The 144,179-nt window shown below is 40.3% G+C and overlaps 3 protein-coding genes across 10 annotated transcripts; all 3 read left to right on the forward strand.

Annotated features, from left to right (window-relative positions):
* The first annotated feature begins 8,354 nt into the window (after positions 1 to 8,354).
* MRPL42 (mitochondrial ribosomal protein L42) lies at positions 8,355 to 22,364 on the forward strand. Of its 5 annotated transcripts, none has more exons than XM_081331064.1 (6): positions 8,355 to 8,408; positions 10,438 to 10,554; positions 11,877 to 11,955; positions 19,246 to 19,330; positions 20,186 to 20,346; positions 21,648 to 22,362. In XM_081331064.1, the coding sequence occupies exons 2-6, from the start codon at positions 10,488 to 10,490 to the stop codon at positions 21,691 to 21,693; spliced, it is 438 nt and encodes a 145-aa protein (XP_081187190.1). In that variant the 5' UTR covers positions 8,355 to 8,408; positions 10,438 to 10,487; the 3' UTR covers positions 21,694 to 22,362. The 5 variants fall into 5 exon arrangements, with proteins under 5 accessions (XP_081187190.1, XP_081187193.1, XP_081187194.1 ...); XM_081331067.1 differs by having other exon boundaries at positions 8,364 to 8,408; positions 11,892 to 11,955; positions 21,648 to 22,363; XM_081331068.1 differs by having other exon boundaries at positions 8,390 to 8,408; positions 10,465 to 10,554; positions 11,892 to 11,955; positions 21,648 to 22,364.
* Positions 22,365 to 39,145: 16,781 nt separating this feature from the next.
* On the forward strand, positions 39,146 to 45,891 carry SOCS2 (suppressor of cytokine signaling 2). Its single transcript, XM_081330594.1, has 2 exons — positions 39,146 to 39,666; positions 41,394 to 45,891. The coding sequence occupies exons 1-2, from the start codon at positions 39,534 to 39,536 to the stop codon at positions 41,849 to 41,851; spliced, it is 591 nt and encodes a 196-aa protein (XP_081186720.1). The 5' UTR covers positions 39,146 to 39,533; the 3' UTR covers positions 41,852 to 45,891.
* A 3,058-nt stretch (positions 45,892 to 48,949) lies between these two features.
* On the forward strand, positions 48,950 to 107,631 carry CRADD (CARD and death domain containing adaptor protein). 4 transcript variants are annotated; one of them, XM_081330737.1, is made up of 6 exons: positions 48,950 to 49,128; positions 49,922 to 50,220; positions 85,324 to 87,878; positions 88,806 to 88,905; positions 105,851 to 105,932; positions 106,370 to 107,631. In XM_081330737.1, exons 2-3 carry the CDS (start codon positions 49,923 to 49,925, stop codon positions 85,623 to 85,625), a joined length of 600 nt encoding a protein of 199 aa, XP_081186863.1. In that variant the 5' UTR covers positions 48,950 to 49,128; position 49,922; the 3' UTR covers positions 85,626 to 87,878; positions 88,806 to 88,905; positions 105,851 to 105,932; positions 106,370 to 107,631. The 4 variants fall into 4 exon arrangements, with proteins under 4 accessions (XP_081186863.1, XP_081186862.1, XP_081186864.1 ...); XM_081330736.1 differs by lacking the exon at positions 105,851 to 105,932; XM_081330738.1 differs by lacking the exons at positions 105,851 to 105,932; positions 106,370 to 107,631 and having other exon boundaries at positions 85,324 to 85,505; positions 87,557 to 87,878; positions 88,806 to 93,034.
* Positions 107,632 to 144,179: the final 36,548 nt, after the last annotated feature.

The following is a 144,179-nucleotide window of genomic DNA, read 5'->3' on the forward strand; positions in this document are numbered from 1 at the left end:
AGCCAGGCTGGCTCAGGAATTCTGGGAGTTGAAGTCCACGAGTCATAAAAGAGCCAAGGTTGCCTACCCCTGCACTAGACCTACCTTGTTGTTGTTGTTAGTTGCGAAGTCGTGTCCGACCCATCGCGACCCTATGGACAATGTTCCTCCAGGCTTTCCTGTCCTCATGACCTACCTACAAGATAATATTGCATTGTTCTCCCACAGTACACAGGTAGATCAATATTCTAGTATTATCAGAGTTGGGCAAAAGGAAGGCATGATCTTTTTGTCCTCATGCCCTCCATTCAGCAAGCACAGGCTTAAAATCAAATATTGTCAGGCCCTTTTAAGTATCTCTTCCACATCATCTTTTCACCATGAGGCAATGCTTCCCTAATGAATGTTAATGGCAAGTTAACAAGGTTGGTGATTTTAATTTGCAGATTAGTGCTCTGGAGACAGCTTGCCCTATTGCCTGAAATTAATAAGACAGTAATTAGTTACAGGCTGAAGACTTTTGGTACTAATAGAAGAGAATATTTGTAGCTTAGGGTTGAACTGTGGAGTGTCTCAGTTTTTGTTGTTTTCTTGCAGACATTTCATTACCCAACTAGGTAACATCAGTACTAGAAGAGAGTGAGACTTCCCTCTATTTACACACAAGACTTTTGTCTATTAATTGGCTCTAGCATATTCTTGCAATTAAAAACGGATGCTGGAAAAGGTAACTTCATACATGTGTAGGTCTAAAATAAATACTTCATTTTCACTATAACTTTCCAGTTTTTCTCAATTTTGTTGTGGATGCCAAGAAAGTTAAAACTGTGTTCCACCCACCCATTTGTCCAATTTTCCATATCCTTTCTCTCTTCAGATATCTGATAACCTTATTTACACTTCAGTGGTCTTGTAGATAAGTTGAAGGCCATCAGTTTAACCGTGCATAAAGACAGATCATATTAAATATCTGTTTGGCTATCAGTGCTGTATCTCACTTGCTGTAAAAGTCAGTACATAACTATTGCCATTCCACTGCATCCTAAACTTGCATCTTGAGGCAGCCGTCTCATAATGCCTATTGGCAATTTAATATTGTTCTCATATTGCACTTGTACTGAAAGCAAATTCTTTCATGCCTTCATATTTTAATGGCAACTCTATTTTGGGTGTCTCTTCTGAATCTAAGACTGGAATAATAATTATCTGATCATGAGGCTGCCTTAGAAATGGAGTCCTTCACAAATAACTTCCTAGTTTCCGACTCCCCCAGTGGCTGTAAAATGTTGGTATTATTATGAAGGCATTATCCAGGAAGGTTGCTTTGTGATACTAATATTTAATACAATTCTATATTAAAATTATAGTCGAATTCAAATAAATTTATTTTGAGGAAATGTGAGACATCTGTGTTTCTCTTTTGCTATAATCCTTTTTTAAAATTACAAATCACTCCTTCCTACTCCAGTGTGTTGCTCTCCTGAAAATGTCTCTTACACTGCAGTGAAGTTTTAAAACATTCTAGAAGATGACAGCAGCAAAACAGTTCCACATGGCCATATTAACATATCCATTGTCAGCAGCAGCTGAAATTGAAGCAGATGTTATGTTTTCTCAACACAAACTATTTTATGTAGAGAAGAAAAACTTAATGTCAGTTGTCACATGGACTGAGAATTCTGGCATCTAATTCAGGTTTAGGATGGGGAAGGCTGAGCTATAGTCATATACATTCTGAAGGACATGCAAACAATGCCTTGCCTCACCAGGAAGAAGCATCTGGCTGATTTTATATGGGCTCGGAAACTAATTGGGGTCAGGCCTGTTTAGTATTTAGATCATCAGGAAAAACCAGACTAGGAGAAACAACTCTCAGAAGAAGAAAGCAGTAAATCATTTCTGTACTGTTGCCAAGAAAATGACACAGCCATGTCCATAAAGCCACCAGGAGTGCAACGTTATCCAAAAGCAATATTTAAAGAAAGTAATGTGCTATTCAGCAACCACATTATGAAACTATCACCTAAGTAATATCCAAGGCGAAAAATCACCAATCTCTCTAGCAGTACTGGGAAAAGTAGAGCCTCCATTCTACAGTACCATATTTCTATTGCATTGATCGCAGTGCTGCAACTCTCTGCCTGAATGACTCAGCTCTGCTTTGTGTTAAGTAGACAGAAAGGATTGCCAGCAACAATAAATAGAAGAAGTCAAAATATGAAGGATGGTGGATGTGGGGTTGGGATCTTTGCCCCATCCTGTTTACTACCTTTATCTTACAGATTTTGATCCCTCTATGGACATCACTACAAACAGTTCTTAACTTCTTAGCTCATTAGTATTGATTATTTCATGACCATTGCTTGATTTAATTTTTCACAAGGTGTTGGAAATAGAAATAATGCAAAATGTTTTGAAGAATACAGGTAGTCCTTGACTTAACAACCAATTGTTTAGTGATCATTGAAAGTTACAACAACACTGAAAAAAGTGACTTATGACAATTTTTACTGCTGCAGCATTTCCATGGTCATGTGATGCAAATTCTGGCATGTATTTATGACAGTTGTACTATCAGGGTCATGTGATTACCATTTGTAACCTTCCCATCTGGCTTCCGACAAGCAAAGTCAATGGGGGAAGCCAGATTCACATAAATAACTGCATGATTCACTTGACAACTGTGGCAAAAATGTTATAAAATGGGGCAAAACTCACTTAATAACTGCCTTACTCAGCAATGGAAATTTTGGGCTCAATTGTGGTCGTAAGTTGAGGACTACTTTTATTTTGAAGAAAATTGAAGGCAACAAGCAACTTCACAGTGATACGACAGATACAAAATGCAGTTATAATTATAAATTTAAGATAAAATAGACAATATTTTAAAAAGCAATGATTTATTGTCCTCCTGCAGCCTTCACAGCTGTACATGTATTGACAATTCTCAACAACTCTACACAACTAGACTAGAATTGTGGTTCCACATACAGTATCTGTAGTGTTAGGATGCAGAAGGTTGTTCCATTCACTAACATTATCCAAAAACTACTATACTGTAAAAAGCACAAGCCATGATCTTGTTCTATCTTTATTGTATTCTCACCAAGAGAGAAGATTTCCTCATCTGCAAAGTATTTAAAACATCTTAAAACATGGGTGTCAAACTTGCCACGTCATGTGACATATCGCGACATATCGTGACTCTTTTTGCATTGCCAGCAATGGGATGGGTGAAGCTTCGGTATGATGAAACCGGCCCATGGGCTGGCAGTTTGACTCTCCTGTCTTAAAAGTTTTATAAACCTAGCATAGAATTCTACACTTGATCATTCAAAAGTAATTTTTACTTAATTCATGACAAATTTCATGGTAAGTGAATATGGGTTCGTAATAAAATATTAGTGAAGTATAAGCTTTTAAGAAGTACAGCCCATTTCCACTGATTTAATTTTATTATCAAATTCAGATACCCAGAAAGCATAACTTGCGTACTAATGCTACCCCATGTGTTGTTGTTGTTAGTTGCGAAGTCGTGTCCGACCCATCGGGACCCCATGGACAACGTTCCTCCAGGCCTTCCTGTCCTCTACCATCTTCTGGAGTCCATTTAAGCTCATGCCTACTACTTCAGTGACTCCATCCAGCCACTTCATTCTCTGTCGTCCCCTTCTTCTATTGCCCTCAATCTTTCCCAGCATTAGGCTCTTCTCCAGTGAGTCTTTCCTTCTCATTAGGTGACCAACGTATTTGAGTTTCAACTTCAGGATCTAGCCTTTTAAAGAGCAGTCAGGGTTGATCTCCTCTAGGACTGAACAGTTTGATCGCCTTGCAGTCCAAGGGTCTCGCAGGAGTCTTCTCCAGCACCAAAGTTCAAAATCCTCAATTCTTTGGCGCTCAGCCTTTCTTATGGTCCAACTTTCACAGCCATACATTGCAACTGGGAAAACCATGGCCTTGACTATACGCACTTTTGTTGGCAGGGTGATATATCTGCTTTTTATTATGCTGTCTAGGTTTGCCATAGCTTTCCTCCCCAGGAGCAAGCGTCTTTTAATTTCTTGGCTGCAGTCCCCATCTGCGGTGATCTTGGAGCCCAAAGAAAATAAAATCAGTCACTATCTCCATTTCTTCCCCATCTATTTGCCAGGAATTGAGAGGACTGGATGCCATGATCTTGGTTTCCTTAATGTTGAGTTTCAAGCCCACTTTTGCACTTTCCTTCTTCACCCGCATCAAGAGGCTCTTTAATTCCTCTTCACTTTCTGCCATTAGAGTGGTATCATCTGCATATCTTAGGTTGTTGATATTTCTCCTGGCAATCTTAATTCCAACTTTTGATTCATCTAGCCCTGCCTTTCTCATGATGTGCTCTGCATATAAGTTAAACAGGCAGGGTGACAGTATACAGCCTTGCCGGACTCCTTTCCCAATTTTGAACCAATCAGTGGTTCTGTGTCCAGTTCTCACTGTTGCTTCTTGACCCACATATAGGTTTCTCAAGAGACAAATAAGATGCTCTGGTACTCCCATCTCTTTAAGAACTTGCCACAATTTGTTGTGATCCACACAATCAAAGGCTTTAGCATAGTCAATGAAGCAGAAGTAGATGTTTTTCTGGAACTCCCTAGCTTTCTCCATGATCCAGCATATGTTGGCAATTTGATCTCTAGTTCTTCTGCCTCTTCGAAATCCTGCCTGTACTTCTGGTAGTTCTCGATCCACATACTGCTGGAGTCTAGCTTGTAGGATTTTAAGCATAACTTTACTAGCATGTGAAATGAGTGCAATGGTGCGATAGTTTGAACATTCTTTGGCACTGCCTTTCTTTGGAATTGGAATGTAAACTGATCTTTCCCAATCCTGTGGTCACTGTTGAGTTTTCCAAATTTGCTGGCAAATTGAGTGTAGCACTTTTACTGCATCTTTTAAAATTTTAAATAGCTCAGCTGGAATACTGTCACCTCCATTAGCTTTGTTGTTTCACTTCACATTCTAGGATATTTGGCTTGGGGTCAGTGACCACCCCATCGTGGTTATCTGGGATGTTAAGCTCGTTCTTGTATAGTTCTTCTGTGTAGTTTGCCACCTCTTCTTAATCTCTTCTGCCTCTGTTAGGTCCCTGCCATTTTGGTCCTTTATCATGCCCATCTTTGCATGAAATGTTCCCTTCATATCTCCAATTTTCTTGAAGAGATCTCTGGTCCTCCCTATTGTTTTCTTCTATTTCTTTGCACTGCTCATTTAAGAAGGCATTCTTATCTCTTCTAGCTATTCTCTGGAATTCTGCATTCAATTGGGTGTATCTTTCTTTTTCTCCCTTGCCTTTCGCTTACCTTCTTTCCTCAGCTATTTGTAAAGCTTCCTCAGACAGCTTTCTTGCATTTCTTTTTCTTTGGGATGGTTTTAGTTGCTACCTCTTGTACAATGTTGCAAACCTCCGTCCATAATTCTTCAGGCACTCTGTCTATAAGATCTAATTCCTTAAATCTATTTGTCACCTCTACTGTGTATTCATCAGAGATATGATTTAGTTCATATCTGAATGGCTTAGTGCTTTTCCCTACTTTCTTCAATTTAAGCCTAAATTCTGCAACAAGAAGCTCATGATCTGAGCCACAGTCAGCTCCTGGTCTTCTTTTTACTGACTGTATAGAGCCTCTCCATCTTTGGCTGCAGAGCACATAGTCAATCTGATTTCTGTGTTGGCTGTCTGGTGATGTCCACATGTAGAGCCATCTCTTGGGTTGTTGGAAAAGAGTGTTTGCTGTGACCATCGTATTCTCTTGACAAAATTCTATCAGTTTGTGCCCTGCTTCATTTTGTACTCCAAGGCCAAACTTGCCTGTTATTCCGGTTATCTTTTGGCTTCCTACTTTAGCATTCCAATCCCCCATAATGATAAGGACATCATTTTTTGGTGTTAATTCTATAAGGTGCTGTAGGGCTTCATAGAACCGGTCAATGTCATCCTCTTCAGCACCAGTGGTTGGAGCATAGACTTGGACTACTGTAATATTGAATGGTTTGCCTTGGATTCACACTGAGATCGTTCTGTCATTTTGGGGATTGTACCCCAGTATTGCTTTCCCTACTCCATTTCTTCTGAGGGATTCTTGCCCACAGTAGTATACCTGATGGTCATCCGAATTAAATTCACCCATTCCTGTCCATTTTAGTTCGCTGATTCCTAAGATGTCGATGTTCAGTCTTGTCATCTCTTGTTTAACCACATCCAGCTTGCCTTGATTCATGGGTCTTACATTCCAGGTTCCTATTGAGAATAGATCTTTACAGCATCAGACTTTCCTTTCACCACCAGATGAATCCATAGCTGAGCCCTCTGCTCTTCTCCAGCAGCATATTGGACACCTTCCAGCCCGAGGGGCTCATCTTCCAGCATCATATCTTTTTGTCTTTTGGTACTGTCCATGGGGTGTTCATGGCAAAGATACTGGAGTGGGTTATCATTTCCTTCTCCAGTGGATCATATTTTGTTAGAACTCTCTGCTATGACCTGTCCATCTTGGGTGGCCCTGCATGACATAGCTCATAGCTTCATTGAATTACGCAAGCCCCTTCGCCACTGCAAGGCAGTAATCCATAAAGGGGACCCTATGTGTAGAATAGACCTAATGATTTTTGTAAATCAGTTAAAGAACAGATGCCCTGTCAATAATTAAACACAGTAGAGTTGTATTTCTTTTCTAGGAAAAGGTTCTGTTTATTTTCTAATGCATGAACATAAAACTCAGTGTCCTTGCATGTCACCAATATCAATTAGTCTGCATCAACATTCATGGGCCACTCTCACAGAGAGGTAGCCAGTGAAGTGAGGCTGAAAGGGGTCTATTTCTTGGTATGGTACTATTTTTCCATCCCTACGGACTTCCTGTTATCCTCTTTTTATTGTTTTAGCCTACCATGGATGATTTCTGATTTGTTCTAAATTCTAAAACAGGTTGTCTCCATATCTTTCCTAACTGTTTGGTCTATGTTTACATATTATAGTAGTATTGCTCTTTTATTCTGGGCTTCTGTTAGGAAGATACAACAATGACACTGCAAGGAAATATGCTGGGCAAGACACTTTTTGGAAGCTTGTCCACAATACTGGATGTGCCACTTTCCAACTTATTTCTCCTCTCCTCCCACCTAGCACTGCTTCTCTCTTTTCCTTTACCTGATCGTTTCTGGATGTTCTCCTTCCATTCTTATATCTGACAGGACTGGAATATTAAGCCTGTATTTTGGCAAATAAATCTGAAAACTGCCAACCATTTCAGCCATTGAGTATTTTTAATGGCTCTGAATTTAGAGGACTTTTGCATTGTGGGTCCTAGGATATTCATCTATGGTCCAACAGGTCACAAAACAGACTTAAATTAAATGAAATCTGTCATTGATTTTCAGACTCTGTCCAAGTTTTCCCAAACTAATTTGGAGATGCTAAGGATGGACCTTGCAGATGCCTAGAATTTCTATTTTACAATTGCACAATTGTAAAAGTTAAGAAATTGACTTACACTCTACCTTCCAGGATAGGAAAGCTTCAAGCTTATCAAATATATTTTTATGTTAGACCCTCCAGCCAAAACCAGTTATAGAACACTATCTACTTGGAATTGAAGAACAGGCAGGTAGGTCTCAACACAAGCATGTGTTATTGCGTTGTACTATCATTGACTTGAGCTCACACTTTTTTCCACATAAAATTAGTTTTTAGGACCCAGTTATTGTTCCCCCCCCCCCGGCAGGGAATTTTGTGTGGAAAATATTCCTTGCTGATTTCACATATAGAATTAACCACTTGTTAAATGGTTCAGTAAATTATAGTTGATCTAGTTTACACACAATATAATTACCTCAAATTAGCCATTACAATTTTAGTCTAGCGTATTCTAACAATCGAACTTATTTGTATATGCCTGTGTGTTATGTATACCAAAAAGCTGAATTCAGTAAACTACTGTTAACTTTATCATGAATTAGTATCTTATACGACTATAACCATGGTTTTCTATTATTACTGTCAAATAACTGGAAATGAGAAACTTCATTGGTGTACTAGAACTACCCAGAAACTTACTGGCACAGTTTACTTTTTGAAGTTGTCCAGAGTTTCAGGTAGGAATCATTCCCGGTCCTATCCGATGACACCCGTGATTGAATTGTTCTATTTTCACACAACATACCCTGCAAAACACAGACTATGATTCTGAAAGAAGAAAGGAAGGAAAGTTTGCTTTGATAAACTATGAAAAGGAAACTAATCGCAAAGATTCCTGTGCTAACAAGCTATCATTACCAATTGGACAGCCTTCTCTTCCGAACTACATTTCCCAATGTGCTTTGGTGGCTCTTGAGAGGTTCCCGGAAGTTGTTCCGAGAATCCGTCTATGTCAGAGAGATCCGATGTCCTCTATTTGGTAAGCTTTTCTGCGTTATTTCTTTTCCCCGGATCAGGCTCTTGGCTGTCTGGCCATGTCCTCTTGTCCTTTCGCAAAAGTTGCGCCCCGATATAGAAATTTTAGCTTATGCCGTTTAAATAGTGTAGTACTGGTTATCTGGTATTCTCCACGTGTTGACTGCAACTTCTACTCTTCTCATCCGAATCTCCCGTTGTTTGGGACTCCTAGTCCAACACTGTTTACCACTCAGAGTCGCTGGAAATCGAGCGGCATATACATTAAATAAATTATTAGTTAGCCTCACATTTGGTGGCTAGTTTATTTTTTTTTACCCTGAATGATTGGTAAATACCAGAATCAGGTAAAATCAGTAAAATGAGACCAATAAGTCCTAGCAGACAGTTCTTATTTCTGCTTTCCCTGCTGTTTAAGCCAATTTATTACAAAAGCTTCAAGACTAATTGCATCGGAATTTACGATATAGCTTATTATCGTAGACTTCATTGAATTTAAGTATCAATGGAGAATTTAAATATCATTTTAAGTAAAATACTATTACAAGGCTATAATTCATTTTATACCTGTTTGTGAATTTAATGGTTTAATTCTAGACCAGTTCATAGTGTTTTATTTCACAGCTCAAGACACAACTATGTTAGAGACTGCCTTTTCTAGTATGAATTTACCCAAGTTCCAAAACAGTGATAAACCTGCTTTCCAGACAGCACTCACTTATAAGATTTAATTGATCCAGTCATGGTGACCACCTGTTAGCAACATTGGGAATGACTAGCACGCATGTGCGGGGGAACCTTTACCTTAAAATTTTGATAAAGAACAGATCTGTTATTAATACTTTCTGCCTATTATTTTCTTTTTTTTAAACTTTCCTTTCATAGTTTGGTGTAGTAATTAAGATACCGGCCTTGAAAAGGGAGAGGGTGTCCCATTTTAGCCAGGAGCGCCGATTTGGTGAGTTTGGGCCAGTCATTCTTTCTCAGCCCAAGTGCAATCATGTAGGGTCATTATTGTGGGGAAAATAGGAGGAGGAAGGAGTACTGTATTAGTACCGCTTTGAATTATTTATAAAAAATAAAGGTAGGATAAAAATAGTTTTAATATTTTTAATAATTATTATATAATGGTTTCAGATAATGACTGTTTTATATTACTGTTTTAGTGGATTCTTGTATGCACACAGAGTCACTTTTCATGAGATGAGCAGCTATATAAATTTGATTACTAAATAAAAGTTAAATTTATATGGTAGGCACAAATACTGCTATATGAAATGAGGGATAATAACTTTTGGCTAAATAGAACTGTTTAAAAACTAAATTTTTGTTGTTGTTAGTTGCGAAGTCGTGTCCGACTCATCGCGACCCCATGGACAATGTTCCTCCAGGACTTCCTGTCCTCTACCATCTTCTGGAGTCCATTTAAGCTCACACCTACTGCTTCAGTGACTCCATCCAGCCACCTCATTCTTTGTTGTCCCCTTCTTCTCTTGCCCTCAACCTTTCCCAGCATTAGGCTCTTCTCCAGTGAGTCCTTCCTTCTCATAAGGTGGCCAAAGTATTTGAGTTTCAAAAGACTAAACAGAACTGTTTAAAATTAAGGGAAAAGAACAGGTCTTGCACGGTTTATATAACTTTTGGTTTCTCCTTATTTCTGCAATATCCTAATTCTACCTTGGAAATATGCAGCTTTCAAGCAATGCTTTTTAACCATAGCAATTTCCAGGTATGTGGGCTTCAGATTCAGAATTCCACAATCAATATGGCCATTGATAGTAATTCTGGAAACTGGAGACCACATACCTGGAAATTTTGAAGGTTGGTTCAGAGGACTATGACTAATGAAGTCATAATCACTAAAGACTATGAGTATGAAGAAGTTCCCATCTATGGAATTAAAATAATAAATTAGCAGGCAGTGATCAGACTTTGTATTGTTAACTGCTCCATGGTAATGTATGGAACTGCTATTGAAACGCTGGAGAAATTGACTTGTTATTGACTTAACATATTTAACATATTTCAAACAGGAATGAAACCTGAATTTATTTCTTCAGTTTCTACTATTTAACCTGCTACCATGGCCACAGCCTCAAGGAAGTCTATTTTATATTTGGCAACTTTCATCAGGAAGCCTTTGCTAACTGGTAAGCATTGTGCGTCCTCTGTGTTACTAGCTAATTGGATACCAGAATACTGCATCTTTATGGGCAGGAGAATAGTGACCTTACATTTACAAATCAACAGCCCATTTCAATCTTTCTGAAAAATGAACATTAGGTAAGATATTGGCCATCTGATAATCCTCCATGTGGTGGCCTTCCTTTGCTCAAGAGACAAGGACATTGCCTCTATAAAGCTGTGTTACTTGACTAGGGTAGGAAAAGAAAGAATTGACTTTAATGTAAATTTGATTAAGCCCTTTTCTGTATAGTAGTAGTATTCAGTTTGTGCAAGAAGAAACAGTTCTACTATTTTTCTGATCTTTGCTTAGTTGTCAGTGTCTTTACGGGTAGTCCTTGACTTATGACCATTGATTTAACAACTGTTTGAAGTTATGACAGTACTAAAAGGGACTTACAACCAGTCCATCACAATCTCCCTGTGGTCACATGATCAACATTTGGGCATTTGGCAACTGGCACATATTTATGAGGCTTTCAGTGTCCCATGGTTACACAATTACGGGATTTCCACAAGTAAAATCAATAGGAGAAAGCCAGATTTGCTTAATGACTGTGTGATTCTCTAAATGACCACAGGTAAAAAGGTAAAATTAACTATGATTCATTTATCAAACACTTTGCTTAGTGACAAAATTTCCAGTCCTAATTGTGATTGTAAGTTGAGGACTACCTATATTCATGGATAAGGAAATATAATGGCATTTTGGGTGATAAGTATAAACTCCCAGGACTACATCAGTAAAGAAGAACAAATAATGCAGCTTCAGTGGGAGCTGTAGGTAGCAGATGAGCAGAAAAAGAGCCTTGTTGGTCTTTCTTTTTTTCCAAATATAGAGCTCAGTATTAATGAGTGCTATTGAATGACACACACTTAGATTCCCAACGTGTGTCATTTCTGTAGTCTTGCCTTAAATGTCCATGAACATTTATATCCCTTCCCCACCTCACCCCTTTTTCTGTATGTTCTAAATCAACCCTCCTTGGCTTGATGTCTCTAGTTCCCATTATTCCAAGGTACCAAAGCTGAGGATTATGAGAATTCCAATCCAAAATATTGGAGAACACCAAGTTGGATAAAACTGCCCTATAGAAGTCCTTTTTCCTTCGAAGCTGTAATTTGATTTACAATTTTTGTATAGTGAAACAATTGGATTTATGCCAGAATTAAAACCCCTAAATTTATCACCAACTCCTAGATTAGCACTACAATGTATAATCTTTGTGGTATTTTCATTCCCGTAGTGTTAAAAGAGACTGACAATCTAGTGTGTAATACTGTTTAGCTCCTGTATCTGCAGATGCAGCCGTATTTCATGCCTGCCCCAAATCTACATATTCACCACTTCCTGATGATTATAACTGGTAAGTATTAACTATTCTGAAGGGACGCGGTGGCTCAGTGGGTTAGGACGCTGAGCTTGTCGATCAGAAGATTGGCAGTTTGGCAGGTCGAACCCCGAGTGCCGCGTAGCAGAGTGAGCACCTGTTACTCGTCCCAGCTTCTGCCAACCTAGCAGTTCGAAAGCACGTAAAAATGCAAGTAGAAAAATAGGGACCACTCCAGTGGGAAGGTAACAGCGTTCCGTGCGCCTTTGGCGTCTAGTCATGCCGGCCACATGACCACGGAGACGTCCTCGGACAAGCGCTGGCTCTTCGGCTTTGAAACGGAGATGAGCACTGGCCCCTAGAGTTGGAAACGACTAGCACGCATGTGCGGGGGAACCTTTACCTTTACCTTTATTAACTATTCTACATGTCATCACTATTAATTTACAAAAACTGTTACATGCTAACATTTGTAATGAATGGGCTGGTAATTGAGTATCATAAATGTGCCATCACAATATCCCCAGTACACTGCAACTCCCTTGTCTTATGTGTGGGTTAAAGACAAATGCAAAAACTGCTGTGTGCCTTTGTTTTAAATTAGCCAGCCTGATACATTGATTAAGTTTAATTAATAATATATATTACTTTAATTTCTAAACAGATAAGAATAGCAGCTTTTTCATAAAGGTTATTTGAATTGTGAAATAACTATTCACTAGGACTGCAAATCCTGCAGAAGTTATTCATAATATGTGGAAGAGCATACAAAGCACCTGTGTTTTTTGGTTCTCTAAACTGCTTCCAGCTGTTTCTATATGTATATAGTTCTTTAATTATGAAAGAGAGGTGCTATATGCAATGTTTCTAGAAGTTGGTTTACAAAGAAATTGTCTAGCCTTTCTGCAAATTTATATATTAGGGGCAGAATGTAAGCAGATCTGATAGAGCCAGTATGATCCATTTTTCAAGCTAACATACTATTATCATATCCCCTGAACCAAAATATATATTATTCTGAGGCAACTCAGGATGTTGGGAAAAATTGGCTAGAAAACTGACACAAGTGCCAAAAAATCTTGAATAATCCTTCAGATGTTTTATACAATGTTTGATCTCCATTTTTCGTTGTATTACTGTAGAAGTACTTTCACTAATTACTTTTCAACAAAAATATTGAATCTTCTTGTGTTATTTCCATTATATTGCGGGGTACACAATTTTTCATTTCACTCACCACTTCAGTCTGCAGCATCAGCAAGGCATTTGCCTATGGCTGTCATGTCTTCATGCAGGCATTTCATCCATCCAACATAAATATTTTTTTTTTATTGAAAAGTTTTAAAATACAGTTTTCCTTTAAAAAACCCCCCTTCCCCCTCCCTGCTCCCCCCCTACCTCCCCCCAACCTCCCTCCCCCCCTCCCTCCACCCCCCTCCCCCCCCGACTTCCCAGAGCTAAATACAAGGTATATATATATAAAAAGGCAATCATAAACAACCATATACTAACAACTATAAATTCTAAAATCCATCACTCTCTAGCTTATATAGGATAAGACACACCTTAACAATATTAAATATATATAAAAAACTAGAATAAAAAAAGAAAAAAAACGAAAGAAGACTTATTCGAATGCTACATAAAACTTCTTAACCCTATACTTGTTCTGGATAAACTCAATCCATTTTCTCCATTCCATAATATAACGTTCTTGCGAATGATCTTTCAAATAGGCCGAAATCTTCGCCATCTCTGCCAGGTCGGAAACCTTTAAAGTCCACTCTTCTATGGTCGGCAGTTCCTCTTTCTTCCAATATTGGCCTATCAAAAGTCTTGCCGCCGTAATTAAGTTCAACATCAGCTTGGTGTCCACAACTGTAGCGTCTGCAATTATTCCCAACAAAAAAAGTTGCGGACAAAACTTTATCCTCTGTTTAAAAATCTTCTGCATATTCCACCAGACTTTTATCCAAAAAGCCTTAACCTTCTTGCATGTCCACCATATGTGAAAATATGTTGCATCTTCATCACCACACCTCCAACATTTAGGCTGATAATTCGGATACATACTTGCAAGCTTTTTAGGATCTAGATGCCATCTATAAAACATTTTGTAAAAGTTCTCTCTTAGATTTTGAGCTTGAGTAAATTTTACGTTCCTCACCCAAATCTTTTCCCACGTGTCCATTGTAATAACTTCCTGGATATTTTGGGCCCATTTTATCATACAATCCTTAACAAGCTCTGTTTCCGAGTCAATCTCTATCAATGCAAGATATATCCGTTTAATATGTGCTGATCCCTGATTTCTAATCTGCTTTATCAAATTTTCATCAGTCATTGTAAATCCATTTTTCTGGTCTTCTTTCCACCTGGCCCGTAATTGGATATATTGAAACCAAGTTTGAACAACCTTCTCTTCTCGCAAGAGGCTATATGATTTCAAACACCAAACATTCCTTTCCAGGCTTAAAATTTCCTTGTACGTAGTCACATCATGTTTGAAACCAGCATGTATATTTTCTATTGCGTGTTTTGGAATTGCCCACAATGGTATCTTGCTGCTTAGCTTATGTCTATACTTCTTCCAAACTCTCAGCAATGCCTGTCTTAAAATATGCATCCTAAACACAGTATCTACCTTCTTATCATACAACAAATATGCATGCCAGCCAAACAACAAATCATGGCCCTCAAGATTTAATAACCTCAATTGCGTCAAATTAATCCAATCGCTTATTCCTACTAATGCAGCAGCTTCATAATATAATTTAAAATTAGGCAATTTAAGGCCACCTCTCTGACGAGTATCCTGCATAATCTTAAGTTTAACTCGTGGCTTTTTCCCTGCCCACACAAATTTATTGATACCACGCTGCCATTCCTCCAAGTTAGAATCTTTCTTAAGAATCGGTATCATTTGAAACAAAAATAAAAATTTGGGCAGGACATTCATTTTCACTGCTGCAATCCGTCCCAACAAAGACAATTGCAATTTTTGCCAACTCTCCAATTCTTTTTGAATTTTCCCCCATAGTTTTTCATAATTATTTTTATATAGCTTTGTATTAGAGGGCGACAAAATCACCCCCAGATATTTAACCCTTTTAACAATCTCAAATCCAGTTAATCCTTCTAAGAGAGCCTTCTGTGAAACTGTCATATTTCTAGCCAAAATTTTAGTTTTCTGTGTATTTACTTTAAATCCAGAAACCTTCCCATATTGTGTTATTATCTCCATCAGGTCCACAACAGAGTTCTCTGGCTGGGTCACTGTAACAACCAGATCATCTGCAAATGCTCTCAATCTGTAGTCCTGATCTCCAACTTGTATCCCCTTAATTTTTTCCGAGTTCCGAATCTTAACCAATAGTATCTCTAATGTTAACACAAATAACAAGGGCGATAACGGACACCCTTGCCTTGTGCCCTTCTCAATATTACATGCTGCTGTCAGGCTATTGTTAACTATGATTCGGGCAGTTTGTTTTTGATATAATGCCCTAATCGGCTGTAAAAAATTTTCCCCAAAATCCAATTTATCTAAAACTTTCAACAAAAATTGCCAATTCAATTGATCAAAGGCCTTTTCAGCATCTAAAAAGATTAGCGCTGCAGAGATCTGGTTGTGCCTTTCCAAAAACTCTAACACATCAACTATATGTCTCACATTATTTTTCATTTGCCTACCACTAATAAACCCCGTTTGATCCCCATGAATCACCTGTTGCAGAACCCTCATCAGTCTATTAGCCAAAACCTTCGCAAATATCTTATAATCTGTATTTAAAAGCGATATCGGTCTGTAATTTTTAACTTGAGTAGCATCCTGGTCTTCCTTCGGAATCAAAGAGATAAAAGCTGTTCTCCAAGACGGTGGCACCTTTCCCCCCCTCTGAATTGTCTGAAACAGTTCCTTTAACGGCTTTATCATCTCAAATTGTAAATTTTTATAATAGGCCGCAGTCAAGCCATCCGTGCCTGGCGCTTTATCCACCTTCAGTTCCTTAATTGCTGTAAGAATTTCTTCTTCTGTAATCAGTTGATTAATCCCCTCTTTTTGTACTTGCGTAAGAACCGGGATGCTAGCATTCTCCAAGTATATATCAATATCTTTTACATTAATTTCCTCTTTAGTATATAATTTCGAATAAAAATCCACAAAAGCATCCTTAATAAGATTCTGTTGAAACACAACCCTTCCTTTATACTCAATCTTATCTATATTAGAGGCCCTTTGTTTTTTCCTCAGTCTATAAGCTAACCATCTGCCTGGTTTATTAGCGTTGCAAAAAGTATTGTGCCTAGCAAACCGCAGATTGGTTGCCACTTGATCTGCCATTAATTTATCAAATTGTCCTCTTAGCAGTCTAATAGCCTCCTTGATCTTCACATCCTCTGGATTCAAAATCAAAGCCTTTTCTTTTTCCTTTATTTCATTCTCCAGTTCTTTCCTTCTAGTTTCCACTGCACGTCTATGTCTATTATTCATATATATCAACACCCCTCTCATATAGGCCTTGCTAGCATCCCAAACCATGTCCATAGAGGTACCCTTATTCATATTAATCTCAAAAAAATCCTTCATCCGTTGTTTACATTCTTCCACATTTCTCTGATTTCTAAACAAATTCTCATTTACGCGCCACGAGCGCCTGTCTCTTTTCTCCTTATCAATCTCCAACCAAACTGGACTGTGGTCAGAAATAGTTCTTGCACAAATCTTCACCTTTTTAGTTCTCAAAAAAAAATCATTAGTCAACAAAATAAAATCAATCCTCGAAAAAGATTGGTGTCTGTCAGAATAAAAAGTATAATCCTTCTCCTGCAAGTGTCTCTCACGCCAAATATCTCGCAATTCCAGGTCATCCTTCATTTAAAAAAAAGATTTAGGCAGTCTAGCATGACTTGGAATGCGCTTAAAAGCTCCAGCCTTGTCCAACTGTACATCCAAAACACCATTCCAGTCTCCCATAAAAATAAAAGATTTATAATCCAACTGGGTAAGCTTTGTGTGGAGTAAGCTAAAAAAATCAGCTTGTTGTTGGTTAGGTGCATATAATCCAACTAGAAGCGTCTTTTTACCTTCTAACAGCAGCTCAATCATAACATATCTTCCATGCTTATCTGCTTCAATTAAGTCTGCTGTTAAGGCACTTTTAACATAAACAACCACTCCATTTTTCTTATTCTCTGCAGAGGCAACAAATTGCGTACCCAGTCTCGAGTTCAATAAATGCTTTTGATCCAAAACTCTAATATGCGTTTCTTGCAAACATATAACATCTATCTTAAATTGTTTTAAATATTGAAAAACTTTCTTCCTCTTCTGCGGTGAATTTAGTCCATTAACATTCCAGGTTAGGAATTTAGTTGCCATGCATATCCTCCAAAAGCTCTTGGACCACAGCTTTGATAGGACTAATTTCTTTAGGCCGTGCTCCTCCCACAGCTTGACTATATGTACGTTGTGAAGAATCTGAAGACTTTTGCTGATCTTGTTCTTTTATTTTCTTTGCTCGTTTTAAAGCAGCACGCGTTACTCTTTGCTCTCTAGGATCATCCAAAGAAGTTGTAGCTTGATCTCCTCCAGCACCACTTTCCTCTGTTTCATCCTCTTGATGTTCTCCTTCTCCAGCTCCCTTTCCAGCTTCCAGAAGTGTTAATGGGGTTGCTTTTAAGACATTATTGTAGAAATCACGCGCTTGCTTCACAGTAATCAGCCGATACCTTTTACCTTCATGCATCACCATCAGCCCATCTGGAATCTCCCATCTGAACCTTATATCTCTTTGCTTAAGCTTATGCACGAGAAATGTATAGTCCTTCCTTCCCCTTAAAATCCTTGGAGGAATTTCTTTTAAAACCAAGACTTCTTGTTCAGCAATCACCACTTTAGCATCATAGGCAGCTTGTATAACTTGATCTCTAATCTCTCTTTTTGCAAAATAAACCACCACATCTCTAGGCAACTTTCTCTGTCTGGCAATCCATGAATTCACCCGAAACACTTTATCCATAGCTGCTCTTATTTCAGATGCTGGCTGGTTTAATACCACTTCAAGAGCCTCAGAAATCAGCTGCTTTAAATCTTCTTTAATATTCTCTTTTAAACCTCTGATTCTGACAGCAAACTGCATCTGGTAATATTGGGCTAGGCTTAACTCCCTTTCCACTTTGTCTCTTGCATTTTCATTCTCCCGTGCTTTTACTTCTAATATAGCATTCCTTTGAGCCAGATCATCCATTTTTTCATCTAATTCTTCCACACATTCCGCCACTTTATGCACTGAAGACAAAATGTCTACCTTCATCACGCTGAACTTCTGTTCCATCCTCTCTTCCATTCTCTCCTCCAATTTCTCCAATTTCTCCTCCATCTGTGCAAATTTATCACCCATTGATTGATTGATTGATTCCAAAAGTTTATCCAGAGCATCTCGTAAGTCCTTCGATGTCAGCGCTTCAGGAGGGTGCAACGCCTGTAGTGATGATTGTTGCACCGGCGAGGATCCACCGCTCCGAAGAGTTTTAGGGGGAGGTTTCGCCGCCATCTTTTAGTCCTCAATTATGACGCACTTTCACTTAAAGTTTAAAAAGTCCAACAAGCTAGAGAGTATAGTAAAATAATCCTCTTCACCTTTGCCTCTTGTACCGCTCTGCCTGCTCCTTTAAATCATAGTCCTTTCTTCAGGCAGGGATGGTTCGCAGACGCCTGGCTCTGCTCCAAGAAGTTCGGAGCAGAGACGCCGGCCAGCTGGGAGCAACCCAGGCTTCGGGGGAGTTCAATCCTTCAGCCGCCCAAGCTCCAAGCTCAGGCGGCCCCGGAGAACTCTACCCCTACCTGGGGCCTCACCCCCTCCTCTTCTCCCGAGGAGGGGGCTTCAATTTCGCCCGAACAGCTGATCGGCGCTGTTTCGGGCGAAAAAACAAACAGCTGAGCCGCGGGCAGCCCGGGAAGGCTGTCTTCGGCGCCGCGCCGCCACCGGAAGTCCATCCATCCAACATAAATATTGAATATGAGTGTTTAAAAATTTGTTATCTTGTCTTTAGAGTACAAATAGCATTTATGTATGTACATGTTTAGCTCCTATGCAGTTTATGTATTGCATGCTTGCTTGATTTTTAAAATTAAAATATGTTATTGAATGTATTTTGGCAACTTCTAGTCTTGTGTATTTTAGTTAAATATTTTACAGCTTATGGGTATCATTCAAAATAATTACTGTTTAATATATTTTCCTTAAATTTTAATTAAACTATTATCTCCAATGCCATCTTTTTTAAAATGTTAGGAATATTGACATCTGCTTTATTTTTTAGCAAAGTTGAACTTGCTATGACGTCAGATGGAAAGACAATTGTTTGCTATCACCCTTCAGTGGACATTCCATATGAGCACACAAAAGTAAGTTACTGAAAATTGCATCTTCCTGAAATTTGTTACTAGTAATCTTCCTCATATATATGTTGCTGGGTGTTATCCCTTAATAAGAACGTGATTTACAAGATAAGATCATAAAAGGTAAATACAGGAGGTAGCAGATTTACATTAATGGATGTCCTCAGATGCTTTGAGCTACCTTCAAATAAAGGATATAAATACATTCAGGTCACACAGTGGGAAAATGATGCTCTGGAATTGGTAATATTGGTACTATTTAAAAGGAGGATAGTATTGGCTTTAATCTTAAATATTGTGTAAGATCATTTTAAAAGGTGGAAATGCTTTCATTGATTATGGATTACCCTGAGTACAGTTGTAAATGATAAGTTGTAGTTTGTTCCCTCTCTAAAGTTTGGAGTCGGTGATTCTAACATTGATTGGAATAACATTTGAAGAATAATATTTTTATTTCATACACAATTATCTTATGGATTGAGTGCCACAAAATATGTAATTATTGACTTCCATAGATTAAAGGGACTAGGCAAAGAGAATAAGCAAGTCTTCCAGATTTAAAAGCAGCATATTATGGCTGCCCATTGTTGGAAACAGGATGCTAGGCTAGCTATATACACTAAGAAAAATCTTATAAAAAGCCCTTCTAGTAAGGTCTTACTAGAAAAGCTTTCTACAAAACTTTTCTTGGTGAATATTAGTGCTAATAATTTTGCTGTCTTGTATTCCTAGCTTCTGTTAACTGTACTACAGTCAAATAGTGCCAGCTCACCTGGATGTGTAGTGTTAGTAAATGGAATCTCTTTGGAGAAATAGACTTTTAGTTTTATCTCGTAATTTGTATGACATATACTTTGACAGCCCATTCCACAACTAGACCCAGTGACGTATAAAGAAGAAACACATGAACAAGTCCTGAAATCTAAATTAGAAGAAACAGAAGTCTACAAGAATGAGCCCACAATTGAGACACTTAGTAAAATGTTTTACACAACCAAACATCGCTGGTATCCTGTGGGACAGTAAGTATTTATGAAGGTATCAATTGTAAAATCAAAATGGAATGGGATTACAATACTTCAGGTTCTTTCCTGGTGCATAACTCAGTTGAAAATGCATCACAGGTTTGGTCTGCATTTTACTGACTGATTAGGATTCAAGGATTCAACCCTTAGGTTTATACATGCTTTGAAAATGATAGAGAAGAAGTGTTTGGAATTTGCATACAGTAAGCAGAGCAATTCTCTGCTATTCATTAAGACAGGCAGATTTTTCCCCCCCATCTTTCTGTGTGAGCCTGAAAAACGGACAGCACTCATGCACTTACAGTTCCTCACATTTGTGTCCCTGATTACCCTATGGGTACATTAAGGAGGCTGAATGAGTTTCCATTGCTGAGGGTGAATCTGAACTTAGATTTCTGTGGTCTTAGTCCAGCACCTTAACTACTGCACCAAAATTGAAAATAACTACACATGCATCTTGGATGAAAAGTATGCTACATTGGGTCAAGAAATATTCTTACCAAATGTCTAAATACTGGAAGAATTTGGGAACATCTTTTGCTGAGCGGATATCAGCAATACTTCTAACATTTAGATTCAAGAGTTAATAAACTGTTTTTAGAAATTAAACCATGCCGTTCAAATATTTTTTTTTAAAAAAGGTGCAAAATTATTTGCCACTACTAAAGCAGTGTACCTTTCTTTGGATCCAGAAAATCCAGCTACTGATCAGCATTTTCTAAAATGTAGGAGGACTATGTTGTGCAAATATTTTGCTTTTTATTTCCAGGTCTTGGAACTCTCTTAGGAATGTGATAAGTGAAAAGTGTGCATGCAGTTGTGCTTTTCTTCCTAAGAATTACTTTTAACTTCCTTTATAAAGATAAAGCCTTGGTGGAGCAGTGGGCTAATGCCTCCTTAAGTAACACCAGCTGCCTGCAATTAGTGCAGGTTCGCATCCCACCAGGCTCAAGGTTGACTCAGCCTTCCATCCTTCCGAGGTAGGTAAAATGAGGACCCAGATTGTTGGGGGCAATTAAGCTGACTTTGTAATAATGCCGCTTGGGGTGTGTGTGAAAGCCCTAATAAGCAGGCATATACATAGAATGAAGGCTACTGCTACTGCTAAGCTTGTAAGCCGCCCTGGGTCTTCGGAGAAGGGCGGGATATAAATGGAATTAAAATAAAAAAAATAAAAAATAATGTTTTCTAATATAAATATTAATAACATTCCTATTCTCTTAAAAACAAGTATTTAAACTATTTGGTGTCTGAGATACAAGCTTAATATATCTTCTGGGGTTCTTTTTTTCATTTAGGTATCACACTCGACGCAAGAAAACCAATACTTCCAAAGACCGATGAAATTACATTTGTCTTTATCATCATGGAAAACCACTTTCTGTAGATGGAGGATTCATTTCTAACTAAAACCTCCCTTCTCTAGATAATTTATAGAATCTTGGGATTCTGATTCGTAAAATCTAAGGATATGCAAAATAAAAGTTATATTCCCAAATATTGCTAGTTTAGTTGAATTGGTATATGAACCACCAGAGGGCACCACTGTACAAGAATTCAGATTTACTACACTTGGGAAGGGGGGAATATGGGCATATATATGAGTGCATGTTAACAATATGCAGCCAAAACTAGGAATAAAAACTAAATAATAGATTTTATGAAAAGTATCTTGAAGACCTTCATTTCTTGTTACCCAATAGAAAATTTTTTGTGTCTCTATGAAAATAATGACCACATTTTCTATTTCAGAAATTTTAGTAAGATTGTCAGAATCAAAATGACAGAAAAAAATGTATAGTATCAGTGTAGCCTGCTTTAGGGCACCAAATTAGTGTAAATTACACCAAATTAGTGTAAAAATTAATACAAATTAAAAGAATAGAAAGTAAAAGCCCTTTTTTCTCCCTTCTTAAGAGATTCTTCAAAACTTTAACAAGCCTCTTTTGTAAATTCAGTACAGGAAAATTAACTTTATTGGCTTATTGTTTCTATTTTGATTTGTTGTTTCTATATCTTTTTTAATTATTAAAACAGCTTTTTACTTTTATATATCTAATGTAACATCTCTTTACATGTTGTTCTTGTAGCCCAGGGTCATTTTTAAATCCACTTTCAACTCTGTCGGGCAGAACTTGTTCCTCCTCCATAACCTCATTTAGGTACAGCCACTCCATAGAGGCAGATGTTTCTGTTGACACTATCAACATCGGAATTCATTATTTACAAAAAATACCTTCAATATGTCCAGGGTTAGAATATTTTCTTCCATTCTGTAATTCTACAGTCAAGTTCATGTCTTCTTTTCATATATAATCGTGTTCCCTCGTGCCCAATTTTTAAAATTTTATTTATTTTTTTTAGAAAATCAGGCATTTTTCCACAGGAAAAATTCTTTATAATTAATTCCAAAATTTTATTTCAAATTTATCTGGACCCTTAGTCCATTAGTAACTTTCTAATATCAAACTGTAATCACTCTTTCCTGCTTATTCCAAAAGTTTTTTTAAGTTCTCAAATTAGTAGCTAAAACTTACTTTTGCTAAGGATTGAAGGTAAACTCACCGCATACTGTCAAAATAGCTAATACAAAGATTTATAATAGATGAAAAGCAGTTAACAAGCAATTTATGAAAGTCTAATTTAAAAGTATGCAAACTTAGTATCTTTTCAAAGATGCCAAACACAGTTTGAGTAAATTAACTATTCCTTCATCTCCCAGAGTTGGGTGATCTCAGATCCTTTCCTTGTCTTGGCCACAGTTGTTAAGTGAATCACTGCAGTTGGTAAGTTAGTAACCCAGTTGTTAAGTGAATCTGGCTTCCCCATTGACTTTTTTTTAAATTAAATTTATATACTGCCCTTTCCCGAAGGACTCAGGGTGGTTTACAGGGTATTTAAAATCAAACAGTAAAAATACAAAAGTTAAAAAACAATTTAAAAAAATAAATTATCCCTTAAATAAAACCCCAGTTAAAACTTTGCTGGGACATTGCAACCATTATAAATATGAACCAGTTGCCAAGCATCCAAATTTTGATCACGTGACCATGGGGATGCTGCAACAGTCGTAAGTGTGAAAAATGGTCATATGTCACTTTTTTTCAGAGAATTGTAACTTTGAATGGTCACTAAACGAACTGTTGTAATCAAGGCCTACTTGTGCAGGAAATTGCAAGAGAGATGTTTCTCCTTCAAACAACTCTTGAACTCCAGTGGCCTTGCAAGCATTTCTTATGCCCAGAGGGAGGAAGTGCCAAAAATCTGGTGGCGGGAGAAAACACAAAACTATTTCTGAGAAAGAAATGGCCTGACTTTCAAACACACTTTTCAGGATCTCGGAGCATGTGGAATACTTACCCAGACATCTGCTCCATTAAATTTGGGGCAGACATCTATTTGACTGTCATATGAAAGAAGGGTGGGCACAACTGTGGATTCCAAACCCACTTTCAACTACCTCTCCTTTGTTCCAGTGCACATATGATACTATACCAGGGCTGAAGAAGCTTCTTAGATGAAAAGTGAAATGTCTTCAAGGAAAAAAAAAACCAAGAAAATCTAGTTGCCTTCTGAAAAGCACCTTTGGAACAACTGTGACCTGTATGACTAAGAATCTCCATAGATATTTTACTGTACCAGGAGACTCCAAAGGGTACAAGGAGCATTCTGATTAAAATGCCCCAGTTAGCAGTAATTTTACCTATACCATGATTTCAAAGTTGACTTTTCCTGAGCAGCTTTAATATTTCTAAACTAAAAATTGGCTTGCGGTCATCAGTTTTTATTTTCTAATCAAGCCCATGAAGCTAATTTGGGGCTCATATATTCTTGAAAGTGAAGGTGATGGTAGAGATCGGGGCTAAGCTTTGCAGTATGTCAGATTGGCTTTTTAAAAAAATAAAAAAATATAGTAAGTTGATACGGAGCTTTGTGGCCTTGAGGGTCATGTAAATTCCAGAATTAACTTGTAAATCATGGTTCACAAATCACATAATGGTGGTTAAAAGGTTGTAAACCCTTTCGAATTTTCAAAATTTCTGTATAAATACTACCTAATATAATATGATCTGTTCTTTACATGAGTCCCAGTTACAGTAAACAAATGCAACAAAAGCATTGTAATAGTTCATTTATGAGAACAGGTCACAATTAATATTCAAAAAGGCTCACAAACTTTTTAAACACCGCTGTACCATGCTAAGCCAAAACACAATTACCTACATGATCATACAGAATCATATGAAAAGAGGATCTGATTATAAGCGTGACTGAGCAAGAAGAAGGTGAGAAAAGAGTAAAGTGCCTCTCAGTCCAACATCTGGCAGCTATTTTTCATTAAGCAAAAATATAGGGAGACGGTTATGTAACTTCTTACTTGACTGTCTCTTGACTAACTTGGTAGCATGAAGTCTCAAAATAGCTTATATACCAAGCAACTGTCAAAACACAAACGTTATTACATAATCATTATAAGATGATCCTTGCATAATAACACCTGTGCCAACAGGGTAAAGAAAGCAAAGCCAGAAAAACAAAATGCTAAAGTCATGGATGCGGAACTTCCATCACCAACAAGAAATATACTTTGTCAACCGCTTTCAGTCCGAAAGCTATTTGTACTCTTACACTAACAGAGAAAGACACTTTTGAATAATCTGATTTTGCAAGCTAGAGGGGAAAAAAACCCATGGAAAAACCCCTAGCTCTTTACTACGAGTTTTCCTGGAAAACAAAGAGAAATCTAAACCCATGCAGCTGGAGTTACTAAAAGCATAATTCAATGGCAGAGAGTGTAATTGATTTCAACAGAGATTCCAAGAGATTCCTACTGAGAGATGAGAAAGAATCCCCTCCAGAATGCTGAAGAACTGCTGCTATTCAATTTTTGACTTTTTTCATTGAGCTAATCCATAATGTATTACCTGAACATAGTCATTGCTTCAGTATACATACAATCGTTACCACAGCATGTGTGAACTTATCGCAGTCAATCCTGCAGACTATAACAGCTTCGCTCCTCTTGTCCCTATTTGAATTGATGTACAGTAAGTGATAAACCCTGCAGCAGATTTGTCAAAAGAACTTTTAATCTCCTATGTACTTATCTGGGAGCCAACTGAACCAATTTGCCCATCCTTCCTTTTTAAGAAATCAAATATAAAATTGGATTCTGTCTTTTAGTAGGGGAAATAATATAGTCAGCAAAGGAAATTCTGTCATTTGTTCTAAATGTATTTAATTTTTAAGAATGCACTAAAATATTAGCTTTTCTTACATTAAATTATTATAAAGATAAATGAAACAAACAGTAAGTAGCCTTTCTTCGTATACCAGAGTGCATACAAATATGTAAAAGGCTTAGCAAATCTTCTCAGTTTCATTTTCTGAAGCATATTTACAATTGTTTGCCATAATTTCCAAGAAGCTTAAACCTGAATTTCCTGTTTCTCAATCCAGAGGAAAAAAAGACTGTTTAAGAGGAAGACGAGATGTAAATAAAATGAAATCACTTCTATGCTGTAATTAGCTAGGAAGAATTGGACATACAGTAGTAATGCAGTTCTTGATACAATTATGCATTATTTGTGTGTCTGAATGGATTGTCTATCCATGGATTAAATAAAAAATCAATCAAAAGAAGCTCAGACCACCATATCCACAAGTACTATTGGCAGGTGGCAGGTGCTTTAATTCATCTGAACATACTATAGAGATTGTGCTACATACTCCCTGAAAAAGTAAGCTTACACAGGATTTGTTGGTTGTTCCTAGCCATGGAATGCCTGTTGTTACTGAAGGCTGGGGTATCATAAGCCAGGGCTTTTCAACCAGTGGTACCACCTGTGGTACATTGGCACCTGGCAGGTGGTACACGACCATCCAAGAAAAGTGGTAGCGGGGGAGGGGAATGAGCTGAATCGGTGGCAGCACCGCACAAGCCTGAGCAAGAGATGGCTGGAGCTGCAGGGCTGTCAGGGCTCAGCGGAAGTGCCAGGATCAGCGTTTGGGGCTGTCAGGGCTCAGCGGAAGCGCCAGGATCAGCACCAGGCTCCAGCTGGAGCTCAGCACTGATCCCAGCGCTTCTGCTGAGCCCAGAAGCAGCACCGATCAGCTGGAACGTTGCAGCATCTCCAGGGTCTTGTGATTTACATTCACATGCTTGGCAATTGATTCATATTTATGACGGTCACAGTGTCCCAGGGTCATGTGAAGTGACCAAAACCTGCTGCAACCATCCAGCAGACAGGGGAAATAAAAACCAAACACCCCCCCACCCCACCCCTGCTGCCAATCCTCAACAGAAATGCTCACAATGAAAACCTCCGACAGGAGGAAGAGCGCCGCTGGGTGGGCGGGCAGGTGTCTTGCTCGGCTGTGGCTTGGGGGGCACTTTTTTCAGTCCCGTTGTAACTTCAGTCACTAAGCGAACTGTTGTAAGTCAAGGACTACCTGTACTTCATCACTTTTTTCCTTTTTTTTTTTTTGCTCATCAAGTTTTTGACACCTTGCTAGGCGACTGGTGGTACTAGGATGTTGCCATATCCTAAAAGTGGTACAATGGGTGAAAAGGTTGAAAAACCCTGTCATAAGCTATTGTATTTAGATAGGAAACAAATAACATCAATAATCCACAATTTACATATTAGATTACTGAAATGTGTCTAGTGAAGGCCTGCTTTTCAAGATGATTTGTGAACAAAAATTAGTTGAAGACCTATGTATGCATTTTACAATTGCACAAGTTCTTCATTATGGCTGAATTGGTAGCAGCCCATAAGCTAATCTTGACTGAGTCCTACTCCCCTGCAAAAAAATGTAAGCCGAATCAGATCTACTTAGTATTAGAACTGGAGACTCTTAGGCAAAAACAAACATATTTATAATAATAATAAGTTGGAAGGGACCTTGGAGGTCATCTAGTCCAACCCCCTGCTCAGGCAGGAAACCTTATACCATTTCAGGCAAATGGCTTCTTAAAAACCTCCAGTGTTGGAGCATTCACCACCTCTGGAGGCAGGTTGTTCCACTGGTTAGTTGTTCTAACTGTCAGGAAGTTTCTCCTTAGTTCTAGGTTGCTTCTCTCCTTGACTAGTTTCCATCCGTTGCTTCTTGTCCTGCTTTCAGGTGCTTTGGAGAATAGCTTGACTCCCTCTTCTTTGTGGTAGCCCCTGAGATATTGGAACACTGCTATCATGTCACCCCTCACCCTTCTCTTCATTAAGCAAAACAAAAAAGCATCCTGGGGGGAAAAAAACCCATAGCAAACATTTTCCATGTTACAGCCAAAAAGATTATGTCACGACGTCCTCTGCCAGGTAACAAAAGCACTCCAAAAGGAACGGGTGACCAGGTTTATTTCTTCTCCAAAGCAAACCGCGGTAAAGTCAGCGTTGAGGCATCTAGCCTCAACGCTCTTTTATCAGGTTACCACGCCCTGACCCCACCCCTTCAAAGCAAACCGGCATCCGCCCGCCTCCCCATAAATGCCCCACCCATCACCTTGCATAGCCACCACCCACCGTGTGCACCGCTGCAGCCCGCCAAGCCCCCTCCCCAGTAAGCCTCCCTCATGCGCCCCAGTCCGTGCCGGCATTGCGGCTGCGAGCTCCCCCCCCAGTCCTTCTAGGCGCCCAGGGAGTGAGGGTGGCAACACGGGCATAGCCACACACCCCCTCCACGTTTTGCTGGGGCGGCCCTGTCTGCCCGTTCAGTCCCGCGGTGCCTCCAGTCCGTTCCTGCCCGGACACCGCCTGCAGCCCAGAGTCCTGCCGCCGAGGTGAGACAGATGCGCCGATCAGCTGGGCGCCGGCCAGCTGTGCGGCGGGGCTGCGACGCGTCCTGCAGGATTCGGGCGAGGCCACGCCCATTGACCGAACGCCCGGGGCCCGACGGAGCTGACGGTCCGGAGGGGGTGCGCCGATCAACCGGGCGCCGTCCAGCTGGTCGGCGGAGCCTTGGCGCGCCTCACGGCGTTCGGGCGACGCCACGCCCATCTCGGTTGGTTCCGGGGCTTGACGGGGAGACTGTCGGCGATCCGGAGGGAGCGCGCCGGTCAGCTGGGCGCCGGCCAGCTGATCGGCGGAGCTGCGGCGCGCTCCACGGTGTTTGGGCGAAGCCACGCCCATCACAGCCGGTTTCGGGGCTTGCCGGTGGCAGTGTCGAGGCCCGAGCGGGCGGCGGACCGGCGGGGCTTGACAGATTACATATGAGATGTGCAGCTAGAGGGAATTTATTTTATTTTCTCATTGCAAAGTATGGCTCTTCCCCCATGTCTTTCGCAATCAGTATCATTGATTACTCTGATAAGTTCAAAACTGCAAAATCCTAATGCAAAATAAAGGAGATTGGAGAAAAAAGATCAGCAAAATCCAACACTTTCCAAGGGTTGTTGTTGTTGTTTTGAAGTTTTCATTTGCTAAATATTTCAGCTTAGTTTATTTATATTCCCTTCTGGTTGGGAAAGTCCCTGAAAACACCACCACCACCACAAAAACTACGCCTCTTAGGTCTACCTATGAAAATTTTTAGCGGCTACTACTACTGTAATCTATTTCTAAAGTCAGTGAATTCACAAAGCGAGCAGGGGTCTTTTTTTCTTTCTAACTTACCCGAGTTCACCATATTTTAAATTAGCACAAAAACTAATTCCAAACTGCATGGGTGCCATTATGTAAAACTTGGATCTCAAGAACTATGTTGGCTCAAATGGGGAGGGAGTGGCATGCAATACACATCCTGAATTCTCAGAATTGCTCAATTTCTGCCTGAGTTCTTAGAATTGCTACTTTAAAAAATAAAAAAGAACTTTCCATCTAGTTGTCAGATATGTATAAAACCCTTATGGAAATACATACTAAACCAAATATAAAAGTAAGTAGGAACTCATTAATTTCTCCAAATATCACAATTTAGACTTTAAGTTGGGAGGCGTCAATTCATGTTTGCAGGTTGTTCATATTTTGAATTGTATCCAGATGTAAATAAATTAGTATGTCATTTAAGATCCACACACTTTGCACAACCATTAGCCAAAGTTTCTTTCATCTTCATAACAAAATATGTAAATTAAATTTCTAGTATCCCTCCAGGAATGCTCATAGTTTATAGGTAGTCTTTCTTTTGCCTGAAGTAACTTTAATTGAACTGGCAAGTGCCAATCACCTGAGAAAATCTTAAATCTGGCAATTAGTAGTCATATTGGTGGGTATGATTAGCAAAATAATGTCATCCCACACTTCCATTTTAGAAGGTATTGAACCAATGTCAACAAATACTGCATACAAAGTTCCTGCAATCACACTTCTTCCATTTCAGCACAGTTATAATGCTAACACAGATGTTCAGTTTGTAGATAGTCCTAGTTTAAACTTCATGCACTGTTGTTTAGCAGGATTTCAGATAAGATAATTGGAATGTATTCATTAAATTATAAGATGGACTTATGACCAAAGTAGGAAATATAAAATGCATATTTGCTTTCAACATTCATATTTTTAAAAAGGTAAATAACAGCATGTTAGAATAACAACTGAATAAGAGCACAAGAGTTTAATATTTTCCTCCCCTGCTTCAGTCCTGGTAAAAATTATTCATCTGGAGCTTTGTTTAAAAAAGTGAAGAGTGGATTCCCTTGACTATGTTTCCTTCCACTCCTGCCAATGTCACCAGCTGTCAGGAAAACATCCACCAACCATTCTCTTTAATATGAGATGGGATAGAACTAGACTGCAGCTAGAATTGGGGGAGGGGCTAAGTTGGGCGGACTAGACTGTCAATACTGGTCACCTGCTACGAAGGGTGATCCATATGTCCAAGCTGGGGACTGGCACAAGGAAAGTACTTGGCTCTACCTTCTGCCCAAAGCAAAGCAGCCCTAGAAAGCAGCAACCAAGGACTGGAGAAGGGGGAGTTACTCATACCAGCCTAAAGTTACCAATGCATCTATTACAAAGCTGCCATGGCTGGTTGCCTCCTTAAAGAGGAAAATCCTTCTTTAGCACTAAAAGGAGACTTTAAAAGCCCCAAGTACAGGTTTTGTGGTGCTATAGGACTATTCTTATTTTTTTAAAAAAAAAACTTCTACTTCTTCCCTCAGAAAATTTTTGGACTTTTTTATTTGTATACATTTAAAAATATTTAGCTTTCTCAAACATAGAGAGTAATAAAAAGAAAGAACTCCCCAAAATTGCTTCATCAACCCATTAAAAAAATCAGGAAGAAATATACAAAAGACCAAAATTGTGCAGGTAATAGTTTTCCTACAACATTCTATGGACTTTGATGAAGCAGGATAGAAAGGGTATTGACATTTTTGAACTTTGATGTTGGAGAAGATTCCTGAATATATCATGGATATTCAAGAAAGCAAACAAATTCATTCATTCATCACATTTTTATGTTTTATATACAAAAAAAACCTAGTTATCTGGAACAATTTATAATTGCGTTCCCACAGAGAGGGCCTCCTCAGGGTGCCTCCAGTCAGAGAATGTCGGCTGGTGGCCCCCAGGGGGAGGGCCTTCTCTGTGGGTGCTCCGGCTTTGTGGAATCAGCTGCCGGTTGAGCTCCGGATGGCACCGGATCTCCGCTCCTTCCGGCGCGGATTAAAGACCCATTTATTTGAACAAGCTGGCCTGGCCTGATGGGGAATTACTTAGGGTTTTAATATTTATATATATTTTTTATTGTTTTTATTGTGGGCAATAATTTAATTCTTTTTTAACTTTTGTACTTTTGTAGTTTTAAGATATGCCCTGTTCACCGCCCTGAGTCCTTCGGGAGAAGGGCGGTATAAAAATTTAATTAAATAAATAAATAAATAAATAAATAATGCTGGGAAAGGTGGAAGGAAAGAGAAGAGGACAACCAACAAGGTGGATTGATTCAGTTGCAGCGGGAATGGATTCACTATTGGAAGCCCTGAAGGGACAGATCATCCTGAGGAAGATCTATGTGGTCACTAAGAATTGACACTGACTTGATGGCATATAATCAATCAAAGTATATAGAGTATAAATTAAATCTAATTCTATGATTCTATGATAATGTTTACAATACATGTATTATTAAATGCCTCAATGCTGCATCCAAAGTTCAGCTACTTAACAATGGAAGGTCTGAACTGAACCAGGTTTCTGTTAAGAGACATGTATATAAAATTGCTGACTACATGTTTAGTATAATGCTCATTAAAGCTTGTAGACACCACCTAGTTTAGGAAAATTCAGATAAATAGAAAAATTGCTATTCTTTCAGAACTGAAGGCAAAGAATTTGATGCCAGTGATATTAACTCATACCAATGAAACAGAAAGACTTTATTGTGTTGAAGAGTCTAAGTTTATAATAATACAGGAAGACAGAACATCAAATTCAGAAAGTTTGAGAGACATTAACATTGTAACTCTGGACAAAATTGAATCAGATTTACAGACCTGACACAATCTCAATATATCAAAGTATCAAGAACTGGATTTTCCAGTAGTTATTATGTTGGATTAACTGTTTTTCTCTACCTTTACCTTAAAACGAAGGAGAAAACGTAACACAAATTCTATTGCCATTATGTCCTTTAAAAATTGCTTAACCCTATAATTGGCCTAATGTAATTTTGTTGCAAAATGATCCAGCCAACATTACACTGCATTATAATTCTATAATTAAATACAAAGAATAGCAGCTCTCTTGAGTAAAGTATGGCTTGCCATCTTAAAATAATCCTTTGGGAATCTTTCTGTAACACCACAATAAGATTTGCTTTGTAATTGACTTAATATGGCCAGGGTTTAGGCTGGTACCTGGGGCATTCTTGACATATTATCTGGGACTCTTTTGGCTGGCATTTCCTGATGTCTTCTGCCACTTGTAGATTGGATCTTTGTCCATCCTGGCTACTGTACATGGCCAGAGGAGAGCTAATTACCTAGATCCAAGTAGTCAGTACCTCACAGTACTGCAAAATGGGTCCTGCCAGCACCTAAAAAAAGAGGGTGAGATATGCCTCTTCCTTAGGAGGCCCATTTTAGACGAGAGAGTTATTAAATAACTACTGCCCTGTTTCCAAAATTCCCTTTTTTAGGAATGGTAGAGGTAGGGCACCAAGAAAGAAGCACCCGAGAGGAAATGGATTTTATGAAGATTTTCAGTAATGTTTCAGGCCCAGATAATGAATCTGAGAGACAGTTGACACTCTAGAATGATTACCTTTGTCGGGATCTGGACTTCTCACTTCTTCAGTTTAAGTTTGACTTAAGACATGAAAGATGATGATCAGGGCTTTGACGTTTTTGGTATATCTCATCCTGTTATTATCACTACCCATTTTGACTACCATAATGTGCTGTACTTCAAGTGTATTTAAGGATCACTCAAAAGCTGCAAATAATCCAGCATGCACTAGCCTGTGTGCTAATTCCTCGCATTGGGATTGAGAGCACATGACAGCTATGCACTGGCTTCCAGTAACTGTCCAGGTACAATTTAAAGTGCTGCTTTTAATCTATAAAGTCCTCTATGGCTTGGCACCAGATTACTTTCAGAATCATATTCTCTAACTAGAATTGGCCCAATAAATAGAATGTGGGTGGTGCTAGTGCAGAAATAACGTGTGTTCCCTACTTTTACAGGAGGGAGGCCAGGAAATGAGTGCTACTTCACAGTGACATTTTTAGCCCTTTGAGGTCTTCCAGCTGACTAGTTCCCACCATTGCTCCTTCAGCAGTTTAAAACAGAACTGTTTTGTAGAGCATTTCTTACTGACGCCGCCGTTTACTTTATAATTTTTTCACTGTGTTTTATGTTAATTAGGGCATTTTGATTTTATATGTTTATAAAATCTGTGCATTTGGTTGTGAATTGCCCATCAAGCTACAAATCAAGAGACCATGAACTCCAGTCCCACCTAAAGCTTGATTTATAGTTGCCTGCATCTGATTTATAGTTGCCTGCATCTGTGTGTAGGTGCTGCCACATACCTATGGTGTGAAGGGGTTCGTGGATAAGTGCAGGTTGCAGATGGCTGCAGATGGACTGATGCATACATTTCCCAAAACCAACTGCGAATTGTGCATGTGGATTGATCCAACTTTGTTTTGTGCTGATTGAGCGACTCCTAACTAGAACAAATATTCACAAATGTATAAATGCTCTAGGAAGAAAGCAATGGCAAACCACTTCTGAAAACCTTGCAAAAAAAACTGAAAATAGTTGTCCAGGCAGTCTCTGAAAATTGGATACAATTGAATGGTAGAAAAAAAATACCTTTCAAGCATTTGAAGTCCTTAATTGGATTGCAATTGGATATAAATGTAATAAATAATAAACATCTGCAACAGCTAGCTGAAAATATTTCTTTAAACAAAATCAAAGAAAGGATTCTGAGAAATAAATATGTAAATGAAAACATCTGATCCTAATGAAAACATAATCTGATCCTAAATATTTACTAAGATGTTCACATGTACAAATACTCAATAAGGACAATTTAATCCTACCAAACATTACTGAAAAAATTTCAGGATAAAGCAGAAGGATAATTAAAAGCAAAACAATCTCACACTAAAGAATTTAAATACAGTCACTTCTAACAGGCATATAGAAATTCAAATTCAGAACAAATTCTCAGAATAGTTCAAAGAATTACTGGGAAATATTTTAAAAGTACAGTTTATTTAGAAAATGTACAGCTTGCCCTCTTAGTACATGTACATGCTCTCTTTTTACATCAAAGGACAAGAATAAAATAAAAACATAATTGAAAACATTAGTAAAATAATTGGAGACAAAAAGATAAATATAGCAGCCAATAAAACTAAATGTTTATAACAAAAAGCTTATCTAAATAAACACGTATTTGATGTTCATTTAAAAGAGCCAGACCCGGATCTGGTAAGCCTCAACTGGCAACTGTCTCCAAGAACCATGTCTTCGTGACAACCACACAAGTGTTGATGTGTGCCAGATCATAAAAACTAGTGTGTTTACACAAAGTATTTAAGTATCTGCAGTGCAACTCACAAAGATCCTTAAATGTTCAATACTAATTATATACTACAATCAGCCCTATTGAAGATTGTGATTTTTTTTATTAAACAAGGCAGAGAATTACTGTATAAAAATAAGAACCTTGGATTACAAAATGTTATATAGAGCAGTTTCCATACGATTAGTGGTACATGCTTCTTATAGGTCTAAATCCAAAAATCACACTAATGCTAATTAAAGCCACTGACATCAGTTGGTTAGTCTAAGACAAAAAGATTAATGTATAATAATGAGCTAAAATAGCAATAGCATTTAGACTTATATACCCCTTCACAGTGCTTTACAGCCCTCTCTAAGCAGTTTACAGAGTCAGCATATTGCCTCCAACAATGTAGATCCTCATTTTGCTAACCTCAGAAGGATGGAAGACTGAGTCAATCTTGAGCTGGTGAGAATCGAATTGCAGAACTGCAGGCAGCCAGCAGGCAGCATAAGTAGCTTGCAGTACTGCATTCTAACCACTGCGCCACCACATACATTTATGTGCAAATGTATAGATATGCCCTAGTCCTGGTATTGCCAATATGAAATCAGTGTACTTATGTACTGTATCCATCAGGCTCTCTGCCCATCAATTTTTTTAAAATGATTTTAAAAAAGAATTGTCATGCTCTGGCTTCACCTTTATTTTTAATCAGGCCTCTGGTTCTAAATGGTAACAGAAGGATTCTTAGAAAATGATGGATCAGTGAAATGAAATCCAACTACTAACAAAAAAAACCCCAAAACCTCCAGGTGCTGTGTTTCCAACCATTTTAGCTTAGACTATTACACAAACTAACTCATACAGTCAATTTATCTTTCATAAAGGTAAAGGTAAAGGTAAAGGTTCCCCCGCACATGCGTGCTAGTCGTTTCCGACTCTACAGGCCGGTGCTCATCTCCGTTTCAAAGCCGAAGAGCCAGCGCTTGTCCGAGGACGTCTCCGTGGTCATGTGGCCAGCATGACTAGACGCCAAAGGGACATGGAATGCTGTTACCTTCCCACCAGAGTGGTCCCTATTTTTCTACTTGCATTTTTACGTGCTTTCGAACTGCTAGATGGGCAGAAGCTGGGACGAGTAACAGGCGCTCACTCTGCTACGCGGCACTCGGGATTCGACCCGCCAAACTGCCGACCTTCCGATCGACAAGCTCAGCGTCCTAACCCACTGAGCCACCGCGTCCCTTTATCTTTCATACAAACCCATAATTGAATCAACCAGGGATGTCACTCAATTTCATTGAGGGCCACTCACCATTGCGGTTACCCTGGGGGGGGGGTGGCCAGGGTGGGCGCGGCCTACTGGGTGGGCGTGGCTGGAGTGTGTGTGGCCTACTAGCAATAGGATGGGAGACACCCCCCCCAGGGGGCAAGGGGATGGTGAAAGGGCAGCAGGGAAAGACTAAGGCATGACTTCCCTCAGACCCTCCCTCCCTTTCCTTCCTTCCTTCCTAAGAGTGGTGGGAAAATATTTGAGATGAGGGAGGGAGAAAAACAGGCAAGAAAGGCAGCTGGGGAAGTGTCATCCTTTGTGAGGAATGAAGAAATGCACCATCGCCTGGAAATGGCCAGCACATGGCCCTTGCCTACTTCACATATCCAGCTTGGTGGGCTCTGGGGGAGGGGATGCCATGAGCAGCATGAGTTTATGTTACCTGCGCAATGCTGCTCAGGCCCCAGCCTGCCTGGTTTTGACAGGCAGCGGGGCGCTCTCCTCACAGTGCCAAAAGGCTGAGCCAGGTGGCATGAATCTGAAGAGAAGCACAACGCTCCCCAGCCTCTAACCTGCCTGAAGTAGGCAGGGCCATGTGCTGGCCACTTCCAGGCGATGGTGCATTTCTTCATTCCTCACAAAGGGTGCTACCTCCCCAGCGCGTGCCCAGGGGGCAGGGCTGACGTGGCAGGGGCTGGTCCCTCGCTGTTTCCAGACGGCCTTGTGGAGCTAAAACTGAATGCGTTTCAGCGTAGATGGCCACCACGAAATTGTACATTGGCTCCCTGCCAGGGCCAAGGCAGCGGGGGTCATTCCCTTACTGTTTCTAGGATGGCTTCGCGGGCCATATGAAACCACTTCACGGGCAGGATCCGGCCCCCAGGACTTGTGTTTGACATGTCTGGAATAAACCATTATCCTGTTAACCATGGTTAAGAGTATTCTGTAAATACAGCCACTACTTTTACTATGTTTAGAATAGAGGATCATTATTGTTTCCTATAACTCTCTTAAATCATTTTCAGAACAAAATAGTTTTGGTCAGAAATATTACGCAATATAATATTAATCTTGGTCACCACCACCCAAACCTGTTATGGCAGGGCTTTTCAACCAGTGGTACAGGTACCACCTGTGGTACATTGGCACCTGGCAGGTGGTACGCAACCATCCTAGAAAAGTGGTAGCGGGGCAGGGGAATGAGCTGAACCGGTGGCAGCACCGCACAAGCCTGAGCGAGAGATGGCTGAAGCTGCAGGGCTGTCAGGGCTCAGTGGAAGCAACAGGATCAGCGCTTCTTCGGGGCTGTCAGGGCTCAGTGGAAGCACCAGGATCAGCGCCAGGCTCCAGCTGGAGCTCGGCGCTGATCCTGGTGCTTCTGCTGAGCCCTGAAGAAGCGCCAATCACCTGGAATGTTGCAGCATCTCCAGGGTCTTGTGATTTATATTCACATGCTTGGCAATTGATTCATATTTATGACAGTCACAGTGTCCCAGGGTCATGTGAAGTGACCAAAACCTGCTGCAACCACCCAGCAGATGGGGGGGGGAATAAAAACCAAACACCCACCCCACCCCACCCCCGCTGCCAATCCTCAACAGAAATGCTCACAACAATGAAAACCTCAGACAGGAGGAAGAGTGCTGCCGGGCGGGCAGGCAGGTGTCTTGCTCGGCTGTTGCTTGGGGGGCACTTTTTTCAGCGCCATTGTAACTTTGAACAGTCACTAAGCGAACTGTTGTAAGTCGAGAACTACCTGTACTTCATCACTTTTTTCCTTTTCTTTTTTTTTTGTTCATCAAGTTTTTGACACCTTGCTAGGCGACTGGTGGTACTCGGAAGTTGCCATATCCTAAAAATGGTACAATGGGTGAAGGGCGGTATATAAATAATTTTTTTTAAAAAAAAAGGTTGAAAAGCCCTGATTTATGGGGCATTTAAAATGTTGCCCATTTCAATCCCTTATCCTAATAACTATAAGCATTAACCCCATTCCTTCTTCTCTGGTCAAGAATAGCCAGGATCTCGGTCCGACCAACCTTCACGGGTATTTCAGGCCTAATATTTTGCTTAGAAGCGCGATCACATACTAATTTTAGGTGGTCCGGAAGCGGCTGAGGATGTAGGCTGTAAACCGCTCCCAGGCACTTACGGTAGGGCAGCATCGCAAGTCAAGAGCTTCGTCCACCCTTGGCGGAGAGGTCCCTTTGCCCCTCTTCTGCCCACCCCAGAAGCGGCACACGCCCTTCTCGCGTTCTCTATCCCGGAGGAATAAGCGTCGCAGATGCCGAGCGAGCCTTCCTTGGCAGCCCGTAAACAGCAGGAGCCGTCCTTGCACTCAGCAGCGTCGCTCCGTAAAAAAAGCTCGGCGGAGGCGGTTTTTTCCTGTTTTCCGGCGGCGAAGACGCCTTTTGTTTATGCTCCTGACCCGGCTCCCACCGGGGAAGAAGAAAAAGATTGGGTGGGTGGGGGGAGAGAGAGAGAGAGAGAGAGAGAGAGAGAGAGAGAGAGAGAGAGAGAGAGAGAGAGCGAGAGCCAGCGAGGAAGGAAGGAGCGGCTGCTTGCAACACGGCAGCTCCATTTCAAGCAGAGGCGCCGGGAGCCGGCGGTCACGTGACGCGATTCCTGGAAAGTTCTTGGAAAGCGGCCTTTGCATTTTTAACCGTTCCGCGAGTTAAAAAAAAAAGCAAAGCAAAGCAAAATAACCGCGGGGAGAGAAAAGGGCCAAGCACCGGGCCAGGCACCCCCGACGCTGCGTCCAGATGGCTTGCAATGTGTCCTGGGAGGGGGGGGACAAAGGGGGCCAAGCACCGGGCCAGGCACCCCCGACGCTGCGTCCAGATCGCTTGCCATGTGTCCCGGGGGGGGAGAGAGGGGGGGGACAAAGGGGAGGGGGGGCTCCGCGTACTGTAAGCACGAGAAACCTGTCTCTTCCCCGCCCCCCACCCCCGCACCGAGCAGTAGGTCGCTCAGCCTCCCTTTGAAATGGAAAAGCAGCAAAGACGGGGGCAACGCTCGCCTCGCCATTATGAATCCCAGTCATTGACATGCAACCGCGCCACCCCACTTTCCGAGTTGTTTCGGTATCGGCGAGCGCCAGGGAGCAAATCTCTCGCCTGCCGGCCGCGGCTCTTCGCTCCTGTTTGCTTGGCGTCCACGCGTCGCGTGAATATTTCCTGCCGCGAGTTGGTAGGATAAGCTCTCTCGTAGGAGAGGATAACCTGAGCTGGCCGGCCCGGCGGCGGCTCGCCCGGCCTTTTTCTCGCTCTAAAAGCAGCTGATGCCGCGGTGGTCTTTTTCTTCTCCCACCCCCCGCCACCCCCACCCCCTCCTTTGAAACAAAAGCAGTGCAGGTTGCCGAAGGGAGCCTCCCCAACGGCCTCTCCGTTTAAAAAGCGCCGCGCTAAAGAGACCAGCATCCCGCCCTTCTGGGTTTTGCCGCCTTTGCTGGCGAGGCCGAAGGTAAGAAAGAGTTTGGCCGGGGTACACACGACTCTTCGCCTCCGGGCTGCCCCCCCCCCCGATTATTTCCTAGACAGCAGCCGCTCTCTTGTGTGCAAAGAAAGGGAGGAGAAGGCGTGGACCTTGGAGGCAAGCCGGGAAGCCATCCTCGAAATTCCCGGCCAGGTGGCGGCAGGGCGCTTTCCCCTCGTGTGCAATGGGGAAGTCAGGACGATAGGAAGGAGGCAGAGAAAAACGGACGCCCTTCAACCCACCCCACCCCCCAGCAACAAACGGGACGCCTTTCCGAGGGATGCTCCGTAAGTGAACGTCCGGAACGGCGGATTTCGACGGAGCCTCTCGCCGGGCCCTGGTTCTCCTCTCCTGCAGAGCCGCGGGTCCCTGCGGGCGGCGGTCAGATGGGCTGGGGCAGCCGCCAGGAGCTCTGGTAAGGGTCCGGCGCTCCGTGCTTTCTTCCTCACGCCGTGGTCTCTGCCCCCAAATGACCCTGCGCTCGGCCGAATCCTCGGATGGCGCCGACAGGGCTGGGGCCGAGTGGGAAGCTGGAAGAGCCGCGGCGGAACCTGCTGAAGGGGAGCGCCTGGACTCCGCCATGCGGGAGTTGAGATGCGCGGGTAAGCCAAGCGTGGGGAAGGGGAACGTGGGAGTGGGCGCCGGTGGCTAGGTTGACCCGTGGGAGAAAAAAAAATAGCTTGTCCCCTCCCTGCGTGCAATGTTCGTAGGAACTGCAGTGATTCTGTCGGGTAGCATCATCAGCGCTGATGGGGTTGTGGGGGTGAGAAAGAAGACCCCTCGACATTAAGCCCTTGAGAAGTGGAGCCCCCAAAAGCCGGCGCTCCGCAGAATCTGAAACGGGAGGACAAGGCTGCAGACACGACTCGAAAGGATCGGGCTTCGAGGGTGGAAAGACGGGGTGGCTGAGCCCAAATTATTCCTTAAAACTAATGCGTTTACCTCCCTGGAAACCTCTGCAGGGTTAGCTATTTTTCTACAGGTTATTCCGTGATGCTAGTTTTAAGTCTGTCGCTCGTTGCTTGCCTTTGGAAACTGCGTTGGGTTTTCAACTTTCCTTTAATGATCATTCCAGTTAAAGTAACAACTCTCAGGAAGCAGGCAGAATAATCCTGTCTGATGGAATACAATAATAGTTTAAGGTTCTGGGAATAAGAAGGAAGAAACAAGTCCTGTCGTTTCTCAGAGCTGTATGCTGGAGCACTGTGCTGCAATTTCAATCCATCTTGAATTTCCACATTTCAGATTAGCCAACACAATTCGGTGTTCATTATCAGATGCATTGTATAATCCTGAACTTGTTCTTCCACTAGTAGTAGCACCTCAGAATTTAGAGACTAGTAAAACGCAGGGCAGAATTAGGAGTAAATCTCAAGTTACATAAGACTTCTAGGAAAGCATCTCCGTATTAATAAAAACAGGTCAATTTGTTTAGAATAGTGATCAGAAATTCTAATAAGAATTCTTTGAAAAATCTTTTAGCTTTATTCACCCTGGGCTTTTTATTTTACTTTTACTTTTTATATTACACTTTTAAAAAGATGTCCCTTTTTCACTACAGTTTACCTATTTGGTTCTGTGTTTAGTTCTGAGACTAAATTGGTTACACTGCAAAGGCTATTACTTTTACCTATCACTACTGTATTATAGATAGCAAAAAATTATTCCAATTCTGCCAGGTGATCCTAGGAGTTGTATTTTAATGCATGTAGAGACAACCATCTCGGACAGGCTACTTCAGTTATTAAATGAAAGGTATATTCTCTCTTATTCTTTGGGATTAAGAGAAGGTGTTGATTTTAGGATCTAAATTTTGCCTTGTTCTAATCTCATGTTTCACATATCTGCACTGTATTTGATGGCTGAAGTGTTATAGGTTTTTTTGTTGTTGTTTATTTAGCAGCGCTTTTAACAAAACAAGGCTATTGAAAAATGGGCAGCCTTAAATCCTGCTGACAGCCATACAGCATTTTTGCAATACAACTAAGTATATTGGTTCAGAAATCAACCCTATGTAGTATAATGGTATTTATTCTTAAATAAATACATATCGTATTCTATTTGCAAGGTATCTTTTCTGGCCTTGTGGGGCTCATAATCAAAACAGAAAGTAAAAGTGAGAAACTGCATTAGTTATTCAAGGACACCCAGGAAGTAGTATTAGAATGTTAAGTGATTTGAATCATTTGAATGCATTTATTATGTTGACTTTTATCAAAATTCTCCAGTGCAGATAATTATGGGCACTGGACTATCCTTAGCATCCAATGGTATTCTGTCTAAAAATATGCTGAAGATTCTTAACTATTTTTGCTTTCTCTTCTATTAGGATGGTATTGGGGAAGCATGAGTGTTGCAGAAGCAAAGGAAAGATTACAAGAAACATCTGAAGGGACTTTCTTGGTCAGAGACAGCTCTCACTCAGAGTATTTACTTACTATTTCAGTCAAAACCTCTGTAGGTCCTACCAACTTACGAATAGAATTTCAGGATGGGAAATTCCGTCTGGATTCTGTTATCTGCATTCGATCAAGACTCCAGCAATTTGACAGTGTGGTTCAGCTAATTGAATATTATGTCCTTATGTGCAAGGATAGAAGAATGGTCTCTGAAATACCTTCCAATGGAACAGTCCATCTTTATTTGAACAAACCTCTCTATCATTCAACACTGTCTCTGCAGCATCAATGTAGAGTAGCAATAAACAGATATACAAGTAAAATCCAGGAACTTCCGTTACCAACAAGATTGAAGGAATTCTTAAAGGAATATCGATATCGGGTATAAGCATCTACTCAGCCTCATTTTAAGAAAACAGGTCCTGAATACAATTTATAAGAAATCAGAATCTTCAGCTGCATGAACGTATCGTGTAGGTCACTGTGAAAATGGTATGTTATTGTGTATGTTTGTGGGTTTTAGTAGAGGACTTGGATTTAGTGTTCACTATTAAAACTTTGGTGCTCAGTAAGCTTCCTGATGCTATTAGAATTACAAACTGGGGGAAAATATGTTTCAGTGGGAACAAGTGCCTACAAGAGCATGGTTCATTGCTCTTTGATACCTATGCACTCACTTTGTTCTTAATATAAATGAGGCAGTACTGTATGGTTCTCTTACAGAGAGCCATCTTGTGAAATATTACTAAAATCCCTGTTCAAATGATGTGTCTGGGCTAAGGGGAGGATAGGCATCTGGATTTCAGCAGCAAATGGCTAACAACTCTGCATTTAGGTCACTGTAAATTTTTTATGAAGTTACAAAGGGAACATACATTTTGGGCAATAAATTTCCAGCTAGCATAAAAGACTGGCGTAGAAAAGGCTGGTGAGATTCACTGTCTGAAATTAGATCAGTCCTGATTGTTTTTTGCACATTATTAATTATAATTTACATATTAATAAATAGCAAGCTTTTATTTCCTAATATAGCACTCGAGTGTTTTCTTATTAAAAACTTATCTAACAGTTCTTCCTGCTTATGAATGCATGAAACTTGTTTTTTGTGCCTTCAAGTCCACGTTGACTTCACAATTGCCTAGACAAATCTTGCAGTTTTCTTGGCAAGATTTTTGGGAAATGGTTTGCCACTGCCTGCTTCCTAGGGCTGAGAGAGAGAGAGGGAGAGAGACTGAGCAATGGTCACCAATTGGCTTCTTGCCTAAAATGGAACTGGAATTTACGGTCTTCTGATTTCTAGCCTGATGCCTTAACCATTAAATCATACTGGTGCTCTTATGAAAGCTACAGAGCAAATTTATCCATTTTTACTCAGAATATAAGCTTAGCATTATAACAAAGTTCTATTTGAACAGTCAAAATGGGAGTAGATTTCTAGGTAAGATATAAGGCAGTCAATCACACGTGAGCTCTGAACACACTGGGGAGCTGCAACAGTCTCCCTTACACACTTAGATCCCAAGACTACACAAGCCCCACCCCAAGCCTTCAGTATAGTCTCCACAAAGCCTTCCTAAATAGTAACTTTAATTGGAGAGAAAGGGGAGTATGGTGTACATGGGGAGTAACCATGTCAGCTGTATGTGTTTACAGTTTTCGTTTGGTCCTGATCCTGCAGAGCTAACACATCTCTGAAAGGCCAGAAGCAGCCCAGGCCTTGGAGAGGGTGTGTATGTGTGTGTGGGAAACGGGTGGAATCAATCATTCCTGATTTTAAAATAATCAAAAAATTGATTAAAAATAAATCTTATTTCAAAGTAGGGGTGAAAAAGCAAAGGTCACATTATCACTGTTAAAGGGACTCAGTGAATATATTAGGGCAGAGGTCCCCAACCCCCAATCTGTGGACTGACACGGTCTGCAGCATGCCAGCCAGTCCCTGCAAACAAGTGAAGCAGGCAGCATGCAAAACCACACCCCCTCCAGTCTGCAGAAAAAACTTTCTCCATGGAACCGGTCCCTGGTGCCCAAAAGGTCGGGAGCCACTGAATTAGGGTAAGGTACCACTATTAGTGTTACCACAGACTTTTTATTCTAGATCCCTAACTTCAGTAACAGGCCTCCCTTGAATGAGGCTTTATAAATATCTAGACTGCAGTCTTGCAGTTCTTTCAATTAAAAACAATAGGAAATAATGACTAACTACTACAATGTAGAATTTTTTAGTGTTCTTATTTTCTTGAAATGCAAGTAATTTTGCCTTTTAAAAAAAAGATTATTCAAGCCAATAACTGTCCAATTTCAGACTGTATTCAGTAAATCAAATTGTAGTGCGCTTAGTCATAATGTGTTTCTGTGTTCAAATGGACTTTTCAAAATTGTACAAGCAATATTTGTCTACATCATTTCCAGAAGAGCAAAAATTATGGCACCAAGTGTATTCATACTGACATTTTAGCAGTTTAGTTTGATTATTTAGTGATAGGTAATAAAGTAGCTCTAAAAATCTAAAATTCCTCTCCTACACATTGTTTCAACACTTTTAATACTATCCAAGCTAATAGCCTCAACTACATCTTATGCCATAATTCCATATAATAATTATGCATTGTGCAAAAAAGGATTTTATTTATTCTGTGCTGGACTTGAATTTTAATAATATGAGTAAAGAAGAAAAGTATCTATTTTCTTTAATTCTTATATACCACTACACAAGTTCTCAACAGTTGGTGGATGCGGTCATAGAAACTTTTTGAAACTTAATTTTAAAGTTAAGTCTTTATTCTGTTTATTCAAATAAGAAAAAAAACATCTGGGGATGCAAAGAGCCAGGTGCACATTAGGAGCTATATTTAGGTAGGGCTACAATGCTATTCATGTCTAGAAACAGACCATGCTCACATGATTATTTGCAAAACTATCTTGTGTAGATACTTTTGTTGCTGTGGGAGCAACAAAAATGGAGGCACCTAACATTGATGAAATGTTTCTTTTACATCTATTTTCTCATTGCTGTTTTTATATATTCAAAATAAATATGCTAAAATTATTTCACCTGTTGCTGCACATTATATTTTCCTTGTGGGTGGCTGTGATAGGAAAATTAAGATGTCAGTACAATGAATGTGGGACCAATTTCCCCTCCCCCTTCTCTCACAAAGACATAAAGAATCCAAATAAAATAAATTAGTCCAGAGAGGGAGAGAGAGAAGTTGAAGTTGAAATAAGCCTCTATAGCATGCGTCATCTCTGGACCACCCATCGAACGCTGATTTGGCTCAGTGAGCTGCAGTGGAATTCTGGGAAACAGCAGATGGGTTGTTGGGATAGTGCAAGTGTCCTTCGGATTGCCCATTGATATAGCAATTTATTATCTCCTTATTGCAAAGTCTCCTGTTCCCAATCTTTTGAACTGCAATGTTGAATTAAAAGTGGAAGTCTATACCTCCACATATTCTTCCTTGATTTCTATAATGCTGGGATAAAATATTTTGTAGTCTTATTTTGGTAACAGTGAGTCAAAGGTACTGTGATAGCTCCAGCACATGAGGCTAACTGCCAAGCCATGTTAATCATTGGTGTACCATAATGTGTAGCCCTGCTCAATATGTAGATTCAACTGCTATGGCTGATTAGTGTTTTAAAATATCCTGGCTTAGTATTTGTATGAACTATCTAAGGTTATTTCTGTACTAGGTTGGTGTCATTATGCTGAAAACTTAAGCCTCATCTTTATTTTACTACCACTGAGAGAGTGTTGGATAAAATTAGATGTGTTTCTAAAGAGACACAGGCTTTGCTTTTGTCAGCTTTGGGCTGGAATTGTGAATGGAAATCAGTTGCAATCTAAACTTAGCTCTAAACAGAGTATACTAGTGTGCATATTTTTTGCAAATTATGCACCAACATAATTTAGTTTATGTTATAATCCAAAGCAGGGGTGTCAAACTGCCGGCAAACGGGCCATACGCGTCACAAGGAAACGGTGCCTACCCCATTGCCAGCAATAGGGAAAAAGCTCCGATATGTCGCACGTCACATGACATCGCGAGTTTGACATGTCTGACCTAAAGAATGAAGGAACTCAGAAAACATGCTTAATATTATAATTCTTTTATTAAATCAAAAGCATTATCTTCTAACTCTAATGTTTCTTTAGAGGCTTTGAAACATTAAAGATGATCACCATTCAATATTTGGCATTCCCAATAGTTAAACTATCTCTTGACAGTAGATTAGTTATGGTAGAATTTTTCCTCCAATTTGAGGGAACAACTCTAAATATGTACTGATGAAGCAAATATAATTCATTGCCATAAAATATATTCTCATACAATGTATATAAAATCAATCTATAAATGCTTTCATGTATTATACTAAAATACGTTTTGCTTAATTATGGTTATTATGATTAAAAACATACAATTTACCTCGTAACACAGTGTGACATTGAATTCAATCTATTTTATTTCAATTCTAAGATATTGAGTAAATATCCATTATTATTTATTATGTAACTACATTAAAAGAGTCCTGAAAATTATTATATTTCAGTGCAGGAAGCAATACATCTTATTGTTCAATCAACTTATACATATTTCACATTATGCATAAATACTGACGAATAATTATTTCAGTTGTTGTACCTCTTGTGAAAATGCTTTTAACCTGTTCTGTTAGATAAAGTACCATATTAAAATACTTTAAAAAACTAGAAAAAAATACCTTCTGGAACTCCTGGATCCACTGGGTTCTAGATCCATTGGGTCCAATGGAAAATTCTAGAGACTGTCACCTATGGAAAGGTCCAGGACATTCATGACTTAAAGTGCACCAATGAAATGATTTTACCAAGCCAAAGGAAAAATGTCACTATCTTCCATCTTCAGAAAATGTCTCCTCTTCTCTGAAGTGACAAGTAGTCGCTATCTAGGTGCATGGGGTCACAATTACTTGCAATAAACCTACAGTGGTCATGGAGGCCGTTTACTAATAAAAATTATTGCAGTTCCATCTTCCAGGGCATGGAGATTGAAGTACTGGATACCTTAACAGTATCCAGGAGCTTCTATAAGGCTATTGCTATTGCTATACCATCAGCAACCTTAGCTTGTCTCTGTAGAACAATTCTTCAGACATTCATACACAATTACCTCTGGAGCAGTTTTCATCACTGCTAAAGTCTCATGCATGACCATGGCAATCCATTCTCATTGGCCTTGCCATCTCTGCTGCCACACTTGAACTGGTTATATATTCACTTGGGCTACACTCCTGTTACTGCTCAGCCATGTCTCAGGTGTGCATGCTCATCTACTACCAAACCAGAGGTAGATGCAATCTTATTGCTCACAGAGATGGCTTTATTAGTAGAAGCCAGAAAGCCTAACAAATTGGCCACCTATACCTAGGCTTGGATCAAACAGCTTACAAATAGGGTCTGTAGTATAGGTATACAAACTTTTGGGTTGTCTTGGTCACACTGAGAGAAGACCACATATAAAATCAGGGCTTTTTTTCTCATTGAACGCTCAGAACGGAGTTCCGGCACCTTTTTTGGATGGAACCTTGTAGGGTAGGTAAGGCGGGTTGTATGACATGTGTGAGTTCCGGCACCTTTTTCTTTTACAAAAAAAGCACTGTATAAAATATATAATGTAGTTAATGTATATAAATAACAAACTTCCTTTTTATGATCATGGGGCTGCATGCAGTCCACGGGCTGCAGATTGGACACATCTGGTCTACATCAATAATGCAAACCCACTATCTCTTGCAATATATTCCCTTGCCCATCCTGGTGCTAAATTGAGTCCTCATTATATTTTGACCAGAGGCCAACAGTGGTTCCAACCATCACATACTTCACCAGCCTTTGCCACCATATGCAAGGCATTACTGTGGACCATGCCTGGTCAGATTCATTCAACTACTTACGGAACACATTTCAATAAGCCAATTATTGCCACAAATTACATAACAGTCCCTCCACTGACAAATCCAAACTATACTCCTTCCTTTCCTGGGACCTTCCAGATAATAGTATGCTAGATTCCCCTGATCCCCCACAGATCTCTCATTCAATCTTCTCCTGGTCTCGTCAAGAAAATGTACTCAGTCTGGTTAGATCTTCAGCTTGTCTCATCTTCCCTAGCAGACTCAAAACTTCTGGCCCACTTAAATTGGGCATCACTGAGCAGTGTCATCAAGTTGGCAAATGCTTCCTCCTGTGCCTTCTTCAAAATGATTCCACTCATCCTGTCAGAACACCTTGAAAGATCCTATTCAAAACCCTACTCCCTTGTAAAACTCTAATAAAAAAAACAAAAAACCTACTCCCTCATGGATAAGTAGACTTTATAGCACTGACCTTTGGAACATCTTATCCTGAGAGCTGATCCTGACCAGATGGTATTTTGCAATGATATGAAAACTGATGCTGCCAAACTTTTAAAGCTTAATTCTGCAAGTTACTTCTTGAGTATCATTTACAGTATATGTTGAAGGTATGTTATTTTATTCTGTTGGGGGAGGAGGGAAATTGTGATGTTTTATTGTTACATTTTTGCATATTGGTGGTATGGAGAATGCAAAGATACTGTTAATATATAAATCATAAAATCATTATATGCTTTGTTAATGGTTTATTTCTTAAGAGAGTTCTCCTTAACAATGAAGTTAATTTCTGGTTTTAAGAACCTGGCCAAATCATGATCCATTCTATTCTTGTAACCTTTCTAACTAGAAAACTGAATTTGATATCTTGAATAATACTTCTAAAGCTTCAGTTTGGAGTCACAAGTACACTTCTCACAAATGACTGCAGCCCATTATATCAACTGTTAGAAGAAAACATAATTTAGTGATAACCAGTGTAATGTGTATGGTATGGCCACACCTTAGTAGTGACCAGTGACTTGATTCTTCTTGAATTGCCATAACTCGATAACCACGACAACAAAGCATGCAAAATTACTTTACTGCCATCTAGTTGTCATCCTAATTGTTGCACCACAATATTTCAGCCCTACATTCTTCTGGATTTATTCATATATTAATATTGATTTAGCAATATAATATTTCACCAATAAATATCAGAAAAATAAATCTCATTTCAGATGCATGGTAATTGTAGAGAACTTCGGGAGGGTAGCAGCAGAAACCCTTTTTCCAATCTGAAGAAAGATAAAAACAATTTCCAGCTTCTCCCGAGGATCACGCAATTACAATTCGTAGCATAGTCCACGGAATTCTGGGAATTGTAGTTTCGACATATTTAGATTCCAGGCTTGTAGCACGTTTTTGGTCGTAACATGGTTTTGAAATAAGCTTCTGTTCCTTTTCAACTTTTACGAGCAGCCCAGGCATCTAATCACAGAAACAACCTTTCCAATTTCAGATTGCTCCACTCTTTCCTCTAAGTCTAAGAAGCTTACATTCTGTTTTATAGGCGAAGGGCAAAATGGCGGCAAAAGGATGCAAGAACTTCCGACTCGAATCGTCGCGCAAGTTTGGTTTAAGCGCCCGCCTTTCATCGAGGTCTCTCGCTTGTAAGAAATGCGGGAAAGGAGCACTTCCTGTTTAGCGATTTTCTCTCCAAGAAAAATGGTGCAGGGGGAGCCCCATTACGCCTGGAGTTAATAAATAACATTTCCGCCTCGTTTTGTAAGTATTTTAAAGGAACAGCTTTTTTGTTTTTTTTATTGTGCTGATTATATAATTCCCAAAGGGGAGTTTTCAGAGCAGTCCGATTATTTTCTTAGGCTTTATATAAACCTTCTGCGACTTCATTTCTTTGCAGTTTTTCTTTCTGGGACAATGTTCTGCAGTTTTTACTTTAAAAATGTTATTACTTTAAAGAATTACATTTTGCAAGTAATGGCTTTCAGTTGTAAAGAGACTATTGCTGCATGCAAAATTTTTTAGAGAACGAATAGCGTTGTCTGAAAGCTACTTATATGATCGTCCAAAATAAAATGATATGAGCGTAACTGGTTCTTAAATTGGGTGCTGGATATAGGGTCTAAAAATATAATTAAGAGAAAATGAAACCTGGAATTCTTCTCACTTTGTTAATGGAAGGGTTTGTGGGCAAAATCCCAATATGTTATCCTGGAGTTCATGAAAAAAAGATAAATCATGATTTATTTATTCAATTTGCATGGCCTGCCATCTCATCTGTGTGTCTCAAAAAAAGTTAAAAACAATCCAATAAAAACAAATTAAAAATCAATATAAATACATACATACTTAAAAAGAAAAAATGCTATAAGAAATGTAAATATGTTGAACTTCTTGCCTGATTACCCAGACCATTTAAATAGTCAGATCTGGCTCTCTCTATCTCTCTCTCTCTCTCTCTCTCTTACACACACACACACACTTTACAAATGCATATTGATAAGATTCCAAAGTGACGACTTCAAAGTTGGCCACTTACGTATTTTTTTTTCCTTAGGATGGATGCCAGAGACAAGCAGGTTCTGCGCTCCTTGCGCCTGGAGCTGTGTGCAGAGCTGTTGGTTGAGGGCCTTATCATTCAATATCTCTATCAAGAAGAAATTCTAACAGACAATCATGTGCAAGAAATAAGGGCCCAAGTTACTAATCAACGGAAAACTTTGGTGCTTCTTGACATCCTTCCAACAAGAGGGCCTAAGGCATTTGAAGCGTTTCTAGAATCCTTACAAGAATTTCCATGGGTGAAAGAAAAACTTGAATCAAAGCGCAATGAAGTTATGCTATTGCCTCCTGCAGGTAAGATTTGTTTAAGTAATTAGTAGTTTGAGAATGTAGTTCTTACTATTAATTAAAAAAATTACATTAGAATTAACGTCAGGTTATTTTTTTAAAAAAATGCACAAGTAGTAACAGTGCTGATTTAATATCTGGTATCTTACCTTCCCCCCCCCAAACATGTTCAAGGTCTGCAACAAAAATTGTTCCTGATAAAATGTTCTTGAGATCCAACATTGCCATGTTAGCTGTGCCTATCAATAACTACTTAAAGAAACCATCTCAGTTGTACACTCATGTGGTAGTTGCATGGTCCTAGGGAATATTATGTGTGTTGAGTTAGAGAGATGATAAAGAAATGGTAAGGTTGCCACTTTAATTCAAACATGCACTTTCTTTGGACCATACAATTAGCAAAAAAGCATAACTTATTTAAGGATCTAGTGATAGGTACAGTAATCATAGCCACACCATTTATGAAGCCTCTTTCCTGCTTTGGATGCAGTTTGAACAATTCTAATATGTACTGGTTTGGTCCACAGTAATTATGCATCTTTCAATGATGAATTTGAAAGGAGTTTTATGGTCCTTTATTTACGGTAATTTCTGCCTTGCAAATACTTTAATCTTGAGTGTACATATTTTGAGTGATAAATTCCATAAGCCATGAATCTAGTTTACGTACATGTCTTTCAGCAGAACAGGTCACCCACTTGGAATTTTATTAAGTGGACTGCTATATGGATATTGTCTGTAGAGTTGTGGTGGTCTAAAATGAGTTGGTGAGACTTTGTCTTTGCTGACATTTGTACAAGTCCTTGATGGTGAACGCCTCAAGTAGTGCCAGGTTCACTCAGATCTTCTGAGTGAAAAGTTAGCAAGAGTTATTAGGAGATTCTGGATCAGTAGAGACAGGAATCGGAGGCCTTGAATTAATAATAGCTGTGACTTTAGTCAAAAGGGTACTCAAAACATCATAACTGAGCTCTGTTTGACACCATAGAGACCAGGATACAGTGGGCAACACCACTCAGACACTTTGAGGTCCCCTCTTCCTTTTCATATGTACAACATTGGTTTGATACTCCCTTACAAATTTTTGGCAGTTTAGTCAGTATCATATATACTATTAGTATATCATTTTATAGAAGTTCTCTCTTAAATAATGTTAATTTAACACCAGTTTCTCACATTTTCTCCCATATATTCATGTTGTCAACCAAAGTTTACAGCTTGTAAAATTTTAATACAGTGCTGACTAGATATACTAATTGCATTTTGTTCACTCTTGTGTGGTTTTGCATTATAGTTGGCCATCGATCGTGATAGTTTTTGTAAATGGTTAGGAGATAACAGCATTCTTTGATTTCTTTCTTTGGTGAGCCAGATTCTGCATATCCATTCTCAAATATATTTTCCATGAACTACCTTGTACAGGGATTACATTTAGAAATTCCTTCCTTCTTATTGATTCTCTTGTTCTATGGATGCTGTAGTAGAGCAGCATCCCCCAACCTTTTTTGTACTAGGGACCAGTTTCCAGGAAAACATTTTTGTTTCCACAGACCAGTGGCGGTAGGGATGTGTGGTTTCACACACTAGATTCCATGCATGCACAGATGAAGCTTCACTCGCTTCTGCGGCCCAGTTCCTAACAGGCTGTGGAACAGTAGTGGCCCGGAGTCCAGGGTTTGGGGGGCCCTGCTGTAAGGCAGAAGTTTTTAACTTGGACCATGGAGATTTCAAGGGGTCTGTAATCTTGGATGGGGGAAAATTATATTCATTAAGCTCAAACTAATAGTCTTGTTATTGGTTTAATGGCTTAATAAAAAAACCTCATATTACATTTTTTTATTTTTAGTTATTTATGTTATTTGAGCATAGTTGGTTTCCCTAATTGATCTCCAATAGCTATACAGTCCATGTATTTTGTTTTAGATAAGTTTCTCTGTAGGTTTCAGCAGAGTCTCAAAGCACAAAAAGGTTAAGGAGCTCTATTGTAGAGAATGATTCTTCAAGCTTGAGAGAAGCTATTGCAGGTGCAAGGTATGGTATGGCAGAACTGCAGGGATATTTTCAGGATTTGGAGAGAGTATCAAGAAATACACATGAGATGCTCCATAGATCATAACAGAGTTTACCATTTTAAAAAACACAAAACAATGTGAAACAAGCTAATCTTTAGAGAAGATATTAAGGGTGAGAGACATTTGAGGGCATGCTTTTTTTTGCATAGATTCAGATTCCATAAACAAGTTTTATGTACTTGGCAATGAATTTTTACAGTGTAGGGGAATTCTGGCTTTGTAAGCCATGCTATCTGTGTCTATACACATTGTTCTGCATGTTCTGACCTTGAAATGTGGTTTGTACAATTCTGCTTAGTGCCTGTTTGTTTTTACCGAGACCAGGGTTGTGGCAGGGGGAAGGAAGCCTCGATGTTGTTTCCCCCCTCCCCCTCTGCCACTCGGCGAGTTCGGCTCTGTGAGTGCAGTGGACCTGGTCCTGCTGGCGCTGTGGCTGCGGCTGTGGGGTCTGCTGTTGTTGCTGCTTTCCCTGCCGCTGCGGAGGCTGCTGCTGCCCTTGTTGCTCTGCTTGAATCTTGTTGTTTTGGGTCCGTCGCCATTGTCATCAGGCCGCCTCCCCCTTTTTTAAACTTGTCATCATCACCTGTTACGGCTCTTGCTGCTGCCGCCGTAGACTACTCCACTCTTACCACGATTATGGCTCTGGGACCTGCCACATGTCGACTGAATTTTCCATTGACTCCATCTGCTGGCACCCTTCATTGTCCGATGCTACCGCCTTCCTTTGTATGCCAGTGTACAATTTTAGAGAACTTTACTCGCGGCGAGATTCCCCCCTCTCGTAGGAGCGCCCATCTGTCCTACATAAGAACTTCCTTGATGACGGGTTGTGGGACCCTGAGAGATGGTATGCTTCAAAGAGGAGGCTGAGGGGATTTTTATTAAGTTGTTTATATAAAATTTTAAGGGGACCCGGGAGGGGGGGAGGCCTTGGGGATCCGGAACGAACTTGGGGGAGTTTGACCCGGACAGCAGTCCAGACCATCGGACGGTTGCGGGGGGGGGGGAATAGGGGTTTGGGGGTAGACTCAGCTCCGAGTGCGGAGGGTCTCCCTATCTTGACAGTGATTGGGAGGGGCAGAGAGTGTGGGAGTAGAGGGCTTTATTGTTATCGGGGAACGGTCCACCGCTGTCTTCAAGTGGTTGCCTGTTCCTGCCCTTGTTGCTCTTCTCGCTTCCCCGGGGGCATAGGATTGCAGAACCCTGGGCTCAGGTTGGTTTATTTCAATGCCAGGTCCGTGGTGAACAAGGCTCTCCTCATACATGATCTTGTTGAGGAGGAGAACGCGGACCTGGCTTGCATCACGGAGACCTGGCTGGGCCAAGAGGGAGGTGTCCCCCTCTCGGAGTTATGCCCACCAGGCTTCCGGGTGCTTCACCAGCCATGGACCCAGGGCAGGGGTGGGGGGTGGCAGTTATTATTAGGGAGAGTCTTTGTCCACGAGTGGCCACTGTCCCTCAGATAGGCGGGTGTGAATCTCTCCTTTTAAAGTTGGGTCCTGGCGTTCAGTTGGGCCTATTGATTACGTACCTGTCTCCCAGCTGTGTATCATTGGCCCTAGCCAAGCTCCTCGACGTCTTGCCTGGGTTGGCGATTGAGTTCCCCAAGCTTATAGTTCTGGGGGATTTCAATTTGCCTTCCGTGGGTGAGGCATCTGAGTTGGCTCGGGAGTTCATGGCTTCCATGACGGCCATGGACCTGACTCAAATAATTCAGGACCCGACTCATAATGGAGGTCACACACTCGACCTGGTTTTTATCTCTGGGCAGTGGATTAATGATCTGGGTAGGGGTGATTTAACCATCCATCCCCTGTCATGGTCCGATCATATTCTTCTCTGGCTAGACTTTCAGTACGCCACCCCCCGCCGCTGGGAGGCGGAACTGACCAGGTGGTTCCGCCCCAGGCGCCTGATGGACCCTGAGAGGTTCCGGACAGAGCTTGGGACATTTCCTGCTTCCCTTGCCCACGGCTCTGCCGAGGCCCTAGTGGCAGCCTGGGAGAGGGCGGCTGCTGGGGCCTTGGATCGAGTTGTGCCTTTGCAGCTTCTGAACCCGGCGTGGATCCCGGGTGGCCCCCTGGTTTACCAAGGGACTCAGAGAGATGAAGCGCCGGAAAAGATGCCTAGAGAGTCGTTGGAGGTCCAGCAGATCCGAATCTGACCAAACACAGTTGAGAACTTATCTTAAGTCTTACCTAGTGGCGATGGAAGCGGCAAAGCGTGCTGACTTTTCCGCTCTCATCGCGTCCGCAGATAACCGCCCAGCCTCCCTGTTTAGAGTGACCCGCTCACTGCTTAATCAGCAACCGAGGGATGACCCCTTGCAGGGTAGGGCTGAGGAATTTGTACAGTATCTGCAGGACAAAATTGCTCAGATCCGGTCTGGTTTGGACTCCGACTGGGTGGAATCCGGCGGAGTGGAAGGGGCAGGTCTTGGTTATACCATCTGGGGTGAGTTTGACCCTGTATCTTTGGATGATGTGGACAGGATTATGCGCAGACTGAGTGCTACAACCTGTTTACTGGACCCATATCCCTCCTGGCTAGTTTTGGCTGCCGAGGAGGTGACGGGGCTGGCTCCAGGCAGTTGTCAACGTTTCATTGACAGAGGGTGTCTTCCCCTCTGCCTTAAAAGAGGCGGTGGTAAGGCCCCTCCTCAAGAAGCCTGCCTTGGATCTGGCCTCGTTGAGTAACTATTGTCCTGTCTCCAACCTTCGCTTTGTAGCGAAGGTTGTTGAGAGTGTTGTGGCGCGTCAGCTTCCACAATTCCTGGATGAAGCGCACTATCTGGACCCGTACCAGTCCGGTTTCAGACCCGGTTACAGCACGGAAACGGCATTGGTCGCACTGGTAGATGATCTCTGGCGGGCCCGGGACAGGAGCTGTTCCTCTGTCCTGGTCCTGCTTGACCTCTCAGTGGCTTTTGATACCATCGACCATGGTATCTTGCTGCGACAGCTTGAGGGGTTGGGAGTGGGAGGCACTGTTTTACGGTGGTTCTCCTCCTACCTCTCGGGCCGTTCGCAGTTTGTAATGGCTGGGGGGCAGAGATCCACCCTGAGGCCCCTTTCTTGTGGGGTGCCTCAGGGGACGGTTCTCTCCCCCCTCCTGTTTAACATCTATATCAAGCCGCTGGGTGAGATCAATTGTGGTTTTGGGGTGAGGGATGCGGTGGCTCAGTGGGTTAGGACGCTGAGCTTGTCGATCAGAAGGTCGGCAGTTTCGTGGGTCAAATCCCAAGTGCCGCGTAACAGAGTGAGCGCCTGTTACTCGTCCCAGCTTCTGCCAACCTAGCAGTTCGAAAGCACGTAAAAATGCAAGTAGAAAAATAGGGACCACTACAGTGGGAAGGTAACAGCATTCCGTGTGACTTTGGTGTCTAGTCATGCCAGCCACATGACCACGGAGACGTCCTCGGACAAGCGCTGGCTCTTCGGCTTTGAAACGGAGATGAGCACCGGCCCCTAGAGTCGGAAACGACTAGCACGCATGTGCGGGGAAACCTTTACCTTTACCTTTATCACCAATATGCGGATGATACCCAGTTGTTCATCTCCACCCCAAACCAACCCAGTGATGCCCTTGACGTGATGTCCCGGTACCTGGAGGCGGTACGGGTCTGGATGGGAAGGAACAGGCTCAGGCTCAACCCCTCCAAGACCGAGTGGCTGTGGATACCGGCATCTCATATTGTCCAACATGTTCCATCTGTTTTGATGGCGGGGAGGTATTGTCCCCCTCTGAAAGGGCTCGCAACTTGGGTGTCCTCCTGGATTCACAGCTTAATTTGGAAGAACATTTAACTGCTGTGACCAGGGGGGCCTTTGCACAGGTTCGCCTGGTGCGCCAGTTGCGCCCCTTTTTGGACCGAGATGCCCTATGCATGGTCACCCATGCCCTTGTCACTTCTCGCCTGGATTACTGTAACACTCTCTACATGGGGCTGCCCTCAGAGTTCCGTCGGTTAAGCAATGCCGGCTGGCGACCCCTAGGGGGAGAGCCTTCTCTGTGGGCGCGCCGACCCTCTGGAATGAGTTGCCTCTGGAGCTGCAGATGGCCTCCGACCTTTGGTCCTTTCGCCGTGACCTGAAGACATGGATGTTTCAACAGTCGGGCCTGGACTGACTATGGTTTTAAATTTGGTTTTATGGGGTTAAATTACTATGTATTGAACATATCTACTGTTTAATTCTTTTTTAAATTTTGTATTTTCATGTTCTTTTTTAGTTTTTATTGTTGTGAGCCACCGTGAGTCCTTAGGGAGAAGGGCGGCATATAAATATAATAAATCAAATCAAAACAAAACATAATTCACCTCCTGATGCATTCAACCCTGTTGCTTACAGTGTTCTGGTTGGTTGCAGATATATCCCAGTACAACTTAGTGATCAGTGTAAATCTTTACTATGTTATATTGAATGTACATGTCAATCCACATTAGCTCCATTCTCTCTTGACAGATGGGCCCATTTTTTTCTGAGAATCAAGCTTACATGGTATATTCCTTACGTATCAGTAATTTCAGATAAGTCTCTGCTGAAGCATCTGAAAAGAGACCAAATTTGCTTGTGTTCAATGTAGTGAGGGAAATGAAAGCATGAGCATGTGGGACCTAAAACTGTTCAAAAACCTATAAGGAAAGTTTCCATATTTCCCATTTCCCTCCATTCGTCTGAGCATTGATGATTGATTTATCAAAGGCATAATACTTTCATTCTGTATCCAACTGTGGTGTTAACATGTATCAAATAGACAATACCATTTACCACCTATGTGGTTGCATTCTGTACCAGCTGAAGCTTCTGAATGGCCATCAAGGGCACCCACATGTAGAGTGCATTGCAGTAGTCCAAATGGGAGGTTGCAAGGGTAAGAGTGAGCAGAGCCTTCTGATCCATAAATGGATGCAATTGGTGCACAACCCAGAAGTGTGCAAAGGCTGTCTTCACCACACTTATTTCTTGCTCTACCAGCAGGAGACATAGTCCAAAATGTTTTCCAGATTGTACACCAAATCTGTGTGAGGCAGTGCCACCCTATGCAGTATTAGAGGTGGGAAAACCTTGGTACCAGAAGGCCCAAACACTCAAAGTCACTCAGCCTTGCTTGGGTTGAGCCGAAGTCCCTTGTGCCCCATCCATGCCTCTGCAGTCTACAGGCACTGAGGTAGGGTGTCCACGGTATCACTCAAGCAGCCTGTGGTAGAGATATAAAACTGGATACCATTAGCATATTGATGACACCTCACCCCAAAAGTCAGATGAGTCACATACATCTGTACTGACCCTGGTATTTGCAAACAGTTAGGAAATACTAGCATTCTTTGACTTCGTTCTTTAGTGAGACAATTCTACATTCCCATTCGCAAATGCATTTTTCATGAAAGTTACAAAATTATCCTTCATCTCTTGCTTCTTCTCTACAGTGTAGTGAAGCAAGCTGGGAGAGAGAGCACGTTTCCTGTTGTAAAGAGTTGGCATCTAAGTAAATGAACTGGAAGTAGAGCCACCTACTGTTAGAATAATCTTTGAAGAACAGCTTGTCCATTGTTCATCTATTACCTTACTAATTGTTAGCTGCATAATGGCCTCTTTCATGAGATAGGAGGCCCATGCTTGTGCAGCTTCTGCTTCAGGAAGATCTTGGCAGCTCCTGCACTTCATATAAACACATTTGATTACAGGCATTGCTCTGCATAGATAGTCCTCGAACTACAAGTTACATTGGTACTAAATGAATGGTACCTATGCCCAGTCCCTGAAGTGACAGATGTTGCACACACCCCCATGCTTACTGGATCCGGATTCAGATGTTTGGCAGCCTATTTATACTGATGACTGAAGGGGCACTTCAGCTCCCCCCAGCCTTCTATCTCCCTTCAACTCTGCCCTTTTTGGCCCCTGTACTTTGCTGCCCCTGCTGTCCCACACTGCATTGATCTCAGCTGACCTTTCCTGTCGTCTTGCTTCTGTTGCTGCTGAGGTATGCCAAGCCTGTCCCTTCACAAAACAGCTGAAGATCTGCACAGCAGTTTCTTCCTGAAGATGTGCACAGCAGTTTCATTATGAGACTCCAAGAAGGCCTCACGTGGCCAGCAGCTGCCTTGCAAATGGCAGGTCGCACATGCCTCATCAGCAGTGGGAGCAAGAAGGTGGCAAAGATAAACTTGGGCAGAGGCAGGAGTACAGGGCAGCAGGGGTCTTGGACCACTAGAGGATGGCTGCAGCTTTGAGATTCTTTGCTGGGTCACATTTGGGGCTTCCTGGGGCAGTTTTAGCTTTGCATCCTGTGGTTGGAACTTCCCAGGGCAGCTGAGCTAGGCTGAGGCTTCTAAGAGCAGCTGTGGGGAAATATTTGCATGCAGCCTGCACTGAGCCTTCCAGGAACTCCTCTTCCCCCTTCTCCTTAGGTATCCTATGCTCCTAACTTTACTGCACTTCCCTTCACTCAGAGACTGAAAATCCTACTTAGATTTTGGCTCCCTCTGAGCCAGAGGTCTGGCTGAAAAAAACTCCCTGCCAAGGATTTAGCTTCATGCCTGATTGTGTCTGCTTGCATGGGGTCCTCTTGGTAGGTGACAGCAGCTTGCAATCTTCCATGCCAATTTTCCCATTTACTTTCTGTTGGCAGAGAAAATTGCAAATGGCGATCACATGATTGTGAGGAGCTTGGTAAATGCAAAAAAAAAATGCCAAACACTTGTGTGACTGTGGTGGTGGTGGTGCAATGTTTTTCAAAGGCCAAAAGTGGTCTATAGTTCATAAAGTACCCTTTCTGACGCTGTCATAATTCCAGACCAAACAGTCATAAGTCGAAGACTACTTGAATCAGTAAGGAGATAATTGGAACATGCCCAAAGATGAGAGCTTTTCAATCCAACAAGAGATAACTTAAAGCTATATATTACAGACATTCTTTTGTTCTATTTTATTTAGATTATAACTGTTGAAACATATAAAGAGTACTTACATATTTTCATAACCTGTGACCCCCAAAATCACTTTAATTTTCCATTAAGTTACATTGTCCAAAACTAGGTGGTTAATTAAAGCATCAGTATTTCAACTATATAAGGGACGCGATGGCTCAGTGGGTTAGGACGCTGAGCTTGTCGATCAGAAGGTTGGCAGTTTGGTGGGTCGAATCCTGAGTGCCGCGTAGCAGAGTGAGCGCCTGTTACTCGTCCCAGCTTCTGCCAACCTAGCAGTTCAAAAGCACGTAGAAAAATAGGGACCACTACGGTGGGAAGGTAACAGTGTTCCGTGCACCTTTGGCGTCTAGTCATGCCGGCCACATGACCACGGAGACGTCCTCGGACAAGCGCTGGCTCTTCGGCTTTGAAATGGAGATGAGCACCGGCCCCTAGAGTTGGAAACGACTAGCACACATGTGCGGGGAAAATTTTACCTTTACCTTTACATTTCAACTATGAGATTGGGTAGTTCCCTGCATTGTATACTTGGCTAAACAATAAAAGCAACAGAAAAGAATGTATGATGCTCATAAACATCTTGATTTCAGGTTAACAAATAGGCTTCAGATTCAGAAGACTCCAGTTATCAACAAAAGAAGATTTCTAAGCAATTTCACCTCTGTTTGATCCATCTAGTGGATATATTTACCATGTCACCATAAAAAGCAGTTTCAAACTGTAAACTTGAATGCATTTGGGTCAATATAAAAGGGAGAAAAAATGACATTGCCAGAGGTGTATACTATAGGCCACCCAACCAAACAGAGGAAATAGATGAACTTTTTGCTAGTCAGCTAACTAAGGTATGTAGGAAGCACATCACAATAGTAACGGGGGACAACTACCCTGACATCAACTGAGAGACAAACTCTGCACCAAGTGGAAGATCAAACAGATTCCTGACAAACCTAGCAGACAACTTTGTCACCCAAAAAGTAGAAAAGGGAACTAGGGGATTGGCCATTTTGCATCTAATTCTCGCTAACAGATGAAATGATAGAAGGTGTTGAAGCCACAGGAACCTTGGGAGGAAGTGATCATGCAATATTGGAATTTAACATTATGGAAGCACAAGCAATAGAATACAGTCAAACTAGAGTCTTGGACTTTAAGAGAGCTAATTTCAATAAACGTAGAGAGAGCTTGGGAAGGATTCCATGGATGAGAATCCTCAAGGGGAAAACAACTCAAGAAGCTTGGGAAATTTTGAAAAGTGAGATAATAAAAGCCCAGTCTAGCACAATACCAACAAAGAGGAAAAATAACAGCTCTCAAAAGAAACCAGCATGGCTGCATAAAGAACTCTCTGATAAATTGAAAGATAAAAAGGGCAAGTATAGAAAGTGGAAAGAGGGGCACATAACTAAATCAGAAAATCAGCAAGTAGCCCGAGCCTGCAAAGAAGAAGTGAGGAAAGCTAAGGCTCAAAATGAACTAACGCTTGCAACCAAAGTCAAAAATAACAAAAAAAGCTTCTTTCAACATGTAAAAAACAAGAAAAAAGTGAAGGAAATGATTGGTCCATTAGTGGGTGAAAGTGGCAAGAAGGTGACAAGCAACAGAGAGAAAGCAGAACTCTTTAACTCGTTTTTTGCATCTGTCTTTAAACAAAGGGAAGAAACAGACCAACCTATCAAAAATAGTGCCATAAAAACAATAAAAACACAAGTTAAGATAGGCAAGAAAATGGTAAGTGAGTACCTGCCCAGCCTAGACGAGTTCAAATCACCAGGTCCAGATGGATTACACCCCAATGTTCTCAAGGAACTGGTGGCTGTGATCTCAGAACCACTGAACTATATTTTTCAAAGATCCTGGAGCACTGGTGAACTACCAGAGGACTGGAAAAGAGCTGATGTAGTTCTCATCAAAAAAGGGGAAAAAATGGATCCAGGAAATTACAAACCTATCAGCCTGACCTCAATACCTGGGAAGATTCTGGAAAAGATAAACAACGAATCAGTGAGCATCTAGAGGCAAACAAAATCATTATTAAAAGCCAACATGGGTTTGTCAAAAAAACATCATGCCAGACAAATCTTATTGCATTCTTTGACCAACTGACAAAATTAGTGGACCAGAGGAATGCTGTGGATATAATTTACATGGACTTCAGTAAGGCATTTGATAAAGTAGATCGCAAACTACTACTTGATAAGATAGGAAAATGTGGGTTAGACAGCATCACCACCAGATGGATTCGTAGCTGGCTGACTGGCTATAGTCAGCGTGTTGTCCTCAATGGAACCGCATCTACATGGAGGGAAGTGTGTAGTGGTGCACCAGGGCTCTCTTCTGGGCCCAGTGCTCTTCAACATCTTCATCAATGATTTGGATGAAGGGATAGATGGGGAACTCATTAATTTTGCAGACAACGCCAAGCTGGCAGGAATAGCCAACACTCCAGAAGACAGGGTTAAGATACAGGAGGATCTGAACAGACTTGAACACTAGGCGCTATCTAACAAAATGAAATTCAATGGTGAAAAAAGTAAGGTTCTACATTTAGGCAAGAAAAACCAAATGTACAGGTATAGTATAGGGGGTACCTTGCTCAATAGTAGTAACTGTGAGAGAGATCTAGTGGACAATCACTTAAACATGAGCCAGCAGTGTGCTGTAGCTGCCAAAAAAGCCAACACAGTGCTAGGCTGCATTAACAGAGGGATAGAATCAAGATCACGTGAAGTATTAATACCACTTTACAATGCCTTTGTAAGGCCACACGTGGAATACTGCATCCAGTTTTGGTCACCAACATGTAAAAAAGATGTCGAGACTCTGGAAAGAGTACAGAGAAGAGCAACAAAGATGATTGGGGGACTGGAGGCTAAAACATATAAGGAAAGGCTGCTGGAATTGGGTATGTCTAGTTTAATGAAGAGAAGGACTAGGGGTGACATGATAGCAGCATTCCAATATCTCAGGGGCTCCCACAAAGAACAGGGAGCCAAGCTATTCTCCAAGGCACCTGAAAGCAGGACAAGAAGCAATGGATGGAAACTAATCAAGGAGAGAAGCAACCTAGAACTAAGGAGAAACTTCCTGACAGTTAGAACAATTAACCAGTGGAACAACCTGCCTCCAGAAGCTGTGAATGCTCCAACACTGGAAGTTTTTAAGAAGAGACTGGACAGCCATTTGTCTGAAATGGATAGGGTTTCCTGCCTGAGCAGGGGGTTGGACTAGATGACCTCCAAGGTCCCTTCCAACTTTACTATTATGATATGATTATGCCTAGTGTTAGCCAATCAGGCAGTAAGATGACTTCCTAACTGAGGATTTATTTGGAGGAATACTGGCAAAGGCATAATAGTCTGAAAGCATCTGCATAATGTTTACAGTTTTTAAGAAAAATTGTGGCTGTTGGCAGAAATGTTTAATTCTTTCTAGGAACAGCAAGTTATAATAGCTTGTATGTTTCTGTAAAATGATAACTGTGTGCTGTGGGGTGGAATTAAGTTTCCTGTGGTATGTTTTCTTTCTATTTCTCTCCTTCCTGCTCCTAAATACTAACTATATTGATGTGAGTTTAGATTTAATGCTGAGAAAAAAGTGGATAGATCTGTTCATGATGAATGTTCCCCCATATATATACATATGTTGATACACAATCAATCATATAGGAAAGTAGTAATAGGAGTAGGAAAGCAGTTTTACCCATTCTTCTTTTCTGTCTTGTGATTTTGGATTAGTTTATTCATATAGCTATTTTTGTCTGAAGGGTGTTCAATCAGATTTGACAGATAATCTTTAGACAGATAATATTAAATCAGAAGTAGGCAGTTTACCATCTTCCAGATGTTCGTCAACCACAGCTGTCAGGGGATTTGGGAGATTACACTTCAGAGTTAGGGAGAGGACACTTTTGCATATCCATGGCCTAAAACAAAGCATTTTAAAGCATGATTGTGCCATATTTGAATGAGTGTACGATTCATAGTGCACTAAATAATAAAGTTAATATCTAATTGCTGTGAATATGGCCTGATGCCAACCCCCATACCAGTTTGGCTGTCCATACCCTCTCATCTGGAAGGCTGGGATTAAGGCTGGGAAAAGAATGGGACTGCTGTTTTCCCTGCAGCTTCTGATTATAGAAATGGCTTCACATTTTGTATTTTGACCTTTTGAATGTCAGAAGGACTGCACAGTTGCTATGTGAAAGGCTAGTCTCTTTGGGCCTCTGTGTGTCTGTGTGCTATGTGCACACTTTCATATAGTGAAGCTCCTATTTCTCTTTGAATCGGAACGGTGCATTATTTTTATTTGCTTTACTATAAATGCAAGCTATAAAGACTACATACTAAAGGCCTCCTTTTAAGTATGACTCTGCTCCTCTCAGCTCTCACTTATCATCATCTTGGATTGATGGAACTTTCTATTTTCTATTCTAAAAAGGAGTTGTTTTTCAGTGCCTATGATCTTTATTTGAGTTACATAAGGGCAGGATTGCTGAAAATGTAAATTACCAATTGCTCTCCAGCATAGTGAGAGAAGGCTAAAGGAGAGTTTCTGTTGAAAGATTTGGAGGTCTTCTAGCAGATTCTGAAGAAAAGTCCTACATTCCTGTCATTTTCTTAATTTGCATAACCCTTTGATGAATTTAAAGAATGCATTGCATTGCAGCCTGAAAAATGCTTCTACAAAAATCACATCAAAATCTCCTATTTTGTTATTGTAGATTTTTACATGACTAGAGTAGATAATAACTAATATGTTTATAGTTTGATCACCTGAAGATTATTAGCTCATTTGTCATCAGGGAACAAAGACTATGTTCCTATTTGCTTTCATATTTTAAACATTTAATTTAAATATATGAAATATTACATTTTTTAACATCCAGCAATATAAGACTGCCGATTATTAAGCCAAATAAAAACTAAAAATATCCTACCAATACAGGGGGGGAGGAGTAGTGGGTGGTGGTGTTTATAGTAGAGTATGTTTGAGGAAAAGGGTGTGTTTCCTGATAACAGGTTCAAACCTTCACACACAATCATGCTGCCACCAACCTTGAACTCTGATTTGAGCCGCCTCCATGGATCAGGGATGACATAGAAAGGCTTCTACAACTATGGGATGTGATGGGTGTATTAGCTTAGTTCCTGGAGTTCTTATCTGGAGTTCAAGTGACGTTGATCAAATATGAGGTTTTTGGTTTTTTTAACCCATTCCAAGAACAGTAAAAATCACTCTCAAAATGTTAAGAACACATTTCTAATTCCTCTATACTGTATCTCTTTAGTTTCTGTGTTTCCATAAAACCCATTTTCTTTGCAGTTGCTTTTCTGTCTTATACTTGTTCTTTGTTTACACAAGCAGTTGGAGACACAACAATATATTTTTGCCAAAATGTAATTTGACATACAGTCATCTGCTGTCTCTTTGGTGAAAATTGGAAGAGATTTATCCCTATTAGCTGCCAATTCTTTGTTTTTGTTCCTTTTACAGAATTACTGCAGAAAATGGTTGAATAGCCAGCATTATAAAAGTTATAATATAATGTCAACCACTTTCTTTGACAGTCTAAATCAGTGATGGCTAACCTTTTAGAGACCGAGTGCCCAAACTGCAAACCCAAACCCACTTATTTATCACAAAGTGCCATGGCTACATCAGTATTGTGCCGTCGGGGGGGCGTGGCCCTCTGGGTGGGTGTGGCTGCAGTGGTCACAGCAGATGGGGTGGGGGTGAGCAGGACCTCCTCAGTGTTGCTCATGGGGACACCTGTGAGGGCAGAGTTGGGAGAGATATAGGGGGTTCTCTAGTGGGTGGGTGGTGGGCAGGAGGCTTGACCTTCAGGGTGAGGCAAGGCAAGGCAGGGGGCAGGATGGGGGTGATTTGCCATGGGGCAAGGCATGGCAGGGGCCGGGGTGGCTACTGCCTGACACCATCGCCCCCCCCCCCACAAAGACCAGTGAGCACATGGGGACCGACAGTGTCTGTCAGGAGCCACAGCCTGCCGGCCCCTTGACCAGCACATTCTGGGGCTCCACAGCCCGCTGCCAATACCAGGCCAGCCTTCCAGCAGCAGGTGGAGTAGGGGAGGGGGGGAGGCACGTGATGCAGACTGCTGGATGCGCCTATGCTGTCCCATCTGATTTTGCATGCAGATGGAGAGCAGGTCTCTGCTGGTCATTTTGGCCCCTTCGCAGATCTTGCCTGTGGTCCTGTTCCCTTCACGCACCTGATGCACCTTGGCCCCGCCTCAGGCTGCCGCCGCCTGCAGCTCACCCAGATCCATTAGGCTGCTACACAAAGGAGACAAAGGAGATGAAACGGCTGGCTAGCAAGCTTGAGTAGAGGTGGTAGAGCACACCCACACTTAGCAAGCCAAAGGCTACTCTGAGCAGGGAAAGCTGGATCCCCATTGGCGCCATTGCCCCCCAGTCCCAGCTAGGATTGTGTTCCTCCCCCCTATCTCTGCTGGGCCTGGGCGGCCATGACACCGATGGAGATCTGGCTTTCCCCGCTCAGGGTGGCCTTTTTGCTTGCTGGCCCTGGACATGCTCTACCACCTCTATGCGGGACTTCATAGCCAACTGCTTCACCTCCTTTGTGCTAGGCAGGCCTGCAGCTCTGGGCAGTGGGCTAATGGACCTGCGCAAGTGGCTGGCAGCCGCAGTAAGTACCGAGGTAAAGGAGGGGAATGCACTCCACCCAAGGGCCAAGGGCAAGACCCTCAAGGGGGCTGAGGAGATGACCAGTGGCGACCAGCTCTCCAACCAAAAAGAGATGGCACGGAGTAGGCGTGTTCGGCGGTCCACATCATGTGCTCCCCCGATTCAATGTGCATCCAGTGCCGCCGCAGCGCTGCTGATGCAGCCCTTGCTGCTGGATGCTGTCGGCCCCCATGCGCTCACCGCCTCCTGTCTTGAGGGCTTCCGGGCTGGTCGGGGCCAGGGTGGTGGGGCCAGTTCCTCGCCATCTCTGGGGCATCCCTGTAGGGCCAATACCGCTTGCTCACTCACTTCCTGCCCCATTGCTTCCAAACACCACGTGCTCACTACTCTGGCGAACTCTGCTGGGGCAACGGTGCACGTGCCCACAGAGAGGGCTCTGAGTGCCACCTCTGGTGTGTGTGCCATAGGTTTGCCACCACTGGTCTAAATAAAACTTAGGTAAGATTGAGCAGTTTGGGCATGGTTTTAATACTACAATTACATATATTCCAGGGATATCCTTGATGTTAAAATTTTGAATAAAAGGAATAAATGGATTTCCTACCCAGAAGTGTTAATCTTTTGTTAACAGCTGTAATACTAAAGTGATCTTTCTTTTATGGTTTGGAATCTTTTCCTCAATGATGACGGAGCAAAAAAACTATGTATTTCTTCATTGCCTCTTGAGTACAATGTTAGCTTTTTAAAAATGTGATGTTTTCTACTTGTTCAGCAGCAGTTCTCCACAACCTTTCTTTTCTAATTCTAGTTTGTATACCTGCTGTATTTAGGTGAAAACTGAATTTTATATTTTTTCTTTCAAACTCTTGAAATAGTGAGACAAAAACTATTTTTGCCATTGCTTTCATTTTCATTTGGATAACAGAGGATTTCAATCCCTCCTTATGTTGTCAGTCTTCTGACCTTTCCGAATCTTATTAATGATTCTAAAACTTGCCTTCAGCTGAAGATCATTTATTTGAATTAAGATAAATTTCACGTTACGGCATCTTTGCAGAGATATGTTCTTGCTCAAGAAAAAGGGAAAGCCTTTGTGGTGAATTAAACAGAAGGGGGGTAACTCAACAGAGGAATTGATCTTCTTTGAGGCTTTCTCGGCTGCTAACACTGTTATCAGTCCCAACTTTGAAGATGCTAAAGAGAAATCTTCCCCCTCCTCTTCCCCCACTACACTTTATTTAAAAAAAAAAATTGGAGCAACCGAGCAGTAAAGATGATTTCTTTTGTTTTTTATTTTTCTTTTTTCAGTTATCTATTAGAGTGGGGTTTTTTAATAGCTTTTATGTTAATTAATTCTGCATTATTATTGCTGGTTTGACCTTGAGGAAGACAATTTTCTTTGCAGTTTTCTTTTTTTTTCTTAACTGAGCTTAATTGATAGGCTATTTCTATTACCCCAGTTTTTGCCATCTTTATTGCCTGTGTCCCTAGTGTGTTGTCCATTGCTTTCACCAACTCATTCCCTGTTGACTAACAAACTCCCTGTTCTACTTATTTTTGAAATACTATTTTAGTTTTAAAAACATGAATGGGAGCCTGGCATCTTGCAAAACAAATCCTCAAGCATGATTTCACGTTCTACAATGTTTTTGGTCTTCGTGTAGGTCTTCTTCCTCAGGTTAAGGTGACTTGCCCAAGTTCTCCTACCTAAGGCAGGACAAGATTCGTAGTCTCCTAGTTTCTAGTCTTCATGCCTTATTATCTAACTATCCAGGATAATACAGTGTTAATTACTTTGAAGATATTCAGTATGTGTAGTCCTGGGAAGTCTGAATTTTAGTTAAAAATGGTAGGTAGGTGGAGAGACAGGATCACAAAACAGAAATACTCTTAATTTATAATTGTTATAGTTTCTACATCTAAAACACACACAGAATATGACTCTGTCTTGTATTAGTCAAACTAGATGCTTTATAATGAAAGCATCGGTTAAATTCCCTAAATGTTTCTAGGAAAATATAATCGAAACCATTCTAGGCAAATTCATGCAACTGTAGTGTTTTATCTTCCAAATTCTGTTATGCTTTTAATGCTTATTCTGAGTTCTGAATAATAAGAGTTTTCTTTACTAGGAATAGAGATATACAGTCTTCAAGCAGCTTATATTTTAATTGTGACCCTGTTTCTAGATTGAGACAGTAAACTGAATGGCAGAAATTAATTCCTGTAAAAGCTGAAAACTTTTCTTCATGTCTTTTACTTCCATTGTTCATGAGTTAGCCTCCTTTTCCCTCACCAAATATGCTTTCTATAAATTTTCTATTAGATGAATAACTTACATAAGCAATTTTAAAATATTAATTTTGAATAAGTAATCTCAAGATCCTTTATACTCCAAGATTATTGAAAATTAAAACCTGAGATATTCTCTGACTTGGTTTGGAGAGGGTAAAAATCTGGCGTTCTCAGTAGCCTTATTGGTTCTTTGTTTATACCGTATACTCATAAGATCCAATTTGGTCTAGTGCACAGGTCTGCAACCCGCGGCTCCGGAGCCACATGCGGCTCTTTCAGCCGTCTCCTGCGGCTCCCAGTCCTCTGCCATGTGCAGTTCAAAAAAAAAAAGTGGGACTAAAAAAGTTCAACCAATCAATTCAAATATGCAGGGTAGGTGCATATCTCGCCTTGGCTCCACTCTTCAGTCAAACCCTGTTCTGCGCATGCGCGCATGTATGCGCATGTGCACACATTTTTTGCGGCTCCCAGTTTTTCCTTTTGTGAGGGAACCGGTTCCGAGTGGCTCTTTCACTGTTTCAGGTTGCTGACCCCTGGTCTAGTGGTTATGGCACTAGGTTAGAAAGCTGGAGACTCGGAGTTTAAGTCCAGCCTTGAACATGAAAGCCAGCTAGCTGGGTGACTTTGGTCCAGTCACTGTCTCTCAGCCTAGCCTACGTCACAGGTTTGTGGTTGTGGAGGAAGGCGTGTTGGATATGTTCAGTGCCTTGAGTTATTTGTAAAAGTAATAAAGGCAGGTTCAAATAAATGAATAATAACCTCAGATTTCCTCTATTTTCAACAGCTGTCACCAGATAATCAATTTTGTTCAAAAAAAGGGCACCGATGAGGAAATGTGTTTATAATTATGCTTCTGTGTCATCACTTTGTAGCACATAGTTTTAATTTATTCTCTGTTTTGGGATACTGAAAATTAAACATCACATGCACTGCTGCCCTTCAGAGAAGGGGAAAACTAAAAAATAACAGCTCTGATTTTATTCTCGGAAATACTAGAAGGCGATTAGAAAAAATATATAAGAATTTTATCTTTTAAATTTATTGAATTTTTAATCATATACTGATAAAAAAGCATGGATATTAAATCAGTGGGAAATCAAATAACTTATGTATCATAATTGCTTTTCTATTATCACAACTTCTACATTTTTCACACGGGCCCTCTACAATCATGCAAAATTACTTGCTATAAGCTGTTTTTTTGAATATACTCAGTCTTTATAAATATGAAAATGGAGAACCAGGACATAGTTCAATATATTTAGAAAAGGAGGGGAAAATGGCAAAACCTTTATAAATAAATCCCAAACTCACACGTCATCAAATCCCATATTTATGTGTGCTATTTTTTTTGTTCTGTGTGCATTTTTCTGATTTTCTTTCCAACAACTGTACGTCATATTTTGCTTGTCGCTAGACAAACAGTGCTGGAGAAAAAAAAAGCAGCTATTTTATCATCAGAATTCACTGAATTGTGTACCCATCATTAGGAAATAATCCTAACCATTAAAAATGTTACTCCAAGTTTCAAGAAAGAGCATGCAAAAATGCAAGGAAAAAAAAATCCAGCCCCAATTGATCGACAATAAGAAATAAAACAGAAAAGAAAAAGGGGGAGGGCATTGTCAACGTAAAACATTATGAAATCTGTAGCAAAGGGAAATATGATACATTTTTAACCAGATACAAAAGTTTGCATTATCTCTTGAATTCAGTTCTTAATATCTAGACTTTTTTTTACAGTTTCTTAAAATAATTACTTTGACAATTTCCCATGATAGATATAAAATACAATTTCTCAAAAACAATAAAATTCTACATTTTTGTAATGTAATTCAATATAACTTTTTAAACATTAAAATATTTCTCCATTAATCTACAAACATACACAGAGAGAGATTTCAAAAAAGAAGCAAATACAGAACTAATCTTAACTTTAAGCAAGATCTGATTTACAGTATCAGCAAATAGCAGTGCTTAGGTATGTAACTATAGCTTTACTAGAAGAATCACAATGAAGAAAATATTCACTAAATTAGGCTGCTCTTCTGTTCCCATTGTAAATACTACCCATCACTACTACTGTTTTTTTAAACACAAACTGAAACTTGTAGAAGATACTCTATAAAACTATAGTTGTGCATCCTGCGTCTTGTGATAAAAAGATACTATAAAGCTTTTAAGGAACAGAAAATTGTTTTAATAAAAAACGGCTTCAGAGTATTTCAGTAATCATTAAATTCCAGGACAGGTGTTGCATATATCCCTGCTAAGAATGATCTGGCTTTTTTTCTAAGAAATATTATTGCACAATTCAAGATTCATGGAAGTTGTCCCCAGTTGATTTTTTTGACCTTCTGCTATAAATTTATAAAACGTGCACACACAAAAAGACTGACAAACAAATATCTGTCTATCACTCTGTATTCTTCCAGGTGGAGATTTTTAAGGCTGTGAGATATACTTCAGAATTACATGGGATAGTGGTTTTGAGATCTTCATGCTAACTTCAACTACTCCAAATGGTAAATTTGAGATTAACAGCATTAATGATTTGGCATGGTTTATTTACAAGCTATTTCTAAGCATCTAAGTAAAGATAATGCCTTTATTTATGTACCTATTATAGCTGGATTTTAAATTAAAATCAAATGTACTCCCCCTCTACGTCCCATCTGAGTCAACACCCCAGTAAGTGCAGAGGACAAGATTAGCTTCCTCACTCTCCATGAGAGCATGAGGAAATATGGACACTTCCATTAAGGAGGAGCATGTGTTACACATACCCAATATAATTTCGCCTTATAATTGCAGAATCTGTCTAGTTAGTATATTGATTTTTTTCCCCACTGGTGCATAATTCTTGTATTGTGTAGGAGCAGAAAACAGCACAAAAATATGATTGAGGGAAACCAAATGTTTTCAAAAAGTATTTATGAATAGCAAAACTAAAGCCTGAAATTTTGTGCTGAATTAATTGCTCATGTTTCTGGGTTTCTCTTCCTTAATTCATCTCCATTTGTGTCTTGCATTGTTGAAGTTTTGGACTGGCAGATTAACAGTATGGTTTTTGATTTTGTTGTTTGTTTGGAGAACTTTGATTTGCTTTATTTTTGTTTTACTATGTAGTAAGTAAAGTGGGACTAACATATGCTTTTGAATTCAATCTTAATACATCATTCCTTTACTCTATTAAATATCGGAAGGAATGTAAATACAGATCTTTTCGATGCCCAGAACATTAGAATAGGTGCAAGACGATTAAAATATGTTTAAAACAAAAAAGAATGTGGCTTTCACTACAAAGTAATTTTTTTCCTTTTATGTAATTCAAACTGTTTTAACAATATGATTTTTCCAGGAAGACAGGAAACAGTAAAAGAGCATGGATTTTAAGTCTCCCCTGTTTTACTTTACAAAATCTCTGTGTTAATTTAATGATTCTATTGTAGAAAAAATATTTTCGTTCCCTCCTCTTTTTTCTTAGAATACAATCTCTAAGAAATCCAGAGGGCTGCGGAATGCTGAAATACTTGTGTTCAAAAAAAATATTCTGATACTCACTTTTGAGCTTTTAAAAAGATACTTTAATATATTTAAAAGCAGTTAAACAATTGAAATGCTATTTTTTTAAAAAAAAAATGCTTTTACTCAGTAATTGGATAATAATATTTTAATTAGGACATTAAAGTGAAAGACTGAAGAAACAATGGTAAAGATTTTAGGAAAAGTGTCTAAGCTATTGTCATGTGACATTCTTTATAAGAATTTAAAAAACTTTTAAAAGTTTATAGTCATAATTAAGATTTGACCTCCAAGTCATATTGGGAATTTGGAGTTCAAACAGATTGGATCCTGAAAAGATGCAAATCATATTTACTATTTATTTATATTCATACATTTCTCACAATGTTCAAGCCAATGTATGTGGCTCTCTTTAGTTGCTATTGATAAGGTAAAGGTAAAGGTTCCCCCACACATGCGTGCTAGTCGTTTCCAACTCTAGGGGCCGGTGCTCATCTCCGTTTCAAAGCCAAAGAGCCAGCGCTTGTCCGAGGACGTCTCCGTGGTCATGTGGCCGGCATGACTAGACACCAAAGGCGCACGGAATGCTGTTACCTTCCCACCGGAGTGGTCCCTATTTTTCTACTTGCATTTTTACGTGTTTTCGAACTGCTAGGTTGGCAGAAGCTGGGACGAGTAATAGGCGCTCAACTCTGTTACGTGGCACTCGGGATTCGACCCGCCAAACTGCCGACCTTCTGATCGACAAGCTCAGCGTCCTAACCCACTGAGCCACCACGTCCCTAGTTGCTATTGATACAACTCTGTAAATTGTATTAAGCCCTAGAGAGTATGATTGACTCCTTATAAATCAGGGGCGTCAAACTGCCGGCCCGCGGGCCAGATGCGTCATGCGGAAGTTGCGCCCACCTCATTGCCGGCAATGGCAAAATCGTCCTGATACGTTGCGTGATGTGACATCGCGAGTTTGACATGTCTGTTCTAAATGTTAATTTGAATCCTTGTCTTCTCAGTCTTAAAGCTATCACTATAGAGTATTGACATCCTCACGTTTTATTTGATAGGAGCTTGGTTATCTATTTATTTATGCAGTTATTTATTTCAACTATTGCTAACCAGTTTTACTATGCATTTTCAACCAGATTGCATTCATTAATTGTAGAATTAGCAATCAAGTTGTGGATTCACTAATGGGTCAGATCATAGGATTCTTCGTGAATGTATTAAATATCATTTCTTTCAATGTTGGATTACTGTATTGTAAGTCCACAAAAATGTAAATTATACTGTAGGGCGTTATTAAAAAGCAAATATTTATCGTCTTATAATTAGAATTTAGTTTAGGTTTCTTTGCCTGCTGATTTTTAATCCTTGATCAGGAAGTAATACTTAACCTTGCAATGGTGGCACTTTCACCAAATGCTTCTTCTGCTGATTGTTTTTATCATGTACTTATTTCAATCTTTTTGAACACATATCATTAGCAAGCAATGAGTGTGGCTTCCAGGAAATTTCACGAGGTTCATTATTCCCCAGTCATTCTGAGCAGGAAGAAAAGACAGTAAATGAAACAGCATAAATTAAACTTAAGAAGCAGATGAGAACTGAATGGTTTAGCCCGAAAAGCACCTGACAATTGTTGCAAAACAGTGATGGTCAGCTATGAGTGTTGTGCTATTGTCAGCTGGGTATCATCTTTGGCAGACATACCATATAGCCTAGCAGTGTCACTTTTAACTAAGCTTTAATTTTATGAAGACTGGGAGAATCATTTTAAAAAGTAAATGCAGTTATTAAAATGTGGGTGCAGCAGTTAGCTGCTGTTTATCCTGTTAAATCTGTGTATTTTTCCAGTTAGCAGAATATCATCTTGGCATTCCTTGTTTCCAGTTAATAAATGGATTCTTCCAAATTCTTCTGAATGGTAGCTTATGCACTGTCTAGCTTATGCACTAGACCCCTTAGACAGCATTTCACAACTTGGAGCATAGCCAACATACTGCTGCTATGATCTATTAACAGGATGCTGGAAATGCTGGTGTTGTATGACCAGTTAATTGCCCCTCTGAATGGGTCATGTTGCCCCCTGCTTGGGCCTCTTAATATTGACTATTAAGAGAAGAGAAAGAAAGGTAAAGACAGTTTGCTGTTCTTGCTTCTTCAATACTGCACCAGCAGAGAGCTTATTCAAAGACATAATGTGTCTCTGCTAGACTGAGGACTTTAAGTTCTCAGTGATATAAACTTTTTTTCTGCTCAGTCTTAATATACCAATATGAGTCACTGCTTTGCCAGGTGCAAATACAGGACACGCTATCTGCATAATCTTGGGAGATTAACAGCATTATATAACACTCCAATAAATGCCAATTATTTTTTTTACTAGAATGAACAGGTGTGAGAGAAAAATCAAAGCATGACCTCAGGTGTTTTAAAGCTGTTATCCCTGTGCCTGCTTGTTTAGAAATAGTCTTAATGAGAAATCCTTTTTCGTCTACTGTGCTTTTGCAAATATTCCATTCATACATTTGAAAGGCTATAAATAAAAGAAAAAAGAGTAGGATGAGGATTAAAATTCAAGACTTTCATAAAATATCTAGGATGAAATAATTCTAATAAGAATATATCCATATGGGTGGCATTAATGATAAATGCATTACATGCAAAAAAGTCCCTGGGTCAGTTGCCTACATTTTGAGGTAAGGATGGGAACTCTCCTGCCTAAAGGCTTAGAAAACGTTTAATCACTTTTACTAATTTTGGTTTGGGTAGACCAGGGGTTCCCACCCGGGGGTACGAGACAATATTCCAGGGGATGCGAAAACTTGGGTTTAGAAGTTTCAAAATTATAGTGTATATGCATAATTATTTCATTATTTCAAAATTTTGTAAGAGGTGCGAGAATATATCAGAAGCGTTATAGGGATGAGGGGTATAGAAAAGGTTAGGAGCTGCTGAGGCAGACCATTGGCTAAGAGCAATTCCTCCTAGAGAAAGTATATGTCAGTTCTAACAGTTGTCATCGGCTTGATGATACATTATTATCATAATTAGGCCAATAACTTCATGCAGGAAAGGGAATCTTCTAGATAAATACAACCAATTATTTTATCTTTTACACAGCTTTTGTCTTCTATTCATTCTGTGTTAGCCAAGAAAGCTAAAATTTTCATGGACCTGGTCTGGAAAATCTGAAAACCACACTTTAAAAGAGGTAGAAAATAGGTAAAGGTAAAGGTTCCCCTGCACATGGGTGCTAGTCGTTTCCAACTCTAGGGGCCGGTGCTCATGTCCGTTTCAAAGCCGAAGAGCCAGCGCTTGTCCGAGGACGTCTCCGTGGTCATGTGGCCGGCATGACTAGACGCCAAAGGCGCACGGAACGCTGTTACCTTCCCACCATAGTGGTCCCTATTTTTCTACTTGCATTTTTTACGTGCTTTCAAACTGCCTAGGTTGGCAGAAGCTGGGACGAGTAACAGGCGCTCAACTCTGTTACGTGGCACTTGGGATTCGACCCGACAAACTGCCGACCTTCTGATCGACAAGCTCAGCATCCTAACCCACTGAGCCACCGCGTCCCTGTGGTAGAAAATAAGGATGTCCAGTTAGCATGCCTAAAATGTTGGGGTCTCCCGATACTCCCATGTTACACCTCTGCTCCGCAAGCTGCATTAGCTGCCAGTTGCCCTCCGGGTGAGATTCAAGGTGCTGGTAATGACCTATAAAGCCCTACATGGCATGGGTCCAGATTACCTACGGCAGCACCTGCTGCCGGCATCAACTTCCCTCCGTCCAGTGCGCTCCCACAGAGTGGGCCTCCTCAGGGTGCCTCCAATCAGAGAATGTCGATTGGTGGCCCCCAGGGGGAGGGCGTTCTCTGTGGGCACGCCAGACTTATGGAACCGCTTGCCGGTTGAGCTCCGGACGGCCCCCGACCTTCGCTCCTTCCGTTGCGATTTAAAAACTTATCTATTTGAACAATCTGGCCTGGTCTGATGGGTTTAGGGTTGGATTTAATTTTAACATAGTTTTAATTATTGTATTATATTGGGCATAATTATTTAATTCTTTTAAACCTCTTTTTTAACTTTTGTATTTATATTCTGATATTTATTGCCCTGTACACCACCCTGAGTCCTTCGGGAGAAGGGCGGTATAAAAATTAAATAAATAAATAAATAAATAAATAAATAAATAAATAAATAAATAAATAAATGCCTAATTCCAATTAAATTTAAGTGGTGCTCGCCCTAAGAAAGTAGTCGTGACAGTGATGGCAGTATTAACTGTGGAATTATTCTTGAAACAAGTTTATCATTTCATAAATTGCCAGGAGCAGAAACAGAACAGAACAGAACAGGACTTTCCTGGAAATTAAGCAAGTGGTGAGCGGTTGCTATAGCTACAGTGTTTCAAGGAACTTACAGCCTTTTAAGAATCACTGGAGACATTCCCACTCTTAGCACCGATAGTGGCTATTATTACAAGCATAACCTCTTTTCAACCAGTCTGCTTTTTTATTCATGTGCCTGGCTAATGGTGGTGCTACTTTCGCAACCAAAATTAGAAATCAGTGCCCAGATAAAGGCATAGATAGAAGATGGAGCCAAGCCAACCATCTCAACACCTTCAGCATTATTGTTTTGTTCTCTGTTTATCAGTTCGGTTTCCATCATTTTCTTTCCTAGAATGTACAACCCTCTTAACTGCATTTTTTTCAACTCCCCCATAGCCCCCATGGAAAAAGCAGTTCTGAGCATAGAAAGGTCCGGATAAATTGAACCAGGCCCTGGAAAGTGTACAACTTACGGAAGGCTTAGCCTTAACAAAAGAAGACTCAGGAAGAGGTTTTCAGATGCCTGAAATAGAGCCATACAGAAAAAAAAATCAAGGCCTGGTTGAATGTTTAAGAAGTTCTTAACAATAAGAAGACTTTACTAGAGATGTGCAAAGAAGTGATAGGTTTCATTGGATGTGTTTATTTATTTATTTATTTTTATTGCTTTTATAAAAACATATAATAAAACAAAAATACATATAAAAAACATAACATAAACAATACAATCAACAAAAATACAAAAAGAATACTTAACTTCCATTATTTTTAATCTTTCTAATCATTTTCAGGTGACTTCCTCAAGTCCCCCCTATCTGCGTTTCATCGTAGATCATCATTAGCAATTTCTATTTCATAATTCTAAGTCATATTTAATATCTATCTATATTTAATTTCTTATTTAACAACCATCATTCATTGGATGTGTTTAAGAGGGTACTAGTGAACTCACTGTATGCTTTAATTTGGTTTCTTGTACTGAGAAGGGAATTGTACTTTAGTGTTGCTTTTCAGCTGTGTTTCTATGACTTCTAAAAGTAAGAGCTGTTTCCTTTAGAACAACATGTAATTTCATATCCTGTCTGTTCTCAGTGGTCTATCTGCTGCGCTTTATTTACATATGTCACAAAGTGCTCTTTAAAGAGTATTGTCTAAGGAGTCATAAGTTGATCATTGCTGCTGTGGGTAGGTTTTGTGTAGAAACATTTTGCTTCAGTTAACATTATGAGAATGATATGTATTGTGCTATTTGAAATACTTTACAGAGTAACAATGGTTACTCAGTTCCATAAAGAAAAAGATGACTGCAATACTTGGGGGATGCTTAATAACTTTCTTTTTAAGAATTTTGATTGTAATGGTAAAATTTAATACAAACTATACTTTAAAAATAAAAGAGAATAGGAAGAAGAAAAAAGAAGAAAGAGACAAGTATGAATATAGGTAAGAAGTAAATAAGCAAATAAAGAATATACTAAAGAATAAATTCTGACCTTCATCAAAAAAAAATATATAAGCAAATTTCATGACTCCTCACTCTCCCTCTAGGGTTACAAACATTTATTACTTCATCCCATATACCATTTATTATCTATAAACAAAACCATGAAACATTTTTTTCAGTTCTGGTGTCAGCAGAAAGTCTATAAAGGGTTGGCAGAAATAACAACGTTGATCAAATAAACCAGGGATCCCCAACCCTCAGGCTGCGGCCCTCTACCAGGCCTTGAGCCATTTGAACCAGGCCGCGGAAGTGGTGGCAAGATATCCTCTCCCTCTTCCTACTGGTCCGCAAAGCCAGAAGAGTTGGGAAACTCTAAAATAAATGATCTTTATATTCCTTTATATCACTTACAACAGTCTCAATCTTTAGCTCATTCAAATGTTATGGATTTTGATTTCTCTTCATTTCTTCTTTGTCCCATTGCAAAGAGTTCTTCAAGGTTTTCACAAGTCTCTTATAGATCCAATAGGACAAAATTATTGAGGTGACTGTTTTGGTTTGTCATTTGCATTTCCCTTTTTAATTTTAAAACCTCGGCTAGTTTCTTTTTCTAATTCATTCTCTTGGCCTGTGAATTGTAAATCCACTTTGATATCTCTATACAGTATTGTCAGATAAAAATTCTTCTACATATGTCATTTCTTCCATAACATCTTTATGAGCTGTCGTGGCACAGTGGTTAAAATGCAGTACTGCAGGCTACTTCTGCTGCCTGCTGGCTGCCTGGAGTTCGGCAATTTGATTCACACTGTGTTCTGTACCAGCCTGCTACCGGCCCTGCAGAAAAGGCAGGGACAACCCCTTTACAAACGGCAAGAGGCTGGAATTACGCCTGCCAAATTTATAGCTACAAAAACAAACAAGACACGAACCAAGAAACAGGAGCTTTAAGAAACACGAACTATCCAAGCGGTTGCCTTCAGCAAACCAGCCCTCCCCACACATTCCCCTTATATAGAGTTCAGGGCATGGCTTCTCTCTGCCTCCTTCCAAGAAGCCCCATTGCCTTCCTCTGTTTACTCCTAATTGACTGCCTCCTGCATCGGGCGTCCTTGAACAGGGCCAGCTGTGAGAAGAAATATTTGATGATGTGACGTGAGATTTGTACTAAAGATTTTGTTATTGAATTATTGATTAACCCCGCCACCATGTTGCTTTTCAAATACTCAAATATAAAATTGGAAAACCAATAAAATATTACCGGTATATAAAAAAAACCCCACACAACCACATGAAGCAATTCAGGCACTTGGCAACTGGCTTACAGTATATTTATGACAATTGCAGTGTCCAGGGTCATCTCCTCACCATTTATCCTGTACAAAGTTTTATTAGTTTTTAATATACGATGCAATCAAAATGCAAAGTAAATAGCGGAAAAGATGCGGAAGGGAAAAGGGAATAGAAAAGTGAGGTAAGGGAGAAAAAAAAGGGGGGGGAAAGGCATTGACTTCCGACTTCCTTTGGTGCAATAGACTATCAACTTCAAGCCTCAGCTTTTTACTTTTACAAAATAATATAAACTAGCCATTTCAATAACATCAAATCTGTCTAATTGGTAAAGGCCACAATCAAAATTTCATTTTTTTCCATCCCAAGCACAAAATCTAGAAGCAGTTTCCATGTGGCAATAAAAGTATTCGTATTCGTTTCTTTAATCAGTAAAGACAGTTAACCATCTCTGCTGTCTCCATCAGTTTTTGTAACCATTCCTCCATTGTAGGAATTGATGTAATCTTCCATTTCTGAGCATGGAGTAATCTTGCTGCTGTCAACATATATAACATCAAAGTTCCTTATTTTTTTCCAGGTCTTGTCCATTAGCCCCAAGAGAAAAGTCTCTGGTTTTCTTTCTATATTTAGTTTAAGAATTTTCTGTATTAACATATGAATCCTACTCCAATATCTTCTTGCTTTATCACATGTCCACCATAAATGGTAAAACGCCCCCTCTTTGCCTTTACATTTCCAACATTCATCTGAAATATCTGTATACATTTTTGATAACTTGTCTAGTGCTAAGTACTAACGGTACATCATCTTGTAAAAGTTTTCTTTTAGATTATAATTTAATGTAAATTTTAATCCTTTATTCCACATAATTTCCCATTGTTCAAGCATTATATTATACTCCAAATTCCTTGCCCACTAAAGCATGCAATGTTTTACTTGTTTGTTTTCCAGATTTAAATTCAATAATATTTTATAAACTTTAGCAATATGTCCATCACTGCCACACAGTAAACTTTCCAATTCATTTTTAACAAAATTAAACCCATGATTCTTTTTATCTAACTTGAATCTTTCTTTCAATTGCATATATGTAAATCAATAGCAGACATGACCTTCTGATTCTAGCTCCTCCTTGGATTTCAGGGGAGGCTCACCCAGGTTGAAAGATATTATTTTACCATAAGTCCTCACCATTTATGACCTTCCTAGGGGATTCTGACAATTGGGTGTGACTCACTTAATGATCATATCACTTAATGATGGAAGTTCTAGTCCTAACTGTAGTCATAAGTCGAGGACTATCTGTAGACTTTGTGACAGTTATCCATGCTTCGGTTTTCACCTGTCTTAATTACTGCATTGTACCTGTGGCTGCATTTGAAAAATGTTCAGAAATTTCAGGCATGTAAAATGTAGTTCAGGGTTCATATAATTTGTCACTGAAAGATCAGTACTGGCTACCAATCACCTTCTAATCACAATTTAAGGTTTGATTCCTAAAGCACTAAACTGTTCTGTACCAGCCTGCTACCGGCCCTGCAGAAAAGGCAGGGACAACCCCTTTTACAAGAAGGCAAGAGGCTGGAATTACGCCTGCCAAATTTATTGCTACAAAAATAAACGGAACAAGACAAACCAAGAAACAGGAGCTTTAAGAAACAGGAACTATCCAAGCGGTTGCCTTCAGCAAACCAGCCCTCCCACACATTCCCCTTATATAGAGTTCAGGGCGTGGCTTCTCTCTGCCTCCTTCCGAGGAGCCCCATTGCCTTCCTCTGTTTACTCCTAATTGACTGCCTCCTGCGTCGGACGTCCTTGAACAGGGCCAGCTGTGGGTCATCTTCATCCACGCTGTCAGGCTTACACAGCTGGGTCTCCGTGGTGACCAAGTGGGAGGGGCCTGGCTGAGGGCTCTCATCAGCAAGATCTTCAACCCCCTCAGCAAGGTCTTCAACACCCCCCTCCTCCTCCTCTGAGTCGTCCGACCCAACTGCCGAACCCACAGGCTGACCCTGAATCACAACACACTGGCTCAAGGTTGACTCAGCCTTCCATCCTTTCATGGTCAATAAAATGAGAACCCAGATTGTTGGGGGTAATATGCTGACTCTGTAAACCACTTAGAGAGGGCTGTAAAGCACTGTGAAGCGGTATATAAGTCTACGTGCTATTGCTGTCTTTTGGACTTAGTCTATTCATGGAAGCAGACATAATTATTGACGTTATTGATGTTGCAGCTACAATTTTCTTATTCCATTCTTTAAAAGTCTTCTTCGATATTTTCATTGTTACACTGTTTTGCAATATTTTACAGGGTTGAGTTTTTTCCTCTTCCTAAAAGTCTTTGTCCCCTCTAGTGTTCATGTCATGAAATTGCTTATCTTTGTTATATCTTGTAAAAACCAGAGCAGAATCTATTTTACATCAAAAGCTGTTCTTTATAATCACAGGTAGTCCTTGGCTTAATACAGTTCATTTTGTGACTGTTCAAAGTTACAATGGTACTGAAAAAAGGGATTATGACCATTTTTCACACTTACAACAATTGTAGCATCCCCATGGTCATGTATCAAAATTTGGATGCTTGGCAACTGATTCATATGTATTATGGTTGCAGTGTCCTGGGGCCATGTGGTCACCTTTTATGACAAGCAAAGTCAATGGTGAATCCAGATTCATTTAACAACCGTGTTACTAACTTAACAATTGTAGTGATTTACTTAACGTGGCAAGAAAGGTTGTAACATGGGGCAAAACTCATTGAACAAATGTCTCGCTTAAAATTCATTTAACAAGCATATTTTGGATTCAGTTGTGATTGTAAGTTGAGAACTATACAATATTTTATAATAAGTTTCAATATTCCATGTTTACTGGGACCCCTAGTCTGTTTATAACTTCTTTTTTTTATTAAAAAGTTTTACAATACATTTTATCTTTAACAAACCAAAAAAAAAGAAAAAAACCCTCCCAACCCCTTCCCCCCCACCCTCTTTCCCCTCCCCAACCCTCCCCAACCCCTCCCTCCCTTTCCCCTCCCCCCCCGGCTTCCCAGAGCAAAATACAGGGTATAAAAATACAAACAATCATAATCTAACTTACGCAAACAATCCTAAACTATTTAAACTACCAAACTTTAACTCATATAAGAAAAACTCCAAACATATATATATATATATCAATAATTATACAAATACAAAATAATACTTTCCAGTCTAATACCAAAACACAGAATATAAAAATACAAACAATCATGATCTAACTTACGCAAACAATCCTAAGCTATTCAAACTATCAAACTTTAACTCATATAGGTAAATTCCAAACATACATATATATATCATATCAATGATTATTCAAATACAAAATAATACCTTCCAATCTGATACCCAATAAAAACAATCTCAAATAAACCAATTTATATCAATTGTCTAAAACTATTCCTCATTCCAGCTAAGCTTTAAATTCACATTATCCTAATGTGTTATACAACTTAAAATACCATAGATTACTTTCCAAACTTAAGAAATTTTTATATAATCACATCATTCTTATATTCATATATTCTATTACCTATTCCAATATTACCCATAAAAATATTACAAATTAACTTCGATCACAAAGAAAACAATTTATATCAATTTTATAAAACTATTCTTCTATCCAACTAAAAGCTTAAAATTTTTCATCCAAATAACAAATCATAACCTACAGAATATCAATAAACACTACTACAAATCTTCCCAATTAACTTTTCATAATCATCTTAGAACTAAAGCAACACGAAATATTACATAATTATTTTATAAGGGTAGAAAATATATCCCCAAATATTTAGTCCTTCTAGCAATTCCAATTCCCATAATCCTTATTACATTATTGTCTCTTACAATTATGTGACTAAATCTTCAGGCTTGATTCATTCGTCCAGAAGTAGCACGCCTCTTCCAATTTCTGGCCTTCTCCAGTGATAATGAAATTTGACCCACTCCTGTATCTTTCACATCTGTCTGCATTAACCCTTCAGCAACTTGCGGGTTCTCTCTGGAACGTTGAGACTCTCTCTCACCTTTTTTCTTTGTAGATTCCAAAGATGGCATGGGGACTGCTTTTAAAACATTACTGTAGAAATCACGTGCCTGAATCTCCGTAGTAAAACAGTACCTCGTACCTTCATAGGTCACCACCATACCCACTGGTATTTGCCATCTAAACTTAATATCACGTCGTCTCAATTCTTGTGTCAAAAAAGCAAATTCCTTCCTTTTTCTTAAAATCTTTGCAGGGATCTCTTTTAAAATCAGAACTTTTTGCTCAGCAATTACAAAATCAATATTGTAGGAGGCCTGGATAACTTCATTTCTAATCATTCTCTTTGTAAAATAAACCACCACATCTCTGGGTAGTTTCCTTTGTCTTGCGATCCACGAATTAACACGGAAGATTTTATCTATATCTTGCATTATTTCATCTGCTGGTCGCTTCAACACCCCTTCCAAAGCCTCAGAAACCATTTTCTCCAAATTTTCCTTAGGATTTTCTATTAGGCCTCTGATTCTTAAAGCAAACTCCATCTGAGAATACTGTGTCGAAATCAAATCAAAATCCATTTTCTCTATTACATTTTCAGTTTCTGTCATTTTGGCTTCCAATCTAATATCATTTTGAGCAAGATCTTCCACTCTTTCATCCAAAATCTCAATACTTTTAACCATGCTTTGTACTGCAGATGTGATGTCTGCTCTCATTTCTTTTAATTTCTCTGTAAACTTCTCCAACTTTTTCTCCATTATCTCAACAAATTGCTGCATTTGCTTTTCCATAGTCTCTTGCAACAGATTCTGCAAATCTTTTGCTGTAAAAGCTGATTCAGATTCAGATGCAGAGGACAATGAAGTTTTCACCGAAGACTGCTGCCTAAGGGCAGGAACTTTAGAAGATATAGCCGCCATTTTCACCCTCTATTGTTAACTACGCACTTTCACATGCAGATTCAGCAAAGTCCATTGAGTTAAAGATCAAAACATCCTCTTCACCAAAATCTCCTGCATCGCTCTGCCTGCGTCCTCGTTCTCAAAAGCTCTTCCTTGCTAGCAGGGATGGTTGCGAACACCCTGTTCTGCTCCAAAAAACCCGGAGCAGAGGCGCCTCGCAGTCCGGAGCATGCCCAGGCTTCGGGGGGGCTCAATCCTTCCGCCGCCAAAACTCTAAGTTCTGGCGGCCCCGGAGAGCTCTACCCCTACCTGGACGCCCACCCCCTCCTCTTCTCCCGAGGTGGGGGCTTCCGAGCCGCCGAACAGCTGATCGACGCTGTTTTCGGCAGCTCTACGGAGCCGCGAGACTGACAGCCAAGAAATGGCTGCCTCCGGCATCGCCTTGCCATCCGGAAGTCTGTTTATAACTTCTAAGATCAGAATCTTACTTAGTTTTTTGCTGTTTATTCTGGATTCTTTAAATTCTTAAGCTTGTGATTAAAAGTTTGTTTGCTTTAGGATTAAAGCCAAGTTTACTTGGTGTTTTCAAATTTTTGAAAGAATAGGTTAGAGGTACTTAATGAGCAATTTCTGCAAGTGATAAGAAAGTAAGGTTTGCAAACTTACTGGCTTTTAATAGTCTCCAGGTTTGCAAGCAAAATGGCAAATGTTTCCCAGCACCAAAACATGGAAAATCACTGTCCTGCAAGGACACCTGTCCAGGATACGTGGGCATGTGGACAATCTCCCATCCTCTCCTTATCCAGAGAGGTTCCAAGGAACCATTCTGCTTACTGGTTTCTTGGTCTTTGCTGTGTTTGTTAGCTCTGCTTTCAAAGAACCATCTTCAGTTCACTGTACTTCCCTTGGAAGTTTTCTGGATGCTTAATAACTTTGTAAAATAGAGGCAGGCTGCTTTTGGCTCTCCAGTTATTTTCAATAGCTCTATGCTAATTAGAGTTAATCCAATTTATCTACATTAGCACCCCACTGCTTATCCTGCCTTGAAGTAATTCTTTAATCACTCAAACCACAAAGCAGAAAATGAGTGTCAAGTTTAATAAGTAAAAGATTCCCTGAGCCATCCTATACAGTAGAGGTCCCCAATTTTTTGGGTTCTGTGGACTGGTGACAGCTGCTTCAGTGGTTTCAGCAGTGGGGACGAATGGTTTTGCACATGCAATCTAAATCCTGCACCTTAGCAAATGAAGCTTTGCACGCTCATCTGCCGGTAACTGGTCATTGCAATCGCCTGAATAACTAAATTGGACATCCAGTTATGAGGCCACAGCCATACTCCCATAGAAGTTTTGTATATAATTATGTGGATTGTATGTATATGCTTGGTTCTCTTCTGCCAGGTTCTTATCATATGCTAAATAATAAATATGATTATATTGAATACTTTATTTGGCCAAGGATGATTAGACCCACAAGAAATTTGTCTATATTGGTATAAAGGTCTGATCTACATTTTGTTTCTTAAAGTAATGTTTTAGGTAAGCATTAAAATATGCTGCATTTTTCAGAAGAATGTATCTGAGCTTTTCCCTTTCTTTGTTTTAGACGATCAGCTACTCAGATTTCCACAGCACATTCTGAAGAAACTGCCATCCGATCAACAGATTAGTAAACTTGCTCAGAGACTTGGACCTGAATGGGAATGCATTGTATTATATCTTGGCTTGAGCCAAAATGACATTTATTGTTGTAAAGTCAACCACCCATACAATATCCAATCACAGATTGTAAGTGCCTTCATTTTATGGAGGCAGCGTTTGGGGAATAAAGCTACTATGGAGAGTCTGTGCACTGGTTTGAAATTTGGAGAAGTAGATTCTTCAGTAATCCAGCAACTGCTTCAGTGAGCTTCTAAACTGGATTGAATCGAACCAAAGTCCCATCCCATATTCTGTCTCCACAGTGCTCACTCAGAAATTATGGAAAGTACATCTTGGCATAACTTTAGCAACCACCCAGTATTCTCACTCACATTGCCTACCAATTGGCTTTAACATGCAGATGTTGATTGTTGCAGAAGGTATATTGCCATCATGATCAGTGTTGGTAACCTTTTCCTCTATGGAGTCCAAATGCCATGCCTTCATATGGCAAAGCCACTTTTAAGATCAGATACTGTGGAGGAGATTTTGGTATTACATGAGATCCTGTCGTGTAGATGAGAAATTAGTGTTGACAACTGTACCAAAGCTGTGCAAGCCTTCAGCAATACCAAAGCACTCTTCTCTTGGCCTTAATTACCTTTATTAATAGCAATAAGTTGATCCAGTAGCAAATCATAAGGAAAGGGCTGTCATCACTGAATAGCTACCAAGGATAATGGTCTCACTATTAGAGATGCAAGGAAACAGAGCAAATACTTGGAATTACCACTTGGTGTTATACAGCAGCAAGTTGGTGACTGTGCTTTTTTAAATGTTAATGTCTAGGAATGTTATAGTGTCCTGTTTATTTTTAAAGCTTGCATATTGTGTATTATTACAACCATAAAAAAGAAGAGTCCAAAAAAGCTGCATTTGTTATATAAATTCTGATTACTTATTGTGTAAGTTAACTTAAGTTATGGATTGGATCTGATCTTAATTCTTGATGTTGTGCACTGGAGTGGCCATACTCTATATTCTATACTTAGTATAAAAAGATTAATAATACTGATATATGCTTTTGCCTGCAGCTTCATTTTAGACAAGAGTTCTCTGCATTTCCTGAAGTTAATGGATCTAAGTTTGCCTATCTTTGCATGTGTCAACCCCCCCCCCCAAATTTCTAATTTAAAAGCAAGTATTGGCGAAAAGCATACATTTTCTAACCTGACTATTTGTGTCATGTTCCTCTGGATATGTTCATTTGTGATTCAATAATATTGCCAAGTGTTTTCTACTTACTGGATTGAATTTTGTAGATATTTCTAAAAGCCAGTGTTCTTATTTGATTGCTTTCAGCTTTCATTCCTCTTTAAATCACTTACCACCCAAGGATCATCTGATCAAGTAGCTTTTTTTTCTCTAGGATAGTTGATCCCTTGTCCTCTGCCTTTTTGAAGATTCTTATCAGAATTTGTATACATTTTAATTGTCCATTACTACCCTGACTTTCTATCATCATCCCACTCTCCTACCTGTTTCTAAGATTTATTATATTTTGGTAGATTGTAAAATTTCTCATTTCACTCTCCCTTTGATTTTATGGCCTAATAATTTAGAAAAGATGTTTTAGAATACAGTGGGATGTGAAACCCAGTTCCCTTCCAATGCCTCAAAACTCTGTTTTGAATCTGTTTCCCCAGAAAGTTAGCATTATCACCAAGGAAAGAGTTGTAATAGTCGGGCCAGAAAAGACAAGCAAACTGTCTTTAAAATGCTCTGGTGCCATACTCCTCTTGCATAGTAAGAAAAGGAAATTAGAATTAAGGGTTCAGTAAGTTTGCCTTCAAATTAGGGTAACCTTTATGCTAATCTTATTTGCCTTAATGTTATTTTTGAAGTTTGAGAAACTTCATTTGAACAGTGGTGTGATATTTTCTGATTTTGATTACCTAACCTGGCCTTGTAGTGATTTCTGTGGGAGGAAAAAAAAACCCAGTTATTTAAATTAGTAAATGAAATTCTTAACAATCAGTTCTGCCTCATTCAAGGATAAGTTTGAATCATTCATTTTAAGTACTTTTTTCCTTTGTACAAAACTACTTTAATCTGTGATTAAAATTTTGCTTGTATATTTTCCATTATGGATCTCCCCCAGACAAACTTTCTCCTATTGCTTCCTGTCCTTCCCTCAGATGCCATGGAGAATAAATTGATGTCCTCTTCCCCGCAGCAGCCCTTCAAGTATTGGAATATTGCTGTCATGCATATCATCCACCTACCTGATGCAGGTGGCAGTTTGCTTTATTAAGCACTGGAGTTTATCTTCATGCCTTGAGTGACCATTTTAGAATTATATATCCTTGGCATCATCTCTAACATTTGTGGCTCATCCCTTCCAAAAAAAACCCACCTACTCACCATGATGAGGCAGCAGAGCAGAACTTGTGGAGGCCTTGCAGATGAGAGTTACAAAAATAAGAATTGCAGCTTTTCTTTCTCTGCCCGTTCTCTGGGGTGAATATGCAATATTTCATCATTCTTTTTACATCATTTTATTGCAAAACAATATGAGTCCTTCGCCCATATATGGCTCACTAATAGGTTAATACAAAGTAGTTCCTACAATAAATTATTAAATTCAAAAACCTATAGTTAATTACAGATCTCTACCTTACACTACTATTTTTCCTTCCTGCCTTCTTCCATCTCCCTCTGAAGAAGTGATTCAGGTGCAGATTCCTGTAATTGACAGGCCTTTTCAGGCCCTTCTCATGGTTAACAAATCCATATGTGCTCCATACACTCTGAAACTTGTGATTTGCTTTTTACGCTGAACTACTATTCCAGAAGAAACACAGTATAGTCCTCAAATTACAACAGTTCATTTAGTGACTGTTCAAAGTTATAACGGCACTAAAAAAGTGACATCACCATTTTTCGCACTTAAAACCCTTGTAGCATCCCTATGATCATGTGATCAAAATTTAGATGGTTGGCAACTGGTTCATGCTTATGACTGTTGCTGTTTCTCAAGGTCATGTGATCACCTTTTGCAATCTTTTGACAAGCAAAATCAATGAGGAAGCCAGATTCATTTAACAACCATGTTACCAACTTATCAACTGCAGTGATTCCCGTATCAACTGTGACAAAGAAGGTCATAAAATGGGGCTAAATTTACTTAACAAATGTCTCACTTAACAGAATTTTTAGGCTCAGTTGTGGTCACAAGTTGAGGACTACCTGTAATGGTAGCTTTTCTCTGCCCTTTCTCTGTAGCTGTAGAGTAGGCAGCTCTTCAGTCTATGAACTCCTTTTCATTCTGAGTCCAGAGTTCCCATTTTTAACTGCCAGGCATGTGATTTTGCCCCAGTCCCAAAAGAGGGGCCTATTCCTCTTTAGTTGCTTCATTGATTCTTAATTTTATTTTCTTCACTGCAGGAAGCAGACTGGATAAAACTGGGAGAGGATGTTAAGACGGCTGCCATTTTTAGTTCTCCCCTTTGTTCCCCTGGAAGGAGTGCTGGACAGCTAAAGGAAGGTGAAGATACTCATCGAGCACATTACAAAAAAATATACATGGCACCAAGTAAAACTGTTATTATGGATATTAAACGGGACTCAGGCACACAACTGAGTCTTCACAGCCTTGTGAAAGGGCAAAAGGGTTGGAGTCCACCTGATATTTGGAAGGTGAATATTTCAGAGGGCAGGGACTAGGGCAGAGAAGGCACATCTGGTTCCTGCCAACTGACATTCCTTGGCTGACAGGATCTGCAGCATGCCCAACCGGCCTGATTAAATTGAACAGGTAGAAAAAATGGGAGAAGATGATCACTTAGGTAACCCAGCCTCAAGATATGAAGGGCTTTAAAGATGATAACCAGCACCTTGAATCGCATGTGTTGAATACCCAATATCCTTTACTACTCATGCACCAGTTGAAACTTCTGAATGCTTTTCAGGGACAGACCCCATGCAGAACACTTTGTAATAGTCCAGATAAGAGGTCACAAAGACATGAGTGACTATGAGCAAAGAGGTCTTTAAAGGACTGAGCTCCTTCAAAACATTCAGGTATAACAACACAGGTAGAGGGCTATTTATTCAAAAAAAATTTGAACTGTGGACTGTGGGCAGCATACAAAATTAGGGAAAACATTTTAGAATCTGCACGATAATTATCTGTAAAATAATATATACTTGCAGATTAAATTATGGGACATTAAACTTTCTATAAAAGTATTGGATTGTAATAAACACTATTATGTACTATGCAGGCTCAAAATACATTGAATTGATAGGCTGGAATGATTCCATTGTATAAATGTGTCAATTTATGATGTTTTTTCTTTGAAGTGGATTTTAATGCAATTCATTCAAAGAAATAATTTCAGTTGGCAAGTTACTGAGCAAATATTGACTACATCATTTGTATCTATAATAGCGATGACTAGATTCCATTAAACATGGCATGTTTATCATAATGACATTTGCCAAAGTATTTGCAGTTTATAAAGCATGCTATGGCATGTTCAATTTCAATGTTAACTTTCTGATTATTTATAAGAACACATTTTATTTGGACTGATTGCTTAGCTAATGCATGTAGATCTTTCCGTTGTTTGTTTTACATTCTCCCTAATGTAGAATTCTTAGCAACCATTCATAATCAAAAGAACAATTGCCAAAACCAACATTTTATTGAGGATTCTATACAACTCAGATCATGAGCTTCTTGTTGCAAAATTTAGGCTTAAACTGAAGAAAGTAGGGAAAAGCACTAGGCCACTCAGGTATGAACTAAATCATATCCCTGATGAATATACAGTAGAGGTGACAAATAGATTTAAGGAATTAGATCTGATAGACAGTGCCTGAAGAGCTATGGACAGAGGTTTGCAACATTGTACAAGAAGTAGCAACTAAAACCATCCCAAAGAAAAAGAAATGCAAGAAAGCAAAATGGCTGTCTGAGGAAGCTTTGCAAATAGCTGAGGGCAGGAGGGAAGCAAAAGGCAAGGAAGAAAAAGAAAGATACACCTAATTGAATGCAGAATTCCAGAGAATAGCTAGAAGAGATAAGAATGCCTTCTTAAATGAACAGTGCAAAGAAATATAAGAAAGCAATAGAATAGGGAGGACTAGAGTTCTCTTCAAGAAAATTGGAGAGATGAAGGGAATGTTTCATGCAAAAATGGGCATGATAAAGGACCAAAATGGCAGGGACCTAACAGAGGCAGAAGAGATTAAGAAGAGGTGGCAAAACTACACAGAAGAACTATACAAGAATGAGCTTAATGTCCCTGATAACCATGATGAGTTGGTCACTGACCTCGAGCCAGACATCCTAGAATGTGAAGTGAAATGGGGCTTACGAAATCTGAGCAACAACAAAGCTGGTGGAGGTGACAGTATTCCAGCTGAGCTATTTAAAATCTTAAAAGATGATGCAGTGAAAGTGCTACACTCAATTTGCCAGCAAATTTGGAAAACTCAACAGTGGCCACAGGATTGGAAAAGATCAGTTTACATTCCAATTCCAAAGAAAGTCAGTGCCAAAGAATGTTCAAACTCACACCATTGCACTCATTTCACATGCTAGTAAAGTTATGTTTAAAATCCTACAAGCTAGACTCCAGCAGTATGTGGATCGAGAACTACCAGAAGTACAGGCAGGATTTCGAAGAGGCAGAGGAATAAGAGATCAAATTGCCAACATACGCTGGATCATGGAGAAAGCTAGGAAGTTCCAGAAAAACATCTTCTGCTTCACTGACTATGCTAAAGGCTTTGATTGTGTGGATCACCACAAACTGGCAAGTTCTTAAAGAGATGGGAGTACCAGACCATCTTATTTGTCTCTTGAGAAACCTATATGTGGGTCAAGAAGCAACAGTGAGAACGACATGGAGCCACTGATTGGTTCAAAATTGGGAAAGGAGTCCGGCAAGGCTCTATACTGTCACCCTGCCTGTTTAACTTATATGCAGAGCACATCATGAGGAAGGCAGGGCTAGATGAATCAAAAGTTGGAATTAAGATTGCCGGGAGAAATATCAACAACCTAAAATATACAGATGATACCACTCTAATGGCAGAAAGTGAAGAGGAACTAAAGAGCCTCTTGTTGCGAGTGAAGAAGGAAAGTGCAAAAGTTGGGTTGAAACAAAACATTAAGAAAACCAAGATCATGGCATCCGGCCCTCTCAATTCCTGGCAAATAGATGGGGAAGAAATGGAGGTAGTGACAGATTTTATTTTCCTGAGCTCCAAGATCACCGCAGATGGGGACTGCAGCCAAGAAATTAAAAGACGCTCCTGCGGAGGAAAGCCATGGCAAATCTAGACAGCACACTAAAAAGCAGAGACATCACCCTGCCAACAAAAGTTCGTATAGTCAAGGCTATGGTCTTCCGAGTTGCAATGTATGGCTGTGAAAGTTGGACCATAAGAAAGGCTGAGCGCCAAAGAATTGAAGCCTTTGAACTATGGTGCTGGAGAAGACTCCTGTGAGTCCCTTGGATTGTAAAGCGATCAAACCGGTCAGTCCTAGAGGAGATCAACCCTGACTGCTCTTTAGAAGGCCAGATCCTGAAGTTGAAACTCAAATACTTTGGTCACCTAATGAAAAGGAAAGACTCACTGGAGAAGAGCCTAATTCTGGGAAAGGTTGAGGGCAAGAGAAGAAGGGGACGACAGAGAATGAGGTGGCTGGATAGAGTTACTGAAGCAGTAGGCGTGAGCCTAAATGGACTCCAGAAGATGGTAGAGGACAGGAAGTCCTGGAGGAAAATTGTCCATGGGGTCGCGATGGGCCAGACACGACTTTGCAACTAACAACAACAACACAACTCTATCACTATGCGGATCCTTATGGTGTGCAAGAAAACACAAAGTATCCATGCCAGTGTACTTTTTCTAGGATCCATGTGAAACCTCTTCAAAATTTTGCACTGAATGATAAGAATTAAATGTAACTTTTCCATATAGTGTTCCAGAATTATTCAAAATATAATGGTATGTGACCTTACATTATTGGGGAAATGGAAGAAGTTCAGGTTAGACAGTGGACCACTTCCTTTGGGTGCTACCAAAGCTTGTGGTTTTTGTGTAGTGCACATGGGAAGGTCATGCAAATCGTATTGCTGCCATGAAAAGTGTAGATCATGCATACTGGAGCCAGAAAAATAAAATAAAACTTCTCTAAAATTAGCATTAGTTTTTAATTTCCTCATTGCTGTTTTGATGAAATGTCACTGCACATAATGGGGAAGCAACTGAGCTGGTAAAGTCAAGCATCTGTTCTCCCTTGTTTATATTCTTAGAACAGCAGGGCATGGTGTGAATATTTTGGTGTACTATGTGCGTCAGTGTTTTTTGGGGTGCTGCATGCACTGAAGATTGAAATCTGAGGAAGCAGCTGCAAAAACCAAAGGAAGATGCTGATAAACCCTTCATAGGGCGATTTCTGAACTAATGTGTTATTTTAATATTGGCAGTTAAATATCAACTGATGCTGAGATATAAGATATGGCAATACAGAAGAAATTCCAGTATATTTAGAAGGCACCAGGTTGGAGAAAAAGATTGCTTTATGGAATTATTTTTAGCTCAGCATGGTTTAAAATTCAGTGAATGTTAATAAAGAGGCAATTAAATGAACGAATAAATTAGTATTCTGTGTGGCTGCTTAGAATAAGACATTGCTGCTATTTTTAACATTAACTGTTAGATGGCATATTGATACCATTCTGAATAACATTTTTGATTTTTGTTTTGTTCACTGGTCAAAAGCATTTTTTGTAATGTCTATTTCTGAGACTGGTAGTGTCAACAGCACTCATTTATGCTGGAAATGTGTGTTTAATAATAATAATAATAATAATAATAATAATAATAATAATAATAATAATAATAATAATAATAATAATAATAATAATTTTATTTGTATACCGCCCTTCTCCCGAAGGACTCAGGGCGGTGAACAGGGCAATACATGTTAAAAGACAAGAATACAAAAATTAAAAGAGATTAAACAAGATGCCCAAGAACTATAACAATAAGTTAAAATACATAAAAAGCAATAAAACCCAAACCCATCACCCATCAGGCCAGGCCGGCTTGTTCGAACAGGTAGGTCTTTAGGTCGCGCCGGAAGGAGCGAAGGTCGGGCACCATCCGGAGCTCAACCGGAAGATGGTTCCATAAATCCGGGGCGCCCACAGAGAATGCCCTCCCCCTGGGGGCCACCAGTCGACATTTCTTTGACTGGTGGCACCCTGAGGAGGCCCTCTCTGTGGGAGCGCACTGGGCGGAGGGAAGTTGTTGCCGGCCGCAGGTGCTCCCTGAGATATTCCGGACCCATGCCATGGAGGGCTTTGTAGGTCATTACCAGCACATTGAATCTCACACGGAAGACAACTGGGAGCCAATGCAGCTCGCGGAGCAGGGGTGTAACATGGGAGTATCGGTAAACTCCCAACACAACTCTCTGTTTCAAGTGTAGATTTTTGATGTAAAAGATGCTATTGATGCCTGTCCCAAGAAATGCACAAGTATAATTTTATCAGTAAGAAAAAAGAGTGAATGGGACAACAGTATGATATGGTTATTTTTTCTGTGAGTATGGGGATTAATTCCTGCTTCATCTAAATCTGTGACCAAAAGCAACTGCTATTCAGACTGATCCAATGGGATACGGTTAAAATATAAACTAAACATATTCAGATTAAACCAGAAGGGCTGTGTGTTGTTTAAAATATAAATTATCACAGCCTTTTACTTATTTTCTTCTTGTGATAACACAGGAGCATAAACATCTGACAGTAGTTTGTTAAAAGAACTGTGGTTTAATATATAATATGAAACAACAATAATCAGGGAGCATAGAGCAGGGCTTTTCATCCTTTTCACCGATTGTACCACTTTTAGGATATGGCAACATCTGAATACCACCAGTCGCCTAGCAAGGTGTCAAAAACTTGGATGACCAAAAAAAAAAGGAAAAAAGTGATGAAGTACAGGTAGCCCTTGACTTAAAACAGTTTGCTTAGTGACTGTTCAAAGTTACGATGGCACTGAAAAAAGTGTTCCCCCCCAGGCCATAGCTGAGCAAGACACCTGCCTGCCCGCCCGGCAGCGCTCTTCCTCCTGTCCGAGGTTTTCATTGTTGTGAGCATTTCTGTTGAGGATTGGCAGCAGGTGGGGGGTGTTTGGTTTTTATTCCCCCCATCTGCTGGATGGTTGCAGCAGGTTTTGGCCACTTCGCATGACCCTGGGTCACTGACCATCATAAATGTGAATCAGTTGCCAAGCATCTGAATGTAAATCACAAGACCCTGGAGATGCTGCAACATTCCAGCTGATCGGCGCTTCTGGGCTAAGCAGAAGAACCAGGAACAGCACCGAGCTCCAGCTGGAGCCTAGCACTGATCCTGGTGCTTCTGCCGAGCCCTGACAGCCCCAAAGAAGCGCTGATCCTGGTGCTTCCGTTGAGCCCTGACAGCCCTGCAGCTCCAGCCGTCTCTCGCTCTGGCTTGTGCGGTGCTGCCCCCGGTTCAGATCATTCCCCTCCCCTGCTACCACTTTTCTAGGATGGTCGTGTACCACCTGCCAGGTGCCAATGTACCACAGGTGGTACCCGTACCACTGGTTGAAAAGCCCTGGCATAGAGAATACAAGAATACAATGTTCAAACAGTTGAAGTGAGCAAGCAGGTTCCAACTGCTATTTTCCTCAGAAAACAGGCTCTTTTAAAGGGATACTACCCCAAAATACTCTGCTGACTCATTATATATATCACTTCTACTGTTCAGCTACTAAATCGTAATTACCTTGACAGTCTTCCCATTTAGAGCTGAACGGCTGCCAGTCCTAACACCTTTACCCAATTTTGATGCTTATCTGAACTCAAAGGCTTTGTTAACATATTAGCCAAATTATTTTCAGAGGGGAAATGCTTTAATTTTATTAGTTTATTCTTTACTGCCTCTCTTACATTGCAATATTTGATATCCATAGGTTTATTTATTTATTATTTATTTATTATTTGGATTTATATACCGCCCCTCTCCCAAGGGACTCGGGGCGGTGTACAGGGCAATTAAACACTATAAACAACACATAATATACAAAAATTAAAATAAAATTAAACCAATAGCCCTAAACAGTAAAACACATTCTAAAATTTAAAATTTTTAAAATTTAAGATCTAAAATCCCAGTCCCTCAGTCTAGGCCGGCAAGTTCAAATAGCCAGGTCTTCAGGTCGCGGCGGAAGGAGCGAAGGTCGGGAGCCATCCGGAGCTCAACAGGGAGCTGATTCCAGAGGGCAGGCGCGCCCACAGAGAATGCTCTCCCCCTGGGGGCCGCCAGCCGACATTCCCTGACCGACGGCACCCTTAGGAGGCCCTCTCTGTGGGAGCGCACAGGACGATGGGAAGTTAATGCTGGCAAAAGGTACTCCTGTAAATAACCCGGACCCATGCCATTTAGGGCTTTATAGGTCATCACCAGCACCTTGAATCTCCTGCTTCTGACACGTCCTCCTGTTGCCATTGTTATACATGCAACATTATCTTCCCATACTGATATAGCCCCTTTTTGTCAATATTTACATCTTTTAGTAGTTGTACATATCAAGTTAACTCTGAACACACCTCTGACAATGCTATAAATTCAGCTTCTGCAGTTGAAAGTGCCACTGAGGATTGTTTTGTAGATTTCCATCCAATTACATTGCCGGCAAGTAATATTACAAAACCTGTGTTTGATTTTCTATCATTCATATTGTTTGCCCAGTCACTGTCTACATAGCATTGCATCGATAGGTGTTTTTTTTAATCCCATTTATATCCCGTCCTTCTCTGAAGACTCAGGGTGGCTTACAATCTAAGAAGTACAAATCAATGTGCTTAGCAATAGCCTTCATTCTATGTATATGCCTGCTTATTAGGGCTTTTGCGCCCCCCCCAGCGGCATTTTTACAAAGTCAGCTTATTGCCCCCAACAATCTGGGTCCTTGGTATTTGATGCTCTTATCCATAAACCTAGGTCCATTGTTCCTTTTAAGTATCGTAATACCCTTTTTATCCCTATCCAGTGTTGTTTTGGTGCTGACGTGTGCCTACTCAAAATGCTAACTGCATTGATTATATCAGGCCGTGACCGCTAGGATAAAAATAATAAACTACCAATCACTGATTGATATTTCTCTTTATCATATTCTGTGTCATTTTTTATCTCATTATTCTGGAAGCCTAAAACCATAGGAGTAGATGCATTATTACATTCAAGAATGTCATGCTTCTTCAATAGCTGTTTTATTTTTTTGTTTGGCTTTATCTCCTAGGCTTTTTAATTTAAACATCTTTTCCAATTGTCTGGCAAAAGAGTGGGCCTGTGAATGATGTTTTGTAACTACACATATATCATCTACATAGGCCAACAGCAAGCGTTCTGCACCCTCATATAGCGCAGTGTATAAACAGGGATCTGCTTTACTGCTTTTAAATCCTAATTTCTTTAGAGCAGTGTCTAGGCACTGATTCCAGTTCCTAGCTGAATGTTTTAATCCATAGATGGCTTTCTTCAATTTGTATGCATATCCAGGTTGCTTTGTTTCATATCCTGGAGCTTGTGTCATATATATCTCCTCTTCCAATCCAGCATTTAAATATGCAGTGGAGATATTATAATGGTATATATGACATAATCACATGCAGCAGCTAAAGCTAATGCTAACCTTATTGTTTCACTCTTAACTGTTGGTGCAAACACCTTATCGTAATAAACATTTTTTCTTTGTGTGAATCCCTGTGCTGCCAGTCTTGCCTTGTATTGCAGTTCATTATTTTATAACACCTTTTTATATACCCACTTACATCCCATGGTCTGTTTTCCTTCTGGTAGATTCCATTTCCTTGTCCATGTCCTCTTTCCAGTAGCCACTTGTGTGTGTTTTTCTTCATTGCTGCCAGGGTAAATAACGACCCATCTTTAGTTCGTTGCGTAGTTCTATATCCTTGTCTTGCTGTACCTCTGTTTTTCCTCACTGGACAATGTCTTTGGAGATGTTCTGTAGAACCACACATGTGGCAACGTTTTACAGTGCAAATGGTCTCAGCTCCTCTTTTTTCTTTCTCTGATGTTGCTGTCATAGGTCTGGTTTGAGCATTTTCTCCTCCCACTCCTTGATGCCTATCCAACTGTTTCTGTTCTTTCTCCAGTAACCCACCAGTTAAATATCTCATGGTTAAATCCTGTTCATTCATGGATTCTAAACTTGTTACTAGAACGTCCCATGAATATGAACTGAGCACCATACATACTTTGTGTGCCTCAGTAAAGGCCATTCCTCTTTCTTCTAATTCTAGGAATGTTTTTCTCATGTCCTGCAAATGCTTAGACATGCTGTCTCCCTGTTTAAGTTATGCTTTATACAGTCCTTGTCAACATTACTTTGCTGCCTGCAGTCTTTCTTATACTATATACACACTATGCAAAGCCTCCCAGCACTCTTTTGCAGATTGGAGATATATCAGTTGGTTATCCTCCAAACTCAGGATAATGTTAGCTAATGCTTTCTCATTTTTCCTTTGGTTCCCTTCATCCAGTTCTGTTGGAAGATTAGTAACTATTATCTACAGCTCCTCTCTTCATAGATACATTTCCATTTTTAAACTCCAGGAGAGGTAGTTCATTTCATTCAGCCGGGATACCACAAGGCCTCCTCCCATAATATCGACAGAGGCCATTTTTTGAGTTCTACCTTGTATAACTACAAACCGCACTCAAAACTACAATGCCCAGTTCCTCTGACTCTGGTCAGGTTCTCACTTGTTTTCTCTTGGCTTTCCTTCACTCTGTGTTTTTACTTCACACTGGGCTTTTCTTCATTCTGGGCCCATAACCTGTTTAAAATATAAATTATCACAGCCTTTTTCTTATTTTCTTCTTGTGATAACACAGAAGCATAAACATCTGACAGTGGTTTGTTAAAAGAACTGTGGTTTAATATACAATATGAAACAACAATAATGAGGGAGCATATAGAATACAAGGTAGTTATATTCAAATGGTTGAAGTGAGCAAGCAGGTTCCAACTGTTATTCTTCTCAGACACAGTCTCTTAAAGGGATGCTACCCCCAAATACTCTGCTGACTCATTCTCTATATATCACTTCTGCCGGTCAGCTACTAAATCATAATTACCTTGACACTGTGCACCAAAGATGCAAACACTTAATTCTTCAGTACCTCAAGGGACCCCAAGGAAGTACTATTCGTAGATAGAACATTAAGGGGAGGGCCTTGGTAGTCTCTGAGCTTGGTTGTTTTCTTGTAGATGTTTCATTACCCAAACTAGGTAACATCATCAGCGCTAGACTATTAGAAGAAAATTAAGGGTTTACTCATTTGATCCCAGCCATTGAAGTAAACATGCAAGGAGGTTCCATGAAGAGTGAATACCTAACTAACCAAAGAAAAAAATAGGAAAGAAAATAAACTACTATGAGAAATGAAGTCAAGAAAGTTTCAGCTTATAGATCAATCAATCTGTTTATTACAGCCTTAAGGCCAGACACAATCAAAATATATAACAGCAGGAACAATCTTACATCCATATTTACAGGATATAAAACCACCAAACAATCAGTATGATACAATCCAAAATTCTCAAAATAAAACATCATATTAAAATTTTTCAGACCTTAATAATGGTGCGACGTATTGTGCAGATGGTAGCACAAAACTGGGCAACCTGAACTGATATTTTTGGATCCTTATCCAAAAGTAGTAGCATTAAATAAAATTCATATCAATGAAGCAGCATATGGCTTAGAGTTTCTATAGAGCCATCACCACATGGACACAATCGAAGGTGCATAGGCGTGCCCTTAAGCCGCCCAAAGAGGACTGCCGAGGGCAATACATCCAGCCTGGCTAAGGTGAAAGCTTTACGAAATTTCAAAATTGTGATGGAAAATAGATAAGAAGCTGGGAAGAATCCTTCTGGGAGCAAGTGACAAATGTTGGAGTGTGCCACCTTACTTAGATTTGTTTGGAGATCAATATCCCAGATTCGTTGTTTCAAGGCAGTTCTAGCATTATCAAATCCTAATGAACACAGACTTTCCATAGAAAAGCCCAGCGACTTAATTTTATCTAGGGAAGAAGCAGATGTTTATTCACAATGAAAATATTCCCAAAGTTGCAAGGAATTGTCTTTGTGCAATACAATAGAAGTACGGTAGAAACAGCCCAAGGAGCTGTAATGATATAGACGCAGGGATAACTTTGTGCATTAAGATTTAGATCAAGGCAAAAACATTTGAAAACATTCACACTAATATGAAAAAAAATCACAATCTCCAGACTTCATCTATTCAAAAAGCAATATAATAAGCATCTGAAGAAAGAAGAGAACCTAAATCTGCATAGGAATCAAAATATTGCCAATAGGAATCAAAATATTGCCAAGCATCTGAAAAAGCAAACATGATATGAAGAAAAGGAGAGGGAAGGGGTGTTAAAAAGTATAAAATTGGCCTAAAATGGGTCTTGATTTAATCCACGTGGACTATATTTAGCTGGGACAAGCATATGATTCACTAGAAAAAAAGGAAGTAGAAATATGTAGACAAAATGGCTGAATGGAATCAAAGAGATCACCACATGTCTTGAATGAACTAGAAGTTATTCCTAAACATGTTAAAATGATGAGCATTTGCCAGTAGTAATAGAGCTCAACTTGATATCACATAACTACAGATTTATTATCTGGAGACTTTTTTATGAAATGAATGCTTGGCAGTACAGTTCACACACTCTTATTATAGCAATACCATGTACATTTACACATTTGAAGGGAGTTACTTCTAAACAAACATATATAAGGCTGCAGTCTCAATGAAGCAGAGTCACTGAAAGAAGATGGGATAGATATTATTCTACATGGAAAAAGTTAAGGAGGAAATTGTATAAGAAATTTATTTTTTCTGTGAAGCAACAGGGAACTCTTTAGCAAAAGTCTTCCCCCCCCTGCCCCCAACCATAGTATCAGGACATGCCCCTATCTTTTCATACTATTGTTTTTGAAATGATTAACTTACATTGTGAACAGATTATTAAAATGCAGCTGGAAATTCAGAGAGGACAATTTCCCTTTAGTAGAGTTCCCATCTTGTCCTGCCTCATAGTTTCTGATCTTTACTCTGAGGTTCAGCATTTTTTGGTCATGAACAGAAGGACTATTTTTAAAATGCCCCACCCAGCAGGTGGCCAGATTTTAAATTTTATTCTCTGAAAAAACAACAGTGAATTCCTAAGAGCAAGGAGATGGTGATGGCATTGATTTGATGCTATTTTATATGCCATCTGATTGGTCAGTGGAGAAAAGGCTGAGAAGTTCTCACTATTGATGTGACAGTGGCATTGAGGACATTTGTGGGACTACTTGAAAAATGGATTTCTCTTGCAGTTTACTGTGGAACAATCCTACTCTGACAATAATACTAATTTTTCCTCTTAGCTCCACCACTTTGTTCTTATTTCTTCCTTGGCAAGCTTTAAGTAGCATCATTAGCTATAAAAGTGGCATTTTTCTCTTATTCCAGCAGCATTCATAGTACCGCCAAAAGGTTTCCCACAACACATTTTTCCACAGCACAATGTGCAGAAAAGTATGTTGAACCTTTGTTCTTGTTTGCCGGTTTCTGTACATTTCTCAGTTCCTATATTTCTCAGTTTCAATCCCTTCCCCTAGAGCAGACATGTCAAACACAAGGCCCGGGGGCCAGATCTGGCCCGTGAAGTGGTTTCATGTGGCCCGTGAAGCCATCCTGGAAACTGAGGGAACGGCCCCCACTGCCTTGGCCCTGGCCCTGGCCCAGAGACCCTCCTGCCAGAGACCCTCAGATCTGTCCCACTCCTGCCCAGGCCCCCCATAGGCACCCTTGATGCGAACGATGTAGAGCTGGCCATGCCCACCCAGTAGGCCACACCCACCCTGGCCATACCCACCTGGCCCCCTGAGGGCAGCCGCAATGCTGATGCGGCCCTCAATAAAATTGAGTTTGACACCCCTGGCCTAGAGAAAAAATATCTGATTACTCAGCAGCTATTCAGTTTCAGTTACCCATTTCTGCATAAAGTAGTCAGTTTTATAGACCTTATAGTGTTTGTCTGCAACCTCTCTAGACTATTCCAGTCCTGGCATTTTCCCATATATATTTCACTTCCTTTTTAAAAAAGATGGGAGATGCCCAAAATAGCTATGTGTCAACTATCCCACTAGGTGAGATAGCAAAAGAAACTCCTGGGACATTTTTTTTACCAAAAGTATAATTTTACTGAAGATTCCATGTGGTTGCAAAAGTAGAAAAGCAAGTTCTAATGATTTCATGTGTTAATAGCATAGGAAAACTTTATCTTTTCTCCCTGGACATCCCATTGTCCACCAATCATTTGCACTCTCTTTGTTTTGGGAAAGATCTGTCTACCTCGGAATACCCTAGCTGGCGACCTTGAGGTGTTGGGTCTGTCTCAGGCTGCCAGTCAGCACACTTGCACTCCAAATTTCCCTCCCAAACCTTCCTTACATTCCAATGCCTTCCCTCCCCCCTCCCGTTACAGTTGTCTGATTGCAAGTGGGGCTGTGTAGCGAGTCAATCATGACACCTTGAGAGGAAGGCTGACAAACCAGGCTAGAAAAGCAATCCTGTAATCAAACCCATCCAGTCTTACTGTGATGCACAGCAGTAAATGGATGGTTTCCCCATTGATCTATTGATGCTTATGAAAGATGGCAGCTAAGCCAATGGAGAAAACCAATATCATGCCTCAAAATGAGTGGAACACTGCCAAATCAGTACAACAACATTCAGCCACAACGCACAAGCAACAAAGGCAATCAAAATAAGAAAGCAATTTGCAATGTGGGCAGCAAGTTTTACACTGGGACTATTTTGTGATGAACTCAAGGATCAGTAGATAAGACTTCGAGCCAATAGTGGGAAAAAGCTATTATAAATAAGTAATAGCTATGCGGAAGTACTCATAAGATATTGGCTGTACGTGCTTTTAGTCTGACCATCCTTCCTTCCTTCCTTGCTAAATACAGTCATTTACATTACTGTATTCTGAACTTAAACATCAATTATTTACTAGATGTGTTTATGATCTTAGCTTTAGGCAATTTAGTGTATGTTGGCAACAACAAAGCAAGTTGTTGCTGCTGCTATGCTGCCAAAACAGAAAGAGAACTTGAGGCATATTCTTCTGCACAGGCCAAATGCTACAGATTATCTGTTGTTTAAGATTATTATGTCTCTAAATCAGAAAGATTTAGACAGAGGTTGTAAGTATTGGGTGGAATGAGGAACAAGATCTGTTCTGATCTGTCAGTCAACACTCTTTTTCCAGAAGATGACCTATTGAACATTTCCAGGAATAGCTGTGCCAAGCTTGTCAATCGCTTTCTTGGAAATACACTCAAGAAAAATGGCTTTAGGCCAACAGTGATGGAAAGAAATCCTGGACTGGATTGAAATGTGACAATAAAAAAGCTGATATGTTGATGTTTGGAACGATGAGAGGATTAATAATTTTCTTAAGAATAGGATGTGTTTTTCAAATTCTTTTCATAGAAAGATCATAATTAGTACCTATGATAAGAAGAAATGCCATACCTCTTATCTCACACTGTTGCTTTTTATATTCCATGAAGGAATATAAAATATAATATAATATACAGTGGGTGGAGGAGGAAAGAAACATTTTATTCCCAGCATTATTATTGCCATCACAAATTTAGGAAAACAGTATCTTTGGCTATTTAATTCAGTATGGAAAATATTGGACATGGTTTCATCATCAATGACTAAGATTTATTATGCTGCTTTAATCAGGTTGCAATTTTTAAAAATTTTAAAATGTTTTTCCTATTGAATCAGCTTAATAGCCTTACATTTTTTGTTTTTATTCTTAATTATTCTGAAAGCAATATTTTTAATTGCTAAATTTATTATTTCTGTTATTAGTATCAGTTGCCTTAACCTACCAGATGAAAAGACAATATGTGTGTATGTGTATGTTTGTGTGAATATAACTTAAGGTAAAGGTAAAGGTTCCCCCGCACATGCGTGCTAGTCGTTTCTGACTCTAGGAGCCGGTGCTCATCTCCGTTTCAAAGCCGAAGAGCCAGCGCTTGTCCGAGGACGTCTCCGTGGTCATGTGGCTGGCATGACTGGACGCCAAAGGCGCACGTAACGCTGTTACCTTCCCACCGTAGTGGTCCCTATTTTTCTACTTGCATTTTTACATGCTTTCGAACTGCTAGGTTGGCAGAAGCTGGGACGAGTAACAGGCGCTCACTCTGTTACGCGGCACTCGGGATTCGACCCGCCAAACTGCCGACCTTCTGATTGACAAGCTCAGCGTCCTAACCCACTGAGCCACCACGTCCTTCTGAATATAACTTACTTTGAGGCAATTATTGAGTCAAGTTAGAGCAGAGGTCCCTAAATCCCAGACCCTGGCCCACTACCGGGCCTTCAGCCATTTGGAACTGGGCTGCGGAAGTGGCAGGCGAGTGCACTCGTGCAAATGGAGCTAGGTGCATGTGCACGCTGGCTCACCGCTTTTGCGGAACCATCCCCTCTACCCACCCACCCCCCACTGTTCTGCAAAGCCGGAAAGGTTGGGGAACACTGAGTTAGAGGAAAACAGTAAAAATACGAAAAACATTCTGATAGTTGACACAAAGTGCAATGATGAAATATATTCAGTATTAATTAGTAATGTAGAGAAAAGCAACACATACCCAATTTATATTATATCCTTTTCAAAAATCTTGGATATATTCAAATGACTGATAAGCAATTGTTTTATGCTAATTATCTTTTTTTGCATACTTTTGTTTTTACCTTGCATTAAAGCAGGGGTCTTCAAACTTGGCCTTTTTATGACTCGTGGACTTCAACTCCCAGAATTCCTCAGCCAGTTTGCCTGGCTGAGGAATTCTGGGAGTTGAAGTCCACGAGTCATAAAAGGGCCAAGTTTGAAGACCCCCGCATTAAAGGTTCATATTAGTTTTTATGGAAGCAAAAATAAAGGAGAAAGGAGGAAAACAAAACCAGGCAAATTACTACATACTTCCAAATAAAAACACAGAGTAATACAGTCACCTTAATCAGGAGAACTTCAAATATACTGAACTACAAGTCACATCATTCACTGCTAATGAAGTTAACACTTAACACATCTAGAAAGCACTTTGCTGGGAACAGTTGCCCAATCAGACATCGAATTATACACCAAAGCAAGATAATTGTTACAATTACCAATAATAATTCATATTTATATGAATTATTTATATAAATCCTTCACTTCCTAAAATGGGGTAAAAGTTAAAAAGTGACAAGAAAAAAAATAACTTCTGGATTTCTTCAGTACAGATAAAAATATATAGTAGAATAACCTATTACTTGAAATTAAAACAAAACCACAAAAACATCATATAAAAATATACAATCAAAATAACATTAGAATTATATAACAAAATAGTCTCTTTTTTAGCTTCTAACTTTTCCCATTTTGTTCCTCCCCCCTTTTGGTTATTTTGTACTTTATCTCTCTTTGAAACATAATAATGTTGATTTAAAAAAAACTGAATCCATTATTACCTGTAGCCTTTGGTGTATGCATATGTGTGCCATCTTTTATTTGTTTTTGAAATAATACACTGGTCCAGTGTATGCCATATTTTTTATTTCACCCTGTGCAACTGTGTACCTATGCTGTAAACTAACACTTGTCCTCAATTCCCCTGTATACTTCACTGTGAGCAGGGCAGCCCCCAAGATTTGGAGCTTCATCTAAAGTTATCTGCTTTTGCAACATGAATAGCGTAAGGTTATGTCCTTTGGAGAACCCAACCATGCAAATGAACTTTTAAAAGAATTTCTGCAACACAACACAAGTCCCCCCCCCAAAAGAAAATAACGTTGCTCTTTCTTCAGTCCTGCTCTGGAAGGATGAATCCAGGAGAGCTTTTTCTGATGGCTTCCACTCATAAGCAGTGGATTGCAAACATAATAATAATAATAATAATAATAATAATAATTAATAATAATAATAATAATAATAATAATAATAATAATAATAAAGTTGGAAGGGACCTTGGAGGTCATCTAGTCCAACCCCCTGCTCAGGCAGGAAACCTTATACCATTTCAGGTAAAACCTCCAGTGTTGGAGCATTCACCACCTCTGGAGGCAGGTTGTTCCACTGGTTAATTGTTCTAACTGTCAGGAAGTTTCTCCTTAGTTCTAGGTTGCTTCTCTCCTTGACTAGTTTCCATCCGTTGCTTCTTGTCCTGCTTTCAGGTGCTTTGTGAAATTCAGTGGAGAACAGTGTCAGAAAAGCCATAATTGAGAAGCCAGTGTGTCAGTGTGTCATTTTCCTTATTATATTTCTTAATAGTAATCAACTCTGTAACAGGATGAGATGATCAGAGACAGAGAAAATGAAAAGTTTGGCTATTCTTGGGAAAGGAGAATTAAAGGCAAGATTAAAGTTTACCAAATGTTTAGCTGAAAGAGCTTTGCAATTCCTCCTCGAATGCACTAAAACCAATTAAATGATTTCAAACTAACAATGGTGAAGAGCCTGAATAATTGGTTCTTTTGAAAAACTAGCATAGCCTGTTATAACTGAAGAGCTGGAAGGCAGAGAAGTTAAAAGTTCTCTCACCCTGCAGGTTATGGAAAAGGTAAGCAAGATATGATTGACATATTTTGCATCCTAATGAAATCTGGAAAGTTGCAGTGGCATTTTTAATATATCATAGTTTCTAAACCGATGTTCCCTTACCTGGTGTAGGTAAAGAATTTCCACTATTTCATTTATTATTAATTTATTGTAGATTTTATTCTCTATTTTCACTATTTCCACTATTTCATTTATTATTAATTTATTGTAGATTTTATTCTCTATTTTCAGACACTTGTATCTCCCAAAGCAACTTACTTCAATTACAAAAGCGAGACAGACTCTGACTCCATCTTCACATTCATGTTGCTAAAAAGAGAAGGCATTCAAGAGATGGAGAATGGAGGAAAGGGGAGTGCCAATTAACTTGGTTTCCAGATTGATGGGGAGAGTCAAGGGTGCTGTCCTTCAGTCTTTCACTTACTGCCCAGTTCACCTGGGATTTCTGGAAATGTAATCTGGTCTACATTGGAATTCTGAATGTCACTTCGGTTGTAACCATGCTGAGAGTATCATGCATCAATGTAAACTTACAAACAAACTAAACCTGAAAAACATCTACTTTCAAATAGCTGGTTATTTCTGAAAATATCTCAGATTCAACCAACTGGGCTTTTGATAAGAGCTCCCAGAAATATGTAAAAAGGTAATTCTTGGCAGGTCATATAGAAACGGTTGCCGTTACCTTTTTTCACTTTTTTTTAAAAAAAAATCTTCCAAGCCTGGCTTGCAGCCCAGAGTTTTGTTACTTCACAGTTGTCACTTCAAGTTACTAGTTTGCTTCAACTTTGATTAACTTTTAAAGGTATAGGTACTGCAGTATAAATATTCATCTGAAGAGGAATGCCATGTAATATTGTGTTTATCAAAAAGAAAAATCTCTTTTAAGATAAGCTGCTACTCTAGGGAAGATTAGTCAGAAAACATTTTCCAAGAATTACTATATTGTAAGCACAAGCTTACAAGTGTAAGCTGTCCCTATTATCTGAAGGTAAATAATCAAGAAAAAAAGTCTTTCTTTTACGCAAATGGTTCATCTTTTTTTTCCCCTGAGCCTTGTGATCCTACAACATTTGGAAGGTATCATGGAACTGAATTTGACAACTGCTTGGCTAACATAGAGTTATGCTATACTTTACTTTGTGATGATTTTCTGTTTTTTCCTGTGTTATTTATGTTTATCCAGCCTTCTCTCAGTAAGCCACAAGACACACATCTTGCACAAGAAGGCAAGGGCAGTGCTATGAGAGCTTACAAACTAAAATTTCACACAAGGGAAAGCATCTGTTTTATCATTACAGTGTTGTACTTGGACTTTGGAAGACCAGTGTAATAATAAATATTATCAATAATGTTAAATGATTGTTATTAAATTGTTAGATCAAAATTTTATCTATTAGTTGCATTTTTATTCCATCTTTCATTAGTTATATTTCTATTTTCTGCAAGGAACTCAAGGAAATATACAAAGCCAGTTTTCTATCTCTACAACTTTGCCTCTTGATTAGGAATTCTGAATTATTATTACTATCATTTGTTGGACAGTCAGCCAAATGTTTAAACTAGATTTGGCATTTTTATCCAACTATCGGCTCCTTTCCAAGGACCTGGGATAGGCAGATGTTGTTTAATGGTGTTAAAGATATTAGCCACAAAATGTAAGTTATTCCAAGCAAAACTGCGTTTTACAATTAACTAATGAGGATTTTATCAATGCTTATAGTGTTCAAGTGGGCTCTAGCTGTTTTGGGCCTCCACCCAAGGCACCTAGAACTATTGGTACTATCTTTGTTCCACCTTTATTTGCATGTCTTTGTATTTTGTGATTTTCCCCAGTTCTTTCTGTTCTCTTTTGCTGTCTCCCAGGTTCTATCCAGATTTTTTTTTGTCTTTCTTATTGACAATTGTTAAGTTTAGGGTGTTATGTGACAGGTGTTTTGAATTGCCAGAGCACTTTACCTTCTTCATTTTCTATTACTTTATCTATGTTGTGGTCCCTCCAGTTTTTGCTTCCAGACAAATATTATTACTATTATTATGATTCGTCTCACAATACGTTTAGGCTGGATTTGGCATTTTTATCCCCCTATTAAATTCTTTCCAAGGACCTGGATATTATTATTATTATTAGATAACAGGTTTTGTGGGTGAAAAAGTTTGAAAATCCTTGAACTGGAATATCATTTTTCTCTCACTTGCAGCTCTTTTTTAAATAAGCTTATGGCACTAAATAAGCATTTCTGAGACTGTGTAAGTATGATTAGGATTTGAAGAAATAATAGGGTACAAAGGTGCTGGAAACATGAAGCCTTGCTGTGTCTGTAAACACAGCAGAGGTTTGCTTCCTCCAACTTACTCCTGCAAAGCTATTCAAAAGTGCAGCTCCTGGAAGTTCACTTTGTGCCCATGTCTAAGTGAATTCTTAATCTGCCAGCAGACTTCAACTAGATTAAAGTGAAGAGGAAATACTTTTCTGATTTAAAGAGCTAGGAACTTGGAACTTGTCTAGTGATTTCAATTTTTTTCTATAAAAAATAGTGATAATAAGAAAATGTTTGATTTGGGAACATTCTGAAATAAATAAGTAAATAGTCAATGGATGACTGAAGAATAGAATAGAATAGAATAGAATAGAATAGAATAGAATAGAATAGAATAGAATAGAATAGAATAGAATAGAATAGAATAGAATAGAATAGAATAGAATAGAATAGAATAGAATAGAATAGAATAGAATAGAATTCCTTATTGGTCAAGTGTGATTTGACACACAAGGAATTTTTCTCCTGTGCTTTAGCTCTCAGGGTACATATACGCAATAAGTAATAAATCATGATCATAATCATAAAATACAATTATCTTAAATCATAAGATATAACCCTCAGTGATAGTCATAGGATACTAAATAAATCAATTAACATAAATCATAATATACAAACAACAAAGTGATAGTCATACGATGCTAAAGGAGTAGGTAATAGGAAAAATGAGAAGGATACTAGTAATACAGCCCTACTATGTGGTTTGACATCCTAGGGCATAAGATAGTGCCAAAGCTAGCCTAATCACTGAAGTCTTCAATTTTAGAGCATTTGGTGCTTACAGCCTAATGTGGACGAGTACTGAAATATTTGGAACCAATAAGAATTATATGAGAGGATAGTATTTAAGACTTTTCATATCTATCTATCTATCTATACATACATACACATACATACATACATACATACATACATACATACATACATACATACATATATATATATATATATATATATATATATATATATATATATCTCCATCCATCCATCCATCCATCCATCCATCCATCCATCCATCTCAGTCCATCTCAGTCCCTCTGGAGCCCGTTCTATCTGTAATCCTTTTCTGAAGCTGGAAGAGGAGGAGAGAGATGGGAAGCAACGTTTTCTATCTAAGACCATCTCCATCAGGTTCTTGCTCCTGATAAATAACAGATTGGATTGTGTATGAATAACAGAATAACAGAGTTGGAAGGGACCTTGGAGATCTTCTAGTCCAACCCTAGTCCAGGCAGGAAAGCCTATATACCATTTCAGACAAATGGTTGTCCAATCTCTTCTTAAAAACTTCCAATATTGGAGCATTCACAACTTCTAGAGGCAGGTTGTTCCACTGATGAAGCTGTGAAGCTCTCCCACAAACCATCATGCAATGCATTCCTCTAAATATATCCTCAGTAGGATGTGTGGGAGGGAGCTGTGACATTGATCTTTCAGAATGAACTTGCCTTTAAAATAATCAGCTGGTGGTACGAGTGACAGCCTTGCTGCCTTTGTTAGGGTTTGGATATGCCAGGAAGAAGCCTCCAGAATATGTTTCTTTTAGGACATCCTAAAATGATCTCTTTTTTGAGGCATAGGAACATTATATTACAGTAGTTTCTAAACCTGCAGGAAGAACATGCACCAAAAGTACTATATTTATACCTTTTACATAACTCAGGAAGTCTACAAGAGGATTAAACATTAAAGCACTCTGCTTTGAACAAGCTACAAAGGAGATAATTGCCAGTCTTAATAAATCATCATGCCTGCATCACAGCGAACAAAAGCCTGTAATAGTGAATAAACTGCCAGCAATTTGACAACTTGCAACTCAGTCCTAACAAAAGTTCGCCTTTTCCCACTTGGCAAAGATGCTTATGACTGTTAAAGCATAAAGAGTGAATTTGTTTTAGTTTACTGCAGATTTACTGAATTTAAATTTCTTCTTAGATTCTTACCTAATCTACCCATGGAATTATTCAATAAGCTAAACAATTAACTTTATCAAAAAAATAGCAAAATGCAATAAACTATAATAAAGTATATTGCTTTGTCCCTGAAACAGTACAAAGTTTGTACCAACAAACCTTGCTTTTCACAATTGGAGACTGCAGATGGTAATGCAGCAAACAAGGTAGCCACAGGGAGGGGGGTTCACACAGGATCAAGGAGAGACAAAACTGTTTTATTTCTATGCAGAAGCAGAAAAGAATGCCTCTGCGTTTTACTTCCAAGGAGTACACCAAAAAACAGGCTCAGTTATTTTTATACAATTTAACCCAGGGAAACCAAAGTACGTAAGAGAATTGCTGATTGGTTACAAAATTCATGATAGTCACACATGCACACAAACTAAAACCATCCCATAATACCTGATTATTTATTTATTTATTTATTTATTTATTTATTTATTTATTTATTTATTTATTTATTTAATCCTGCTTCATTATCACTGACCACCTCTTGATATGTATTTTTTTACTATGCTAATGATGAACTTTGTTCATCCCTGGATCCTTGTCTGGCTGCCTCTAACCATTAAGTTTAACCATGGCTTAAACTAAATTTCACGTCACTTTCCTTGATTCCTTTAACAGGTTCACTTGCAAAGGGTCTTAGCTGAGTTTCAAAACCACAGCTTGTTAGTCTATATCAGCGGCCCCCAACCTTTTGGGCACCAGGGACTGGTTCCATAGAGAAATGTTTTTCTGCAGACCGAAGGGGGCATGGTTCTGCTTGCTGCCTGCATCCCACAAATGGGGCTTCACTTCTTTGTGTGGCCTGGTTGCTGGCATGTCGCAGCCCAGTGCCGGTCCATGGACCAGGGGTTGGGGAGAAAATGACTGATATGACAGAATAAAGGAATCATATCCTCCAGCTTTCCATTCAGACCAGACTTTGGAAGAACCTGTAAGGATTCTGTTTAGGAGAAAACTAATTTTAAACCTATTATTTTTTCAGATTTCATTTCTTTCCATCAAAAACATATTAAACACATGTTTCCAATGGGACCAGCAAAAACCATCTTCTATGGCAAAGAAATTTGTCCTTACTGTCATTCAGGGAATACATTAGTTACCTGAATAAATCTTATCCTTCGATGAGAACATCTAGTCTAGGTTGGGTAGATATCATACATTGTGTTATTCTTGATCCATTGCTCCACTTGGCTGCTACCTTCTCCAGATCCACTCCAGCATTCACTACAGGAGTAGCTGTTTCCTTCTAACTAATGATGGGAGTAATCTTATGATTTAAAAAAAACATCAGTCCCTTTAAACCTAGGCCCAATGGATCGTGTGATCCTCAACACAAGATAGCTTTTTATACCACATCATGATATACTGTACATTGGTGTGCAAGAATTACACATATGCCCTTTTAAACAAGTGGCAATGGCTTATGTCCGATCAGTACTTGAATGGGTACTGATTTGGCCATCAAAAGAAGGATATATGTATCTTAGCAGTTCCAGGTAGTTACAGTATAATGTACTGTATCTTTCAAAATTCCTGGAGCACCAGGAAAGTACCTGAGGATTAGAAAAGGGCTGATGTGGTTCCCATCTTCAAGAAAGGGGAAAAAACAGACCCAGGAAACTATAGACCAGGGGTGTTAAATTGCCGGCCCACGGGCCGGATGCGCCATGAGGAAACCGCACCTAGCCCATTGCCAGCAATGGGGAAAAAGCTCCGATACATAGTGCAACATCATGTGACATCGCGAGTTTGACATGCCTGCTATCAACCAATCAGTCTAATATCAATACCTGGAAAAGATAATAAAAAATCAGATCTGTGAACCACTAGACGCAAACAAAGTTATAACTACCGTGTTTCCCCAAAAATAAGATCCGGTCTTATTTTTTCTTTGTCTCCAAAAGAGACACCAGGTCTTATTTTTGGGTTGTGTGGGTCTTTTCCACTCATCTTGCGGCAGCAACAGCAACAGCACCCAGCTGACCCACTTCTTCTGTGGCCGAAGGAGCAGCTTCATTCTGCAGCTGAGAATGGAGCTCCAGCCTGCATCTCTACATGGGGCTGCCCTTGAGGACCACTCGGAGGCTCCAACTGGTACAGAATGCAGCCGCGAGAGTTGTGTTGGGAGTCTCCCGATACTCCCATGTCACACCTCTGCTCCGTGAGCTGCATTGGTTACCAGTTATCTTCCGGGTGAGATTCAAGGTACTGGTAATGGTGTTTAAGGCCCTACATGGCATGGGTCTGGAGTACCTTAGGGAGCACCTGCTGCCGGCATCAACTTCCCTCCGCCCTGTGCGCTCCCACAGAGAGGGCCTCCTCAGGGTGCCACCGATCAGAGAATGTTGATTGGTGGCCCCCAGGGGGAGGTCCTTCTCTGTGGGCGCCCCGGAGCTATGGAATCGGCTGCTGGTTGAGCTCCGGATGACGCCCGACCTTCGCTCCTTCCGTCGCGATCTGAAGACACTCTTATTTGAACAAGCCGGCCTGGCCTGATGGGGGATGGGTTGTGTTTTATGGTCATTTTTAATATTAGTATTTACTGTTTTTAGTCGGGCATATGTTTAATTTTCTTTTAACTTTTGTATTTTTGTATTTTTATATATTTGCCCTGTTCACCGCCCTGAGTCCTTCGGGAGAAGGGCGGTATATAAATAAAATTATTATTATTATTATTGTTATTTCACAGTCAGAGGCCTTTCCAAAGGCCTCTGCAGCCGAGAACCAAGTTTCCATAGCTCAGTTCTCGGCTGCAGAGGCCTTCAGGAAAGGCTTCTGATTGCAAAATGCAGGCCGGGGATGCCGCAGAAGTGTACCAGCGAGGAGAGGCAGGTGTCAATTCATGGGAGGCCTAGTAAGTGGGTGTGGGGCACATGGGGCAGCTCCATACCCCACCCCAGCTTAATTTTTAGGGGTGTGCCTTGCCCCAAAACTAGGGCTTATTTTCAGGGTAGGGGTTATATTTGGTCTAAAGAAAAGAAGAAACAGGAGTGACATGATAGCAGTATTCTAGTATTTGAGGGTCTGCCACAAAGAAGAGGACATCAAATTATTTGTTCTGTACCAGCCTGCTACCGGCCCTGCAGATAAGGCAGGGACAACCCCTTTTACAAGAAGGCAAGAGGCTGGAACTAAGCCTGCCAAATTTATGGACACAAAAGCAAACAGAGCAAAAACAAGATACGAACCATGAAACAGGAGCTATTCAAACGGTTGCCTTCAGCAAACCAGCCCTCCCACGCATTCCCCTTTTAAACAGTTCAGAGTGTGGCTTCTCTCTGCCTCCTTCCGAGGTGCCCCATTGCCTTCCTCTGTTTACTCCTGATTGACTGCCTCCTGCGTCGGGCGTCCTTGAACAGGGCCAGCTGTGGGTCATCTTCACGCTGTCAGGCTCACACAGCTGGGTCTGCGTCATAACCAGGTGGGAGGGGCCTGGCTGAGGGCTCTGTGGAGCCTCAATATTATTCTCAGCAAACTCTTCAACACCCCCCTCCTCCTCCTCTGAATCGTCCGACCCAACTGCCGAACCCACAGGCTGACCCTGAATCACAACATTATTCTCAAAAGCACAGAGGCAGGACAAGAAACAAAGACTGGAAACTAATCAAAGAGAGAAGAAACCTGGAATTAAGGAGAAACTTCCTAACAGTAAGGACAATTAACCAGTGGAACTGCCTGTCTTCAGAAACTGTGGGTGCTCCATCACTGGAGGTTTTTAAGTGAACACTAAACAGTCACTTGTCTGAAATGGTATAGGTTCTTCTTCTTGAGCAGGGGGCTGGACTAGAAGATCTCCAAGGTCCCTTCCAGCTTTCTATTCTATTCTATTCTATTCTATTCTATTCTATTCTATTCTATTCTGTTCTGTTCTGTTCTGTTCTGTTCTGTTCTGTTCTGTTCTGTTCTGTTCTATTCTATTCTATTCTATTCTATTCTATTCTATTCTATTCTATTCTATTCTATTCTACTCTACTCTACTCTACCCTACCCCACCCCACCCCACCCCACCCCACCCCACCCCACTCCACTCCATTCCATTCCATTCCATTCCATTCCATTCCATTCCATTCCATTCCATTCCATTCTATTCTATTCTATTCTATTCTATTCTATTCTATTCTATTCTATTCTATTCTATTCTATTCTATTCTATTCTATTCTATTCCCCAGGCCCAGGGCAATATTAACTGTGATATTAAAAATCTTCAGTGGAGCACAAAGCCAGTCTGCAGTAGAGTGAGCTATATTTTTGTAGCAGTGATTTCCTAGCATCTTCTATTATTAGAAAAGTCCTAAGGATAAACAGGTGTAGTTTTATTTTTTCCTTTATTGTTATTTGACTAGATGCCTTCTGTTATGATTTCATAAGCAAGAAATTAATAAAGCACTTCACTTTTATACTCTGAATTAATTAACATATAAATTCAGATGCTCTGGGATGGTACAGATTATGAAATGATACTTCCACTACCTTAGAAAGAGACCTTGTGTGCTTACAGGGGGGACTTGTAATGTCACACGCATGTTCATGCTGTGAAACGTCATTGTACAATTGTCTATCAATGTCATAAAATCTTGTATCCCAAAACTACATTTTCTAGATGTTAGAAGACACAGTAACATAACATCATGACATAATTGTGCAAGTGATACCTAGGCACAAATTTCATGTTCTTCATCATTTGCAAATAATTTCAGGTTGTTTTATCATAATAATGTTTCTCACTGTTTGACTGTTAAGCAAAAGAAAAACAAACAGGAGTCATTTTTAAATAATGCATACTTCAAGATTATTAAGAAGATAAGTCAAAATTAAGCCTTATTTGGTCTAGTTTATTTGAAATCAGGTTAAGTACAGACCACCCAGAACAAGAATTAAGTAACCACACATAGAAAGCCTAAGAAAATAACCATGCACTTCTTCAGACCAAAAAAAGTGCTGGGAACTTGTGAATTAATTGTGTAGTTCAGAAGTGCTCCTTCTCAGTGGCGTAGCGTGGGGGGTGCAGGGGGGGCCAGCCGCACCGGGTGCAACATCTGGGGGGGCGCGGTCGCACTCGCAGCTCTCTGCCCCTGCCTGGCTCACTCACTCTCTCTCACTGCAGTGCTGGCTGTGCGAATCCGATCCGAGCCGCCGGGTCGCCGCCCACTGTGGAGGGGGGGTGCCAGGTGTGCGGTGCGGTGCGGAGAGAGAGTGAGGGACTATCTGGGGGAGGGACAGTGCAGCGGTGGAAGAGACTCGAGTGCTAAAATCCACGGGTTAGGGGGCGCAAATTACTTGCCTTGCCCCGGGTGCTGACAACCCACGCTACGCCACTGCTCCTTCTCTTGCTCAGAAACATTTTTTAACTAATAATTGTAACACAATCCATTTCTTGCAATCTTATTGGTGAAATCTCTGCAGACCATTTATAACCAGATTATAATAATTGTTTTAGCTTAAATCTAAGAGATGAAATGTAGGCAGGTCTTCAAGTTGTCTGAATTTTGCTGGCAGGGTTTAATATTTCTGCATATACATTTTCTTGTATCCAATACAAGTCATTATTGGAACAGATCCATTAATTTTAACAATGGCATATTTCATTATTTGTAACAAGTTCTCACTGGAAGGAATTCTTATCTAGCCCTGCATCCGGTAATTCTAGTTTCTGTGGAATGCTATTTTATTTACTTTGCATCTGCCTCTCAGTAGTCCAAACTAATCAAAAAAATAGGTTGATCAATAACGCCTTCAGGCTACTAGTTTCTCTTTCATTCCATCTTGCATATGCAGAAACTCCTTGTTCAATATGTATATGTTGGCAGAAATAAAAAAAAATCTTCACATTAATTCTGAAGATCTGAGAATAGTGGCAATATGGAAGTAATTTGTGGGCTCATCCCCATATATTTCTAATTATAAAAAGAAGATGTCTACCTGTTTCTACAAAATAGGTCATGTCCTCATGATGTCACCTTCATCCCATCCTTAGTTTACCACAGAGACAGTGCATTTCAATTTAGGATGAGTGTTTTCCCCCTTCTCCTGGCTCCACATTTTGCATATGAACCAACTCCAAGATCTCTAAAATTGTCTTTATGATGCCCCTGTTGTCCCTCTGAAGATGCTGTGGACATACTCCCTCAATTCAGATTTGCATTCAATTTCAATTATTAATTGATTTGAGTTGAATTTGTAATTCAGTTGAAATTAATGTTTGTTTGATTTAGTTTTGTGGCTTGAGTGGTTGATTTAGACAGACAATTTAATTTGATAAAACTTTCTGAGACTGTACAAAAGATCATTAAATGAATCACTGAATGAATTTGAAGGTAGCTGACTGAATTTAGTACATCAGTTCTGAAATCTGATTTTAAGATCCAATCAAAGTAATAATTGGAACGAATCCTATGTGAATTTCTAAACTGAGCCTTCATAGCTGTTCTATTTATAGAGAAGCAGTGCTTTTTTTGTAAAAGAAAAAGGTGCCGGAACTCACACTTGTCATACAACCCGCCTTGCCTACCCTACAAGGTTCCATCCAAAAAAGGTGCCGGAACTCCGTTCTGAGCGTTCTATGAGAAAAAAAGCCCTGTAGAGAAGTATTGTGTTCTGACCCAAGTCACACAGGCAAATGCAAGCACCAATAAAGTCTTTTATTGCATTACTAAACCATGACAGATGGGCCTCCAGGGATGATGGTAAACCTTCACTCCATTTTTCTCCACAAAACAGCTACCAACAATCAATGTAACTCAGTCCCACCAGCTGAGTCCACTAGTTACCAGCCCCAAGCTTTCAAACAGAAAGTCCAAGACCACAAACCAGGTGCAGAGTTTGCAAAACAAGGTCTGAAAACCACAATTCAGAATCAGAGTCTGCAAAGCAAGGTATGCAAATCAAAAGGCTGAAACATGAGTCAAAGTCCACAAGTCATGGTTTCCAAAAGTCAGGGGAATGTGTGTTGACACAAATGGTTGTTCCTGACAAATGCACCTTCTCCCGGCCTCTGGTTAAATCACTCTGAGCCAGGTGTTCCTTGTAAGGAGGAGAGGGGCACCTTCTTTGCAAACAGCCTCATTGACCTCCTCTGAGCTTCCCTCCACTCCACTCTCTGTGCCTGTGGATCAGGTGTGGGAGGCAGCTGTTCCTCATCAGAGAGGATCTGTTGCCTGTCATCGCTGCTGCCTCTTTGTAACTGATCCTCCTGTACATTCTTGAAGGCAGATGGCTCTTCATCCAGTCAACCACTTTCCCCAATGCTGGAGGTGCCTGGGACAGCATCGTCCTCAGTCCCCAGATTCTCCAGATGTTCCAGGGAAGACGTCCCATCCCCATCAAATGGTTCTGGTTCCAACTCCTCCTCCTCTGAACCAGAATCTGACAGGGCCGTGACATATTGTTTGCAAACGTGGTCAATAACTTATAAAGGAATTAAATCCTGCAGTTATTTACTCTCTTGATATAGTGATGTACTTAAATTGTCTTGGCTTTGCAAGATTTTTAGTCACATAAATTTAGGTTTCCTTTAGTATTCACTTATTTATGAAATGATAACTTGGGCCAAGATTTCAGCTCTTGGCTGCTTGCATTCTTCCCAAACTGTATAGTATGACATGGGAAAAGAGGCAACCCACTTATCAAATAGGTTTGATAAGGGACTCTTGTATTCTTTGTCCTAAATCTAATAAGTATGTCTGAGTCATAAGGATCAAATCATGTGAGTCACCACAAAGTGGCTGTTTTTACATATGCACCACTTCCATATGGTTTGGGTGTGGTGTACAGAACTGGCACTTTCTGTTTGTGGTGAATGAGTCACTTTATTTGCTTACCACAATCTGGGAAAATGTAAAACAACAAAACAAAGCAAGTATAGAGATTGGCTTGAAGTTAATACCTAAATAGTTTTGTAAGATGTAAGAAGTTCAGAGAGGATCTTTTTCAGTTGTATCAGAAGGCGTATATAAGGGGGTCTTTTCAGGAAAGCCACAGCCTTGTACTCTTGGCAAGACAAGCTCCCCCTCCTGGTCATATAGCATCATTATCAGGGGCTTGCTGCTGAAAGCAATTAGAGTACATATTTTTGATTTATGTAGGGACTACAGCAGACAGGTCAAACAAAAGGCCCACAGGCTGCATCCAGGCCACGATTGGCCAATATTTGCCTCCTGGAGATGGCGAGGGACTGGCCCCTGCTGCCCTGGCACCAGCCCCACCCAGCTCGGCGGCCCCCAAGGCAAATACAAAGGAAGCAGTGAGCGCAAGGGGTCGATGGCGTCCAACAGCAGGGGCTGCATAGCCTGCTGTGAATACCGGGCTGGTCCTCCAGTAGCAGTGCTGGAGCAGCAATGGGAGCACACAGAGTCAGGGAGCACATGATGCAGACTGCCGGACAGCAGAGATGGGGGGGAGACACACAATCCTGACTGGGACTGGATGGTCATGGCACCGATGAGGATCTGCCTTTCCCCGCTCGGGGTGGCCTTTTGCTTGCTGGGCATGAGCATGCTCTACCACCTCTACTGGAGCTTGCTTGCCGGCTGCTTCGCCTCCTTTGTGCTGGGTGGAGCTGCCGCTCCAGGCAGTGGTGGTGGCCTAATGGACCTGTGTGTGCTGCTGGCACCGGCGGCCCAAGGCGGGCCCAAGTGCATCAGGTGCGCGAAGGCCAAACAAAAAGAGACAGAGTAGGTGCATTGGGCAGTCTGCATCATGTGACTCCCCTGCCCTACTGCTGCTGGAGGACTGGCCCAGTATTTGCAGTGGGCTGCAGAGCCCCAGAGTGCACTGGTCGAGGGCCAGCAGGTTGTGGCTGCTGACAGACACCATTGGGCCCCATGCGCTTACTGGCCTCTGTGTATGGGGGTCGATGGTGTCAGGCAGCAGCCAGCCCGGGCCTTGCCTCACCTTTCCTTGCCCTGTGGCAATGGAACCCCCGCCCTGCCCCCTGCCTCGTCTCGCTTCACCCCATAGGATGAGCCTCCTGCCCACTGCCCCACCCACCACAGACCCCCCCCCGGATCTCCCCCAACTTTGCCTGACCCACATAGGCATCCCCCCATGAACATCGTCGAGGTGGCCACGCTCCTGGCCATGCCCACCCAGTCAGCCATGACCACCACAGCCATGCCCACCCAGTGGTCCACACCCACCCGGCCCCCCTGAAGACACCACAATGTTGATGCGGCCCTCAATGAAATTGAGTTTGACACCTCTGGACTACTGGGTCATAAAAAGGGAGTTTATTATTGATTTACTTATGAATTTATAAACCACTTCAGCCAACAACTCTAAAAGCATAAAGCAGCAATTGCAGGAACCAGTACAACAATACATAATCAAGTAACCTATAAAGTAACAACTTTTTCCCATTTATATATCACCTCTTGCACAGAATCTTTAGAGAGAGTATACTAGTTAGTTTCGTTAGTTAGTTATATCCTGTCTTTATTATTTTTATAAGCAACTCTAAGCAGAAAATATTTTTCCTGCTCTTAGTTTCCCCACAACTACCCTGTGAGATTCCCCCCGACAGCTTCTGTGGCTGAGAATAGACTAGATTAGAAACTGGGTCTCTGTGCTGCTAATCCAACCACTTCCTCACAATTGTTCTCCATTCTCATCCTGGAGCCAAGAGGTATCAAATTACAAAGATTTCTCACTGGTATGAAAAAGACAAGGGGACTAACTGGCAATATATTCACCTTTATTTTTGTCAAAGGAGGAAGAGGCACAGAGTTACAGGCCTTTTAAGCCAAGGTTGCTTGGTTTACAGTTCCTTGTGATCAGCTGGTGTTCAGATGCACAAGAACTGACTGGGTTGTTCTTGACAACTTTTATAGGCTGGCAAGCATGCAGACATGCATTATTTGTAGATGTCCAAATACATCTGAAAACAGTCAAAACAACCTGATTTCCACCCACACACTGTCTAAACTAGGGACAACCTGTATGTGAATTGATAACTGCTTCCATAAGAAAGAAGAAAGAATTATGATATGGCTACAGATATAGGCATTTCATAATTCTTTCTTCTTTCTTATGGAAGCAATTATCGATTCACATACAGATTGTCCCTGGTTTAGACAGTGTGTGGGTGGAAATCAGGTTGTTTTGACTGTTTTCAGAATCCAGATTTCTAAGTAATTTAGGCATAGGTCTACTCACAAAAGCAACAGTGATAAGATTACACTGTTGATAAGAATGAATTCCCTCCCACAAGAACACCTAAGAATTTTCTTCTGCTTGAAAAAAAAATTGTTTTTGTAGTGATGCATGCTGAAAGATCTACACTACGGCTTCTTTCTAAAGCAGCAAAAACACAACTTGCAGTAATCACTATAGAAGTCTTTCAATATCTAACGGGCTGCCACAAAGAGGGGGTCAACCTATTCCTGACATCAGGTCAAAAGTAACAGATGAAAACTTATCAAGGAGAGATACAACCTAAAACTAAGGAGAAATTTCCTATCAGTAAGAACTATTAATCAGTGGGATGATTTGCCTCCAGAAGTTCCTGACTAGAAGTTTTTAAGAAGAGATTGGACAGCCATTTGTCTGAAAAGGTATAAAGTTTCCAGCTTGAGCAGGGATTGGACTGGAAGACCTCCAAGGTCACTTCCAACTCTGTTATCCTGTTACTTCAAAAGTTCAAACTGGGTTATTCTGTTACTTCAAAAGCTTAAGAACTAGTTTTTCTTCTAATATGTATTATTGGCGCCATCCTGTGGTTAAATCACCTCTGTAAAGCTTGAAAAAGGATTTTAGCTCATGGTGCTTTCTCAAAGGAACCAGCAAGACATACAAACTTGAGGGAGACTTTCCTATTTAATATACCCAAACTTGAAGGCACTATGTTTCAGCCATAATTTTTACCCATGATTTATTCTAAATTAATTTGTTAAGATCACAGTATTTGGATCATTCAGTTAACTGGCTTCTGAATATAGAACTGAAAGCATCATTGTAGCTTCCGGTGCTATTTTGACTATTTTGATTCCAGTGTAGTATTTTTTGTTGTAGACATGAGATTTTGACTCTGATAAGTTATAACAACTGCATTTCCTATCAATCTGCAAATATTTCTCAGCCTCGCCTTGAGTTGTGGCATTATCTAGGCCCGCATCAAACTGCTCAGAACGCCTGAAGTATGTGCAAAAGTGGACATTTTATGGAGGTGCTTTTGTAAAATATTCATATTATTTGAAATGATTTTGTCATTTACTTTGACACAGAAGAGATTATTGGAATATGTACATTCTCTTATTTATAAAATAAAGCTACACTGCCATCTTGTAATATCTTGAGTTCCTAACACCTACTGTTTTCTTTAAATTCATGAAGCAGAAAAATGAGAGGATATGTGCTTGATAATATATTTGTGTAATGAGTTTTGAATCTGTTTATGATGTCTTGTGGTGGAATATCACTGAAGCAATACCTAAGTAGTTTCATGATTTTGTTTGTCCTCTAGCATTTCCAAGTATCAACTGCAAGATATACTGCATTGATGTTGCAGCTTCCAGATTTCTAAAATAAGTTGCCATGCTGAAAATTTTAATGCATGAAGATAGAGTGTTGTGCTTCATGTAAAAGTATATTTGTTTATATGTTTGTTTATATTTGTTTTCTCTTTGTTACAGCCATAGAAATATGAATGAAGTTAACTTGGGAGATGTTCACCTGATTGATCTGGAAATCTGATCCCTTCCCTACTATATCTGTTTTTTCACATATTATTTTTAATTATACAAGAATTCCTCACAACGTATCACAACAGAACCTTCCAATTAATTACGGGCTTAAGTCATGACTGTTGTAAAATGTGACCAACTCAGTTTCATGATGTATTTTTTTGTGGCTGTTGTTAGGTAAACACAGTGATTTTTAAACAAATACCAAAGTCATTAAGGGTTATTAATTGTTTGCTGTAGGGCATTTTTGCCCAAAACCAGAACTGACACCAGTTTTCAACAAAAATTTAAATTACAATCATGTGACCATGGAATGATGCATACAGACATAAATGTGGACCAGTTGTTATGTGCCCAAAATGCAAACATGTGACTCTCTCTGTATATGGAGTGCTGTTGGAACTTCAGAACCAGGTTGTAAGTACCTTTTGGGGATTCCATTGTAACTTCGAACAATCGCTAAGTGACCGGTCATAAGTTGAGGACTACCTGTAAAATCTCTGTATTTAATTTGCACTAATAAGCCATTTTTCTTATTAACACTGTATTCTCTATTCCTTACTTTGAGCAAAAAGTAAGCTTGCTTGCTTTATTGTATCCAAGTCTAAGCTTCATAATCTTGGGCCACCATTTATTCAAAGTATGCTTAAATCAGAAAGTGAATTGCCTACATAAAGAGCATAATTACAAGTATTATGGAAGGCTTTTAGGCATAATATTATTACTAATATTTTTCAATGTATTGTGAATTGATTTATAAAAAGATACATACAGTACTTCATCTGACTATATAGTCAGTCAAGGAAAATAAATTAGAATCAATATAACATCATTACTGTGGTTTATAAAAGTATGTTGTTGGCTGGAAAGTACCCACATTTTTTTTACAGAAAAGTAAAGTTCAAGTTGCTATTCTGGGAAGTGCACATATACAGAAAATCAGTTAACAGCTGACATATTGATGATCAGAGAAAAATATAGAAAAATTAAATTATGATGCTTCTTTCTGTCCTAATTTGTTGTTGTTGCTAGCCTAAATGCTAAAATTTAGCGAGGATATTACATCATATGAAGGTCTTTCAAAAGATAATCCAAAATGAGGAGACCCAGGATATTTTTTTAGTGATGAGACACTGTCCATTATACAAAGTGCACACTATTATGTTTCTGTAGAATTGCATTAGTCCAATGAAAGCTCAGAGAAGAAGCTCAGAAGGTCAAATGTGGTAGTCTAAGCACAATCTCTAGTTTTTATCCCCTCTTAGAGAAGTTAATTATCCATTCTAATTTGATTAGAATCTAGGTATACATGCATATTACACAAACACACACACACACACACACACACACTTTAATTTTAGATTTAGGACAGGGACAAAAATCAAAATAGACTTTCCATTACTTTTTCCTTAAATTGATATTCGCCATAAGCTGGAATTATTTTTAAAGCTTTTCCACTACACATGAGAAAAATTGCTACAATCTTCAAAATAGGGAGTGTTATAGATTGCTCAGATGTGCATATTTTAAAAAATTATCATTCTAAAAATATGAATTTCCCAGTCTTTTGAGTTACTGTAGTAGAAATGCAATTCTTAAAATAGAGGTGTCCTCAGGGAGATTTTAAAAAAGCAAGGTGGTGGGCATAATCAATTTTATGATAGGACAGGGGTGTCAAAGTCAATTTCACTGAGGGCCTCATCAGCATTGTGGTGCCCTCAGGGTGGCCAGGTAAGCGTGGACCACTGGGTGGTCATGGCTGTGGTGGTCATGGCTGACTGGATGGTCGTGGCCAGGGGGTGTGGCCACCTCAATGTTGCTCAGGGATGCCTGTGGGGGCCAGGCAGGGTTCGGGGAGATCCAGGGGATCTCTGGTGGGAGGGGTGATGGGCAGGTGGCTCGTCCTGGGGTGAGGTGACACCATTGCTCTCCCACACAGGCCAGCAAGCGAAAGGGGACTGACAGTGTCCATCAGCAGCCACAGCCTGTCAGCCCTCCAACCAGCACACTTTGGGACTCCACATCCCACTGCAAATACCGGGCGAGCCCTCCAGCAGCAGGCAGAGTAGGGGAGGGGAAGCACATGATGCAGACTGCCAGATGCGCCTACTCCATCCCATCTGTTTTTGTTTGCAATTGGAGAGCATGTCACTGCTGGTCATCTCCTCGGCCCCCTTGCAGATCTTGTCCTTGGCCCGCTCATGGAGCCTGTTCCCTTCATACACCCGATGCACCTTGTCCCTGCCTTGGGCCACTGGCGCCAGCAGCTTACGCAGGTCCATTAGGCCACCACACGGAGCAGCAGCCCAGCACAGCACAAGTAGAGGTGTTAGAGCACACCCATGCCCAGCAAGCAAAAAGCCACCCTGAGCGGGGAAAGCCAGATCCCCATCGGCACCCTGGCAGCCCAGTCCCAGCCAGGATTGCGTGCCTCCTCTCCATCTCTGCTGGGCCTGGGCAGCCATTGCACCAATGGGGATCCGGCTTTCCCCGCTTGGAGTGGCCTTTTGCCTGCAGGCCCTGGACATGCTCTACCACGTCTACTCAGAGATTCCTAGCTGATTGTTTTGCCTCCTTTGTGCTGGGCAGGCCTGCAGCTCCGGGCAGTGGCCTAATGGATGTGTGCGAGCATCTGGCAGCCACCACTGCAGTAGGTACCATGGTGCATGAGGGGAATGCGCTCCACCCACAGGCCAAGGGCAAGACCCATGCAGGGACTGGGGAGATGACCAGTGGTGACCTGCTTTCCAAGAGATGGGATGGAGTAGGTGTGTCCGACAGTCTGCATCACGTACCCCCCTGACTCCGCATGCTGCTGCTGCAACACTGCTGCTGGAGGGCTGGCCCGGTATTCACAGTGGGCTACGCAGCCCCTGCTGCTGGACGCCGTTGGCTCCTGCGTGCTCACCACCTCCTGTGCATGTTCCTTGGCAGCTGTCCGGCTGGGTGGGGCCAGTCCCTTGTCATCTCCAGGGGCCAAATATCGGCCAATCATGGGCTGAATGCAGCCTGCGGGCCTTGTGTTTGACATATCTAGTATAGGGCTTTGATCACATAGTTGTGGCTGCCATCTTGAACTTTTGAGCCACGCTACCCCAGACACACCTGGAATCCATTCTCTTGTGTCACACAGATGCTTGGACTTTCAACAACAGGCATTTATACCATACAATGTGTTAAAATTCAGAAGGAAATAAAACTCTATCAGTATTAGCAACTATTGATAGCCTGATTGTCCATAAAAGTGTCCAGTATCTTTTCAAAAATATCAAAATTTACTGCCATTACTTCAAGCTGGCAGGAAATTCCACCATTTAACTGTGTGCTTTGAATAAATATTTACACCTCTTAGCCCTGAATTTTTCCATGTTCACTGGATAACATCAAGTTCTAATAGTGTGAAAGAGGAAGAAAAATTCTCTCTTTGCATTATGTATGGCACGCATGAACTTTTACATCTATTTCATAACGTCCCTTATTTCCGTTTAGGCTAAGAAGTTCCCATTGTGGTAATATTTCTTCAGAAGACAGCTGCCCTAGCCTCTAAGTAATTGGCTGCCCTGATTTGCACCTTTTCTAATTGTTGAACTAGAAAACTTTTATTAAAGTAATTTGAACTTACTAAACCAGAACATCTATGCAGTTTATCACCTTTGACATTTATTTATTTAGCACATTTCTATTCCCATCTCAGTACATGATTCTGACAGCTTACAGTTAAAACCAATGTGAAACTGCAAAACAATTTAAAATAATAAAACCCATATAAAACTATATAAAAAACCATATCACAAAATTCAGAATTCATGGCTGAAACGAGTCTGAGCCAATAGCTGAGAATGGACACCCACTCTCTAGCTTCCACTTTCAAGAAGTCTGTCTTTAATCACAGCGTGGCATTAGAGACACAATTAGGGACTTGAAGATCTGATTTTAAAAAATTGATTTCTCCTTCTCTCATATTTATATGACTGCCCATCTCACAAAAGTGTGACTCTATGAGTTCTAATAGTGCAGACTGGAGGAGAAGTTCAACTGGGCACCATATAGAAGCTGTCCTGTTGGCTTGGCTTCAAATAATTTGAGAACTGCAGGTATGCATTGGCCAACTGTTGTCCTAAGGAATTTAAGGATGGCAGATGAACTCTCCTATGCATTTTCAGCAATGTAATCCCTTGGGGTTGGAGATGAAATTTTACTCCAAAATATATGAAATGGTAGACCTGCTCTGTCTTGTGGCTGTCTAAGCTCAGGAATGGCTCCTGAGTCCTTTGGCAAATGCCATGATTTTAGTTTTCTGATAATTGAGTTCCAGCTGATCTCTGAAATATTGTGTGATTACTCTCAGTGGTCTTTTAAGGCCAATAGGTCTTGAAAGTATTGATGCATTATCTGCACAGATTAGAACAAAGATGTATGTCTTCCAGCAAGTTTTGGGAAGTAAAACTCTGTGTGGGGAAGATGGGCCACTATGGAGTTAACATAGAAATGGCATAAAGCTAGGACCAATATGTAGCCTTATTTCTCACTTTCAATGACATTGGTGAAATGGCCTTTGTTCTACAGCATAGACCGAGGTTGTGCTGCAGGAAAAAGTACAAATAAGAATATCATTTGTGGAATACCTCTTTTGTAATAAAAGGATAGAACACAGCATCATTATTAAACAAATATTAACATAGGGTCTTATATGCCTAAAGAAATGATACATTGGCAAATAGTAAGCAAGATTTACAAAATTGAAAATTTAATCATATATATCCACTGAATAAATATTTTGGCTAAATATAAATGCAGAAGAAAAGGTAATAGTTATCATTAAAAACAAAATCCCTGAACCAAGTATTATTCTACCAGGAAAACTAGTAGTATGAGTACAGGGTAAGGCCTTGACTATATTTTGAACTTAAATAGACAGTAGGGAAATAAGGAGCTGGATAAAGTAGTTAGTTTTTTTTAAAGGAAACTTGTTTGCTATTGAGATTTAAAATTAGAACTTTGTGAGTTGTAGGCTGCTATGTCTTCCCATTTCTGTCATGTAAATTAGAAGTATGGGTAATGAGTCAAGCAACAAGATAATAGAACCCTTTGAAATGTGGATGTAGAGAAGATTAATATTATGGGTTGAAGGATATGAGATAGTTCCCCCAAAGGATGGATAAAGATATGGATATTGTGACAAAATATAGGAAATAGGAATACTTGCAATGAGAAATAACAACCATATATACAAGAAAATGTTAAGAGAACTAAAGCACTGGTGTACAGTATATTCTGGCTGAAAAATCTACATGCACTGTTTGATATACATTAATATCCTTGTTCAGTGACATCAAAAAAACAAATGACATTGATGATTATTAACCTCTGGTAAGAGACAGCACTTAAGACAGTATATACTCAAAAGATTAAAAAATGCTCACAAGTTCACATAGCTTCATGTTGGCATTGGCTGTAAATAGTATATTTATGTTTCTTTTATTTTTCTTTGCCTAAGAAAAATGTAAAAAAATACAACTTACTCTATATAGGTACTGTAGGGCAAAATCATTTCAAGAAACCACCCACACACACATAGTGCTAGAACTTATTGTTAATATTGTCTGGATTGCATCAAATTAGTTTGTCTTAACTTAAACACACTTAAAATGATGTACTAGCATGGTCCTTGAATTGGCCCATTCTCTTTGCCCTTATAAATCAACATGGATGGAAAGCTCAGATTTTGCATAAGGGCAACTGCTCATTACTTTTATTAATTTGTAGCTAAGTGGCATGAGACGAAGTTTAGTAAAGTATAGTTTTAAAGTATAGTGGTTAAAAGTAGTGGGCTAGAAAACAGGAGACTGAGTTCTAGTCCCAACTTTAGGCACAAACCCAAAGAAAGTCCAAGAAGAGTCTTCAGTCTAAAGGTCTTATTTGCACTGTATAACAAAACAATTAATTTGGGGGAAAATAAAGGTCTTTTTAATGTCAAGTTATTTGTTGACAAAACTTCTGTTATTTGGGATTTGATTCTGCACTGACCTAGCCTAGATAACAAAGCCCTGGCTGAAGATGGGGAATGATCTCTCCCAAATCTGTCTGCCAGAGTAGAGGAATACAAGGAGAAAGCCTCCAGATTGCCCCACTTTACTCTCAAGCTGGACAAGTTGAAATTAAATCCAGACAGGATGGTGGTACTATAAGTAAGAAGTAAAACTAATATTTGGCATTTTGGTGAAGTTTGCTCTGAATGTTGTTATATTTCTTCAAAAGAAGTAGGTTTGGGAGCCTTCTTTGATTCAGTTGTAGATTTTGTATCAGGACGACTATGGTATCCAAATATCGAGAAGACTCTAGTAGCTCCTTTTCAGGCCAAAAACTTCATTAAAAATGCATAAAGTTTTGTGGGCTGCAGCTTTCATGTAGTTTTCAAAGGGGTTGTCCTTCCTGTTGATCTGAAAAGGCGCTGCCTGGTTTTTTTAATCCTTAACAATTCCTGGTGGCAGTTGTTATGAGGAGCACATCTACACAACTACAACTAGTGCACCCACTGCAGTCCTTCTGAAGCTAACTACAGGTGGTCCTCAACCTACAACCATTCATTTAACCACTGTTCAAAGTTACAGCAGCACTGAAAAAGGTGACTTATAACCAGTCCTCACACTTAAAACCCCACACAAGGGAAACTTTGGTTACCCAAAACTTGAAAATTATGGATATTAAAGGTTAACTGGAATATTAGGTTAAAATTAATAACAGGATATGGATTGTTTTATGAAGACTAATTAAGATATGTATAAGCTAAAAATGTATCAATAAATGTAATAATGATGTTTTCATTGAGTTGATATAATTAGAAATGTACTAGCTTGAATTTCAGATAGTAAACGTTAAGGGAAAAAGAGAAGAAATATTTTATGATGTGACATGAGATTTGTACTAAAGATTTTGTTATTGAATTATTGATTAACCCCACAATGTTGCTTTTCAAATACTCAAATATAAAATTGGAAAACCAATAAAATATTATATAAAAAACCCACACACAACCACATGAAGCAATTCAGGCACTTGGCAACTGGCTTACAGTATATTTATGACAATTGCAGTGTCCAGGGTCATCTCCTCACCATTTATCCTGTACAAAGTTTTATTAGTTTTTAATATACGATGCAATCAAAATACAAAGTAAATAGCGGAAAAGATGGGGAAGGGAAAAGGGAATAGAAAAGTGAGGTAAGGGAGAAAAAAAAGGGGGGGGGGAAAGGCATTGACTTCCGACTTCCTTTGGTGCAATAGACTATCAACTTCAAGCCTCAACTTTTTACTTTTACAAAATAATATAAACTAGCCATTTCAATAACATCAAATCTGTCTAATTGGTAAAGGCCACAATCAAAATTTCATTTTTTTCCATCCCAAGCACAAAATCTAGAAGCAGTTTCCATGTGGCAATAAAAGTATTCGTATTCGTTTCTTTAATCAGTAAAGACAGTTAACCATCTCTGCTGTCTCCATCAGTTTTTGTAACCATTCCTCCATTGTAGGAATTGATGTAATCTTCCATTTCTGAGCATGGAGTAATCTTGCTGCTGTCAACATATATAACATCAAAGTTCCTTATTTTTTTCCAGGTCTTGTCCATTAGCCCCAAGAGAAAAGTCTCTGGTTTTCTTTCTATATTTAGTTTAAGAATTTTCTGTATTAACATATGAATCCTACTCCAATATCTTCTTGCTTTATCACATGTCCACCATAAATGGTAAAACGCCCCCTCTTTGCCTTTACATTTCCAACATTCATCTGAAATATCTGTATACATTTTTGATAACTTGTCTAGTGCTAAGTACTAACGGTACATCATCTTGTAAAAGTTTTCTTTTAGATTATAATTTAATGTAAATTTTAATCCTTTATTCCACATAATTTCCCATTGTTCAAGCATTATATTATACTCCAAATTCCTTGCCCACTAAAGCATGCAATGTTTTACTTGTTTGTTTTCCAGATTTAAATTCAATAATATTTTATAAACTTTAGCAATATGTCCATCACTGCCACACAGTAAACTTTCCAATTCATTTTTAACAAAATTAAACCCATGATTCTTTTTATCTAACTTGAATCTTTCTTTCAATTGCATATATGTAAATCAATAGCAGACATGACCTGCTGATTCTAGCTCCTCCTTGGATTTCAGGGGAGGCTCACCCAGGTTGAAAGATATTATTTTACCATAAGTCCTCACCATTTATGACCTTCCTAGGGGATTCTGACAATTGGGTGTGACTCACTTAATGATCATATCACTTAATGATGGAAGTTCTAGTCCCAACTGTAGTCATAAGTCGAGGACTATCTGTAGACTTTGTGACAGTTATCCATGCTTCGGTTTTCACCTGTCTTAATTACTGCATTGTACCTGTGGCTGCATTTGAAAAATGTTCAGAAATTTCAGGCATGTAAAATGTAGTTCAGGGTTCATATAATTTGTTACTGAAAGATCAGTACCGGCTACCAATCACCTTCTAATCACAATTTAAGGTTTGATTCCTAAAGCACTAAACAGCCTATCTGAAGTTCAGCTTCTCCTGATATAAATCTGCCTAACTATTCAAATCAACAGGGAGAGGTGGCTTAAAATGCTCCTGTTATTGGAGGCTCTTCTATCCAATACACAAGGAATTACATTTTCCTGTGTGGTTGTGGGATGATGCAGTAGGACACAGCATTTGGGAATTTGGTAAAAAGAGATCTCTTTTGCCAAGGTGTTATTTATTTTTTTAATATTTGTTTTTAATCAAGATTTTAATCCATGTACACCTCAGAAGTAGCTTATAAGAGATACATGAATTACAACATGGGGCAAATGTCAAGTCTAGTAACATACAACAAGAAAGGAACATTTAATTTAAAAATGTATGAACCTAAATTTATGATTTATAGGAGTTCATTGCACACTTTGCTTCTGGTGTGAACATATTATGCTATTTATATTTTGCAAATTGCAATTCCTGCCACACATTATTTTCCCTGCTTTGTAAATGAGTTGTGTTACTATGATACAAAAGTGAATCAGCGATTTGAGTGAAATTAAATTGTTGAAATCCAAACTGGTAGTTCTATGAATTGTATCTACAGAAGCTGCAGGAAAAGGAAAAGGCTGTTCACTTAGAACCTGGAAGAAAAAGGAGGAAACAGTAGGTGGTTTATAAAAAAATATTTCCAGTTTGAATATGCAAAATGAAAAAAGTTCTGAAGTTCTACAGAACTTGATACCTTCTGATGAAAGATAAATCAAAATCTCTCTCTCTCTCTCTCTCTCTCTCTCTCTCTCTCTCTCTCTCTCTCTCTCTCTCTCTCTCTCTCTCTCTCTCTCTCTCTCTCTCTTACACACACACACAAACATGCATCAAAAGAAATATATCACTATATTAACCATGTATGCGTGACAATGAATCCCATCAGCTTCAGTGAGACTTATTATATATTTCAGAACAAATATGTTTGCTAAGAATGAGATTGAATTTGAGACAATCTGAACCCCATTACATTGTTTTGGCTTTTCCAAATAAAGGGAAATAGTTTACCTTCTTTGTTACAATGAGAATTTGATTTTTATTATAAAAGAGACACAGTTTCAGGCATAAATTGTAAGACTTGTGGTCTAAATTTCTGATCTCCTTGTCCCGCTCCACTGGTTCTACATATGGCAGATCATTGCAGTCACAATTTTCAGCTGGCAGAATCGTTGACTATGTTATTGACCAGTTAGGAATTCAAATTGTGACTGAATATGTTAGAGGGCATCAACTCACAGAAAGCTTGCCTAGATTCTGATTTGGATTTCTTCCGCTGAATAGATGATTGAAAACTACTTCTCTTGACAGTTTTAATCACACTCCCACAGGCTTTGGTGCCAAGACAGCAGATGGTGATAACTGTTGGGTTGTGGTTTGCACATTTTGACAGTATATTCTTAAGATTCATAAGAAGTATGAAAAGGCAAAACAACTGTTAATAGACTTATGTCAACAAAATATATGCTTGGAATTAATTAGTCTCATAATATTTTAATTTTTGTATTTTTAGCATTTGTTAACAGAGAAAGGAGAAGGAATATAACAGCTGCTGAGGCCCTATTGCACTGACAAACACATTGCACTAATTGGGTGGTTTTACACCCCTGCTTTATACAAGGCTATATGTGCTGATAATAGCACTTCCTTTTAATAAAATGGCATCTGTACAGATTTTTTAAAAATGCAGACTAAATCAAATGTAATGGGGGAACTGATTTGACGAAACCTGAAGCAGGACCTCCTCCCAGCCCCCGTTTGCTGTGCTTCGGAAAAGATATTCAGACACTGTGTGGGAGTCCTCCGAGAGGCATGGTGAACTGAAAATGACTCTGTGAAAGCATAACCAAAAAGTGACGCAAAGACCAAAGAACAGTGAGTAGACTTTTTGGAACCTCTCTAGAGGAGAGGATGGAAGGTCACCCATGTGGACTCCACATGGCTGCTCCTTGTCAGGAGATGCAGGATAGCAGTCTTCCACAGATTTGAGTACCTGGGAGATGAAGGGATTAGCCATCTTGCTCACAATCAGAGCAAAGGACACTAAGTTTGCAAGCCTCAATTTCTAATCATTTTCAGAAATTCCTTATCTAACCATCACAAAGCTATTAGAAACCATCAGAATAACAAGTTTAAAAAGTTGCTAAGTGAGCTGAGTTTCAGCTCTGAACAAAAGAAAAAAAAATAATTATAAGCTTAAGAACTTAAAGAGTTTGAAATAAACAGCAGAAACCTAAACAAAATTTTGATCTAAGACGTTATAAACAGACTAAGAGTCCAGGTAAATTTGGAATATTGACTTTCACTATAAGATTTCGGAATTAACTCTAAAACATAACTTCTTGTGGGAATCTGATCTTAGGCTAATAACATAGCCTAAGCTAATAACGTAGGCTTTATAATTTTAGAAACTGGACACTAGTGAGGACTAAAGGTTTCAAACAGAAAAAAAATCCAAACCTGTTCAAAATGACAAAAATAACCATAACACTGGAAATATTAAAGGAGATATTTGAAGAGTAGAGCTAGAAATTAGTAGGTACAATAAAAATGGTTTCACTTAATGAAGTTGGACTAAATCAGGGGTGTCAAACTCAATTTCATTGAGTTGACCTCAAGGGGCTGGGTGGGCGTGGCCTGGGTGGGTGTGGCCTACTGGTTGGGCGTGGCTAGAGTGCATGTGGCCTACTGGGTGGGCATGGCCAGCTCTACATCGTTTGCATCAAGGGTGCCTATGGGGGCCTGGGCAGGAGTGGGACAGATCTGAGGGTCTCTGGCAGGAGGAGGGTCTCTGGGCCAGGGCCAAGGCAGTGGGGTCCGTTCCCTCACTGTTTCCAGGATGGCTTCACAGGCCACATAAAACCACTTTGCGGGCCAGATCCGGCCCCCGGGCCTTGTGTTTGACATGTCTGGACTAAATGGAGAGATTATGTTGAAAATATGTTAATGAGAGAATGACAGTTGTGGAGAAAATTTTGTCTGATAAGACAGAAAGGACAGAAAGTGGAACCAGAAATGACAGGCCAAGATAATGATTTGGAAAAGAACACTTTATTGGACTTGTATACAAACAAACCTGTCTGAAGTTTTAAAAATAAAAAGGGAAATACAAATGACAAACAAGAGAATGATCCAGAAAATGAATCAGCAAACACCTAGAGGCAAACAAAGTCATTACTAAAAGCCAACATGGGTTTGTCAAAAACAGATCATGACAGACAAATCTTATTGCATTCTTTGACCAAGTGAAAAAATTAGTGGACCAGAGGAATGCTGTGGATATAATTTACTTGGACTTCAGTAAGGCATTTGATAAAGTAGATCGCAAACTACTACTCGATAGGATAGAAAAATGTGGGTTAGACAGCATCACCACCAGATGGATTCATAGCTGGCTGACAGGCTGTACTCAGCGTGTGGTCCTCAGTGGAACCGGATCTATATGGAGGGAAGTGTATAGTGGGGTGCCCCAGGGCTCTTTTCTGGGCCCAGTGCTCTTCAACATCTTCAACATCTTCAACATCTTCATCAATGATTTGGATGAGGGGATAGATGCCTGGCCTGATGGGATGGGGTTGGGTTTTATTAATGTGTTTTAACCTATTTTTAATGTGTTTTAACTTATTGTAAGAGTTGTGGGCATTTTGTTTTAATCTCTTTTAATTTTTGTATTTTGTCTTTCAACATGTACTGCCCTGTTCACCGCCCTGAGTCCTTCGGGAGAAGGGCGGTATACAAATAAAATTAATAAAAAAATAATAAAAATAATAACTCATCAAATTTGCAGATGACACCAAGCTGGCAGAAATAGCCAACACTCCTGAAGATAGGCTTAAGATACAGAACCATCTTGACAGACTCGAACACTGGGCGCTATCTAACAAAATGAAATTCAATGGTGAAAAAAGTAAGATTCTACATTTAGGCAAGAAAAACCAAATGCACAGGTATAGTATAGGGCAGTGATGGCAAACCTTTTAGAGACGGAGTGCCCAAACTGCAACCCAAAACCCACTTATGTATCATCGGGTGCCGGGTGGGCGTGGCCCATTGGATGGGTGTGGCCAATCAGATGGGTATGGCCCATTGGGTGGGTGTGGTTGTGGTGGTAACGGCAGACTGGGTAGGACTAAAAAGTTCAATCAATCAATTCCAACTTTGCGAGATCTTTTTTTTCATGCAAGAAGTTTAAATTGATTGATTGATTGACACTTTTTTCTTTTTTTTTTGCACAAGGCGGCAGATTCCTAAAGCGAAAAGGTTTTCTAAAACTCAGCTGAAGGCCTAGGTCTGGGGCGATGGTGCGCGTGCCCACAGAGAGGGCTCTGTGTGCCACCTGTGGCACACGTGCCATAGGTTCGCCACCACGGGTATAGGGGGTACCTTGCTCAATAGTAGTAACTGTGAGAGGGATCTTGGAGTCCTAGTGGACTATCACTTAAATAGGAGCCAGCAGTATGCTGCAGCTGCCAAAAAAGCCAACACAGTGCTGGACTGCATTAACAGAGGGATAGAATCAAGATCACGTGAAGTATTAATACCACTTTACAATGCCTTGGTAAGGCCATACTTGGAATACTGCATCCAGTTTTGGTCACCATGATGTAAAAAAGATGCTGAGAGTCTAGAAAGAGTACAGAGAAGAGCAACAAAGATGATTAGGGGATTGGAGGCTAAAACATATAAGGAACGGTTGCTGGAATTGGGTATGTCTAGTTTAATGAAGAGAAGGGTGAGGGGTGACATGATAGTAGTGTTCCAATATCTCAGGGGCTGCCACAAAGAGGAGAGAGTCAAGCTATTTTCCAAAGTGCCTGAAGGCAGGACAAGATGCAACGGATGGAAACTAATCAAGGAGAGAAGCAACCTAGAACTAAGGAGAAACTTCCTGATGGAACAATTAACCAGTGGAACAACCTGCCTCCAGAAGTGGTGAATGCTCCAACACTGGAAGTTTTTAAGAAGAGACTGGACAGCCATTTATCCAAAATGGTATAGGGTTTCCTGCCTGAGCAGGGGGTTGGACTAGATCAGGGCTTTTCAACCAGTGGTACGGGTACCAACTGTGGTACATTGGCACCTGGCAGGTGGTACGTGACCATCCTAGAAAAGTGGTAGTGGGGGAGGGGAATGAGCTGAACCGGTGGCAGAACCGCACAAGCCTAAGCGAGAGATGGCTGGAGCTGCAGGGCTGTCAGGGCTCAGTGGAAGTGCCAGGATCAGTGCTTCTTCAGGGCTGTCAGGGCTCAGTGGAACCGCCAGGATCAGTGCCAGGCTCCAGCTGGAACTTGGCGCTGATCCTGGTGCTTCTGAGACCAGAAGAAGCACCAATCAGCTGGAATGTTGCAGCATCCCTAGGGTCTTGTGATTTACATTCAGATGCTTGGCAACTGATTCATATTTATGTGTCGCAGGGTCATGTGAAGTGACCAAAACCTGCTGCAACCACCCAGCAGATGGGGGGAATAAAAAACAAACACCCCCACCCCACCCCTACTGCCAATCCTCAACAGAATTGCTCACAACAATGAAAACCTTGGACAGGAGGAAGAGTGCCGCCGGGCGGGCAGGCAGGCAGGTGTTGTTGTGACTCAGGGCCAGCCTGTGGGTCCGACAGCCGGCTCCGATGTATCGGATGACTCAGATGAGGGGGAGGAGGGAGACGAACCGGCTGATGATGGTTTGGAGGCTTTGCAGAGCCCTCAGCCGGGGACCTCTTCTCAGCTGCGTGAGCCCGATAGTGCGGAGGATGATGACCCACAGCTGGCCCTGTTCAAGGACGCCCGACGCAGGAGGCAGTCGAGCAGGAACAAACAAAGAAAGGCTGTGGGACTCCTCGGGAGGAGGCTCAGGGAGACCACGCCCTGAGCTCTCAATAAAAGGAGTGTTTGGGGAGGGGCTGGTGGCTGAAAGCAACTCTTCCGCTTGAGGAGTCAAGCTCTAGTGTTTTTGTTAATTGAGTAATAAATCTTGGCGGATGCCTTTTAGCCTTGGACGCTCTCCAGTCTCTTCTTTCTGAATAGGGGTTTGCCTTACTACAAGGCCAGAAGAGGGCTGGTTCAGAACAGGTGTTTTTCTCGGCTGTGGCTTAGGGGGCACTTTTTTCAGTGCCATTATAACTTCGAACAGTCACTAAGTGAGCTGTTGTAAGTCTAGGACTACCTGTACTTCATCACTTTTTTACTTTTTTTTTTTTGGTCATCAAGTTTTTGACACCTTGCTAGGCGACTGGTGGTATTCAGATGTTGCCATATCCTAAAAGTGGTACAATGGGTGAAAAGGTTGAAAAGCCCTGGATTAGATGACCTCCAAGGTCCCTTCCAACTTTTATTATTTTATATTATTATTATTATTATTATTATTATTATTATTATTATTATTATTATTATTATTATTATTATTATTATTATTATTATTATTATTATTATTATTATTATTATTATTATTATTATTATTATTATTATTATCTCTACAAACAGACTCCCAGATAGTGCACTAGGTAGTGTAATCCCATCAAGCACCAAAAATGGTAAAGTCCCAAATCCAAAAGGCTCCAAAACCCGGAGCCATTCAGTCTTCCCAAGATTCAGACAAAGCTTGTTGTTTCCTATCCAGACCCCCACAGCTTCCAGGCACTGGGACAAGACATCCATAGCATCACTTAGTTTGCCAGGGGCAGAGGGATATAATTAAGTATCATCAGCATACTGATGATACCTTACTCCATGGTAACAGATGATTTCACCCAGCGGTTTCATGTAGATGTTAAATAAAAATGGAGAGTACTGAACTGTGCAAAGCCCCACATTGTAGGAGAAAGAACCTTTCACTCCTAATTTTTTATACATGTAAATAAATTAATATGTCAGTAACTCCCCACAAAAAGAGAATCAATATGAATGAATCAATCATTGTTTCCTCACTGTAGCCAAGTGTGGGTTATATCTGCCTCAGCAAATTGTTATTTCATTGCTTTTGTAGGGCATTTCTTATCTTTATCTGATTCCCCATATTTGAGGCAGCCTTGAGTTCTTTTTTAGCAATAAAAATTAAAGTGTTAAAAGCTGTGCTTTGCTATTTGAGTGCAGGTTTATAGATGTATATTTTTATATAGGAATGTTAAATCCTCTAGTGCTGGTGAAGCACTTAGTGCTGTAACTTTGAATGGTCACTAAACAAACTGTTGTAAATCAAGGATTACCTGTACTAATAATATATCTTCTTAGACTGGTTGCCTGCAGTTTGGCAGTTCAATTCTCATCAGCTCATGATTGATTCAGCCTTCCATCCTTCCAATGTAGATAAAATGAGGAACCAGATTGTTGGGGGCAATATGCTGACTCTGCAAAACCACTTGGAGAGGGTTGTAAAGCACTGTGAAGAGGTATATAAGTCTAAGTTCTATTGTTATCTACTGTAGTACACACTACACACTTTGCCAAGGTTCTCCAACAGAAAGATTATCTTGCTATTTTCAGTTTAACCCCCCCCCCAATGTTAATTACACAAGACCATAAAGATTTTGCTGTGTCCCATGGACCTGACGCAAGTAATTTCAGGACCGACTCATGAGGGAGGCCACATCCTTGACCTAGTTTTCTTATCTGGTCGGTGGTTAGATGATCTTGGTGGGGGCTCTCCAATTATTATGCCCCTGTCATGGACCGATCATCATCTCCTGCGGCTGGTCTTCCGTTTTGCTACCCCCCGCCGTGGGTGTGTGGAACCAGTTAGATCGTACCGCCCCAGACGCTTAATGGATCCCGAGAGGTTCCAGGCAGCGCTGGGGTCCCCACCTGCCTCCCCCACTCACAGCTCGGCAGATGCCTTAGTGGAAGCCTGGGAAAGGGCAGCCACTGAGGCTCTTGACCGAGTTGTACCCTTGCGGCCCCTGACCCGATGCAGATCCCGTCGAGCTCCATGGTTCTCCACGGAGCTCCGGGAGATGAAGCGTCGGAGACGGGGCCTAGAGAGCGGCTGGAGGTCCAGCCGATCCGAATCTGACCGATTGCAACTAAGAACCTACATTAGGTCTTCTCTCGCTGCGATAAGGGTGGCGAGGTCTAATCACTTCGCTACCCTTGTCGCGTCCGCAGATAATCGCCCGGCCGCTCTGTTTAGGGTGACTCGCTCCCTCCTTAATCAGGAGGTGAGGGAGGAACCCTTGCAGGGTCGTGCCAAGGAGTTTAACAATTATCTGTCGGACAAAATCGCTCGGATTCGGACCGGTCTGGACTCTGACTGGGCAGAGTCTGGCGATCAGGACACGGGCGGTCTTGTCGATATCACCTGGGAGGAGTTTGATTCTGTGACTCCGGAGGAAGTGGACAGGATTATGGGGAGACTGAGCTCCACCACATGTTTATTGGACCCGTGCCCTTCCTGGCTGGTTTATGCAGCCCGGGAGAGGACACGCAGCTGGTTCCAAGCAGTTATATCAGCTTCTTTGAGTGAGGGTAGCTTCCCTGCCGTCTTGAAAGAGGCGGTGGTGAGGCCTCTCCTCAAGAAGCCTGCCTTGGACCCAGCTGTATTGAACAACTTTCGTCCGGTCTCCAACCTTCGCTTTCTTGCGAAGGTTGTTGAGAGTGTGGTGGCGCATCAGCTCCCTTTGGTCCTGGATGAAGCGGATTATCTAGACCCGTACCAATCGGGTTTCAGGCCCGGGCACAGCACGGAGACGGCATTGGTCGCGCTGGTGAATGATCTCTGGAGGGCTCGGGACAGGGGTCATTCCTCTGTTCTAGTCCTATTAGACCTCTCAGTGGCTTTCGATACCATCGACCATGGTATCCTGCTGCGGCGTCTCAGGGGATTGGGAGTGGGAGGCACGGTCTTACAGTGGTTCTCCTCCTATCTCCAGGGACGCTCGCAGTCGGTGTTGACAGGAGGGCAGAGGTCGACCGTGAGGTCTCTCGTTTGTGGAGTTCCTCAGGGGTCGGTCCTCTCGCCTCTCCTGTTCAACATCTACATGAAACCGCTGGGTGAGATCATTCGTGGCTTTGGAGTTGGGTATCATCAGTATGCTGATGATACCCAGCTTTTTCTTTCGACCCCAAACCACCCCAGTGATGCCCTCAACGTGATGTCCCGTTGCCTGGAGGCGGTTCGGGTCTGGATGGGGAGGAACAGACTTCAACTCAACCCCGACAAGACCGAGTGGCTTTGCATACCTTCATCCCGGGTCTATTCGGGTATTCCATCTCTTTCTATGGGGGGTGAATTATTACCCCCCGTAGATAGGGCTCACAACTTGGGAGTCCTCCTAGATTCACGGCTCACCTTGGAAGATCACATGGTGGCTGTGACTAGGGGGGCTTTCGCCCAGGTTCGCCTGGTGCGCCAGTTGCGGCCCTATCTAAGCCGGGATGATTTATGCACGGTCACTCACGCGCTCGTGACCTCTCGTCTAGACTACTGCAACGCTCTCTACATGGGGCTTCCCTTGAGGACCACCCGGAGGCTCCAACTGGTACAGAATGCAGCCGCGAGAGTTGTGTTGGGAGTCTCCCGATACTCCCATGTCACACCTCTGCTCCGTGAGCTGCATTGGTTACCAGTTGTCTTCCGGGTGAGATTCAAGGTGCTAGTAATGGTGTTTAAAGCCCTACATGGCAGGGGTCCGGAGTACCTTAGGGAACACCTGCTGCCGGCGTCTACTTCCCTCCGCCCTGTGCGTTCCCACAGAGAGGGTCTCCTCAGGGTGCCACCGGTCAGAGAATGTCGACTGGTGGCCCCCAGGGGGAGATCCTTCTCTGTGGGCGCCCCGGAGTTATGGAACCAGTTACCGGTTGAGCTCCGGACGGCGCCCGATCTTCGCTCCTTTCGCCGCGATCTGAAAACATACTTGTTCGAGCAAGCCGGCCTGGCCTGAGGGGGGATTGGTGGGGTCTTTTTACTATTTTTATTGGGGTTTTTACCATGTACGAACTGTATTTTTAATCGGGCATGTATTTAATTATCTTTTATTTTTTGTAAATCTCTGTGTTTTATTCTTGCCCTGTACACCGCCCTGAGTCCTCCGGGAGAAGGGCGGTATAGAAATATTAATAAATTAAATTAAATTAAATTAATAGCTAATATAAATGTCAGAATCCAAGGGAGTTGAACCCAAATGTCTTTCAATTTATAGGTGTATCATATAAGCCTGTATCGCTGTAATGATTGAATATTGATTTTATCTTAATGATTGCAAGATTACGTTCCAAACAGCTAAACTATGTTCAAATGGACCTAAGCAGAACAATTAACTTAAGGAGAGAATGGTAACTATAAGGAAGTAAAGATTACTAGGGAGCACTAGTAATCATTTCAAATTTCTATGTCCATAACAATTATTTCTGAGAGTCTTGAAGGAGCTTATTAATGTCATCTCAGCAGCCATTTTATGCTCTTTAAGACATCATGGAGTTCATTGTCAAAGGACAAAAGAAGAACAATGCATTTCTATATTCCAAGGTGGGAGGAAAAGAAGATCTGGGTAACAGCAGAGTCGTTGGCTTGATACTGATGCTGGACAACACTCTGGAACAGATTATCAAATAATCAGTTTGTGAGCATTTAGAAAACAAGTAGATTGTTTGGCAGGAACAAGCATAGATATATCAAGAACAAGTCATGTCAAACTAGCTTTATCTCCCTGTTTCACAGAATCATCAGTTTAGTTAACCATAGGAATGTAGTGAACATAATGTATCTTGACTTTAGCAAAGCATTCAACAGTCTCCCATAAGATGTTAATAGACCAGATGGAAAATTTTGGGCTAAACTATGCTATCATTAAATGGATTCAGAACTGGTGGAATGAACATACCCAATAAGTGCACATTAATGGAACTGTGTAAAGCTGAAACAAGGAATAAGTAGCGTACAATAAGTTTCTGTTATAAGGCCTGCATTGTTCAACATACTTGTACGTTACTTGGATTTGGAACTGGAAATCATATTTAACAATTTGTCATGAATTAATATGAAAGTAAGGGAACACAGCATCATCTTGGACAGTGTGAAGAATCAGGAAGAACTTGATACACTGGAAAAATGGGTAGAAAAGTGGCAAGATAAGTTTCAATTTGCCCTTGAATATGCAAAGTTCTATATTTGGGTATGGAAATCAAAGTCTTTGGAATAGAATGGGGTGACATACTGAGCAAACATCATGCAGAAACAGTTGAGGTATCTTGAAGGATCAAAATCTGAACATGAGCCCAACATGTGAAATATTTACAAGAAAAGCAAATGTAATTCTGGCCTGTATCAACAGATGTCTAGTGTCAAGATCTAAAGAAATAATCTTTCCTCTATACCAGGGCTTTTCAACCAGTGGTCACATACCACCTGTGGTACTTTGTCACATAGCAGGTGGCACACGACTGCTAGCCAAGTGTAGCAGGGGAGGGGAATGAGCCTAAGCGAGCCAAGCCTGAGGGAGAGGGAGAGGCAGCTGCAGGACTGTCTGGGCTCAGCAGAAGCCCCTGGAGCTGGAGGTGAACTGAAGAAAAAAAGTAGGGGGGAAGAGAGGAGACGATATAAAAGAACGTGGTTTTGGTGCGGGAAGGGAAAAAAGACAACAGGAAAGGTTTAATCCCTTTAAACAAATGTAATTAGTTTTACCCCCTTTAACTGAGTCTGTCTATGGCTTTTAGAAAGTTTTCTTTGAAGGTAAACAGGCTTAATTTAAAGCTAAAGCTTTTCGCAATTGCTGGAGCCTTTCAGTCTAGGTTACAACATTGTGACATGTGACACACCTGAGGCAGCTTAAAGAGAGGGGGGGGGAAATGGAGTTTGTGTTTATTTTATTTTCTTGATTTGCACTTGATTCCTGTGTCTTTAAGGGTACAGGGAAGTGATTGGTGTGTGTGTGGGGGGGGTGCATTCTTACTACACTGTGAAGAGCTCAGAAGGAAGAAGAGCCAACCAGCTAGCTCAGGGGTCTACAAACTTAGCAACTTTAAGACCTGTGGACTTCAACTCCCAGAATTCCTCATCCAGCCATGATGGCCGAGGAATTCTGGGAGTTGAAGTCCACAAGTCTTAAAAGTGCCAAGTTTGAAGACCACTGAACTAGCTGGTAGTAGTGCATATTAATAAACATGGATAAATTCATCATACATTTGTCAGTGCAAAAGGAAAGTGATTCAGCAAAGGAACAGCCACCGAAGAAATTAAAACTGGCACTTTTTTACTTTTTTTCTACAGTTTGTAATATTTTATTAGATTTTAGAATAAAATGCAAAAATAAAAAAGCAAATAGTAGGACACAGTGGGGAGGAAAAAGGGGGGGAAAGTGAGGTAGAGAAGGGAAAAAGAACAGAGTTCCTCTGTTGCAGTAGAAGGAAGCATTAACATTAACAACTTTTTATTTTTCCATAATATTATAAACATTTCTATAACAACAAATGAATCTAATCAGTAAAACCAAAAATCCCCCCCCCTTTTTTTAGTCATTAAGTTTTTGACACCTTGCTAAGCACTGGTGGTACTCAAATATTGTCATGTCCTAAAAGTGGCACAATCTGTGAAAAGGTTGAAAAGCCCTGCTCTCTATACAGTATTCTGCATTGGTCAACTGAATGCCCCTAGAATATTGCATTTAGTGCAGGGCACATTTTAGAAAGACACTGACAGAATGAAGGATGTCCACAGAACAGAAACCAAGATGACAAGAAATTTGGAAGGAAACTTACAAGAACAGTTGGAGCCATTTGGTATTTTTAGCCCGTGCAGTATTATAGAAGAGAAGACTGCAGTGAGATATAATAGTTGTTTCCACATATCTGATGGCCTGTCTTGTGGAAGATAGACTGGAATTGTTCAGAGTTTTTCCAGAAGTCAGGAGAAAAATTGTTTCAATGAAAAGAGGGTAGATTTCAGCTGGGCATGGGGGGGGAATGTAATGAAAAAAGCTGCTCAACAGTGGGGGAGAGTGCTTGGGTAGGTGCAGTGCTTTTTTTATAAAAGAAAAAGGTGCCAGAACTCACACATGTCATACAACCCACCTTGCCTACCCTACAAGGTTCCATCCAAAAAAGGTGCCGGAACTCCGTTCTGAGTGTTCTATGAGAAAAAAAGCCCTGGGTAGGTGTACTCCGTCTCACTGGAGGTGCCTGAACCAAGGCTGGAAGGGCCGTCTGCTGTAGTAGTATAGTCCTGCTCTGAGCAGAGAATTGAACTAAAGGATCTCCAAGCTCCAAGAAGCCTTATTTCTAGGATTCTCTACCATATAAGTCTAGAAACAGCTTTCATCCACACGGGCCATTTTGTCTCTGGTTATTTAAAGACATAGGTCTATCAAGTCATTGAGGGTCTGTCAAGCCTGCTTGTTACAACACACCTGGGGTGGTTGTTTGGTGCTGTAAATTGCTAGAGAAAAAAATGGCTACAGCAAGGGTGTCAAACTCAATTTCATTGAGGGCCGCATCAGCATTGCGGTTGCCCTCAGGGGGCCGGGTGGGTATGGCCAGGGTGGGCGTGGCCTACTGGGTGGGCATGGCTAGAGTGCGTATGGCCTACTGGGTGG

This window comes from Vipera berus (assembly GCF_964194415.1).
Source record: "Vipera berus genome assembly, chromosome: 6".
Classification (NCBI taxonomy): Eukaryota; Metazoa; Chordata; class Lepidosauria; order Squamata; family Viperidae; genus Vipera; species Vipera berus.

Bases quoted from the DNA above. Each gene is read 5' to 3' on its own strand.
- CRADD (XM_081330737.1), top strand. From the start codon at position 49,923: ATGGATGCCAGAGACAAGCAGGTTCTGCGCTCCTTGCGCCTGGAGCTG. The intron at 50,221-85,323 runs GTAAGATTTGTT...TCTTTGTTTTAG, and splicing joins TATGCTATTGCCTCCTGCAG to ACGATCAGCTACTCAGATTT.
- SOCS2 (XM_081330594.1), top strand. From the start codon at position 39,534: ATGACCCTGCGCTCGGCCGAATCCTCGGATGGCGCCGACAGGGCTGGG. The intron at 39,667-41,393 runs GTAAGCCAAGCG...CTCTTCTATTAG, and splicing joins GCGGGAGTTGAGATGCGCGG to GATGGTATTGGGGAAGCATG.
- MRPL42 (XM_081331064.1), top strand. From the start codon at position 10,488: ATGGCCACAGCCTCAAGGAAGTCTATTTTATATTTGGCAACTTTCATC. The intron at 10,555-11,876 runs GTAAGCATTGTG...AATACTGTTTAG, and splicing joins CAGGAAGCCTTTGCTAACTG to CTCCTGTATCTGCAGATGCA. The intron at 20,347-21,647 runs GTAAGTATTTAT...TTTTTCATTTAG, and splicing joins CGCTGGTATCCTGTGGGACA to GTATCACACTCGACGCAAGA.